Raw genomic sequence first — 105,043 nt, forward strand, 5'->3', positions numbered from 1 at the left:
TGGGCATTAAGTGCCCTATAGTAATAAAAACTCGCCCCCGGTCCCAATCTTGTGGTATCATCTCACCCATTGCCACCTTGTCCCAACCATCCACCCTTCGGCCACGACTTGGGTGGGGCTTCCCCAACCCCTTTTTCCGGATATCGCATATATGTTTCCCCTTTCAACCACTTAATACCCCCTTTTCCGACCACCTTTTTGCATTATCGGTTTGGTTAACATCCCTTCCCTTAGTCTTGGATCCTTCCCCCAAAAAAATTTTGTGCATCAAAGGGAGTAAAGGGAAATGGGGGGGAAAAAGCCACATAAATCAAATTCGAGATAATTCAAATCTATTTGGGATTATTAAGACAAATTCTTTCGGGAATTATCTCCCGAAAAAAATGCCCCCCTTTGGGAAAATAATAACATGTTTTAAAATTAATTAAAACCAAAACATCTTTTCTAAGGTTACCATTATCCCTTGATGATTCTCCAAAGAATCGAAGAGGGCCCAGCTTTTTCTCCCTGAAGATCTTTGTACAAAACCCGGATCTTCGCTTTTCCCCCGGGGTGAACGATTTTCGAGTTGGTGATCTAAACCGATTCCCTAGGACTTAAATAGAAAGACAAAAATCCTTTTCCCCGGAGGAGAGAAAAATTGGCCACTAGATGGGGGCCCAAAAAAATTTAAGAAAAAAATTTAAAATGTTTTTTAAAATTCCTTTCTTTATTTTAATAAGTCACATTTTGGGGCCCCCAAGGGGGGGATCTATGGAAGGCTTTGGATATGGGCTCCTCAATTAGTTTTTTCCCCAATTTAAAATTTAAAACCCCTTTAATATAAGCTAAAAATTGGAATAAAAAATTGACCACTAAAAAATTTTGCCCCCCCAACCCCAACCCAGAAATTAAAAATCCGGGGGTTTCCATTATTTTTATATTTATTTCTCGCTTAAGATAAAACATCCTTAATTAATTTTATGCTACGGACTTAATTAATTAATATCTTTATTTATTCAAGAGGGGGACTCGGCAAGAAAATCTTATTTATTATTCATAGAGAAATTAAAACTCCAACTAGCTGGGTTGAATAAAACTTTATTTCAAGTTTTTTGGGGGATGTTATAAAAGAGACTCACCTGCCCTTCGATTAACGTAATAGCCCCCTAGCACCCCCCGGGTTTTTCCCAAACCCCAACTTTATCCCGGGCTTATTGGGTTCGAAAAACCCGCCCATTTGGTAAGTCAAAGTAGTGCATAATCAATCCGTATGCTCAATGCTAACGTACTTTGGGTTGAGAAATAATTTAGGCCCTCGTCTTTAATTAGATATCATAAAGGTTTGGTCCCATTTGTTAGACCCCTTGGGTCTTTATCCACCGAATGTCATTTTTTTCCTTAAATTTTAAAAAAAAAGGGGTTTGACTTTTTGAAACCCTTTTCCCGATGGGGTAGCCCTAAGCCTATCTGGTTGTGAAATTATTTTTTTTCTTTTTTTTGGGGTGTTCCCCCAAAGTGAGAAAACGCCCCCGGTCTCAAAAAACAAAGACTTAGACTTTTTTAAAATTTACTTATACATTTAAATATGCAATAAACATCCATTAAATTAAAACATAACAACATTATGAAAAAAATAATTTGTTTATTCTTTTGGAAAATAAAATAAGAGTTTTAACGATTTGACCCCAAAAAGGTGATTTCTAGTAACAAACTCTAACAATCCCCCATTATACTAAAAAGGCTTTCCCCGGTATACAAAAAAAATGTATTTACGTCTAATTCTCCCATTATCGAGAAAGCGAGTTGGGTCTTGAGGGAGTGAACTCCCATTCCCTTATATGGCGCTCAAAAGGGTTTTGGGCCCAATGCAGTGGATCCAAATTGTTCTGGGGCGCAATCTTGGCCACTTGTATGTCTCCTCTGCACTATATCTCGTGATATGATACTTCCTTTCAATGTGTTTTTTTTCCTTTTGTAAAGCTTTTGGGTTTCCCTTAGGGAAGGGAACCCCCAAATTGTCCAATAAATGGTGATGCTCTTGGGCGGGCCCAACCAAACCCCCCTAAGTCCATAAAAAAGTTCTTAACCCTCTGACCTCCTTTGCGGCCCCCGAAGCGGCCCATATTCGGCTTCCATGGTAAAAGTCGCAAGGGATTTTTCCCCCTTTTTCACTCTTCCAAATTACGGCTCGACCTCCCCAAGGTAAACAAACCAAAGTAGATTTCCCCAGTCTTGATCAAACTTGAAATTTAATCGGTATATCCCAAAGGAAATTTTTTTGCTTTGTAAAATAGAACATAGTCCTTAGTCCCTTTAAGGTGGGGATGTTCTTTCTTTCCGATCCAAAAATTCCCTTGGCCGGACCAAAGGGTATCTTGCTCCAAACAAAACCCAAGGGGGAAAAATTTAGGGGCCCTTTTACAAAGCATAGCATACATGAGACTCCCAACCCCGACGTTTGGGGTTTCCCTTTTCCCCCGCCCGTATCTCGGATGGGGCTTAGGACAATCTCTTGAGATAAATTAATTGAAAAGTCTAAAGGTAAAAAAACCTTTCTTGGCATCTTGCATGCTAAAGCATAAAAACGTTCGATGTAGGGTTAACTTTATTTTACCCAAATAATACCCGCAAGTGTACGGGTTTATCGTAGCAAATAGCAAGCAAGAGTATATCGTATCCCACAAAGACAATTAAGTGTAAACCTAAGTACCACGAACAAATTTCAACTACTATCCAGACGATCCAGATTTTTGGTTTGAAACTAACACTACTAAAAGCATATAAATCAAAGATTAAAAAGACAAAAACTTAAACAAGAGAACAAAGAAGCAAGTTGCAAACAGAGATGAAGAAATATGCAGAATTCAAGGATTCGATGCACAACTCATAGCCTAACCCAACTGACATTCAATTACCATTTAAAGTCTCCAGAATTGTTGAATCAATCACATAGATGAATTTAACCCTTTCCCAAGGTGAGAAATCCGCATATTAAGTGTAACAATTGAAGTCCCCTTCTAATTTTTAGACTTAACTCCCAACAGATCGATTAGATTAATGAACCCACTCAGAATCTCAACTCTCCCGAGTTTTTATTGAATTAAGGTGTGAATTATTCCTATTTCCAGATTAATTATTTCACCTCATGATTACTCTAAGAAACCCTACACTACCAATTGGTGATCAAGCAATTGACAGGAAAAAGCACAGGAATAAACCAAACAATTACAAGAGCTAGATAAAAACGAAATCAATTGGATTAAAACTATGAATTAATGCACTTTCACCAAGAATTCTACACAAAGGAAGTTTAGCTACTCATATTCATGGAAGAAAACAAGTCTAAACTAAAGAAAACAATGGAAAACATGATACGGAGTACAATTGGCGGAGGAATTGAAGCTTGAATCTTCAATCTTCTTCCAAGAGTGCTTGAGAGAGATGGGTTGTGTGTTTCACGGCGGTAGAGAATGAGTAGAGTTGCCCTAACTTTTCTTTCTTATTCCCCTCTTTCAAAATCGCGTTTCACTTCAGAAAATCGCCAGAAATACGTACCCGGCCGGGTGGATTTATTGTACTAGAAAATCACCCGGCCGAGTGGGACTCTTTCGGTACTCTCTGGAATTGCGCAGGCCAAATTGTGCCACCCGGCTGGGTACAATTTTTGTACTGTAAAATCACTCGGCCGGGTGGGACTTCTTCCGAGCTCTCTGGAATTGCACAGGCTTTTAAATTCCACCCGGCCGGGTGGCTTTTCTGCACAAAACCTCACCCGGTCGGGTGAGACCCTCTTGCACCCCATTTTTGCCCAATTTGTCTAAAACACTCAACAAACACGTGAACTCCAAAACATATAGTAATTGGCTGGAAATAACCATTTTGAGCACAAAAACTCAACAATTAAGCATATCAACACGCCACAATGGCGGCCAGCGCATCGTCCAGTGCATCGGCTAGCCCACGTCGAATTTCTCGCCGATTCTCGGCTGGCTGGTTGCAATGGTTCGGCTAGCCGACCGGCTAACGACGCGGATCGGCTAGCCGCTATTGTGGATGCTCTTATCCATCCTCTATGGAGTATTTTATAATTTTGAAGATTTATTTTATATTCATTTCACTCATTTAACACAATATCTTATTCTTTGTTCCGAAGAAACACATCAACTTAAATGATACAGAGGAAGTGTAAAATATAGAAATTGTTGGAGGGACAATGGCCCCCCGCCCTAAACATGACTTCGCCACCGGACTCAATCCTCATTAAACGATAAATATGTTACTTACATATATCTATAAAAATTAATTTTATTATTTAATTATTTTAAGTTATCTATCAAAATTAGAAAAAAATTTCTTCACCGTTTTTCCTTTTTTTCTCTCTTAATTTTAGTAAATTTATTCCTCACCTTTTCTCCTTTTCTTCATCCTAATTTTATCAACGTCTTATTTTTCTTTTTATCACTTTTATTTAAGGCCATGTTTAGTTGGCGGGAAAGTAAATTTGGCAAGAAATATGATTCCTGGGAAAATGAATCCCGAAAATATGATTCCTAGTAACTTTACTTTCCTGTGTTTGGAAAATATCAAGATTTTAAATTTATATTTAATTTAAACACCAAATTAAAAATATATTTATTATTATTTTATTTATAAAAAGAATAATATTGTAAATTTTTTATTACATTATTAATTAAAAATAATAATAATTATATTATTATATTTATTATTACGATGGATAGTTTAAATATGGATTATCCATCATAATATATAATAATATAATTATAATTATAGTTACATGGAGTATTATAGTACTCATTTATTATAACAATAAATATAATAATTATTATATTATAATTTTAATATTTATGAATATTATAATTGAATAAATTTTATAAATTAAAATTGCACTATGACTTTATTGATTAATTTTTAATTTATAAAATAAAATATTAATTATTTATTATAAGATTTATATTATTTAATTATATTTTAATTATTTAATAAATTATTATTTTATTATGAATTATTATAAAATAAGTTATAATTATGATATTTTAATCATAGTTTTTTTATTATAGTGAAATTAAGTATGATTTATAATTTTAAATTATTTTAAAAACATTGTAATTATTATTATTATTATTATGATTATTATTATGTTATTATTATTATTATCATTATTATTAATAAAACTATACTATATTGCTTAAATATGTAAGAATCCTAAAACTGAGAAAAAGAATACCTAAGAAAAGTTAGGATTCAGAATGTTGGAAAGTTGTACTAACTTTCCTTGTTCTCGGATTCTGATTAAAAACCAAAACAAACACAGAAATTTAAAATTTAAAGAATTAGATTACTTTCCCAGACAAAATCCTGACAACCAAACATGGCCCAAATGGATATCACATTTCATGAAATATTCATTCTTTTGATAAGCAAGTTTAATTTGAATGTTTTGGGCCTGAGATTATTCGACCAGGAGGCCAATTTAGGTTATGAAAAATAAATTATGGTATCAATTAGCCCATTACCTGAAATGGATTTCAGAAAAATAACTTCTAATACCAAAATAGTTATTCTCAGATGAAGAAGATTGATTTTGTCATTTTTTAGACCCAATTTCCTCGATTACATGTCCTAATATTTTCAGCTTCGCCCGGCCCATAATTTGACAGTTGAACATGATACTAAAATAGGGCTGGTTTTGGTTACATCACCACATTTACACTAATGTATTCTCATTATAATAAAGATCATAACCCAAAATTTATAATTTAATTTAATTGACTTCTTAATCAACCAATCAAGTTCTCAAGGGGCAGGAAAAATCTATACATCCCTATAACTATAAGGTATTATTTCGAGTTGATTTCATATATGGTGTTTGTTTTGTACTTTGTTTTTAAAATAATTTGTTTCAATTTGAATTTCGTGTGACTGGTAATATTTATCAGAAAATCACATTCAAGTATGCATAAAATATCTCGAATAAATGAATTCATGATTCTGTCAAGAAGAAATATACGTTCCCTGCACTGCATAGCATCTTCTTCAGATAGCAGCAAAAGATCAGATATGGGGAATATAAGTATTTTTTATAGTTTAAATATTTTTAGATATGAATGTAGGGAAGGGATATAAGTACAATATTCCCGAAATAAATATCCATGCATCCCTTAAGAAATCAACACTACATTTGTACCATATAAGTCTATTTTTCAAAAATAATAGTAGTTTAAATGCATTATACATTTCTTTCCTATATTTTATTTGTAAGTAAACTATGCTTAACAAAAGAATTACTACTAGAATAACTTGATAACTTTTTCTTTCCTTTTGAGCAAACACCACACATTTCTCGATTGACAGAATTTAAGGCAGCTGGTTAAAAAGACTAATAAGTGGAAAATTAAATTTTTTTTAAGGTTAAAAATAAAAGAAAGCACCACAAATTGAAGATGACAAGACTAGACATCCCCATGCTTGTCGGGGCGTTGGGCCCCCAACCCACCTGCTCCTCTTCCCAGTTGCAGGCACAAATATATACACATTTATTTACAAAAAATAAGACTATATTCGCATTTAATTGTATGATAGAAATTCAATGAATTAGAGTAGTTGATGAAGAACAGTGGTTGGAAGTGTATATATATGTGGCTATATTCGATGAAAATATTTCCTAGACTGGTTGGAACTAGAATCCTTTGGTAATTAATTTAGATTGGTGAGAAATATTGATCTCAAACAAATAAAAATAATACTCCTCCGTATTAACATTAAAATGTCACTGTTACTAGAATGGATATGAATGTTAACCCACTATATATATCCACAATGTGCAATGATGGAAATACTAGGCAAAGTAAAAGACTAATGCAAATATAAAAGATTAGAAGAATCGTTTACATCCAACTCTTTATGTGGACTTTAATTCTAGATTAATAAGTAAATAATCTATGGCTCGATTATCATTGATTGATCTAGGCTGATTTTTTCTTTCTTTCTTGAATAGGCTCTAATTATAGTCTTGTTGATTATTTTAATCACACATCTTTTCTTCATTTCAACAATCCCCTGCAAATTGAGTACTAGGAGTAGTACTTAACTTGCAAGGATTTTCAGATTGATAAATACTCCCTCCGTCCCGGCTAAGATGACACATTGCTTAGCCGGCACGAGATTTTAGGAGTTATTAGTTAAAGTGTTTAATTGGAGAGAGAGAAGGTGGGTGTAAGTATTAAAGTAGAGAGATAAAGAAAGATGGTATTTTAATAGGAGTGAGAAAAAGTGGTTGAGTGTATCAATTGGAGAGAGAAAGTTACCAAAAAAGAAAACAAAAAAGGAAATGTGTCATCTTAGTTGGGACAAACTAAAAAGGAAAACGTATCATCTTAAGCGGGACGGAGGGAGTAGTTTATACTCATATTCAAGAGTTCTTCAACTTTCATTAATAATTTATTTCCGCATCATGGAGTTTTGGAGTTTTTTCATTCTTCAATGACAATTTAGGCTCATTTCAAGGAGTTTTTGCAAATCTATTGATAGTTCAGATTAAGGAGCTTATCAGTTTTTGGTTAATATATTTGACTTAGATCCTAGAGCCACTTTACTTTTCCTTTTGATAGTGTTTAGGAGCCCATCAAAACTACTTTTGCTCATATTTAGGAGCCAATCATTGACAGTTTAAGCTCGTCTCTAGGAATATTTCTTTTTTTCGTCGGCAATTTTGCTCTTGTTAAGGAGCTTCCAGTTGTTTTTAATCATTTTTATGGATGGTTAAAATCAATCAACTGTAGGTATTATAATGAACCAACTAAAGATTAATTATAAATAGCTAACTGTTCTGATAGTACTCTCTCTGTCCGTCATCAAATGTCCCATTTCACTTTTTCTGTCCGTCCGCTAATAAATGTTCAATTTCACTTTTACTATATTTGGTAAGTAGATCCTACATTGCTCTCATATTTTATTATAAAATTAATATATACAAGTAGACTCCAATTCCACCAATATTTCTACCCACTTTACATAAAAAGTTAAATAACTTTTTAAAACTCATGTTGGTTTAATATGGAACATTTAATCATGGATGGAGGGAGCATAATAAAATGGTAATACATAAAATAAATGTCTTTATTTATTAGTACTGTATATCATTATAAAGCTAGCTAGCTCGAGGAAGTTAACATCGATTTTTTTTTTTTTTAAAGAATGTTAATATTGAATATGTGAAAAGTATAGTAGTGAATGGAGGGTTTTTAAGCTCTCCCAGCTCCCCTTCTGTAAATAGTGCACAATATTAATGAATGCACCATAAATTGAAGTAACAGACATTGGAAATTCAAGAGAATTATGCAGACAATTTAATTTGTCGACTTCTTAAAAAGCCTGCAGTTGATGTTAGGTTAATTTAAGTCACCCGCAACATTTGACAGTAACATAGTTTCGTGAAGAGTACATGCATGTTGTTGTCTGAACCTATAGTTGGTCACCAAATAATTAATAATTGGGCCACAAATATTTGTTGTGACTTCTATTTGACTGATTTAGAGGCTAGACAGATCATATTATTTCTGCAGATAAAGTGATAAATAATTAAAATAATGAATGATCCATCAGCAAATGTTTTCCGGGCACTGATTACTACAACTCACTAATAACACAAGAAACACACTAATCAAAAACTCAGGTGGAAATTTTGTTTTTACATTATTAGTTAATAACGTCATATAAATTCCAAATCACAATGGTATTATAGATTTCATAAATGCTAACTTTATATCAACTTTTCTATCAAACAAGAGCCTTCTCATCCGTATAAGGACAAACCCCAAGAGATAAAGAGTTGTAAGGTATCTTCACAAGTAACCGAAAAAGATTAAATCTAATGACTATTCGGTAGAGACAATGTTATAATTGAGTCATTCCACTCCTTATAATCCACTTAATTATAGAAGAGCCAGGATCATTATTTTATTATTGTGGGATAATAAAGGGTTTTGATGCCCCTACAATGTATGGGCCAGAATGATTATTGCACTTCCACACTTGCAACAAAGAAACTAATTACTGACTTGTCTCCGTTTTGATAACATATAAGAAAATGAATCACTTACCCCCTTATAAGGCTTTTTAAGATGGTGAATGACTCATTTCTACGTACAACATATATTACCAAAGGTAGGATTTGAAAAGAATTCTCTCGTTACTTCTTTTTATAAAAAATAACAAACTGAATTATATTAATGCAATGAAAATCCCATGGACATATATATTTTTCCAATAAAATTAATACTAGTAGGTCTGTTGAAATTATATTTGTAAAGTTACGTGTGTTGGATGTAGACATGCATGTAAAAGTGCAAATGTAGGATAGTAAATGATAGCATTGACAAAAAAACATAGGAGTAGGAAAATTGATTGAGAGGAAGCAAAGGGCATGCATGGGGAAATCTTTATAACTGTAGTGAAGGAGCAGTAGTAAAGAAAGATGGGTCAATGCCAATTCAAAGGCAAAAAGAATGAAGAGCCACCAAACAACTGCTTCACTAAATGAATTTCATCACATCACCATCATCTATTTATTAAATTTAGGACTACTACTATTAAATTTCATATCACTTAATTTATTCACTACTGTTAATTTTTTCTTAAAGTTTTATAAAAATAATTATAATTAAACGGTGCAGTACGTGAAAATCAGTGCAATGGTGATGATAAAAACATTTAACAGCGAAAACTGCTACTTGAAAGGCAGTACAAATGTGGTGTGTGGAATAGAGGTATTCTGGATTCAGACACGTGTCAGACGATCTGAGGTCTAGGTGGAGAGAGATAGAGTGAGTGAGTGAGTGAGTGATAAGGAGAGGTCACGGTCAATAGTCATTATCATATCCTTCACATGCATTTATGGAGTTGTCAAATCAGATGCGAAAATAAAAGAAATTGAATAAAATAAAAGAAATTACTTACATATTCAAAGCACCCCGACTTCCGTTATATGTCTGCCTACCCTAAGTCCCTAACCCCTAAACCGTGTGCAGCTGCTCCTTGACCGGTCACCAACCGTACTTTTTTGGATAAGACAACTACGTCAACATTTACATTTTCATAATCACATTCCTTAGGTTGAAATTAATTTTTTTTTATCTTTATATTTAATTATTCTTGGTCCCACTTAATTTATCTTTTTTTCATTTTTAATTTTTTAATTTATTTATATTAACTTCATTAAAATACTAAATTCATTAAAAAATTTAAATTTATACTCCCTCCGTCCCAAGTTACTTGAGTCGTATTTCTTTTTGGATTGTCCTAAGTTACTTGAGTCATTTATCTTTTTGGCTAAAAATAAAACATCTAATCACACATATTTTATTCATTCTTTTACTTTACTCTCTCTTCTTTCTCTACCTTATCCCCTCTTCTACTTTATTTAACTCACTAAACACATTTTTCTTAAATCTCGTGCCAAAAAGAAACGTATCAAGTAACGTGGGACGAAGGAGTAGTAAGTATTTGATTGAAATCCAAAAAGACATAATTGAAATCCTAGTAAGTACTCCCTCCGTCCCACTCAAGATGACCACATTCTTGAGTGGCAAGGGATTTTAGGAAGTGTTGTTAGGTGGAATAAAGTAGAGAAGAAAAAGGTTGTTGAATATTTTATTGAGAAGAAAGGAGAGAGGAGATTATTTCAAAAATTGGAAAATGGTCATATTGATTGGGACAAATAAAAAAGGAAATGTGGCTATCTTGAATGGGACAGGGGGAGTATTCGATTTGGTCTCTATTAATTGTCTCATTCTACTCATCGTTACTGCAAAACTAATTCTATATATATAAAAAAATGAGACTCGTATTTCACTAACTTTTTCCTCTCACTTACTTAACAAAATCACACAATTCATAAAGCTCGCATCGATAAAAAAAATGGAACAATTAATGAAAACCGGAGGAATAATTTGTTAATGAGAAAAATACTAAGTTACTATGAGAAGAGCAATAAGCTATCTAGAATGGATCATCTTGGATTACCGAACTTTATGTTCAGATAACTACTTATATCAAATGTAATAGTTTTGTGTTTATCTTTGATTGTATGATAGAGATAGAGCAGGAATGGTTCCATCCCAATGTCGCGTATTAGACCTAATGTTACTCTGTTTTAGATTTTGGGACACTCCACTTTTGGGAGCTAGGGTTCGATGTAACATGCGTTTTAGTAGTATATATGGGATGAGGGTTCGGCTAATTCTCCACCATGAGAGTGTTTGATTTTTTTTTAAAGCAATAAGCTATCTACAAGTATAAGGAAGATTTGTAGTATTAACTAGGGATGTCAATCGGGCTAGTCCATCGGGTTTCCGGCCAACCCTATTCGGATTGCGGGTCAATTGGGTGCGGGCTAATCGGACTGTGATTTTTTCGGGTTACAAGAGTTCAACCCTAACCCTAAAAGCTCGGGTTTCGGGCTAGCCCAACGGGCTAATCGGGTTGCTACCGATAAAATTAACATGCGTTCAATCCTATAAATAATAGTGAAAATTAGTTATATTTATAGAATGTAAAATATTTAATCATGATAAATTTGATATATATGCTTAAACTCAAATATAAACATGATCAAATACTAATATTTGAGATTTATGTAAAATAAAACATAAACATCAAGAAATTTTAAAGCATGTTTTAGAAATTTAAATATATATTTTTAGTGAATTTGAAGTTTCTAGTTTATATATCTATTATTATGTTAATAAAAATTTAACATATAATTTATATATTTAATATATAAAAATAAAAGTTATTTTTTAGTAATCTATATTATAAAATAACCAATGAAGTGTCGAATTAGAGTCAAACAAATAGAACGATAGAAATTTTATCGGGTTTCGGGCCAGCCCATCGGGTTTATGGGTCTGGCCCTGACGGGTTGCGGGTTAATCGGGTGCGGGCTAATCGGGCTGTAATTTTATCGGGCTAGAAATTTTCAGCCCTAACCCTGTAAATTTGGCGGGCTATTCGGCCCGACCCACGGATTGCGGGCTACATTGACATCCCTAGTATTAACAAAGACTGAAAACCCTCAAAATTAATGTTTTATTGTCCAGCTAATTGATATTAAGAGTCTACCTATTTTTCGTGGGTGTCTTTTTCATTTATATGTTTGTAATTTATTACATAACAAAGTAAAAGGTAAAGCAAAAGAACAAAGACACGAAATTGTTAGTATTTTTTCCATAACCAAAGTCTATTTGCTAAATTGATCTCTCTCTCTCTCTCCACCCAAGTAATACTTAATAATCTTTTGTTTAAAGCCACAAACCCAAAAGTATGTAAAATGACGTCCACATCGAAAAGATGAAGAAGATAACAAATTGTGATTTTGTGCATAAATTAACCTATACCAGATTCGTAATACATTTCCACCTAGTATAACATTTCAACTTTCCTTTTCCTAATTAGGAAACTATAGGCGACCAGGTTAATTAAATATCAATACATTTAAACTATGCATCAAAGAAATGATTGCAGACCCTACATGTGACAACTTGATTTAGTTTATATTATTCCTATCTACAAATGCAAATATCACACTAAGACTTGTGGAGACAACTTGATTTAGTTTATATTATTCCTATCTACAAATGCAAATATCACACTAAGACTTGTGGAGAGAATATTTATATTAATGTGATCTTTTTTTTTTTAAAAGAAAATGTGATATATTTTTGTAGAATAACTAAAAAAAAAAGTATAACATCTATTTTGTTTCATTATCTATTTTCTTATAATTTTTTATTAAATGTTGACCCTTACATTAATTTATTTGTTTTATTAGATTATTTTCAATTTTTTGTTTTATTAGCTTCTTATACTAATTCATTTTTATTTACTCCCTCCGTCTCCAAAAAATATGCACTTTGGATTCAACACGAGTTTTAATGTAAATTTGATAAAGTAAGAGAGATGTAGAGAGAAAAAGTAGTAATTAAAGTATTGTTAGTGGAGAATAGGTCCCACCTTATAAGACTTTCCAAAATTAGAAAGTGCATATTCTTGTGGGACGGACTAAAAACGAAAAAATGCATATTCTTGTAGGACGGAAGGAGTATGAGATACTTTGCTTGAATCTTTATTTAACGTACTATATATATAATCTAAATATTGATCTTTTTATAGTATTACTTGATTTACTTTCTTTCTTTATTTATTTTGAAAGTAATCCAATTACAATATCAATTGAATCATTTAAAAATAATATATATATAGAGAGAGAAATATATATATATAAGTTGATAACGAGAATATCAATAAAATTTTAATTATTTTAATGATTTTTGAGTCGATACTAGAGCAAATTAGTTTCAAAATAAATATGAGAAAGAAAGAATAAATCAGTGACACGAGAAAAGTTAATGAAATTATGAAGTTCATTAAATACATATCCAACCAATTTAAAAATAGTATTATAAAAACTTTTTATATCAAAATACATTAGTATAATGATTTAATGAAACAAAATAATTGTAAAGAATTTAATAAAACAAAATGCATTGATACAAAAGATTTAATAATCCAAAAGGACCTAATAAATAAAAAGTATTAGTACAAATATCTCCAAATGTATTTTGTCGAAATCAATTTGAATTATCATTTAGTGACTTCCATTAAGTATTATTTAGTTGTGTAGACTCTTACAGAAGATTAGTAAAAACTGGTTATGATGCGTTGGCCATCAAATTATACATATATCTACAATGTATTATGATATAATTTTTATTCAAAATTAAGTAGTATGATATTCCTTCCGTCCCATTAAAGATGTCCATCTTTCCTTTTTAGTTTATCTAATTTAAGATGTCCATTTTCTATATTTATAATTAAATCCCTTTTTCCTCTCTACTCATCAAAATATTCAATCATTTTTTCCACTCCACAAATAATTAATCCAATTAAAACTTCGTGTCACTCAAGAATGTGGTCATCTTGAGTAGGACGGAAGGAGTAATAAAATAAATATATACTCCATCCATTCCACAGTAGTGAAGACATTTCTTTTTGGCACGAAAATTAAGAAAATGATGTGTAATGTATTACAGTAAATAAAAAAAGAAAGAGAGAATTAAGTAAGAGATGTGGAAAAATAAGTGAGAAAAAATATATTGACTTTTACTAAAAAGAAAAATGACTTTACTACTATGGAATGTAGCAAAATGACAAAATGACTCCACTACCGTAGAATGAGAGTACTATAGTAGTATAAAGTAAATCTATAATATGTGTTTTTATTATAAAATAGTATGAGGCTACAGTGTAATAATAAAATAAATGTATATGTATATGTATATGTATATGTATATGTATATGTATATGTATATATGGAGTATAACAGAGCATAAACTAAATTTTTATGTTTAAATAGACGATAACCAATTATTGTTTTACTTTTAATACAGTAGCCTCTCATTTTGTTTGAAGATGCAGTGTGACCATTATTCTTTTGCGATTGAGAATTCATGGAAAACAACGTTGCATATGCTTTCTGGTTTGTTATACTCCCTCGATCCCCTATTACATCTCCTATTACTCCACTTTTATCATTTTCATCTGTCATCTATTAATTATTTATTTTTACTTTTTTATTATAAATAGTAAGTAGATATAGTCCACTAACTTTCCATTCATATGTTGTTATAAAACTAATATACAAAATTGAGACTCGTATTTTACTAATTTTTTAATTAACTTTTCTTTATAATTTTTAAAATTCGTGTCAAAATCAAAGTGGACAATTATTAAAGGACGGGAAATCCTAGAATCATATACCATCTATAAATTACAGTATATTTTTGTGGGGAGTATATTGACAAGCCCAATACTCACTCTAATTCTATGAGTAATTAATTGCAATTGATTGTCACCTCACCTCAATCGATTTATATGTGTAGAAATATTAAAAAATGTCACCTCACCATATTTGACTTATTTGTGCTGCAATATTAAAAATGTCATGCAATCCTGGGCCAATAGATTTGGTGATCCAATTAGTCTCATATCAAATAATTTTTACCATGACCAACTACAACGAAATTGTCAAACCCCATTGTGTCAGTGTATGGGACATCATTTCATCAGGTCAAACATGGTCGACCTTCCATTTAAATGTGCTGCATATTGGGATAATTTTTTCGTAAAAAAGCCTCAAATTCGGTTGGTATTAATTTCCCAACTTTCATGATCCTCCAATAAATGGAGATTACTTTGAATTTGACTTTTGCATCGATTCCATTATTACATATTTTCGCCTTCCATGAAAATAGTCTTATATTTTTATTTTAAGATGTACATGAAAGATAGATTTATTCAAAATTGACAAGTTTCTATCAAATTATTATTACTCCTACTATTTTATCTATGTTTACTCTTTCTCTTTTATACTTTGCCTACTTTTCCTTCTTCCCTTTTTCAGTTTATCAAGTCCTCATTAAAATTTATATTGTCCACCTATAAGACTATATTTAGTGGATGAATGGAGTATATGATTTATACATATTCTTCGATCTCCAATACTATCTACCTTTGCAATTTATTAGTTATGATGCTATAAGGGATTCTTATTAAACTATATACTCAAAACACAAGAATTGGAAAAAAAAAATATTTAGATTAATTACTATACCTTATAGCTAGATATCCATATCAATCATGTATAGATATCTAATAGGATTAGAATTATGTCTTCCCCACTCTCTGTATAAAGGGAACATAATACATGATGTATGGAATAACCAAGCATAATATAGTGTAGCCTTTATAATTCTTCGAGTATTTATGTTAATATTAGTCTTTTACTTCCTCCGTTCCATAGTAATAGAGGCTCATTTTGCACACTCGTTTTGAAAAAATAATTATAAATAGTTAAAATGGAGAAAAAGTAGAGTAAGAGAGAGAATAATGTAGAGAAGAGTCTTATCTATAATATTCTCTCTCTTACTTTACTTTTTCTCAACTTTAACTATTTATAATTATTTTTTCAAAACGAGTGCGCAAAATGAAATGTCTCTATTACTATGGAACGGAGGGAGTATATATTATCCTCATTGTATTGTCTATCATTGTTTTAGAGCATCTAATGATCAATCATTAATCGTTAGTTCGTTCATTGTTACACCTAGTTTATCGTACCGAAAGTCTATATGAAGTTGATATCTTGAATGGTTCATGCAAAGTCTCTTGAAGAGGAATAATTAATCTACCGCCGTGGAAAAATTTCGAGAGGTTGTGAGTGCTTTGTATCGTGTAAAAACTTAATTTCTATTAGTGAGAAAAATATTTATTTCAATTCACACTATGTGTTTCACTTTAATAGATAGTGGCCGTTTTATATAATTAAATCATCCAAAAGTACAAGTCTAAGTATTCTGTATTATAAATTGAGTAGTGTAACATGTCATCACAGTAGATGACTCAGTTAATTCCTTATAGAAGTAAAACAGTTTCACAACACGGCTTTGGCTACCTACATGAAAGGTTGCAGTTTAAGTCCGAAAGTTTTCCTTACCTTGAAAAAAACTAACGACACTAGTGTGGTACAACATTAAATGGATCTTAAGTACCAATAAGTCTTTAATGCTATCTACTAAAAGAAGAAATTTGGTGAATAATATTTCTCAATCTTTGTAGATAACATTGATCATACGTTATTTGTTTTATAGACTATTTAGATTTATCAAAGAGGTGTGAGTTTTCAGTAACCCAGTAAACATGATATCTAAAGTTGTGGTAATTAATGACTAGAGGAAGTTAGTTTTGATACCATCATAGGAGCTAAGGATGAGGAGCAAGTGATCCCAAACCCGTTAAAGTCCTTTGGAGGACCTACAACACGCTCGTTGTCCAAGAAGGAGCTCGAGAGCCTATCCGTGCAAGTCAAGAGGGACGAAGAGGAAGCAAGGATGAAGCTTGGCAAATGAAGCCAAGTTTAGATGATGTCGAATCTCGAGAAGGGAAGGGAGGACAACAGGTTGGAGCGGACCGCTCAAGAATAGGGTAGCCAAAGAGGGAACAAGGCGGACCGCTCCGAACCAACGCCGAAGTGGAGCGGCCTGCTCTGGATAGAGAGAGATAAGTTTGGAGTCCAGGGAGTTCGAGCAGACCGCACCAAACCTACACCGAAGTGGAGTGGCCTGCTCAGAAAGGTAGTCGAACATAGGGGTGGCAAATCGTGTGTGTTGAGTTGTTATCGAGTCAACATGATAACGACCCGACCCAATAAGGACAAATGCGAACAGGACCTGTTAAGAAAACTCCAAACCAGAACACGAACCCGACCTGCTACCCTCAAACCCGAACGCGACACGAACCTGACACGAACCCATTAATGACACTAACCACCTTGTGTCAATACGACACGACAACCCATGTACATGACACGACACTATAACAACACCACCTGATAACACGGTTAGAACATGTTAACACGATAAGAACCTGATAATAATTGTTCTTGATTAACAAAAGTGACAAAATGTTGAATCTGATCATTAAGAGTCTAATTAAAAATCCAAAATTTGATTACACAATCTAATATGATGAACAATAACATCAATATATTCATAGCAACAAAATAAAAAAAAATATCATTTTTAAAATACTAAATATTAATAGTAATATTATAGTATATTATTTTTTAACGGGTAATATGAACACAACATGAAATTTTCGTGTTCTTAACGGGTCGACCCGATAAGGACACGAACCCAATAAGCTTTGACCCAAATCCACTAATTTCGTGCGGATTCGTGTCGGATTATTGTGTTAAGCCAAAAATTTCCAACCCTAGTCGAACAGTAGGGGAGTGTAGAGAGATCAAGCGGACCGCTCAGAGAAAAAAAAAATCATATCAGTTTTGTTATTGCACTGAATCGTGTGCCTGCATACTATTCTATCCGTCTCACTTTAGCAATCTCGTTGACTTTTTTGCACTTGTTTTATAAATCTTCTCTACATTATTCCATCTGTTACTTTATCATTTATTCACTTTAACTATTATTATCATTGTTTATAAAACAAGTGCAAAAAAGTCAACGGAACTGCTAAAGTGGGATGAATGGAGTATTATTCAAGAAATCCGTTCGGTTTGGATTTAATTAAATTATTTGTCTATAGTGGACTTTGGATTAATTAATGGGTGTTGTTATCTTAGACACAAGAAGTAACTTATTAAAGAGGTAACTCGGGTTGTTTGTAGCCTTAGATTGGACGAACTGGACCACTATTTGAAAAAAAAGAATTAATTAAATTATTTGTCTATGGTAGACTTTGGATTAATTAATGATGTTGTTATCTTAGACACGAGAAGTAACTTATTAAGGAGTTAACTTGGGTTGTATGTAATCTTAGATTGGGCGACGGTTAATATTTCTTCTATGGTGGTACAAGATAATATTCCTCTGGGGTTGGATAAAATTAAGGGTTATAATTTTAATGAAAAAAGTTAAAAGGGGAGCCCAGTCCAAGTTTCCAAAGACACCTAACCTAGCCTAACAACAAAACTCTAACAAAAGGAGATGAAGGAATACAAAAAACCAAAGTCTCCAAAAGATTGTTGCCTGATTCTTGTGTTCATATTTTGCTCTCTCCAATAATAGAGGAATTGATTTTTGCCTTGTTATTGTGTTTATATTGTGCTCTTCTCTTTCAAGATTAGTCCTTTGTTTCTGTCAAGCTTCTCCAACAAGAAAGTCAAATCTAGAGTGTGGGAAATAGTTAGAAGATCTGAGACCTAACATTCAAACACGACACATGGACAAATAGCGAGCCACTTCGATTCTTTGGAAAATCATCAAGTAAGATTTAATTCCGTAAATTTGATTTGTTATGTGAAACTAAACGCGCAATCAACAAGTTCTTATGTGTTCTTAATGCGTATTGAATTGATCCATATAATAAGCTAAATTGATAATATTGTGAATTTATTTAAATTACAATTTTCGTTATGGAAACCCAACAATTATGATAAGTCTCGTTTTAGTCCTTGGTTACTGGTCAGGATAACGCGCTTAATTGGATAATATCTGCAAAATAGTTGCTATAGTGTGCAAGGTGGGGTACTAGTCAGGAGGAAAGGGTCGGAAAAGATTCAAGTGAAAATAACGCCAAAAGGGTGTTATAAATGATCACAAGATGGAGCAGATTGCTATAAATGATCATCTATCTAGAAGGGGCAGAATTGTCAACTCAAGAGAATGAGCAACCTTAGGAAATTCTCTTAGCTTAGCGTAGCTAGTGTTACTTGAAGTTGCCGACCACCTGTCGGGAGAGGGAGTCTACCATCCGTCCAGTCAGTCCACCACTGCAGTTACAGAATTTCATCCAGCTTACGAGGAGCACAACACCCCTTTATATGCTTTCTTTAATGCTTTCTTAGTTTAAATACTTGTTTCTTAGTTTTAATGACTTGGATTTCATTAGCTAATTAGTTAAAACATCTTTTGGTTTGAATATCTTGAGAGCAATGAAGTTTATTATGGTTTTATGTTGTGTTTCAGCTTACTTATCCTTTCTTTCAGCCTAGTTAGACAGATCTAGCCGTTATACGTTGTTTTTTGTTAGCCAAGCATTTGGATTTGCCTTAGTTAAGTTAGATCTAGTGTTTCTTCAAGTTTTTAAAGGTTTCAATTGGTCGTATTTTCTGAAAAATGCATAGATCTGAGTTTTCCGCCACCTTGCATGCTGATCTGTTTGCACGCTTGTTGCTTCCTGCTAGACCAGTTGCATTAGTTTAATCTATCGCCTAGACCAGTTGCACGCTTGTTGCTTTCCGCCAAGGCATTGGAAAATAATCAAACCAGCAGCACATCAAACCAATCAAATTTCATCAAAGGGCATGCTCACATGAACAATAAAAGCTCTCAGTATAATTTCATCAGAGGGCCATGAAAAATAATCGAACACCACAAGTAAATAATAAACACAGTGGGAAAAATTATACTATAATAGAGGAGTGATTAAACCTCCAAACCTAAACTGGGAGTGGTTGGATCACAGGACCACTAAACCCCTCGGAAACCCAGAAACATCCCAACTCAACATAACCTCAAAACCCTAAATTGGGGGTGGCCAAATCGTAAAAACACCAAACCCCTCGGAAGCCCAGAAACATGTAAACCAAACATAAGCTTCTCTACATTATTCTCTCTCTAATTTTACTTTTTCTTCACTTTAACTATTTATTAGTATTATTATTCTAAAATGAGTGTAGAAAATAAAACACTTATATTAACATGGAACGAAGGGAGTATTTTTTGCGAAATGAACATTTTTTCTCTTTTGAAATATCTACCAATATGTACTATTATAATATTTGCAAAATTAAAAGTTAGGAATTAAAAAACAATAGTTTTAAACATATAGTATATGGCATAATACGATAGACTTCCCCTAAAAAAGAGTATTTTTTCAATTTTTACTTTGTAAAAAAAGGAGCAATTTTTACTATGAATAATTATTCTCTCTAAAATTTTATTGTGAATCTATTAATAACTAATGATATTTTCAAGAATAAAATTAATTACATATTTTTTAAAATAATAATAAATTATTAAGAATAATTGTAGTAGTACAATTTTTTCCTACAATTACAAATAGGGTCAAATTATTCTTAGATGTATGTATGTAACTAATTATACTTCTAATTCAAAATAATTTGATCTTATTCTATTCGATACAATTTTTCATTATTCTAAAAACATAGCTATGTCATTAGTGATATGTATTGTTCTTTAATCATTATCATGCATCAAACTCTTATATAAGCATCATTTACGACCTTTTTAGGCGTAAGCATCATTTAAGACTTAATATTATCTCAATGATAGTTCGACTATCATTGGAGGAGGAACGAAACCATTATTAATATTTCTTTTAGGAAAAATAAGACCGTTACTGAAAATATACCTAAACTAAATACTTCTTATATATTTTTCTATCATAAAATATTACATATTCGCTTCTTAGAGTTGACTAGCCGACGATTCTATTCTGTTGACAAAAGTTGCAATATATAATAATAGTAATAAAATAAAATTACTTCTTTCAGGAAATTTTTTATTATCATAGTATTAAGTTAAATCCAATGATAGGATGTCCGAACAATCTTAGAATATGACATGAGCTAATTAAATACCTCATTTTTTACGGTAAATTTAAATACTTTAATAATTTCTCCAAAATCAATAGTAGATTAAGTAGGTGAGAGTATTTTCAATTTCCTTGTAGCTTTCATTTTAATTGTTGCTTTTTAAGTAACACTGATATATTCTAAAATTAGTTCCAACTCAAATTTTATACACGAATTAACATGTGTAATTAATGACAAATTTCATAAAAGGAAGGCTATCGACGGTGCATTTAAGAAATATAAAAGGAAAGGCAGTGATAAACTCCAAGAAAAATCATTAATCAGGAGCACTAATGTGTAATTAGAAACATGGTTAGACCTAATTAATTTAATGTCATATGTTTCCATATATTTAAATGTGTAATTAGGCCCGAAATGAAGGACCAAGTTAATGAATAAAAAAAAGTGAAGAATATTAATCTGAGCCGCCCAAAGTAGCCATTTGTATTACTACTCACATCATAGTCTCTCTCTAGAAATATCTCACCACATAGGTAGAGTGAAAGAGAGAAACAAATAAGCACAGCACAGTAGATCATCAATCAACAGAGTTGAATTGAATTGAAGAAGAGGAATCATTAGAACAAGCAAGCTCCTCGACCTCGATCTATCTCCCTCTCTCACTTCAGATATATACATACATACATATATATATCCATCCATCCATCAATCTGCTGCACAGAAAAAGCAAAAAAAAGAAAACAATGAGCCCAGAAGAGTCGTTAAGATCTCTCTCTCTAGACTACCTGAATCTGCTGATCAACGGGCAGGCCTTCAGCGACGTCACCTTCAGCGTGGAGGGGCGTATGGTCCACGCGCACCGTTGCATTCTGGCTGCCCGGAGCCTCTTCTTCCGCAAGTTCTTCTGCGGGCCCGATGCGCAGGACCCGCTCCGGATGGGCCCCGGCCCAGCCTCCTCTCCTCGAGGGCCTGGCCCGGCTGTCATACCGGTGAACTCGGTGGGATATGAGGTTTTTCTCCTCATGCTTCAGTTCTTGTACAGCGGGCAGGTCTCGATTGTACCTCAGAAACACGAGCCGCGCCCCAATTGCGGCGAGCGCGGCTGCTGGCACACGCATTGCACCTCCGCCGTCGATCTCGCCCTCGACACCCTCGCCGCCGCTAGATCTTTCGGCGTCGAACAGCTCGCTTTGCTTACCCAGGTTTTGATTTTTCTTTTTTTTCTTTTTTATTTTAAAAATACGAGTAGAATATATTTATTGGTTGCACTGTTTATCAGCAGTGTTGAAATTTTTGAATGCGGTAGCTAGTAATTGTCGAGGGCGTTGGAAATTGGATCCTTAAAATAAAATTTAGTGATGCGAGTGGGGAGAAGAATTTCTGTTATTTCTTGCTCAAATCCATGATTGAATTAATTGTATCCTCAAATCTACTGCTTTCGGAAGAATCCACGTTTAATGAATTCACCTTCTTCTTTTCAAATTTCTTGATTTCATGTGCTTTTGTTGAATGGATTTTGCCCAACTTTCTGATCCTTCACTGCAAAGTTTCTACATTTGGCTCTCTCTATCTCTAGTCTTGTCTCTCCACAGTGATCACATTAATTATTCATTTCTCCCCACACAACCTAGCTTTTCCCCATTTGGTTTTTTAGTTGAAAAGCAAACCAAAACCTTTAATGCCAATATTGAAATCAAACTACATAATAAAATTGTTTTTGAAATTAAATAAAATGTGCAGAAACAATTGGCTAGCATGGTGGAGAAGGCCTCAATTGAGGATGTGATGAAGGTCCTAATCGCTTCTAGAAAGCAGGAAATGCACCAGCTATGGACCACCTGCTCCCACCTCGTCGGCAAATCCGGGCTCCCACCGGAGGTCCTCGCAAAGCACCTCCCCATCGACGTGGTAGCCAAGATCGAGGAGCTCCGGCTCAAATCCTCGCTGGCGCGGCGCTCCCTAATGCCGCACCAGCACCACCAGCAGCACGACCACCTCGGGGAGCACCTCGACGACCAGAAGATCCGCCGCATGCGCCGCGCCCTCGACTCGTCCGACGTGGAGCTCGTGAAGCTGATGGTGATGGGAGAAGGCCTCAATCTGGACGAGGCATTAGCCTTGCATTACGCGGTCGAAAATTGCAGCCGCGAGGTCGTCAAGGCGCTGCTGGAGCTCGGCGCCGCCGACGTGAATTACCCGGCGGGCCCCGCCGGGAAGACGCCGCTGCACGTGGCGGCCGACATGGTGTCGCCGGACATGGTGGCGGTGCTGCTCGACCACCACGCCGACCCCAATGTGAGGACGGTCGATGGGATCACGCCCCTTGACGTCCTCCGAACCCTAACATCGGATTTCCTCTTCAAGGGGGCCGTCCCGGGGCTCACTCACATCGAGCCGAACAAGCTCAGGCTTTGCCTCGAGCTTGTTCAGTCGGCCGCGATGGTTATATCAAGGGAGGAGGGGAATGTGGAGGAAGGGACGGGGGCGTCTGCCTCCATATACCCCCCGATGAGTGGCCGGGATCAGAATCTTGATTCGAGAATGGTGTATTTGAAGATGAGTGAAGGGGAGGAGACTAGCAGCCATGGAAGCCAAAGAGAAGCAGCTATCAATAGACATGATGCTTCTTCAATGTATCATCATCAGCATCAGTACTGAAAACAATCATAATTCTCTCTCTTGGGGTATGTATGCTCTTGTCTTTTGTTTCCAATATATGACTAATTAGTTGAATGAAATCAATTCCTTTCTCTCATTTCATGGGATGAGGTTTTAGTTGAGTAGTAATATGGATTTTGTCTGCTGTGTCTGTCACTTCTGTTTTTTATTTTCTTTGATGAATTGGATTTAGGCATTAACATGATATACAATGATAAGAAGTTGAGAGATGGGGACAAGTTCAGTACCAGTATCCAAGTTCTTTGCTGTGATGGATGGAGGACACAGGTCAATCTTTTCAACCTGTCAATCCATTTTGTTTCATGGCTACATTTTCAATAAATAAATTTAATTAAATAATATACACACATTATCTATCAAATATGCATGGAATCGATTATTGAATTCAATCATTGTTTAGAAACTGATATATATTATTTTATTGTAGCTAACCTTACCCTCAATTATATTCTAGTTTATATACGAATTTATTGTCTGTTTTTATTCCATTCAATATTATAATCATGATAATTTTTTTCCAAGAATGGATGTTTTGGTTTCTAGTAGTGATGGTGGGGTATTGGTCTTTTGGGACTTTGTTGGGGCATTAGACTTTGTTTAAAACAAATTAATAATTAGAAAGAAGAAAAACAAAAGAGCAGAATTTTTTATAATGAGGGAGGTGAGCTGTCTCTTCCTTTTCTCACTTCTTCTATGTATGATTTAATAATTATGCATATTTATATTACAATTTGTGTGAGTGTGTATACATATATTATAATGCATTTATATTGGGTGATGAGAGGTTTGATTGGAATTTTTGTGGATTTTAAGAGGGGCATCATTTAGCTTTAGACAAATTGATTGGTTGTCTAGCATGAATGCAACATTGAGTGTGACATAACAAAGCAATTTATTTTAGTTGGTAAATCGTGATTTTGGATTCCTTCCATATTTGATCCCCCTTTTGTCTCCACTTTGACTTGTTTGGGGCTCAGCCAAAAAATTATAGCATGATAAGAAATTATTTTATGAAACCCTAGATAGATATTTCAACGATTTTTGCCTTAGAATACTTGTTGATTCTAACTAATAAATTGCCACCAAGCTTATTACTAGAGACTTGTTTCACAAATAACTCATTGCATCGGTATAAATTTAAGTTTGGAATAAAATATAAGGTAATATTGAATTAACATTGAATTTCGAATATCGTATTAATTCTTGTTACCCCTAAATTAATTTGCTCTATCTCTAATTTGTTTATTTTTGGGATTGATATTGACTAGGGCAAATTGCAGAGCTGTTTCATGCATTCTGGAAATAATGTAACAATTTTATTTTTATTTTTTTTTATATAATCCTATTCTACACGTTTGATAGTTTGAACGCCCCCCTAATATTGTCTTTTGAATTAATTTAGTGATGAGATTCTAATGATGGGATAAACAAACACACTCCGTTTTCACTTATTCCATGATTAATTATTTTTCAAATAGTATTATTTAAGTTTCTTCACTTGACACTACCTTCTTGAGTTCACAAACAGTATATGTTGTTTTATCAGATAGTATTAATAAATGGTTCAGTTCGTGAAATCGCTTTTGCTCCCGTGTGAATATTCCAAAAGTTAAAATGAAAAATATTTCCATTTTGCTTATGTCCGTTTGGTATTATGGAATTGAGGATGTGAAATTGGATACCTCAATTTTAATTCAACGTTTAGTACTATAAAATATTTGGAATTGAATTACAATTTCAAATCATCTCGATTTCACATTTTAAATTTCATATCTAAAGTAGATATTTGAAATTTCATACTCATATATATAACTATAAAATTAGACATATTCACACATTCCACACACACAGAGTGTTCATACACCCACACGATACACATACATAGAGTGCACACACTCACGCAATACATACACAACGCAATTTGTGTGTGTGCAATGTGTGATCTATGTATTGAGTGTGTGTGTGTCTATGTGTGTTCAGTGAGTGTGTCTAGTGAGTGTATTATGTGTGTGGTTGCATGGAGTGTGTGTATTGTATGTGTGATTACATGTAGTGTGTCTATTCAATGAGTGTGTAATTCTTTAAATCAAATTATCTTCATTTTATAACCAAACAATGAATCTGAAATTGAATTAAAATTCAGTTCCTTCAAATTCAATTCTATAGAATATCAATTCAATTCTAATTTCATATATCCAACGGACCCTTAATTTAAGTATTTTTCATTCTTATTCATTTTTGTGTGTATGTATTTGTTTAATACAGCTAAAGGAAATTGTTGTTTTCTGGTTGTAGATGTGTACGTATTATTGATCTTCTTATTTCTTTGAACGGGATTATATAGACCGAAATCATACTAGTACTATTACCTAGTAAATGTGACACAGTACTTTTAAAAACCTAGTAAATGTGATACTCTTTTTTGGAGATGTTATACTTTGTGTTTACAATTTGAACTTTGCATCATTAAAAGATGTATTTTTATTCGTAACTAACTGATTCCCATCCATACATAAACCTCTGATCAGTTTGACAAGAGGCATATGTGGGTTCTTTGTTTGTTAGAAGAATATAGTAGAATATAGATTCTTCAAATGGAAACTTTTTGCTAGTAATTTGCAAAATTGGTAAAAATGAATAGCCAAAACTGGTTTTTAAAAAAAATGTAAGTGAAACTCATTTTTTAAAACGCATTACGCCTATGCATTTCAAAACAAATTTTACTTGCACGTTTTATACTTAAGTAAAATTTGAGCAAAAGTACTACTATGACATAACTGCTCAATTGGCTAAGGATGGCGCTTGTTTTCTTAAGGACATGGTTTCAAATCCCTCCTCCACAATTCCTAACCATATTAATTATGATTTTATTTTCTTGGATTTTAATTTGTTTTTAAAAACGAGAAGGTGAAATGCAATAATAAAAGCATGTTTTGGCTACATGTTTTTACCAATTCTACAAATTAAAAAAAATCGGCTTACGTGGGGATGTTTTGAAAAATTTATAAAAAATGAAATAGTACTCCCCCTCTGTGTTCGAGGTAGTTTAGTCTTTTTTGTTATGATAAAAAACTTCATTCTATCCTACTTTATTCTCCTATACTACACTTTAATTTTTAAATATTAATTTCTTAAATTTTATGCTAAAAAAATATCTCAACTAAGGAACGAAGAGAATATATGTGAAGAAATTTGAGATGGTAATTTGCCCCAAATAGTGATAAGGTTGATCCGCCATTATTCGGGATGGAATATCAAATTTTTATTTTTTATAAATATTTTTTTGGTGATGGTTCCACAGTGACGAACTGATTTCTTAATGTGAGAATGAAGTTGCAAATATTGTCATTGAGTTTAAAATTTTAAATTTAATTGAATATAAATCATGCAAATGAAAAATTTAAGTAAATTTGTGGTAAATGTTACTTAACATAAAGTAGTTAAGCAACTGAAACACTGATTTTTTTAAAAAAAAAATAAATATATAAAGCTATATCTAACCAATTATCTACACATATTTACATTTTTTTTTTCTGTTTAGACCCTTTTACCATTTAAAAAGAAAGGGATACTAATATACTATTTATAAGTTCATGAGGAAATAAGATACTAGTATTAGATTATTGCATTTTCCTGAATAAAATAATGAGGAAATAAGAGAGAGAGAGAGAGAGAGAGAGAGAGAGAGAGAGTTTGGATGAAAAGCTTATAAACAATCCCATATTATGCTAAATTAAAAAAAATAAAGACTAGACTTCGTTCAATCAATAATAATGCTGTTGTGATTTAAATAAATCGTGTAGGCCACGCAGAAATAATTTTGGTGGAATAATTACAAGGAAAGGGGCCATCATAATTTATTTTATTGACAGGTTTTTCAATATTGGAGATTATGACCGAAACCAAAATAAACTAATCTGGTGATTCGTTTGATATTGATGATTTCAACTCGTTTTAAGTTGAGATATTCTATAGCCTTAAGAAATAAAATAAATATCACTCTTAATTTATTTATAATGTAAATAAAATAAAATTTATCAATGTACTTTTTTTATGAGCTGTATCAGTTTATATCAGAACGGGCCAAGCCTGATATTTTTAGGCCTATAGATCAGAATGGCCCAACTATTGCAGTCCCCACTAACGTTTAAAAATATTACTACTACTACTTGTAGGAAAAAAATAATGTGTCACGTAATAATTTGCAAGAATAAAATTAGATTGAAAAAATAGCTCATACTACATGGTTCTAATAATCGGCCTTCTGTTCGAAAACTAGTTAACTAAGAATCTAAGATTAACTGTAATCAGATCTTTTGCAATTTTCTAGCGTTACATTCATTTGTACGGCAAAATTGCTAAAAAAATTATACTCCCTTCTGGCCTTCTCCATCCTCGTTACATATCCACTTTTTTTTAGCACGACTTTTTTTAAATTATAAAGGAAAATAAGTTCAGAAAGTTAAGGAAACATGAATCTCACTTTTATAAGTATAATAAGTGATCTCACTTTTATAAGTATAATAAGTGAGTGGAATGGAAGATCTACTTATCATTAGTAAAAATGTTTCTTTGGTTACTTTTGCACAATGGAGTTTATTCTTTAATATTTGTTAATTGCGTTTATTGCGTTTTCTTCACTAAAATTTGTATGTTTATATTTGGATAATCAACGTGCGTTTTGTGGATTTTGAACTTACGTTTTTCTCTGGGAATGTGAAATTTCAATGATCAATCTTGCTCTTTTTGTGTGTGTCAGTGTGTGTGATCCTTTGAATTGTTTTGTAGGCCTTTTAGATGGTTTAGGGTTTATATGCATTTTGAGCTGCAGGAATTGTGTGAGGCTTGTTCTTAAACTAAATGATTGGTTTCAATTTTTAGGTTCAAGAATTGTGCAAAATGTGTTTTGGTTTGCCCTGAGAAATTTGCCTTGGTTGTAGGGTTGTTGATGATTCTTGCCATATCAGGTTTTCTTCCAAACATATTTGCTTAGATTGTTGAACTCATCGTCTGTTGTGGTTTGAGGTGAAATTTGATTTAAGAACAACCTGCTTTGGTGTGACTGATCTATGCGATTGCGAGTGGTTGTGATTGTTAGTGGTCATTGGTTGGTGTTGCAAATAGCCTCCTTCATTGGCGTTTGTTGATTTAGTAATTCCTGTATAGTGAACAGATTCTCAGTCACAGGGTGTACTTGTGTGTGGCCGTCTTCTTCGTTTATATTGTTTTATGAACTATCCTGTGCTTTAGTATCCCACTGTTTTGTATTATTCCAGGGCTGTGAGAGAGAATTTGCAGATCGAGTTAATGATTGTATTATGCGATTGTCGTGGGCTCTTGTTCATTCCAGACAACCTGAAGATGTGCAACGAGGGATTGCCATGCTCGAAGGTGAGTTTACATAGGCTTAATTGAACTTGTTCAACTGTATAGCAGACCATAATAATGAGTGAATGTTTCCTATTTGGCCGTTTCGTCTTATGTATTGCCTTTTCTGCTGCCATTGTCATTTTGCGCTCTTTGGCTAATACATGTGCGATTTAGCTGTCTGTATTAAATATTAATGCCATTATGATCAACAATGCTACTTAGATGTTGGTCGTCTACACTAGCATCTGCCTTTGATGTGCTTCGCATCCTGCCCTCTCATTTATGCTACTTTAATGTAATGTGTAACGAACCAAATGCAGTCGGTCTTTCTATTTTCAGTGAATATCTGCTTATGTGTGTATTATTTTACTGGCAGCTTCACTAACCAACACCGGTAGTCCATTGCAAAAGAGGGAGAAACTCTATCTGCTCGCAGTTGGTCACTACAGGGGTGGGGATTATTCAAGGAGCAGACATTTTCTAGAGCAATGTTTTTCGGTTTTCCTCCTCGTCCTTTATTTTCAATTCTCTTATTTTTTTCTAACAAGCTCGTATTTAGAAATGTAACTTGGGAGACGAGCTCACCAACACTTTGTTCTTTAAGAGTTGCCATTTTTCGTTTTCTAGATTGCACCAGACTGGAAGCAAGCTCTGTCTCTAAAGAAGAATGTTGAAGAACGAATCACTAAAGGTACAACCCCCAAACATTGAGCGGTGAAATGCTTATTAAATTTGGCTTGACCTTGCTCCACTCTTATCTTAGTTATCTTGCATTACAGATGGTGTTATTGGAATGGGCATCGCTGCGACTGCCGTTAGTCTCATAGGAATAGCAGCTGCTGCGTTTGCTCGGAGAGGCTGATCTTTTCTGTAGGGATAAAATGAATGCATTCCTCTGCTTTTGCTTTGTTATAATAGATACAAGCCTCTGATAATCAATTGGAAGAATAATTTGACAGATGTTTTATTAAGTATTAAAAACACTTTCTTGATGTGCTACCAACCCCTTGAGAGACGAACAGAGAGCGTTCTTGATCACGCTACGAACAGACTAATAAAACTTCCAAAGAGTAGAGATTTCACTCAGGAATTGCAGACTGCAACACTTCTTCAAGGTGCTTCTCAGCAGCAGCAAATTGCATCTTCTTCTCTTCAACAGCCAATGCAGCTAGGGCTTTGTCCTGCACACACATAATACAGAAAAAAGAGCCCAATATTCATCTACAAAAGGAAAGAAAAACACACACCAACAGTAAGCCGTGAATTAATTACAGGAGGCAAATCGTGGTAGCTTCGCAGAGTATCAAGGATTGGTTTTGTTTCCTTTTGCAGCTTCCTTCTGTGATCTGCCATTTCCGCCAACACTCCATGCCTGATCTCAGGACTGTAGTTGAGGCGGTCGAGCATTTTCTGGGTCAAAATTATTGCAGGAATCAACACACATCCACCATATAGAATAATGGAAATGATAGTATATATCACCTTGTAGTTAGAATACTCCTGCAGATACTGTGTCCCCTTCTTGTCCAAAATCACCATGCTCGATCTCCAGTGCGCCATCTCTGATTCGGAAGGCACTGTGTCATTCTCAAGCTGCGCCAAAGTTCTGGCGAGAAGCAATGGCAAAATTAGAACCAACAGAGACGTAGCTAGCTCAGCAAACGACTAATAGCTAGATTCACCGTTTCAGATAAGTCAATCGGGCAAGCGCCTTTCGGGTGAAATCAAGAAGCTGTCTGGACTCTTGATTTGCTTGAGCCTTCTTCTCTGCAACTTCATCTTTCCTCTGAGATAGATCAAATGCAGCTACAAGAAAACTAACACCATGTTTCCCTTCATCACTAAAAAAACCAAATTCCTTTGCATCAACATAAAGTGCTAAACTTAAAAACTCATATATTATATATACCTGCTTAGCTCTGTATCTCTAATATCCAACAGATTTGCCACATTAGCAAGAATTTTTGCTGATGCCACCAATTTTGAAGGCAACCTCTCCATTGACAATCCCATTTTCTCCAAAACCTCTCTCATTCTTGCAGCTGTGATAATGATCAAGGGTCAGACAGGCAAAACTGTGTAAACGAAAGCATTGAAGACGACAAAACCTTGAGAGCGATACTCGGCAGATTTGTGGCGGAAGTCATTCGAGAGAATGGTGGCAGCCTCAGTTTGAGCATGGGACCGAGTTACAATATTATGGAGGTAAGAAATGGTCTGAGGGGTGTCATCGAAATCGGGCACGTGTTTTCCAGCATCGTGAAACTGGGAGATGAGCCATATCTTCACTTGTGTGATCCGAGCATCACTGAGACAAGCTGCGCCACTGCTCTCCGGTGAATCACATGGTGTGGAGTATTGCGTCGGAGACGGTGGATCAACATCTCCTATGCTTAAGCTCATTTTATCGTTCATTTTGGAGTCAAAACGTTAATTCATCTAACACATGAATACAGGAAACATGATCACATAGAAATAATAGTACTAATTCATAAAAACACAAAAGTGATACAGATCCTGTTAAAGAAAGCAATTTTTTGTATCACATTACACAATATTCTACGTTAATAAGAAAAAAATAATAAAAAAGAAAAGAACCTGTGGAGGGAGGGGGAGGGGATCATCGTGATAGCGAGGATCGCCGGTATAAACGAAAGACAAACTGAAAAATTAAAAATAAAATCGCATATTTTACGCCACGTAACTCCACTTTCTATTTTAATTTCAGTAACTGTTAAGAATTGATTTTTTTTTTTAAAAGATTGAAATCATTTTTTCATCAATTTTATTAAATGTGACGATTAATATTTGGCGTGGGGTTCTTCAATGATTATCATTCGATTCGAATATCTGTTCCATCACATTTGTAAATTGTAATCCTCCGCCAACACACCTGAGGAGGCAAGCTCACTGCTTGCTCCTTCAAAGCCTCCTGCAGCTCGAACATTAAATCAACCAATTCGTTCTGCTAAACAGGAAGAGAAAACTCACTGGTGGCAGAATAACAATCTTCAGGCTTCATATCAATGCATTGATTCTCTCACTCAGTCCTTTTCCTATTGGAACCCTCCCAAAACATTGGTCAAATTGCAGCAATTTAGGCGTTTCCAACGAATTGCAACAGGAATTGAGGAGTGCAGGAGATAGGAGAGTGTGGTGGATTAGAGAGAGAAAGAGAGGGGAGGGAGGGAATCAGTGGATGGGTTGGGCTGGAGCCTGGAGGCTGGACGAGAAAAGTTTCATAATGTATCGCCAAATTTCAACCCTAAACATTTTTCTTCGATCATCAACAAATTTATGGCATGTACCTTTAAGCTCTGTTTGCTCTAATTTCTATGCACAAAAGTTTCACTTGTTGAGATTGTATCACTCAATGACCGAAGCTGAAAAACAGTCGAAACTATCAATTCCCAGACGAGATTACTCTCTCAAACAAGACGTGGCTAGGGCTAACTGTATGATAACATGCTTATGCGAAGAGGGGAAGATTCGTGAAGCGCGCCAACTGTTTGAAGTAATGCCTGAAAGGGATGTAATCTCGTGGACGGCGCTGATCTCGGGATACATGAAGTGTGGTCTGGTCGGAGAAGCGCGGGAGCTTTTCGACAGGGTTGATGCTGAGAAAAATGGAGTTACTTGGACGGCTATGATATCCGGGTACTTGAAAATGAAGAGAGTTGCCGAGGCAGAGAAGCTTTTCTACAAAATGCCGGATAAGAATGTGGTGGCTTGGAACACTATGATTGAAGGGTATGTCCGAAGTGGTGAGATTGACCAAGCATTGCTGCTGTTTGAGGGGATGGGAGAGAGGAATATCCTCTCTTGGAACATGGTGATCTCGGGGTTGGTGAGCTGCGGAAGGGTGGAGGAGGCGAGGGGGATCTTTGACCGGATGTCTGTAAGGAATGTGATTTCTTGGAATATTATGATATCAGGATTGTCAAGATATGGGAAGGTGGGTGAAGCTAGATTGCTCTTTGATAGGATGCCTGAGCGTAGTGTTGTGTCTTGGAACGCGATGATCACTGGTTTGATGCAAAACGGCGAGCTGGAGAAGGGGAGGAGGTTGTTTGATGAGATGCCGGGGAAGAATGTGGTTTCTTGGACTGCTGTCATAAGCGGGTACACGCAGCATGGCAGAAGCGAGGAAGCTTTGAGAATGTTTTACGAGATGAATAGGAGTCTAAGGGTGAGGCCGAATGAAGGGACATTTGCGAGTGTTTTAGGAGCTTGTAGTGACTTTGCTGGTCTTGTTGAAGGATTGCAATTGCATCAAGTAATAAGCAAGACTGTATACCAAGAAAGCCAGTTTGTGATCTCATCACTTATAAACATGTATTCGAAATGTGGAGTAGTGGCGATGGCTAGAAAGGTGTTTGATCACGGGCTGAGGCACTGCAGAGACTTGGTGTGCTGCAACTCCATGATCTCCGCCTATGCTCACCACGGATGTGGAAGGGATGCGATCATGGTGTTTGAGGAGATGCGGAGGAGGGGTTTCAAGCCAAACGAGGTCACCTACGTTGGTTTGCTCTCTGCTTGCAGCTATGCCGGTTTAGTACAGGAAGGGCTGGATTACTTTGAAATGCTCACGAGAAACAAGTCTATAAAAGTGAGGGAAGAGCATTACACATGCATAGTCGATCTGTATGGCCGAGCAGGGAGGGTAAAGGAGGCATTCGAGCTTATGAAGAAGCTTGGTGGTAGAGCATCAGTAAATAGTTGGTGCACACTTCTGTTGGGATGCAAGATTCATGGGAATGAAGAGATAGGTAAACAGGTTGCTGAGAAACTTCTGGATGTGGAAACAGAAGGAAATGCAGGAACCTATTCTCTCGTGTCTAGCTTATACGCTGCTCGAGGGAGGACAACGAAGGCTGAGATGGTGAAGCTGAGGATGAAGCAGGAGGGGCTCAAGAAACAGCCTGGTTGCAGCTGGATTGATGCTGGGAACAAGTTTCATGTTTTTGCTGCTGGGGATAGATGTAATGAGTTTTTAATCTTTGATCTTCATGAGAAAATGAAGAATATTGGTGACGGTGACATGCTACTTGGTAGTGAATAACGGAGGATATTGCAATACTGAAATCCAAGAGATGAAAATGGTGCTAGCTAGGTAAACCAATATTAGTCACGAAAATTACACTGATTAGGCTAATTTAATTAAGCAGAAGTCGATTACTACTATAATAAAACCTATCGCAGCTCAATGGGCTTACTAATATATGGACTACTATTTTCGATGTGGTGAACAATTTACAGCAAAAGTTGAAAAAAGCTCCAAAATTAAATATCACGGCCCAATGGGCTTACAGTAACACCATTTCTTCTTTTATCATTGTTATTATTATCTGTATTTCAAATTATGCACATTTGTGTTCCCGCTCTTCAAAGCTCCAGATTTGATTTCAAACTCTCTCTCTCTCTCTCTCTCTCTCGAAATGGCTCTACATTTCGTCTTCCCTCAAACTCTCACCTCCCTCGAAGAAGACAACGACTCCGACTGCACACACCTCACTGTTCAAAAGCCATTTCCTGTTTCCTCTCTCCCACCGCCGGAGCTTGAAGAATTTGTCAAAGGTTACCTCTTCGCCTCCTCATTCGCTAATCGATTTTTTTTCCACTTAAATTGACGCCTTTTTTATGCCCTCCGTACAGGTGTTTCCTTTGATTTGTCAGACAAGGAGTTATTCTGCGTGGAAGAGCAGGAGGTTTTCGACCGCGTCTATTCCTTGGTGAAGGGTTTCGCCGCCCTCACCCCCGCTTGCAAGTTCAATTTGGCGGAGGCGCTGAGGTCCAATTTCAGTGTATTATTGCCGAATGTCGACTCACTCTGCCGGCGTGCATCACTTTCGCGGGAGGAGGGGAATGATGACGATCAGTTGGCTGCTGATAGAGTGGCTTCACATCGCAATGCGTTTAAGATTTACTCTTTTTTCCTTGTGCATATTGTGCTTATCGAGGAGTCCAGTTCGGGCTCGGCTAATGTTGCAGCTAAAGTAAGTGCTTAATATGCATCTTTGCAAAGTGTATGCATATAATAGAGCTAGCTTTTGGTTTTGAAATTTACTGATACTCTAAAGTGGAAGTGACTTGATTAGTTTCCTGGTTGAGGGAGAAAGCCTTTCTAATGTTGGTTCAATGTTGTAGGGGTTGGTTTCTGGTAGAAAGAAACAGACTGTGAATTTGTGGAATTGGGATGCTCAGAGAGGCCGAATAATGAATTTAATTGCAAACTCATTGGAGATCAACCTCTCTTTGCTCTTTGGTTCATGCGATCCTGATGAGAATTACTTATCTTTTATTGTAAAGTAAGTGGAACAGGACTTTTCTATTTGTTGCATAAATTTGGAAATGCTGATGATATCTGATGTGTAACTTGGCTTATTGTAGAAATGCTTTCTCGATGTTTGAGAACCCGTCACTGCTAAAAGATTCTGATGCAAAAGATGCATTGTGCCGTATAATTGGGACTTGTGCTACTAAGTACCACTACATAACCCAATCATGTGCCTCCATTATGCACCTGATTCATAAATACGATTATGTTGTCATTCATTTGGCTGATGCCATTGCCGGAGCTGAAAAGAAATATGCTGATGGAAGCCTGGCAACTACCCTTATCCGGGAGATTGGGAGGTCAAATCCAAAGGGCTATGTTAAAGATACTGTTGGGGCTGAAAATATTGGGCGGTTCCTTGTAGAGTTAGCTGATCGAATGCCAAAGCTGCTTTCTACTAACATTGGCTTATTGGTCCCTCATTTTGGGGGAGATTCTTACAAGATAAGGAACGCACTTGTTGGGGTATTGGGTAAGTTAGTTGCAAAGGCCTTTAGTGATGTTGAAGGAGAGATGAGTTCAAAATCTATACGTCTTAGAACAAAACAGGCTATGCTGGAAATCTTGTTGGAGCGGTGTCGTGATGTTTCAGCTTATACCAGGAGTCGAGTTCTTCAGGTCTGGTCTGAATTATGTGAGGAGCATTCTGTGTCAATTGGTTTGTGGAATGAGCTTGCAGCAGTGGCTTCTGGAAGGTTAGTAGATAAGAGTGCCATAGTCAGGAAATCAGCACTTAATTTGCTTATAATGATGCTGCAGCACAATCCTTTTGGACCTCAACTCCGAGCTGCTTCTTTTGAGGCAACTTTAGAGCAATACAAGAAGAAGTTAAATGAGCTCTCACCAAACGACCCCCCTGAAAATTCAGATAACCTGGCATCAGACAATGAGACCTCTGGTGGAGAGAGTGGGGTTGAAAATGAAGAACTGGAGAAGGACTTGAAGAATCAGGATAGTTTGACTGATAGTTGCGTAGCTGAAGTGGCGGATGGGACAGGGCATGTGGATAGTTCTGTACCTGATGTTGGGAATGTGGAGCAAACCAGAACATTAATTGCTTCACTGGAGGCTGGCTTGAGGTTCTCAAAATGCATGTCTTCTGTAATGCCTACCCTCGTTCAATTAATGGCTTCATCATCTTCTAGTGATGTCGAAAATACTATTCTTTTACTTATGAGATGTAGACAGTTTCAAATTGATGGATCAGAAGACTGTCTTCGGAAGATGCTGCCTTTGGTAATTCCTCATTATTGTTATAAATATGATTTTTGAAGAATTACAATCTGTTTCCTTTACAACAGTACCCTCTGCTCTTATTCCAATCTTTCTGTAAGCGTTTGTTCTAAGATCCCTTATATAGGAAATTGACATGTCAATCTCCTGGATGCCAACAGGTATTTTCACAAGACAAATCAATTTATGAGGCTGTTGAGAATGCTTTCATCACAATATATATAAGGAAGAATCCAGTGGAAACTGCTAAGAATCTTTTACATCTTGCCATAGATTCAAATATTGGCGATCTTGCATCCTTGGAGTTCATTCTTGGTGCTCTGGTATCTAAAGGTGACATAACTGCAAGCATGGTAAGCTCCTTTCCTTGACAAGAAGCATTTGAGCTGAAGGATTGCTTGTTGTAGTGTTATATCACACGAGTCGCTTGGCACAATATTAGGTAGCAGAAAATTACATTATATGATAATACTTTGAATTAGTTATTTGGTCTATCATTGTTTATGTTATGTCACAGAATCTGATAAATCTGGAAAGCCTTAACCCACACTATCTGCCTTGAACCACCTAAGGTGCCCTTTGCTTGGTCTGGCTGACTAGGCCAAAACCATAGGACCTCGGAAAGCTGCTTAGGTTGTATACTGAACACTGCTTGTGCACAAGATATTATTTTTAGGAGTGGTTTATAGTATATGATTTATTTAATTCTATCAGAAAGATGGTGAGGCATTGCTTTATGAAATTTTATAAAGGAATGGTAGATTAATATAGCAGAACTGCATCTTCTTGATTTTTATCTCATTGGCATCTGTAGAAGTAGAAGATTATTGCATGATTTTTTAGGTTGTTGCTTTGTTATCTGATATTCTCCTTCTTGATTCATCTCTCAAAGAAGATTTATTTTCTGGCACTTGTTTCTTTTGTCCAGTTATCAGCACTTTGGGATTTCTTTTGTTTCAATATTGATGGAACTACTGCCCGGCAATGTCGTGGTGCTTTGTCAGTGCTGTGTATGGCTGCAAAAGCTTCACCCTCTATTCTTAGCTCACACCTTCAGGACATTGTTGACATTGGATTTGGTCGTTGGGCCAAAGTGGAACCACTGCTAGCTAGGACAGCATGCTCTGCACTACAGAGGCTTTCTGAAGAAGATAAGAAGTTATTGTCTACTAATGGAACTCGTGTATTTGGTATTCTAGAATACTTAATATCTGGCTTTTCACTTCCAGAAAATATATGGTATGCTGCTGCTGATACAGCAATAAGTGCACTTTACATTATTCATCCAACTCCTGAATCTATAGCTGCGGATCTAGTAAAAAAGTCCCTCAAGTCTGTTTTCGATTCTAGTGGAGGAAGTGAATCACAAGCTGATCTGGATTCTGACAACCCCAATGTCCTTACCTCTATGCAAGTTGTAAAGCTCAGCCGATATCTGTTTGTTGTTAGTCATGTTGCCATGAACCAATTGGTTTATATCGAATCTTGTCTCCGGAAAGTTCAGAAAGCAAAAGCCAAGAAAGAGAAAATGGATGCTGAGAACAAAAATCTTGATGTCAGTACCGAATCTGATGTACAGAAGGTAACCAGGTCTTTTATTGTACGGTTCCATGCGGACAATATTGTTCTAGCTTCACTACTTGTTTATACTCTAAAGTCTTATGACCTGTTGATTTCTTGCAGGATGATGGGATCAACTCCGAATTAGGCCTTGCAGCTTCTGAGGATGCAATGCTTGATAGCCTTGCGGAAAGAGCAGAGAAGGAAATCATTTCTGGTGGCAATGCTGGAAAGAACTTGATTGGGCACTGTGCACCTTTTTTGACTAAATTATGCAGAAACTTTAGTTTAATGCAGAAGGTGATTTCATTTTCACATTAGTGTTATTGATATGTTGGAGAGGAAAAAATGCTTGATCCCATATGAACGTGATTAACTTTTTTCTGAAGTTGCTGATTTTATTTTTTTCATGCCCACATTTATATGATGAACTGATGCAAGCTCTCCCTCTTTTCAGTACCCTGCACTGCAGGCATCTGGAATGCTCGCTTTATGCCGTTTAATGATAATTGATGCTGAATTCTGGTAAGAAAAGAATTGCTCATTTGCTACATGGTTTACCTTTGGCCATAATATCGTGTTTACTTCTCAGCGAGTCAAATCTACAACTTCTTTTCACTGTTGTGGAGAATGCACCATCAGAAGTTGTCCGTTCAAATTGCACCATAGCACTTGGTGATCTAGCAGTTCGGTTTCCTAACCTATTAGAGCCATGGACGGAAAATATGTATGCGCGTCTTCGCGATCCATCAGTCTCCGTCAGAAAGAATGCGGTGTTGGTTCTTTCTCACCTTATATTAAATGACATGATGAAGGTTTGACGTGCTATCTCATCCCTCCTTTCTCATTCCCTGCGGACATCATGCGTGGTATTGATCTTTGACTATTAAATCTTTTAAGGTGAAAGGCTACATATATGAAATGGCCATGAGATTGGAAGATGAAGATGGTAGAATTGGAAACTTAGTCAAACTATTTTTTCATGAGCTATCCAAGAAAGGTGAACCAATTACACATTTTTGTATTCTTGAATTGGATTGTTTGCACACTTCTGTATTTAAGAAATGGAGAAAAATTGAAATTCATTTCCATTGTAGGAAGCAACCCTGTATATAATCTACTTCCAGATATCCTGGGAAAGTTGTCCTCCCAGAACTTGAATGGAGAGTCTTTTGGCAATATTATGCAATTTTTAATTGGCTCCATCAAGAAGGTATTACAAGCAAAGCTTTGTCTTCCACTTTTCCATTTGATTCTTGTGTGCATTTGCTTATTTTTTTGTGGATTCTCAGGATAAACAAATGGAATCTCTTGTTGAAAAGCTCTGCAATAGGTTCACTGGTGTCTCTGGTATGGATTACTCAACAATTGCTATATTCCTATTATTTTTATTCTAATGATCACAAACTCCTGTCACTACTGAGGCCCAGTTGTTTGTTTAAAATCTCTCTGTGATGCTGTTTTGTCTATAAACCTATCCAAAAAGGCTTGTATATGCCAATTATAAGTAATGGTACTTCTGCTGATATAACATTTTGCTGCAGATGTCAAGCAGTGGGAATGCATTTCATATTGCCTTTCTCAGCTTGCATTTACTGAGAAGAGCATGAAGAAGCTCATGGAGTCTTTTAAAACATACGAACATGTCTTATCTGAGGACATTGTGATGGAGCATTTCAGAAATATAATTAATAAGGTTCTGACTTGTGATGTGGCTACACCTTCATTCACTTGTTTAAACTTTGTTGCATAACTAGAGTTGCTTCTTAACTTTTTCCAATATTCTCTCAGGGGAAGAAATTTGCCAAACCTGAGCAGAAGGCAATCATTGAAGAGTTCGAGGAAAAGATTGATAAATACCATAATGAAAAGAAGGAACAGGTTATCACTGAAAAGAATGCACAAGTTCATCAACAAAAGGTTAGTAACATAGAAAGCTATGTTGCAAACCAGAAGGAAGCAGAGGAAAGTGGAGAATCTGAAATCACTGAAGGTATGTGCAGCACTATTCATACCAGAAATTTTCAGCATCAGCTGTTTTATTCGAAGTGATTTGTATTCCCGCTTCTGTTATGGAACAGATGAAGTAGAAACCAGCAATTCTGAGGAGGCTGAAGTTTTGCATTCAAAATCAAAACCAACCAGATCAAGAATGCGCTCAGAAGCTTCTAGCGAGATGACAGAGTTGGAATTGGAAGATGATGAAGTCCAATCGCCTTTTATTCCTCTAAGAGGTTATAGGCTTAGAACTCTAATACTACATCTGTAATGGTCCAGTGCAGCCATAGCTAACTCGTTTGCTGCTTGCAGGTGCTTCTAAATCCACAATAAAGAAAAGCAGTATCAAATCTGAAAATATTTATACTGAAACCTCCGCTAAAAGAAACACAAGGTCAAAACGAAGGTATCACACACTCTCACACTCTCCCCTCTACTTTGCATGGATTTGCATAGAGAAAGTAGTCCAGTAATTAGGATCTATCTATTCATTTCAAAGCAGTCATGACCCAATGTCTCTGTTATTATTTCTTTCGTCGCGTATGTTTGAGAAAAATAAGCTTCATATTCCCCATTTGAATGAACAAAGTTATATACTGAAGTTCATGATAATTGCAGGTAAGCAGAGCTGTGTAGGGAGACAATGCTTCAGATGATTCTGGACAAGTTTCATGTTACAAGAGTTGTAGACTAAGATATTGTGAATGTGTAGTATGTCGTGTGTATTCTCCTTGTCTGAAATCTCACCTTTTCAGCAAGCTTTTCTTATGTATGGGCATAGCAGTATAGGTATTGGCGCCATTTCACATCTTGTCAATGAAAACACCACATTAATCTCAAATGTGGTATTACTAAATTTCGTGTATTCTTTTGCCAATTGTTTTTTGCGGCAACCTTTGAAGGTCTTGAATCTCCTACTATTGTCTTCAATTTCATCTGTTTGATAAACATTTAATATGATGATATAACTTTAATTTGAAAATCTGTTTATTGCTATTTTAGAAATTAAAAATTTATGACCATTTTAATTTGCTCTAAGCGGCACTCTTGTACTAATAATTCGCGCCAAAATGCAAGTGATTCCAACAGAAATTATAGAAGAAAGTAGTACTACCAATTTGAGGTTCATGCAGTGGACTATTTATGACAAAGCGAGAGTATATTAGCCAAAATTCACGGATGATAAAATAAAAGACATTCACATAATTACATTTTCCACTTTGGGTCAAATATTGCACTACATTCACATTGTACTAATTTTTTCACTCATTTTCTCTATAATATCACACTTTTTCTTAAAATATGTGGCGAGTTAGAACGTGTCTTTTATTTGCAGCAGAGTAAAATCTGTGGCGAGTTAGAACGTGTCTTTTATTTGCAGTGGAGTGGGTATTAACTAAGTGTAAAGACTTAATTTTGTCTTATCAGTTTACTTTGACATAACAGCACATTATTCGCCCTTTCCATTATAAAAGAATAAATAATTGGCTTATTTTGATATCATATAGATACATAGAAGCGGTTGGAAAGTAGTGTATGCTAGTACATTTATACATTTGAATTCATATGATACACAACTATTAATTTAGTATTTGTTTTTCTTTAGTCAAGACCTACTATTTTCAATTGGCTGTGAGTTGGTTGCTTCGTCCACTCACCTAACATGATCATCATACAATACCAATAAACGAGTTTGGTAAAAGAGAATCAAATCAAATCCAATCCCAATAAACTCATAAATTACCCACTAATAATACAATATATATGTGTATGCATGTATGTATCTTGTATCATCCTTGAATTAGTAAATAGAAGTACAAAATTGGATGTAAATTTTTCTACTTTGTCAAATGTGTACAGATATATTCTTCATCATTCATGATGAACCACACCCCTTGATTTCTCTCCCTATACAATATCTTACAACCTCACCAAAAAAAGCAAATATAAAAAAAGAGTTATATTTATAAAAAAAGAACATTATGGAAAAGAAGAAGAAAATTAGTTGGACATAACAGTAAGACCATTATTGTATCTAGGCCTTGTTCTGTCTGGTGATAGCCCTTCATCCATAGACTTCCTTTTATTGTTATTGGTGTTGGATTGTGGTGTTTGCTGTGGCTGTGATTGTGATTGAGATTGAGATTGGATTTCTGTTTCCACTATTTCTTCATCATTGTCTTGATTTTCATGGTTTTGAGTCTCTTTGCCCATGGTTTTCATAATGTGGGGCTTAAGCTTGTTTACATCTGCTAATCTCACTGGCTTCAGAAAAAACTCCTCTGCCCCTTCCTCTAGGCATCTGTGTAGCAAACAATATTTCATTTAGTCACATCTTTATTAGTATTATCCAATTGAAATTGAGGATTTCACCATTGTTTACCTGTTGATCCTTGAGGGGACATTCTCAGATGACATGATCACCACTGGTATATCTCTCAGAACTGCTGATTCCTGTCCAATTTGAGATGCAACATTTTTATTACTACAAGCATACAATAATAAGTAAATGTCCCATCAACATCTTACTATACAGAATTAGGTATCAAATCATTCAACAAAATCTTGGCAGGGCCATATTTTTCCACAAAGTTAACCTCTATATTCATTCACTATCCAAAAATCTCACCAAAACAGACAATTTGAATTGCAAGATGGCAAAGAGGAAATACCTTAATTTTCTTGAGCAAATCATAGCCTGTCATTCCAGGCATACAGTAGTCTGTAATAATAAGATTAACTTCCACCTCCTATAATAAAATCACAAAATAGATTCAATTAGTAAAACTCTGCTCAATATAAAGAGAGAGGGTGAAGAGAGGGAGTTTTAATTACCTGATTATTTTTGGGAGAGAAAATGGCTTCATCAGAGTTTCCTTCATTCCAACCAAGAAATTCCAGAGCTTTGCTACCAGAATCAACTGTAGTAACTGCCACAAGCAAAAGCAAAAACTAAGCAAACCAATTTGTTTTCAAGAAACAAAACCAACTCAATGAAAACAATTAAGTACCATGGTAAGAAGTCTTCTTAAGCAGCATCTCAATAAGCTTCCTATCAATCACACTGTCATCAACAGCCAAAACATGAAACTGAGCTTCTGCTGCAGCCAATCCCATTCCTTCAAATTTGTCACAACCCCCAAAAATAGAGCTAAAAATCAAAGAAATGAGGGGTTGAAGAAGAAGAAAGTGAGGAATGATTAAAGAGGGGGAAAAAGGTTGCTTCTTTTCTTTCTCTAGTGGGGGTGCTTTTCTATACTTTGTTTTAGGCAACAGTTGAAGGAAGGAAATGGAGATGAAATGGAAATATGAAGTCCCACCAAAATCTCACAACCCACAAAGCAAGATCTGACCAGATTTCAAATGAAGATATATGCCTCAAATTTTCCAACTTGGAATTTGAATTACAAGGCAAGCAAGAAAGAATAAAGAAATGTGTGAGCATATGCATTCAAATCAAAGATTGATTCTTGAATGAGAGAAAATTGAATAGAAAAATGAAGGAGTTTTTATTTAGGGGATAGGGGGTCCCACCAAAATCCTCACAAGAGATACAGGTGATGTCAGCATATATAGGTTCCCTTTTTTCCTGGTGTGAAATCATGTGCTCTTTGCCATATCTTGAGCAGGTGCAAAGAGAGGGCAATTTCCTTTGATTCTCTTTTAAGATTTGCTTCCCATGCCCATCCATGCCCATGCATGTCTTACTCCATGCCTTTATCTATTTATTTCACCTTTTACTTAATTTAATATTTTATTTATTCATTTTCAACATTCCATTTTTTCATTTTGCTTTTTTTTCTTCTTTTACTTTTACCACCTCAAAAAAGGTTTGTGTATACAAAATCTGAAAGGTTAGTTGTTTAATGTGAGTATTATATGCAAGAATTACATATTTTTTTTGTCAAATTGAATGCATCTCTTCAAAGTAACATGATACTACAAAAAATGAAGTAAAAAAAAATAGTATTAGTGATTAAAATTCACAACAATTCGATGTTTAGTAGATTGCATTTAGTTTGTCGTATAAAATATAAATATAGTCTTCTTTTTTTTATCGAGATAGACAATTAGTCGGTAATAGTACTTGGTGAATCAGATTTGAAATGTATAACGAGCACTGAAATATTTACCAAGCACTATATGTTGCTCAGTATTCCAACGTTTTTAATTTCTTAAAGTAGTTATGTCCCAATTGTTTAATTTTTGCATTACTTAGCCTTAATAAAATTCCACTCACCCTTTTCCGTGTGTGACCCCATTCTGATGTGAAACGAGTTTTGATAGCATGTAATTAAGATAGATGAAGATTTTGTTGATTTCTCTCTTTTGCTTTTTTTCTTGGGAAATCTTAACTTTTCTTTGATTTAGATTTGCAGCAATCTTGATATGTTTGTTTTGTAAGTATGTTTTTAGACAAGTCTAAGATAATTCACTTTTGAAAATTTGGTTAAATGTAATTTTTTTTGGTAGAAGACTTTCTTCACTATTCCAACGCGTGGTTGCTTTACATGATATCTACAATTTGCAAATGATTTTAATGGTCCAACAAACTTTAATTCTAAGGTATAATTTTTCATTAAAAATTTATTGCTAGAAAAAAACATTTCATCCATCCCTCAAAATAGTCTCTCTTTTACATTTCAGTTCGCCCCACAAAATCAGTCACTTTCATTAACGGCAAGTTTCTCTCTTTTTCAATCATTTATTTTTCTATCTTTCTCCTACTTTATTAATTTAGTAATATTAAAATTTATGTTATTCCCAAAGTTTTCATTTTTAAGACAGAGGAAATATTATTTTCTGACATATATCTTTTGAGAGGAGACAGTGTGAATTATTCATTTGTTTAAAATTTTGACATCCGCAGCCCCTCTGTTAAGGGGTGGTGGTTTAGTATAGTAATGTGGTTTGTTGAATTATTACAAGCTAACAAACATTTGATGAGGAGTTAATATTTTGCAAACTTTAGTTATATTTTTTAAAATTAATAAAGCAAGCATGCAATCTCTTAATTACGTGTCGATATTCAAATTACAAAAAAAAATTATTTAATTGTTCCATATGTCAAAAGCTATTAGCCATGAGCCCATGACTATGATAATTATAACTACAACAAGATAGATACGGTCAATATTTATTTCCTGGACTTTTTGAATTTTTGAATGAGTCATGTTTCTTAAAGAGGATGAAATGATACTAACCTAATGCATTAAGTTTCCATGAAGTTAATTTTGATAATCTAGAAAATATTGTACTGTGTTTTGATAACAAGATATATAATGAAAAAAAAGGGAGATAGATTATTGGTCATATTAGTCATTTCTTCGTCAACTCTCTTGTTTTTGTTGAACTCATTTATACAACAAAACACTAAACAAAATAAACATCTATATAAGTATTAGTAGTACTAGCAAAACAGCTATGTTGAGCTACTACGTATATACAAGTATACATAAATTATAATGCGAAAATACACTAGTTTTATTTATCTATCTATTTTGCTTTCTCAAATTCATCAATAACATTTTCTTGACACATATTTTCAATAAAAGCAACTATTGTTTTACGGCAATAATCTAAACTTTGCAATTAAACTATAGAATGAGGACAACAATAGTAATTAGTCTAACATAAAAAAAAAACAAAAAACAATAGTAATTAGTCTTTCAAGGAAAACTTAATTAGACAATGGTGAATTAATCTTTAATCCAAAGTTGATTGATATGATGCAGTACCCACATATCCATATTAATTACCCATGCCATGTGCTCCATAATCAAGGCAATTAATTTGATTTGGATTTGATGACAAGAAAATGATGTTAAACTACCCTTGTTTCACACCTAACGTAACTCATTTACTTTACTTAAATAAAAAATCAGTTCATGGACCCAAATTGAGATTTGCCAGTTAAAGTATCCTCTGATGAACATAATATGTGTCATATGAGGATTTGTCGATAAGATTAAGGATTATAATTTTGTTAGTATATTATTATTAATAATTGATTTTCTCTTTTCTGCGTGTCTTCTTCTTTTTTCTTTTGAAAAATTAAATAAATATAAAAATATTTAGTAGTATATAGTATCTTGTCTTGTGAGAAACCGATTTGTAACAAATTAATTCCATACTAATCTATATGCTAAGAGTTCGATTGACATCCATTAATTAGATAAATATGTCAACTTGGGATCGCATGGTAAGAGTAATTAAGGAATATCCATGTTTACGACACCCTCACATATAATAAATAATAAAATAAAATCGCAATATTTGTATTGATTCTTTGGATTATGCTTACCAGTTACCACCTCCCATTATTAATACAAATCTTAATTATAACCAATATTAAGTACATTTAATTTAATATTTTATCAAACAATGAATTACAAATTTTTAATATTTCAACACAAATTTCAGTCAAATATATTACTATCTTATACTTCAATACTTAGTCAGTTAGTTGTAATATATGATTAATTGTATTGGTTGAACCCGTCAAACGGGAAAATGATGTCAATGGCTAATGTTTGACTTAGTTTAGTTATGCATTGTTATTATTAAAAAATCCAGAATAAAAAGTTTGAGTGATTTGGGGGTTAAGAGCATCCGCAAAAGAAGTCTTCTTTAGTTGAGACAAATTTGTCAATAAAAAATAAATCTTTTACTTATTCGTGACCTTTTATTGTGTCTCTTAATTTTAGTTTGGATACAATTAATATTGATGCTTTTAAAGTATGTGATATATTTAAAAACACAATTAACGTTTTGAATTGAATAAAAAATTTCCTTATTTGCTCTTTCTTTACAACCCCAAAATATCTTAAAAAATTAAAATGGACTTTACCTCTCTTAATTAATATATTATTTTTACACAAATCATATATAAAATTAAAGGTGATTTTATAAGAATACTAACAAAATCTCAATGATATGGGTTCACACGAAAAAAGAGTATCAATATGTATATATCTATGCTTACTTGTAGTATGATATTGTTAATTGCAGCGTTACGATGATCCAAGTTCAATGTATATAAATAATAATGCTAACTTTAATATAATATGTATAGAATATCGAAAATAATATACTAATATGTAAGTGTCTTAATATGTATATAATGTCGAAAAATAATATACTTACTAAATATGTAAGTGTGTTTTTGAATTCGCAATGATGAAAATGACAATTTTCCAACAATTTGTTGTATGTTATAGTGTATAATGATCCAAGTTCTACGGGCATGGTGATCTAAGTTCAATGTATGTAATATCGAAAAATATATATAAGTGTGTTTTCGTATTGTATATTATATATGTGTTATACGCATGATGTCAAAGTTTTTTAAATATCTTGATTTTATTAAATTACAACTAAAATCATCAAATTATAAATTAAAATGAATATTAAAGCACGGGAATTCTTTTTAAAAATTAAAAATTATTAAAACATATATCATTATTTTGTCTATCAATATAATTAAAAATTAAAGGAGAAAGTGTTAAATTGGGTTTTTGCTCAAGTTCTCATGATTTCTTTTATTTATTTATTTTAATGAAAATCTTATTTTTCCTTCATTTGATTAAATATCATATGAAAGGATGACTGAACCATCTAGAAATAATGCATTTTGATTTTTATGTCAATAAACATGGAAATTTACTAAACACAAGTCAGTTTATTTGGACCACAAAGAGCGTGATGCACTCCTTCCATTCATATTCAAAATTTTGGCATTTTGAAAAAACTTGTACTATTAACATTTCGTGTAAATTTTTACAAAATAAATTGGTAAGCAAGTAAAGTATACGTAAAGACGAGTAGATTAATTCTTACACTAAATTAAACAGTTGGATGCCTTTTTATTTTCACATCAATAATTGATGAAAAAGCTCACAAAATGTATGTGATGATAAATGGGCACTCATGTCCCTCCATGTTTAGGACAAGAACATTAAATCATGAATAAAAACAAGTAGATCCTAATGAGATAACGTGTCCACTCGCTAGGAACCTTACATATGTCTCACTTTTAATTATTTATCATTACTTTGACCCTACCATTAATATTCCATTTCAAAACCAACAAAATTTAATAGTCACGTCTTCAAAGGGAAAAAACATTATAACCAAAGGTAAATAACGAAAATAAAAAAGCAGTCGATGTGTGAAGATTCATAGCAACTCACACCTTGAATATCGTATTATAAATTAAAAAATTTGTATATGTGTGCAAATAAATCAATTTCAGCCTCTTATTAAAATATATCAGGCAAGAATTTGGCAAAATAATTTCTTATGTATGTCGATAATCGTGACCCACAAACTAAAACTTAATACTACTACTATAAAGCTCAAGATCTTTGAACACAATAAACGAAACATTTTACCAATTTTTACAACATCAACATTTTTGTTGCTTGATCCTAATCTAGAGATGATAAAGGCACTGTATTTGTATTTACCATATAAGTTTGTATTTTGAGTTTATTTATTTATAAGTCTCGATAAAAAAAATCAAATGCAAAATATAAAAGAGGATTAAAGTAGAAAGATCTCACACAATTTGATACCTTATAAAAAAAAAAGAACAAAGAACAAAGTGAGGGAATGGATGTGATTTTGACTTTTTGGGCATCAAATTAGATTTAAGTCAGCTACTATTTTATTATTTTCATATTAGCCGGTGTTTCCTTTTTAATCCTCTTCTTTTTGCGGTATTTAATGGTTTAATGTTGAAACTATAAAAAGATGTGAAAAGAAAAGGAGGGAACATGAATCGAACTTTTTTTTTTTTGATAAATATTCTAACTTTTTTTTTTTTGATAAATATTCTAAGAGCATCTCCAATGGGACGGATGTTCAATTAAATTTCCCAAAACACTTTCTGCCACGTTATAAAGATCTCTTACTGCACTGTCACGTCATAAGGACATTCCACTGCACAATGGCGGACATCCCCAAGGACTTCTCGTAATAAAAAAATTCACAAATTCACAAATATGCAATTTACGGTATGGAATTAAAATTTTGACACGAATATGGACGGGGAAAATGCAACAACTTCATTAATAAAACATACATAATTATATATTAAAAAAAATTACAATGCAAACAAAAGAAAAGTAAAATATCAACGTCCATCCCTCTGCGTCCATAGCTCTTCAACGATATCGTTCTGAAGTCGTACATGGGCTTGTGTTTGGCGCATGTCGGCAAATGCGGGGACTCGATCAGCCTCTCCATGGGGTATCCCCATACGTACATTCGCGGTGGCCACGCCGTGGCTTGGACCGGCACCCATAGCATCTTCATGTTAGAGTTTGTATACTAGAAATCACCTTTCGAGTGATTGAATACTGTTAAAACTCTTATTTTATTTTCCAATGAATAAAACAGATTATTTTGGTCATAATGTTGTTATGTTTTACATTTAATGGATGTTTATTACATGTTTAAATGTAAATGTATAAGTAACTTAACAAATTCTAAGTCTTTGTTTTAGTAGATCGGTTGTGGGCGACGTTCACTTTAAGGTAACACGGTCAGTTCTAAACAAAGAAAAAGAAGAATTTCACGACCTAGATAGGCTTAGACTACCTATCGTGAAAGGTTGCAATGTCAGTCTGATTATTTCTAAGCCTTACTGAAATAAGATGATGTTGGTGTGGTATAGCACTAAATTGGATCTAACAACGAGATATATCTTTATGTTATCTACTGAAAGACAAGGTCTTGTAAATTATTGTTTCATAATCAATGTACGTTAGCATTGAGCATACGGTATTGATTATGCACTACTTTGACTTACCAAATGGTGTGGATTTTTCGCAACCCAATAAGCCTAGTATATTGGGTAGTGGTGATTAATATCTAGCGGTGCTAGGATTGTTATTATGTTGAATCATGCGCGAGGTGAGTCTCATTTGATAACATCCTCAAGAGGAGCTTGAAATAAGGTTTTATTATTCGGAAACTAGCTAGTTGGAGTTTGATTACTCTATGAATAATAAATAAGAATTTCTTGGCTGAGTCCACTCTTGGATAAGATATTAATTAATTGAGTACATAGCAGACATTAATTAATTAATGGATGTTTCTATCTTAAGCGCGGAAAATAAATATCAAGCAATGGAAACCCGAATTACTTATAATTTCGGATTTGGATGGGGTGCAAGCGGCGGCTGCTGGTTCTGGCGAGATCGAATGCCGGTGAAGGGAAGTCGCTGGAGAAGCGCGTTGGTCGGCGCGCGGAGGCTGACGACGACTGAGGGAGCAGCGGCGTTCTTCACGCCGGAGTGGGAGAAAGGAAGCAGCTGCGCGTCGCGCGGACCGCCGGCGATGTCTGGACGGCGAACTTGCCGTTCCGGCGAGCATATTACCGGCGGATCCTCGTCGTCGTTGATCGTGCGAACCTCGAACACGAGATAACGATGAAAGAATGTTTTTAATGATTATTTAATTCCTAAATTAAAAGATATCATTAAAATATTATATTTAAATAAAATATTTTGGAAAGATTTTCCTAGATTTTAGGAATATTTAGATTATTGACAATATCTAAGGAAATAATTTTTTTTATTTTATTCTTAGATGATATGGACAAGAATAATTTAATAGTTTCCTAATTATTATAAATCTAGAATCCTAATAAGGATAGGTATATAGATTATATTAAATAATAAAATATTATTCTCTTCCCAATCTTAATAAGGAATTAATTAAGTTTATTTATTCATGTTAGTCCAAGATATAAATAATTTAATTATTTTAGATACATCTAGAAGACATGTTTATGGATTAAACTTTGGTAATTAATATATTATCCTTTCATAAGATGTTTAAAAGATAATAAAAGATTTAATTATCCAGTCAATTAAATACCAACAGAATTTAATTAAGCCTTTAATCTGCACTAAGGCTAAGGATAATTAATGAAAAATCATAACTTAAATATCTAAGCGATAATTACGAACTATGTTTGTATATGGTCTCCATCGATTGGTCCACAACTTATGAAGCTACTTTCTGAATCTTATCCCCACCCATGCTGTGGGGACAATAATCCTAAGAAATAGCGAGTTCGTATAGGTTGACTTCTCACATGTGAATAGTATGGACTTGAAAGTAGTTTCCAATATTATCGCCACCCATACTGTGGGGATAATAATTGATATGACCACGGTTGCTAGACGTCAAGAGTGTCCCTCTCGGCGTGAGCCATGGATCGATTGGGGTCCAAGGATAAGAGGGAAGTCATGCCACATACCCAATACAGCTCGAGGGATGGTCAGGGAAGCGAGGAAGAGGGAAGGCTCAGATTTGAGGACAAATTCTTTCCAAGAAGGGGAGGATGATACGACCATGGAAGTCGTGCACCAAAGCTTGTACCTGCAGCTGTCTTCAATCAGTATTATGCCCATCAAGATGACTTCCAAATGCTTTGAAACTGACACAATTATCTTCATCTTTGAGAGAGCTTCGCGTGGGTATCTTACACGCCCCAATCGGAGTTCGGAGGAGAGAGTTATGGGCGATTTACTAAAGCCGCGCAGAACAGGCAGAGATCTCCAGAAGGAACACCTGGGCGGGTGTTTTCACCATGAAAATCACCCGACCGGGTGAAAGTGTTGTGAAGCATTTCCAGATTCCAGAAGAAACACCCGGGGGGGTGTTTTGGACCGCACAATTCACCTGACCGGGTGAATCACCCGAGACTTAGATTTTGTGGGCCTTTTTCCACATTTTGGGCCCTTAGTATAAATACCTTTTGGTGTCATTTTTCATTCTAGATTAAGATTGTGATTGAAGTTATCTCCCTAGTGAGTTTTTCCTCTTTGAGGAATGTATCCAATTCCTTCCTTGAAGGTTGCTTGTCTCAATTTCATAGATTGATTCAAGTAGAGGTATGCATCAATGGAGTGTATCCATTGAGTAGTGGAGCCAAGGGGTGATAGAGCTATTGAAAGTTGCCTAGGGTTGTTTCCATCCTTTTGGTCAAGGTCCTATGGTCATAACTCTTTTATCTCATCATTATACACATGTTTTCCATTCCTAATCTTCCATCAATTCTTGTTTAGATTCATTTTTTGTTGGTTGGATCTATTATTATCTTTTATTTTGTGTTGAGAAATTGAAAATAGCATCACAAAAATATTTAGATCAAACATTAAATGGGTAATTCCTTGGGAAATGGATCATAAAATACATGGATCCTTATCAATAATCCTAAGAAATTACAAGTTTCAGAAGTCCAAACAGAATTTACGAGATAGCTTGGTCTTGTTATCAACTCATGAACATTGTTATGGGAGTGTGTCGTAGAAACAAGATTCTGTAATACTAAATCTGATGGCCGTGCTTAGGCAACATTTGGTTGTCATGCCGTGCTGCGGTCTCTTCAACTTCATTACATAAGTTTATGACAAATAGTAAATACTCTGTCTTGCAGTGTAAACTAAATCGTCACAATGTCACTCAATCCTCTTTCTGCAATTCTTAAAGAAAACAAACTCGAGGGCCAAAATTACATAGAAGGAAACAAAATTTGGACATCGTTCTCACGGCTGATTAGAACAAATTTGTGCTCACTACTCCACGGCCTCCAGTGTCGACGCACGCAGGCAGTGCGAGATGCGCATAAAGCAAATGAGATGGCTAAGTGTTATATGTTGGCCTCCATGTCAACAGTGCTTAGACATCAGCATGTTGCCATGGCGACTGCCGCCGAGATTATGCAAAATCTCACGAATCTCTTTGGTACTCAGAATCGAACGGCTAAGTCTCAAGCCTTTTGGAGTATCATGGCTAAGACTATGAAGGAAGGTTCTTCTGTGCGGGACCATGTCCTCGAGATGATGAGCCACCTCAATCAAATTGAGGTTTTGGTAGACGTCATTGATGCCGAGTCCCAAGTTACTATCATCCTTCAGAGTCTGTCCCCTAGCTTTCAACAGTTCAAGCTCAACTTTGAGATGAACAAAAGAAACTACACCTTAGCTGAGTTGTTGATTGAACTTCAGTCGGCAGAGGATCTCATGAACCAAGCTAAGGTTGCAATGGTTAGTTCGACACATCGTTCCTCTGGCCCTAGGCCTAGCGCAGGAAGGAAGAAAGTGACGAACCAGGTCGTAGCTAAGGAAACTAAGGGAAAGAAGAAGAGGAGGTCAGACAAAAAGCAACCATGAAAGTGTTTTAAGTGTGGTGAGAAGGGGCATTGGAAGCCAGACTGCCCCAAAAAGGGTAAGGCTACAGGTATGCACCAAGCTCTAGTTGTCGAGTCATGTTCGGCTTCGACTTCATCTCATACTTGGGTTATTGACATTGGAGCTACAGATCATATTTGTTTTGATACTGACTTAATGCAGGTGACAAGACGGCTATATGATAGTGAGATCGAGGTCCAGCTGGGCGACGCTACTAAAGTGGCGGCCGTAGCAGTGGGAGACGTTTATTTGCGTTTTAGTAGTGATAGATTTTTGATTTTGAAGAATGTTTTGTTGATACCTTCTTTTAGAAGAACTTTAATTTCAGTTTCTAAATTGGTTTTTGATGGATATTCGATTTCTTTTAATGACAGTTGTGTTATTAAGAAAGATGGTTGGTATCATGGAAAACAATCTGATACGTGCATATTTAATAGTAGTATTTTGTTTAGATATTTTAGGGATTAACGTATCTTTTCCATATCTTTGTTTTCTTGTTCATTAAGTTAGTTATTAGCATTATCAATAGGAGTCATTGTAATCATTTAAAATCAATCAAGAATATCAACACAATAAATCAATCAAGAATATCAACACAATATTATCGTTCATAATCTTCTCCAACGTGCAAATTAGAACCATAATGCATCGAAAATTTCAAAGAAAAGAAAGGCCCAAGTTATAAACGAAACATACATGCCCTTTTGCTTGGTCTGACAGCGGGGATTCAAATTGGACCAAGACCTTCAAAGGTCTGATCTTGATGTTCTCCAGTGTGAACCCCGCAGAAGGCAAATGCTAAGAATTTTAAGGTGAAAGGATAAGGCGGAATACTAGAACCGTTTGCGGTTGGACAATGTCAACAAAACAAAAAGGGGTTTTGCTATTTCATCACATTGGTGTTTCGAAAGTGGGATATGTTTATTGATGCGCTTTAATTCTGAATCTTTTGACAATTTCAAAGAGTTTACGGCTTATGCGGGGGGCAAACGTATCAAGCGCCTGTGCAGGAATACCTAAGTTCGAGTTTTGGACCACTTATCGGTGGGGGAATGGAATCTCAAATTTTTCCCGGCCCCCTGGAAAATGGTGTAGCTAAAAAAAGGGTAGGACCTTTTAAACATGGTGGGTTTATGTGGTTATGCCCCTTTTATTTCGTTTTGGGGATATCCGTGCTTTTCCGAGCCATATATTAGACAATTTTAGTCAAATCTGTTCCTCTCCCTATGGTTGTGGAATGGGGGAAACCCCAACTAGGAAAATCAAGATATGGGGTGTGGCTCTTTTTGGGAAAAAGATCGACTAAAATTTTGGGCTCGGGGGGGTATTTTTTTTATAGGTTACCCCCGGGTTTGAAAGCTTATAAATTCTATAGTCTCAAAACAAGAAAGTCATTGTGGTACTGGACATTCTTAAGGAAGACTTTTTATAATCTAAACCCCAAGTAAGTAGCTCTTGGAGCTTCTTGATCACAAGTTCCTTAACTAAGAACAATTATTGTACAACCAATTCCCGAAACTTCAACTTCCTCCTAGTGTTGTAGTGTCGCTAGCGATGGGGGGCTCTCATGAGCTCGAAAGGGAAAGTAGATAATTTGTTCCCTAGTTATATAGAAATAAATGTTTCTAATAGGGGGAGCAAAGGGAAATGTCTAATACAAATTAAATGAAAATAAAAAATTTGGAGTGGCGGAAGGGGAATGTACCCCCCCTCGAAAAACCCTGTTGCCAAATTGCGGGGGGTTGTGTGGGGTGGGACTTGGACTCGCCACCGCCAAAAGCGGCCCCATCATATGTCCCTTCCCCGTCCTTTTTCAAAAGGGCCGCCCGGATCCCCCAGTCCCCAAAAAGGCCGAGAAAACTCCCCGCGTTTTTTTTTGATCACCTCCCCTCTGTCCGACCCCCTCCCCTGTCCTATCATTCTCAAATCCCCCTTTTAAAAGTCAGACCCCTTTTTGTATGGCCCCCCCTTTAAAAAAACCTCCTGGTACATTTTTTTCTCATAAATTTCTCAAATTTTATAAATTGATAGAGATAAAAAATGATGTGGTTTTTTTTTCTTGTGTGATTATCTTTCATGGCTTTGAATCATGGTGTGTGAACATCTTCGTTTGTTATTGTTTAGTTATCGTTTCCCCCCTTTTTAAAGTATAAATCTCTCATTTGATATTTGTTATGGACATCACCAGATTTTGGGGACTTGTAATGTCGTCCCCATTAAAATTATGTGATACCTTATTTGGAGACTAAAGTTTCTAGCCCTTACTGTTTGTCCACAATATAGCAAAAAGTTTGGAAATAAATAGATCCACATGACCGATGCATATCACTGGTGTGCGTTGATATTGGATATTGAAACTTTAGTGATATTCGTGCAGGACTTTTAGCAACAAAATGTAATCCCAAATTAGAAACTCCAGGGGGTTATGGTTTGGGAGAATCTATTGATCCCCCTAAAACCAAAAAACTAGATCCCTAAAATTTTGCAAAGGCGCGGGCGGATGTCGATCACTGGAATGGGAAAAGAGCAATGGATTCAAACACAATCAATGATGAAAAAAGACATCACAATTTGTGGTCCCCCCGGGCGGCCTCCCCCAGGGGGAGCAAGTGGATATACAAACATAAAGGGGACCCGATGGACGAGTTAAAGTTTTTAAAGGGCAAGACTAGTGGAAAGGGGTACACCCAAAAAGGAAGGTGTCGATACGACGAGACCTTCTCCCGGGGGCCCAAAGGGCTCAAATCGATCCGGATTCTATTTCTATGGAAACACATGGATTGAGATGTGGGGGGATAAACTTTAAAGGGTGCGTTTTTAAAAAAGGAAGCCTTGAGGAGACCATCTACATAGAACAAGGGTTATCCGTGAAGGGCAAAGGGCACATGGTATGGAAGCTTAAGAAGGCCTTTATCCCCTCAAGCAAGCATCTAGATCATGGAATCAAGGGCCTTCATAAAAGCTTCATAAGTTTAATTAAAAGGCTAACAACCGTTTTATAAAAAGGGTTTAAAAAGGGGGAATGTGGTGTTCTTAGTTTTTATGTAGATGACATTCTTTTAATTAAAAAATTAAAAAGTGTTTCATGGGTTTAACCGTGGTTGTAAACCGGCCGAGAAAAAGGGAATGGGAGACGGGAAAATTCAAACATAAAGGTTTAAATTGGGGGACGGAAAAGAATGTTGTGCTTATCCCCAAGAACCTTGCATCGAAAAACCGTACTTAGTCGCTTTAGCATGCAAGATCCCGAAAGGTTTCTTACCTTTTAGACATGGCATCTATCTATCCCCAAGAGATGTTTTTTTTAAAACAATATGGGAATACAGAGAAAGGATACCAAAAACCCCGGTTGGTATCTCATATATGCTATGCTTTGTACAAGGCCCGATTTTGCTTTTTTGTTAAGGTATGGCAAAATATCGGGGAACCCGGGCCCGGGGACTTTGTTTTGGCCAAAGAACATCTAAAGTCCCTTTAAAACGGAAAAGGAATAGGTTCTAGTTTAAAAAGCAAGGTTGGGCCCTTTGGGATATCCGATTTAGACTTTAAAGGGCGTCACCCACTCGAGAAAAATCTACTTGGGATATGTGTTTACCTTGGGGAGGTGGAGCCAATTTTGGAAGAGTGAAAAAGGAAATGCATTGGGGAACTCAACCATGGAAGCCAATAGGGGCTGTTTTGGAGGCCGCAAAAAAGGGAGGGGGCTCAAAAACTTTCCCTTTTGGATTTGGGGGTGTGGTTAGGGAATCCCCCAAGAGCATCACCTTTTAAATTGTGACAATTCCGGTTTGTTGTGGCAAATTCGAAGGGGAAACCCAAAAGCTCCAAAGCGAGCAAACACTAGAGAAAGGGAAAAAAACATGTCATTAGAGATATAAAAGGGGAGATTTAGAATACAAGTGGTCAAGATTGCGTCGGAGAACAACCTGGGGGGATCCCTTTCGGCATTGGCGGGAAACCGTTCGGCGCCATGTTGAAGGAATGGGTTCGACTGCCGGGCCTCAACCCGCTTTTCGTATAAGTGGGACAATTAGACGTAAAGGGACATTTTTTTTTATACTGAAAAATTGTTTTGGGATAAGTGGGAAAATTGTTAAATTTTTACCCAGAAATCACCTTTTGAGTGATTGAATAAAGTTAAAACTCTTATTTTTTTTTTACAATAAAAAATGGGTTATTTTTTATAATGTTTTTTATGTTTTTTTCATTTAATGGTTTATATTTAAAGTTTAAATGTATGGAACTTAACAAAGTCTAAGGTCTTTTTTTTAGTAGACCGGTTGTGGGGGACGTTCACTTGAAGGTAACACGGCCGTTAAACAAAGAAAAAAAAGAATTTCACAACCTAGATAGGCTTATACTACCTTCGTGGGAAAAGGGTTTCAATGTCGTCCGTTATTTCTAAGCCTTTAATGAAATAAGATGATTGGGTTTGGGATAGCAGTTGGGTCTAACAAGAGACATGTCTTTATGCTATCTTCCCAAAACAGGCCTTGTAAATTATTGTTTCATAATCAATGCTTTGCATTGGGGCATACGGAAATTTATTATGCACTACTTTGGGCATACCAAATGGGCGGGTTTTTAACCCAAAAAAGCCCGGATTTGGGTAGTGGTGATTAATATCTAGCGGTTAAGGGGAAATTTTTTTTATGTTGAATCGTGGGAGGTGAGGTTGTTTTGATAACATCCTCAAGAGGAGATTGATATAAGTTTTTTTTATTCGGGAAACCCAGCTTTGTTGGAGTTTGATTTTCTCTATGAATAATAAATAAGAATTTCTTGTTGAGTCCACTTTTGGAATTAATAAGATAAATTAATTAATTTTTTTAAAAGACATTAATTAATTAATGGATGTTTCTATCTTAAGCGCGGGGAAAAAAATATCAACAATGGAAACCGGATTACTTTTAATTTTTATTTGGGTGGGGGGTTAATTTATTCGGGTGTGGTTTCTAAATAATATTCCAAATTAAAAAACTTATCTTTCCGTCCCCAAAATATTGGGGCCCCTTTCTTTGGGGCAGAATTTGGAGAAGTTGTTTTTGTGGTGTAAGGGGAGTTGGTAGTAGAGATATTTTTACCATAAATAAAATTTGTTTATTGGGGCACCCCAAAGTTGGGAAAAGGGGGCTAATATCTTTGGGGGGATGGAGTATTAAATTGGGGTTAATTTAAAATTTGTAAAAACTAATTGGAGGAGCTCATAAAAAAATTTTCCCTAGATCCCGTTTGGGCCCAATAGGACTTCCCAAAAAAAATAAAATGGAGGGAAAAAACAAATTGTTTTCTATCAAATTTTTTTTTCCCCTCTCCATATCGAGGGAGGATTTTTTTTCCCCCGTGAGAAAGGTTTTTTCCCTCTTCTTTATTTAATTCCTAGTATCGGTGAATCAGCCCACCCGATATCGGTTTCGTCCGTAAACCGACGGGGGGATCTGTGGTTTAGTACTAAAAAATCTTCACGTGGAAGAAGGGAGCTATCTTCGATTCTTTGGAGAATTATCAAGGTAAAATAGCTAAACCGTAGAAAATCATGTTTTAGGTTTTAATTAATTTAAAGCATGATTTATTTGAGAGGAAAGTATATAGATAAGGGGAATTCCGGGGATGTGTTTTCGCTTTTATGGTTATACAAATTCCAAACTATAATACCCTATCACAGTTAATACTTTGAAAGGACGAGTCACCTAGCTTATGCTCATGCGATACAAACGTTGATTACTAACATTAGGGTTGTCAATCCTAACACGTAACTCCAAAAAGCTCCTAAGACCCTTGAAAAGTCCTCACTCTCAATTAACAAGTGCCTTAGTTTTAAAAGGAAGCTAACCGTAGTGTCTACTAAGTGGATCTAACTCGCTAGAACTCTGTTACAGTCAAACCCAGTTATGAAGCAAGTTGTATTGAATCATACATAATTGTGTCACTCAATTATGAAGCATCATGATTAACTTAGGAAAGAAACAAAGTAAAAACAAAAACGGATATTAAATAGAAAACGGAATTGTATAACCAAAGTTGCTACTTAACACATCCCTAGAATCCTATGAGTTTAGTTACACATGACTTGAATAAACTAAAAACATAGATTGAAGGGAAAGCAATCTGAACATAAAACTAAAGCAAATAAAACCCGTAGGTTGAATCCTTGTCGTTCTTGATGTTCTTGAAATCCTTCTTCAACTCCTTGCACAATTGAAGTACTCTAGCTTTTGATCTCTATGAATGGTGTTCTTGTTGTGTGAAAAAAACTCTCTTTTGATGAAGCTTGAGGTCCTATTTATAGGGGAAGATTATTCCTCATCATAGAAGGAAAAGATCTTCAAAATTTGGTAAATCTTGGAGCAAATCTAAAGGCTGGTCGGATTCGCCGCTTTCTCCGGCGGGCCGCCGCACCTTGGCCGGCGGTCGCCGCGTTGGAGTCCAGAGACTCGACCCTTCGGTGGCGGACCGCCACATGTCCTCCGGCGGTGGCCGGCGAGACTCTTCTCCTAGCGTAAATTTCCGAGGCGGCCGCCACATAGTTCTCGACCGCCGGGCGCCGGCGTGGCCTGCCGCATAACTTCGCGCGGCGGCCGCCGGGTCGCTCGTCTCGACTCTGTGATTTCCAGACTATGCGTTTTACTCCCCTTTTCGGCTCAAATATGCACATTTCTCACAAAACACGTCAAAATACCAAAATGTATAGAATATGCAAATAATGGACATGTAGAGTGATTTTGATAACAAAAACGGACCAAATAATGGCCTTAAAACAAGTGCAAATCCGGGCGTATCATCCCATCCGCCAAATAGTAGCTCATATTGTGTTGGTTGCCGTTGGCGACAAAACTGATGGCGGGACGAACGCCCATGCACTGGTCGTTGAAAAGGGGTGACGACTGGAGGACGTTGATGTCGTTGTTCGACCTGGCTACTCCAAAATACGCATGTCATATCCACAGCCGGTAGTCAGATACAACTTCAAGGATCGTCGTAGGATGCTTGCCTTTGAAGCCGGTAGTGTACACCCCTTTCCAGGCGGCAGGGCAATTCTTCCACTCCCAATGCATACAATCTATGCTGCCCAACATCCCAGGAAACCCATGCACCGACCCATGCATATCTATCAGCTGCTGGCAGTCTTCGGGGCTGGGCTTCCGAAGATACAAATCCCCGAATATCTCTCTAACGCCCTTGCAAAAAAACTGCAGACACTCGCGGGCTGTCAACTCGCCAATGTGGAAGTACTCGTCGAACATGTCGGTCGCGCCTCCGTACGCTAGCTGCTTGATTGCGGTCGTGCACTTCTGTATGGGCGTTTGACCGGGTTTACCAACCACATCCTCCCTGAACCTGAAATACTCATATTGATGCTCTAAAGCACTCACGATACGCATATATAGCGGACGATGCATCCTAAAACGTCGCTGGAATAAATTATCCCCAAAACGCAGCTCCAGAGCGAAGTAGTCTGCAAACAACCGATGATGTACAGGTACAGTAAATCGTGCGTGTCGAGTCGTTATCGTGTCGACACGATAACGACACGAACACGATAACAACAAACACGAACACGAAATCGTTAAGAAAACCTCAAACACAAATACGAACACGACCCGCTACCCTCAGACCACGAACACGGCACGAAACACGACACGAACCCATTAACGACACGAACCGTTTCGGGTCAACACGACACGAACACGACACGAACCCATTAATGACACGAAAATAAGTATTGAAAAATGAAAATAATAAGAATAATAATATTAAAATATTATGTGTTAATAAGAATAATAATATTAAAATATTATGTGTTAACGGATAACACGAACACGACACGAACACGCATTGTTAACGGATAACACGAACCCGACACGAACACGACACGAACACGACACGAAATTTTCGTGTCCTTAATAGGTCGACCCGATAAGGACACTAAAACGTCGCTGGAATAAATTATCCCCAAAACGCAGCTCCAGAGCGAAGTAGTCTGCAAACAACCGATGATGTACAGGTACAGTGATGTGGAGAAAATGATTAATTATGATCCTCCCTAATGAAGTGGAGAAAATGAGAAATCTTTATTTCAATTTTAACTGAAAAAACAGCCGATCTTTGGGCCACCCACAAAATCTTTTTGCCAGCCTTGTACCTAACTACTTTTATTGCTCCTAGTCTCCATGTGTCATATTTAATTTCACGATTAAAAGGGACACCTTCAAAATCTCTAGAAATCCCACTTCTTGCTCAGAACAAATGTTGGTTTTCTTGTTTGTCCGCATTTTATTTTGACTAATTGCTTTTTCTTTGGTATTGGCCACGATGCCCTACTCCAACCCCATTATCCAAATTATGAAAATTTAGGTGCCCACCAAATTTTTGGGGCACATGCCTTAGATTCCGATTGAATAGTAGTTATAGCATAAAACAATAATTTGTTTTGTACTTAGTATTTATTATTGTATCGATACTTATATGTATGTGGAGACGATGTTACCATCATACATGTGATGCGACATAAGGGAATTTGTGTTATCTGATTTTGAGATAGTTGAACTTAAACCTGAAGCCTCAAACAGTTTTAGTAAGAATTTATGTTCAATTTACTTTTCTGAACATCCCTAATCAATTTATAATTAGTTTAAGATCTTATAACAGAATTTTATTATGTTCTGTCATTTTCTATTTCAAATTAAATGAAATGAAACTCCACAACGCGAGCTTCACTTCATTGACCTCTACAAAATTAATTTAAATGTAAGATGTAATATCATTCACTTTTTAATGGAAATGGGAAGTTTAACATTTCAGCTTATTAAGTTATTAGAACAGTTACAATTTTTTCATTTTTCAGTTCTTAACAGTGGTATTTTTTCTACATTTAACAGCACAAAATGTGTATGGAATAGAGTTTAAGCCCGTGCTCCATTGTATTCTTATGGGCTTGAGTCAAAAGCCCATTATGTTCTACCATTTTGGCTATTTAATGGACCAATGTCCATTATCATAACTCTCTGATATGAACTACAAACATGATTCTGTTAACAGTGCTAATTTTATTCATTGCAACCTCTATTTTTTTGTAATAATAAAATAATTACGAAACCCCAAAAAAGCAGAGCAAATCACTTCAACCATCTCCTACTCCATTCCTATTCAAAGTTTAACCCTGTTTTCAATAAAATAAATAATTATTTATTTATTACTAAGAAAAAATAATCGTAGACCGCCTTGTTTATCACGAATTATGAGATTCGTATTGGACAATGAAAATGAAAGGTGAATGCATCCTGCGGTACTTTAGTTTGGTCATAAATATTTCTCTATAGAAAATTGCACATAATAATACAAAAATAAGGGAGAGTTATATTGCTAACTCAATGCTTAATTGCTAACTACAACTCAATAATAGCCATTAGATATTCAAATTAAAGGCCTAGATTATTAACCACAAAATATCAATACGATCAACAAAAAACGTCAATAAAGCTATAGGATTAATTCCAATAAAAATCAATAGGGATATTAATGTCAAGTTAGTTATAACTAACTTTTAAAAAAATTCCCAAAACTTTAAATTCATATAACATATATCAAATTAAAGATAATTTTATAAGGATTCCAACGATATACTACATGCATATGTTCCGACGTCAAAATTTGTAAAAAAAATCTACAATTTTCGTATTTTTCGTATACACATTAATGTCAATACAAATAAGATAATATGTCAATATAAAGCATATATAATGTCAATCCTAAATTTGTGTTGACATTTTCAAAGCATTGTATTGATATTTTCGAAACACTATATTGACATTTTCATCCAAAATCCTAATTTGACATTTTTTTAAATTTTTTCGATTTAATTAATAAAAACAAAAATTACACGTGGCAAATTGTAGACCACACGTTTTTTAAAATCATGTGGCCTTAAATTAATTGTAGTTAACAATTAAATGATGAGTTAGCAATTGATCACTCCCCTACAAAAAATATTGGCTGAAAATGGAAAAAGTGTGTGTGTGTTCAATTACTTAAAAATTTATAATTTAATAATTATAAAATGGAGATTAATTGAAATATAATACTTCAATATAGTAGTATGTCGTATAATTTTGTTAAAAATCTAAAATAGAATGAAAAGGAATGATTATTTTTTGGCTAAATAAAAGGAATTAATATTGTAATGGAGAATGGAATAAAAGTAGAATATCGATTCATTGGTGTTCGGTTGCTAAGATTAAATCTCATAATTAAAGATGTATTATGTTTGGTTCATAAGATGTAACCCTACAACTTAATCCTAGATGGATAATCTCATAATAATTAGTCATAGCCTCCCCCCTCCAACTAAAATAATTCCACAACTTAATCTTAGATGAATAGTCTCATGATAATTAGTCATAATCTTCCCCCTCCAATTAAAATAATCCCACAACTTAATCTTGGATGGATAGTCTCATGATACTTAGTCATGGCAATCGAAGTATTAAGCATGAGGGGTTCAAGTGATTGGGCTTCTGCTTTGGGCTGAAGTAGAATAATGGACTCCTCTCAATCAGGCCCATTTGTTACGTAAATATGTGATCCCATGAAGTTTTTAGGTTCCACCTACCAACATTCCTACCTGAATACAATGAAACAGCATGTTAAATAAATCCATGCTTGACTATGTTAATGCCATAGTTGACCATGAATTGGAAGCTCATCCTCGCTGCAGTAGCACTTCCACTGATCGCTGTGGCGGTCGCCATCGCCCTCGCCCTCTTCACTCCGCCTCTGCTACCTGACTCGCACGATGTCCTCTCCGCCGCCCAGCAGATCCATATCCCTGGAGCTGTCGGCCCCGAGAGCTTGGTCTTCGATCCTAGCGGCGGAGGCCCCTACACAGGCGTCGCCGACGGCCGTGTTCTCAGGTGGACCGCCGGAGACTGGGTAGAATTCGCCCTCACCTCATCCTCAAGGTAATTTTTATCATTTCAAAAAAAAATTCAATTTGGATTGTAGGGTTTGGTATTATTCAATTTGTATATACTAATCCAAGCATGTATTTGCAGTGAAGAAATTAGAAATACTAACCAAAACAATTGACTGAATTGATTCTTCTCCATAGTTCCATTCAGATCAGTTATGATGTTAAATACAAAGATGTGAATTCAATTTGTAGTTATCTCCATTTGAATGGCGGTTGTATTAGCTAAATTTGATTGGCCTGAGCAATTTTTATGGCTGTATTGAAGAGATGCGTGCTCTCTGCCCTTCAATCCAGCAATGGAGCACATATGTGGGAGGCCACTGGGACTGAGGTTTCATCAGAAGACGGGAGATCTTTACATTGCTGATGCTTACTTAGGCCTCCATGTAGTCGGACCAGCAGGAGGACTGGCTACACCTGTAGTAACACAAGTAGAAGGCCAGCGTTTGCGTTTCACCAATGACTTGGATATCGATGATGAGAATGATGTGATTTACTTCACTGATTCTAGCACCGAATACTACAGAAGGTAACTCTGCTCTTAGCATATGTTCTTGAAAAATGGCCTTACTTTCCATCATGAGATGGATGGTCTTGTCATAGTTCAATGTCGTTGAGCGAGATCTAGGATAGGATGATAACTAATGGATAATATACGAAACTAACGTTGATGGGGTAATTTAAAATGACTGCAAGAAGCTTTTGCTTTGACATTTCTAGACTGATTTCTTATTCTTGTGCATTAGTTATGTATTAAGTACTTCAATCTCGTTACTTTCCAATCCTCTACTGACTCTGGATCTGTTTGTGATCCAAGGGAATTCATGTCATCAGTTTTAAACTCGGACGCGACAGGCAAATTTATGAAATACGATTTGTCAAGCAAGGAAGTGACAGTTTTGCTGCGAGGCCTTGCTTTTGCGAATGGCGTGGCTCTGAGTAAAGATCGCTCTTTTGTCTTAGTAGCTGAAACCGCAAGATGCAGAGTGCTGAGGCTGTGGCTTCAGGGCCCAAATGCTGGAAAGCAGGATGTTTTCGCTGAGGTACCAGGCTATCCAGACAATATCAGAAGGAACTCAGACGGGGAATTCTGGGTCGCCCTGCACTCGAAGAATGGGCTCATTGCAAAACTGTCCGCGTACTACTCATGGTTCGGGCGTGGCCTGTGGAAGCTCCCCCTCAGCTTCAAGCAATTGCATTACTTGCTCGTTGGAGGCAAGCCTCACGCGACTGCCATTAAGCTCAGTGACACAGGTGAAGTTTTGCGGGTTCTGGAAGACGCCGAAGGGAAAACCTTGAAGTTCATAAGTGAAGTGGAGGAGAGGGATGGGAAGCTGTGGATTGCATCTGTGTTGATGCCTTATATAGGAATCTACAATCTGCCATAACAAAAAACCATCTAATTTGTAGACTCACTCTGTAAAAACTGCATCTTCAGATAAGCTATACTCCAGTTTTCTTTGTTATACAGTAGTACTACTTTGTCTCATTCAAGATTGTTATCTTTCCTTTTTAATTTGTCCTAATTAAGATGTCCATTTTCTTTATTTAAAAATAAATCCTTCTTTCCTCTATTTCATCATTAAAATATTCAATTATTTTTTTTTCTCTCTACTCATTCTAGCTACTGACTTTTCCTAAAATCTTGTACTATTACTTAAAAACGTGTGTACATCTTGAGTGGATGGAGGGCGTATAATTTTCCATCCAAAAGATAATTAAATATAGTCTTATAAATTGTGTTGAATTTGGCTGAAAACTCAGTAGGTTGTGCTAAATTTCTGCAAGTATCTCCATTTAAATGTACGAGAATAACTCCACCTAGTGTTGCCATATGTTTACATGTCTACAGTATTTTGTCTACGCAATTTATTGTTTTTGCACAACGATAATTATAATTAATTTCTGCAAAAGCTTCTGCCAGATTCTTTTGCATGTTCGTGGTTTTATCTTGGAACTACACAATAGGTGGAACCAATTATTGAGTTTTGATTTTTTATTATTATAATTATAATATTTTGTTACGATTTGACATTTTAATTTATTTATGGCCGACACGTAACACGTTATCCTCTTTAATTTGTTTAGATTTTATCATCATAATAATTTATCATTATGACTAATTAATTTGATAACATTTTCAGATAAACAAATACTTAATTCGCCTGCGTGTATAATTAACTATATTCTAAGTATGGTTAGTTGATTAAATCTTAATACCGAATTTTAGAGGGCAGTAGTTCTGGCTTTTAGGTTTGTAGCCATCAACTCGAAATCACACAAAAGGATATTAGACTTTGTTTGATTTATAATTATTCCAAAAGTTGGGATTTAATAATGATTTTATAGATATCACCAGCCGCAGATATTAGTTATGAACAGAATGAGAAGAATGTAAAAGTTTTGATGCATTATTAATGTGTAGATATTTAAATTAAATAGATAAAAGTGACCACATAAAAAGGCTACCACACAGCCCCAGACGCAACAAATAGCTCTGCCAAAAAACCAGCTAATTACTACATGAATAAAATCCAATTTTTTTCAGCACTTCTCCAAATCATGAGTGTTCCAATGGTATTTCAGGCCAAAGCCATGACTACAAAGCTCATACTCTCCACTGCATTTTTGGCTCTTCTCATCTCCATTTCGTTACTCTATTTCGATTCCGAATATCCCGATATTCTCCACCAACAATACTCCAATAATAACGCGACCATCAAATTTCAAGACGCCGTTGTTATGCGAATGCCCGGCGGCGCCGTGGGCCCGGAGAGCTTCGACTTCGATGGGGGCGGCGGCGGGCCCTACACCGGCGTCTCCGATGGTAGGATTATCCGGTGGCAGGCTAATGAGAGCCGCTGGGTGGACTTCGCCGTCACATCGCCGGAGAGGTAATTATTAATTAACTCTTTCTTTTCTTTAATAATGTTATTATATTATAATATCATGATTAATAATGTTAATTATAATTTATTACTGTGTGCAATGTGCATGAAGCAAAAAAAACCGAAACGGTTTAATTTCGTTTTCGGTATTTGGTGATTACGATAAGCATGAGATATTCACACGTGTTTGGTTTGTATGAGTCATCAAGTATATTCGGTTATCTGTGATATAATTAAGGGATTGATATGATAATGACACCTTTTATTTACAAATTGATTACTTAGTTAATAACTCCAAATCACTAATTTATGAGTACTTCTAGTGTTTGATTATGACGTCGTAACTAAAATACTTTTGGTATAAATTTCGACAATGTACCTTCTAGAACTGACTAATTTAAATCTATCATATAATTGTATATATATTTTTCTAATTTTGATATACTCATTGTTCTTTACTTATTTAAATTATAATTATGTGTACTCATATTTTGGTCTATATACTTCTTTTGATTTGAATATATAAAGATAATGGGAACCTCTTTTTACATGTACAAATTTCCTAATATACAAACTTATTTTTATTTATTTTAAATATATTACTACTCCTCATTCAATATATTATACTACTATATAAGTGTATCATTTATTAATATTTATTAAATAAATCTTATATTTTTTTCATGTAGGTAGGAATCAGAATCAGAAATGGAAAGAAAGATTCATTAATTTAAGACGAGGGCCGGGATCAGAAATAAATATAAAAGGCATTGTAGTAATAGGGGACCAAAGAAGAGGTTCAGTTATTAGGCTTATTTCACTAGAGATTGGATTCGGATGAATAAATAAAACATCATTTGTGATATTGTAAGTTTTTTGGATTTGTAATTTAATCGAGGGAAATCTACCGAAGAAACCAGAACATTTTCAGGCTATAGTAAATAGTGTTATAGAGAAAATGAAGGGCTTGACAGTAATTATACATTCCTATAAATTTGTTTGATCCCAACTAAATTAAAAACTATAATTAAAGATATTGTTATAATATGTTACATATACATGTGGTTATTTTATTGACATCCACAAATATTGGGTTGGATTTCTAACACCTTATTTTAATTTTTAGGTGCGTCATTTAGTCTACATGGCCCCATACTTATCTTGCTCCTCGTTTTTTTGTTACTTTTCTTGTGGTTCAATGTTTGTTTTGATTTAGGAGTTCATAAAATAATTTCTAAAATGGAAATTGTGAATTGTCTTCTAAAATTACTTCCCCACGTTTTTTGTAAGGGTAAACATATATTTGCAGTTAAATGGAGTATGATTTTGTTTCAAATTTATTAAAAAATGTGTGAAAATTTATTTAAACAAATCCAACCCATTAATAGGTTAGCATTTTGTCAATTTTGCTGGGTGGTGCTCGGCTCAGTACATGTATAAATAAGTATCTCATTCCATTTTGCTATTTTGAATTTATGCCATTATATCATATTTTATTTTTACAATATCTAGTAAAGAGCACACATTTCAATTAAACTGTTTAATCATATTTAATTATAAAATTAATATTTCACTAATTATGTTCACTCATATGTAATTATAAAAGATTCATATTTTATTATTTTTAATAATTTTAAAATTTGTGCCGATTAGAAGGAAAGTAATATTGATTGGAAAAAGACAAATCAAATACGTCCATACATTCCAAATAATGGTCCATTTATAACCAGCTTTACGTACTTCGATGTTCACAATTGAGATACGCGTGCCGTGCCTCAAATTATTTCCAACATACTAATAATTTATGGTGTGTATAATTTGATTAATTTATTATTTTATGATGATTTAATTATCATCTATTTTTCAAATCATGCTACATAACTTAATTATCGCTTTTACATATTTAACTAGAGTACTTATGTGATCAAATGGAGTATTAGCCAATTCAAATTATATTACTATAAGCTACAAATTAATAAATAGTTGTCTGCCTAGCCTAACTTTATGTTGTAATTAAAAAATAACATAAGTCTTTGTCATTAAAAATTTGGCAATATAATTATTGTTATGGAATAATATACTCCTACTTGCTATTCTTTGGTGAGTAGGGATGGGTGCGTAGGTGATAGTGAAAGGGAGCACATATGTGGGAGGCCGTTGGGGCTCCGATTCGATGAGAAAACGGGCGGGCTGTACATCGCGGATGCCTATATGGGCCTACTTTATGTGGGCCCAAATGGTGGGCTTTCTACCCCAGTAGTTACCCAAGTCAACGGAGTTACTTTGGGCTTCACCAATTCTGTCGACGTTGACCAGGCCACTGGAGTCGTCTATTTTAGTGACAGTAGTACCAGGTTTCAGAGAAGGTAAACATTTACATGAACCCTAAATCATTCTGATAATATCAAATTAAACTAAAGCATAAAATATTGGAATTGAATAAAATGTAAAGGTGAGATATTGGATCAATATGCAACCCATGTCAATGAAAAAGAAAGGAGAGGAAAAAGATCTAGATAAGATAGAGGAGTGTAGTGATAACTGATAAGTGTAAATTATAAAGTGCGTGCCCAAACAAAGCCCATATTTGGTTGGTGTCAGCATACAATCATACCGTTACCCTATTTTATTTCATCCAAATCCACTGCCCTCGAATTGGGAACTTAAATATTTTAGAACTTTCTTTTAGTAGTAGAATAATAGATGAGGTATCATTTTATATTTTACTAATTGGCGTGTAGCTATAAATATAATAGATGCATTTTTCAGAATATATAATCCACACCAGTGGGTATAAAGGTAAGTATATATGCCATTTACACTTTTACATTCGGAAAAAAAGGAGAAGAATTTTGTGGGATGAAACCTTATAAAGAAGGAATTAATTCTGTACTGTCAAGAGTCAATAAGTACATATGTCGCATCGCATGAACGTAGTTGTATAGCACTCTTTACCTTCCAAGTTAGTTGAAGCATTTCTTTTGGTTATTACCTTCCAAGTTAGTAAGCATATTAACAAATCAATGTTTAAATATTAAAAGTAGGAGTTAGATAAAATATAAGTGAAAATAAGGTTTTTTGCCAAAAAAAAAAAGAAGGAATGACTCAACTATCTTGTAACGGCCCGAAAATGAATACGACTCAACAACTTTGAGAAAATCTAAACAAACATTAATTAATAAAATTAGATTTGGGTATGAAGGTGTTTTTAGTTATTGTTTTTTTTTTGGATATAAATGAGATCTACATGCAGGAAGTTTGTTTCGGCAATCATGAGCAGTGACGACAGTGGAAGGGTGATGAAATTCGACCCCCGAACAAGAAAAACTAGTGTCCTCGTGGACAAGCTCAAGTTCCCAAATGGCGTCGCATTGAGCAAAAACGGCGATTTCCTCCTTTTTGTGGAGACCACAACTTGCAAATTATACAAGTTGTGGCTCAAAACCGGGAACCTGGAGGTGGTGACAGAGTTCCTCGGATTCCCGGACAATATAAAGAGGAATAGGAATGGCGAATTTTGGGTGGGGATCAATTCCCGAAGAGGGAAGCTAGTGCGATGGCTCATTTCCAACCCTTGGATCGGAAAGGCCGTCGTTAGGTATGTGCCATTGGATGTTACGAAGATTCGCGCGCATTGGCCTAGCGGTAGAGGGATGGGGATTAGATTGGATAGGAATGGGAATGTGGTGGATGTGTTGGAGTTTAGGAAATGGAAAGAGGTTAGCGAAGTGCATGAGGAGAATGGCTCTTTGTGGATAGGATCTGTTATCAAGCCATTTTCTCTTGCACACACAATTCCTAATTCTAACAACTTTTTATGAATAATCATTGTGGATTGATTGCATATACTTGTCTCGTTTTTTATTCCAACTTTATTACCAACACATTTTTGTCCAAATAGTTTTAACTGAAACCAATACATGGCTTTAAATTTTATATTTAAATGGGGTCATAAACATAAGTAGTGGCCTAATATTTGGTCAAGTTCGGTTGTTTTTTACTAGTGCTATATGATTTTGCTATTAATAAATTCAGCTACCACCACAAGGGCCATAACAAACCTCACCAACTAAATTATTATTAATATGCAAAAATAGTAGGAATGTAAGTGATATACGATAGTAGGAAATTGGCAGTCAACAGTGTCGATGTCACGAAAATTGTGTCCAGCGATAGAGACCATGTTTGAACGATTGAGTATACAAGCTTCTAATTTTAATACATGGTTGGAGGGTCCCCAAAACACTTGTTCCACAAATATATGTAGAGGCCTTTCATCCATTAATTATTCAACCCTATCAATTTTCCTCTGTCTGCGGCCTCTCGTGGAAAATATATATTTGAATTTTGAATCAACACCACATATTTCTGATTTTATCTTTTCTTTCACCTTTACAAAATTACACATCGACAATATTTTAGGTCATTTTACGCATAATTAATATTTCAATAGTTGCTAGTCTGCTAATGGAATTTCATATTTTCACTAATTCGATTGATTCGTATTTTAATATAAAATAAATATATATAAAAAAGTAAGAGTAATAATTCACTAGTTTTTCGAATCTTTTATTTCAAATTTTAAAATTCGTGTTAAATTAGAGAAAGACAACTAATGAGAGATTAAGTAAGTATTATATAAAAATCTCATGCATACTCTCATTGTATTATCGCAGGTGACTATATCACTTCATGTGTATTTTGTCTCATCCTCCTTTGTTTATTATGCCCTGCTTTTGGATTGATCCAAGTATACATATGTAACAAGTTATAATAAACAAATTTTATGCATGATGATATTTTTAATCCAGAAGTCGCAATTATTACTAGTGATGTGTTCGAGAATGCATTATTATAGGAAGGTTAAAAAATACATTAAAATTTTAGTTATATTTTGGCCTTTCTGGAATTGAAAAAACCGTTGTAAAAGTTGTAAAAAACAATTTGGTCTGAATTTTCTCGCTATAAGAAATTTCAGATTTTCTATTTATAATATGCGTTGATTTGGAGTTTTATATACAAATTTATGTTTAACAAGTGTAGTATAGTATTTGATTTGGGTAGCTAATATCTTCAATCAATACTCTCAAAAAGTAGAAACATATTTTTTACTTGTTCAAACAGGTGTATTTCCATTATTCTACGTCAGTATGTGGCGGCTGCAAATGAAAATTATAAAATAAAAGTATAAAAAATAATTGATAATTTAGCATGCATTAAGAGATAATTATTAAAAAAGTGAGAGATACAAAATTGTTATTTACGAAAATGAGGTAATATCCACCACCTCTTGGCACGCCGGAACAGTCATGGCTGTCAATTGTTTGATGTGTTGGATCAAAACACACGTGGCAGATGGTAATAGGTGGGCCAACCATATCATTTATATATCGACTCAACACAATGTTTATAATTTGATGATAAGGATTTATACACGATTTCTTTAATTAGAAGTAAACAATTTCCCACAGTTTCAAGCAGGGCAAATAGATTTCAGCAGAAAAAAAGAGATGTACAAACTCATCCCATATTTGATGAGATAGAAAAGTTAGAAGGGGTATATAATTCTTGTTCAATCTCAATTAGTTTGGAATTTTTTTAGAGTGATCTAAAAAAAATTCGTACGGACTTGATCAAAATAGACAACATCTAATTAACGTAGAAGTCATAGATCCGTAACACTACTCCACTACATTTTTCATTGCTTAGCTACACCATCAAATAAAACTGTTTAGTTTTTTTATTGTTTCTTTAGTTTGAAATAACGAGTTTAGATTCATGTCTAGGTCTTTTTTTATAGAAAGCTAAATTAGAAAGATTAGATGGTTATTTAAAACAAAATGTGGTAGTATAAAGTTATACTACTAATAATGAATTCCTGTACTTTATTAAAGTGTCTTTTTCTTGCTTTAACTTTTTGGGTAGTTTTGGGTAACACTCTATTTATCAAAAGTTCATGTCGATAAAAACTATAATAATGGAAGTTGACAAAAACCATGAAACATGTAGTTATTTTTCTATTTGGAATTATATTAAGCAAATTAGACACGCAAAATATTTACGACTGTATGCAAATTTTAATAGTATATAAATTAAAACAAAGTCATGTCATCATGTATGTCTATTTGGAATATGGAGTTGTTATTACATTTAATTAGCGGTAGTGTAGGAAAATATTTCGATGTGATGTGGTATTTATTTTGAACGTATTTTTTATTTTTCTTGAGAAGAAAACTTTGGAAAGTGAAAACAAATGTAGCAGTCGCGTTATATTGATAATAATGTACTTTAAAATCCAATACATAAATAAAAAATCGACACATGTTTTGTTAAATTAATATGGCACGGGTTGCGAAAGATAATGACCGCATTAATTAACTTAAATAGTCCCTATCATTTCTTATTGGACTTTTAGCTCTCAATAATGATAAAGTTAGGAATGTATTATTCAATTCGTAATAAATACCCCATGAACTAATCGAAGCAGTGTACTAAATAATTTTATTTTTTAATAAATGTGCTAAACAATTTATAATTATAAACACGAAACGAGTAGGAGTATAATTTTATTTTATTTTTGGATAAATGCGACTGTTATTCATAATCGCAACTAATTGTCATACCTCTTATGATTGCATCAAATAATTGTGTAGTTGACTAATTCTATTTATAAAAAAATGAAGAAGGGTAAAAATGTAATTTCGAGAGGCTCCTCTGCGTCTCCTCCGCCATCCTTTGCCATTTGGCTCCTCTCTCAAACTTCTTCTTATATATGTATGCAAAGATTCTCAGAGAGAGAGAGAGAGAGATCATTTCCACCATTGTAGCGGATTTGCATCCAGTAACACACACAACAGCCTTAAATGTAGGAGCATTATAGCAAAAAGGATGGCGTCTTCAGCGAGAAGCAGGATCAGCAGAATATTCACTGCCTCGAAACAGCGTCGTTTCGCACCGCCTTGCGCGCTCGGATCCCCTTCCTTCTCGACCTCGGCAGCCGTCGCTGCCCCCGAACCGGTGGAGGATGTCGACGGATCGACAATTATGGGGATGGTTAAAGACTACGAGGATTATAGGAGGAATCTGTACGGTGGATTGACGCATAATGCTCTACTCGTTGATGCAGTCGGCACACTCGTCGTTCCGGCTCAACCTATGGCTCAGGTTTGCTGCTGCTCCGTCTTATATCTTCGAATTGTGTTAGTTTGAAGGTGCGAGTTCATGTTTTTGAAATTTGTAAAATGTTTTTGGAGTTTTCTCATGGATAATCCATCAATAGTTGTTTCATTAGAATTGAGCTGGAAACGGATTGGTTTCTTCGCAGTTGCACTTCAATTATCGTTTGAATTAACTTTGTCACTTTATTATTAATGTTTCATCGAGGGTTATAATTGAGTTGCAACAGAACAAATGCATTTCTTTCTTTTTTCTTTTCTATTTTGTGTTTCTTCAAGTTTTAAATACTTGACTTCTTGTCATTTTTTTTTTGGCATGTATGATTTAGAAGTTTATCTGTATGAATTTTATGTATATTTAACATCAATTTTGGGGGATTTCATTATGCTAAACGAGTAATTGGTGTGGTGTAGATTTATCGGCAGATTGGTGAAAAGTATGGAGTCAAGTACTCGGAGCGTGAGATATTGAATAGATATAGATGGGCTTATGAGCAGCCTTGGGGTCGATCACGCCTCAGGTGATAATCTTGTGCAACGTTTCAACTTAAATCCATCATATTTATGATTGAAAGATAAAGTGCTTCTTCATTTTCCCTCCTATGCCAGGCCTACAGTATGATTTTATTCATGTATTCCTGCTATGGTTCCGTAAGGCTGAGTTCTCGACTGTGATAAGCGTGCAGGTATGTGGATGATGGGAGGCCATTTTGGCAGCATATAGTCAGCTCATCTACGGGCTGCTCAGATTCTCAATACTTTGAGGAATTGTATAACTATTATACCACTGAGAAGGTTGGTTGCCGACTCGCCTTATACTAGTGCATAGTTTGATGACTTCCATCTATGTCAGCATTCATATTCCTTGTCAGGTTCGTGTTCGTGGTATCAGTTCACAATATTATTGGCTTGTTTTAACAGGCATGGCAACTATGTGATCCAGATGCTGAGAAAGTGTTCCAGTCTCTAAGAAAAGCAGGGGTAAAAGTAGCAGTTGTGTCTAACTTCGACACTAGGTTGAGACCATTGTTGAAAGCATTGAAGTGCGATCACTGGTTTGATGCTGTCGCGGTGTCTGCTGAAGTGAGTGCACTTGAGATCTCTGCAAATTTCTTCTATTCATATGAAGTCTAATCTATTGTGCTTGCTAAAACTGTTATCTACCTGAAAATAGGTCGAAGCAGAGAAGCCAAATCCTATGATATTTCTGAAAGCTTGTGAATTCTTGGGAGTACAGCCCGAGGATGCTGTACATGTTGGTGATGATCGTAGAAATGATATATGGGGCGCCCGAGATGCTGGCTGCGATGCCTGGCTCTGGGGAAGTGATGTAAAATCCTTCAAAGAGGTACTGATAAATATTGTGCTATAACTTGGCTGTACTCTCAATTTCTTGTTCCTAGGATGCCATCAAAACCGGTTATGCCATTTAAGAAATCACTTTTTTTTCACACACTGATAAAGGATATGATCCGAGATGAGCATGTATGATGATTTTTGCTGCTTAAGTAAGACACATAAACAATGTCAGCAGAAAACCTATTTTAACTGCAAATTAGGTGCACATATATGCAAACATGGTTGCATAGGGCTCAATGCATGGAAGCAAGATGGGATATGAATGTGTGCTGCTGTGTATGGCTTCCCACGAGCTAATTGACCTCATCCATTCGTATCTCGTTATTTTAAGTTCTTGTGTGCTTTAAACTGTTGGTGTCCACTTTATTCACCCAGTTTCTTGGTTTACCCTCGTTCTTTATCGTCTGCTCAATGTTCCATTTTTTAATCTTCCCATGAAAACCGTAGTTCTGATTCCAAAACCATCTTCATTTTGAATTTCTCATCAGATTTTCATTCCCTTGTGTTTCAGGTTGCCCAGAGAATAGGGGTTGAGGTCTGAAAGCAGTCTGTTGCATTACGATGAAGACTAATTGCTGCAGTTGTTTGAAGATTTCATCCTCACTCTGTTGCATTACGATGAAGACTAATGCTGCAGTTGTTTGAAGATTCCATCCTCACTGTATATACATCTTTTCTTGCTTATTTCTTGTTTTTAATGTATGCGGGAGGTGAGAGAGGCCAATGTAGTGTTAGAATAAAGAGCAGAAATAAGCTAGCGTTTGGATGTTCTAGTAATTTGTTTCTATACCAATATTAACTAACTAGAACTGGCGGTTCGGCCCACTGAATCGATTTCGGACCGTTGACCACAATTCTAGGTCGAATCGTAACCGGAACCAAAACTATATGGTCTTGTTCCGGTCTAAAAAAATGGAACCGTACGGCCTGTAAAACTCGACTGTTTCTGCATAAAATCATCTGATTTTCAATCACTTTTTACTAAAATCTTAATTTTCAAAGTTCGATACAATAAATAATTAGGAAAATTTATCGACTTCGGGGGGAAAGGAATGGCAAAAATATTTCGGAAATTTGATCTGCATGGGCTTGCTAGTTTTTGTAGAACCGTTGGTGAAAGATTTTTCTACCAAAATCTCACCTGTCACGTCAAAACGATGCGACATTTTATTAGTAGAGGAACAAAAGGTGCTTTCAATGTTATGAATAATTATCTTGCAAATACAGCTTTACAAATTTAAAAAGATTTTTGAACTTGAATATGATGCGTGTTTCACTCTTTTGAAAAATTGAATCAAGCGCACCTGAATTATCTCATTTATGACAATGAATTGTATACTGTTGTGAATTGTCAGGCATTACCTGATTCATAAGGAGTTTGCCATTCACATAGATCGTGAATCAATAAAATTCTTTTAAGTGCATAACACAAACTTGATAAGTGGAGTAGAATCTTTTTACCTATGTGATTAGGTATAAAACGGGTAAGGATAATGTATTCGTCGATATCGAGCCTATGAAACCTTTCTTTGTTGTGCCATGGTGAGTTGGTGACCATGAGACATGAGTTGTCGGTTTGTGAATTGAGGAAGCACGTGCAAACTATTTTTGCTTATACATTTATTGCTTTTTGAATTCTTGAAGAATCTCTATGAATATGAGCATGATTTTGAATACATCTTTGTTGTTTATGAGAAAGGTTTTTTTGAAAAATCTTACGAGTTTGACGGATTTTTTAAAAAGAAAATAGTGTGTGTATTGAGTCTAGAATCATACATTGAACAAATTTGACTCTACACTCATTTACATACCCCTACTCACCATCAGATAGATTTTTCTATTGACTTCGTGCTTTGGTTACCACATCTCAGAAGGTGAATGACAACTTTTTTTTTTTTGTAGTGGTAGTTTGTTTTCTAAAATGGCACATTTATTCCTTGCAAAAAGACCAATGATGCTAAGCACATGCCCGACCTCTTCTTTCTAGAGGTTGTCTAGTTGCATAAGATACTACATCATAGTGAGTTAGAGATGTCAAATTGTTTAGTTATTTTTGGAAAATCTTTTGGGGATAGTCTAAATACCCAACTTCTGGTGTAAGTGTGAACAGTTTAGGCTTGGTTCATTCTCTATGGATTTATGATCTGACCCATAACACTCATTAATTAGAGAAATGGAACAGAAATGGAAGAGAAAAACAAGAGGAAATTTTAAAATTAGGTCCCTAATTTTTAAAAATTCTCACTTATTATTCAAGTGGGATTTATTGAATATCCTAGATTTGGAAGAGAAAATATGGGTATTATAAGGGTATCCGCATCGCTGACTCGATGATGTCTCGGTCTCGTCTCGACGAGACGAGACAGCATCGAGACAGCGTTGCGACGCTTCGTCTTGTCGCGCGACGCGCGTGACAGCGAGGCCGACCTCGAGCTGGCGAGACGACGCGCGTGCCCCACGTGGCGCGCGCTGGAGGATGGCGTGACGCCCACTCGCCGGCCCACGAGTGGGCGTCGGAATTATGACGCAATAATTTTTATTTTTATTTATAAATTTGAAAAATTCGAATTTAATAAAATAAAAAAAAATTAAAACTATCAAATGACCGTTGGCCTCAAAAGGTCGTTTTTTTTAAAAAAAAAATTATTTTCTTTTATTATTCTATAAACATACTCCATACTCTATTCACCATTTTACACACAAACACTATTCTCATTTCTCTTCCATTCACTACACTCATCTATTCCTTTCTCTCAAATTGTTGAAAAAATGTCCGGCGATGGAAACTCCAGCGGCGGCGGCGGCAGGCGGCGCTCCGGCGGGTTCGACGATTGGGCGAGCATGTACAACTTTTTGGGTACTCCCGGTTCGTCGCCGGGCACCCAAGCCTCGACCACTCCGCTGGCGTACCAAACACCACATTTTGATGTGGATGCATACTATCGTCCCTCCCCCAGAGGTACGGGCAATCGCCGGGATTATCCCAAATTTCGGAGAATTTTTTGGCGCCTGAACGCACTTTGCCCGACTGGGGAATAGGTGGAGAGCTCCGGCTCCGGCAGGATCGGCCTCAGGCTCGGCGTCAATGCCGAGGAGGAAGAGGAGGAAGAGGTTGTGGGAGACGACACCCGTCATCCATACAGCCAAGACGAGACGTTGGCTCTGTACGACGCTTGGATCAGCGTCTCGTACGATCCTGTCGTCGGGAATCAACAAACCAACAAGTGTTTTTGGAAAATAGTCACCGAAGTTTACAACGCACGAAGGCCGAAGAACACCTTTGCCCCCAACGTGAAGATGCTCCGCAGTCATTGGGACCGATGCGACAAAGATGTCAAAAAATTATGGCGATATACAGGGCGAGAAGAGGCGAATTATCAGAGCGGAGCCAGTGGAGCCGGCATTCTGAGAGCGGCGTTGCGGGTCTTCAAAGACGACGTCGGTAAAGATTTCAAGTTTGTCGATGTTTGGTCGCAAGTCCACCACCTTGAAAGGTGGGGCTGGCGGTGTCGAGTCGGGCTCGAAACGCACGAAGCACACGGCGCGTGGCCACTACTCGTCTAGTGATGGCGGGAAGGCAACACCTCACGTGAGGGCACGCCAACCGGATGATGCAGGGGTCTTCTTCCGGTTCACGGCGTCGGCCGCAAGGGACCAAGGCGGGCGAAGCGCGGCGGAGCGAGGGAGAGGGAGGGGCCGCGGCGAATCAAGCCAGGCGGGCGAGGGCTCGGGCTCCGGCACGGGCACGGGCTCGAACACCCTAATGTCCATGTACCTGGTCGCCACGATGGCTGACCTTTCAAAAATGACTCTTGCCCAAGTTTCAGCCCATATGGACGGAATTGAGTTTATGAAAGCTCAACTTGGTATAGGGAATCAATCTAACTTGGGTGCACCGCCGACTTCGGGGGATGATGATTCGCCGGCGGAGTAGTTTTTATAGTTTAATTTAGAGTATTTTAATTATGTATTTTTTTTTTTTTTTTAGGATTTTAAATTATGTATTTTTTTATTTTTTTAGGTTTTTAATTTGTAATTTTTATTTTATTTAATGAAGTGTGTTTTTATTAAATGAATTAGTTGGAATTAAAAATAAAAAAATGAAATTGAATGAATAGTTAAGAGATGGTTAAGAGATGGAGGGATGCAGGTGTTGTCTCTTAGTTAAGAGATGAGCTGAAAAGTACAGTGGGACCCATGAATAGTTAAGAGATGAGACGGTTAAGAGACGGATAAGAGACAGAGATGCGGATGGCCTAAATACCCGTAATGATAATTCTTAGGTCTCAAATTTGAACACAATTTTTACCCCTTCCTTTGATAGAAGCGTCGTTCCTCTCCTTATTTCTTCTTATTTCTTTTCGCACGCGATTTAATAAAAATTGTGTTAAGTGAGTTAAATAAAATAATAATAAAGTAAGAAATGAAAACAATAGAGACATTAATAGAGAAAAAGTAAGAGAGAGTAAAGTGAGTAAGAGACATGTGTAGACTTTTACTAAAAAAGAAATGATTTCACTACTATGGAACGTACCAAAATGACAAAATGACTCAACTACTATGGAACGAAGAGAGTATATCATTGTCATCATTTCTATGTCAATTGCATATCGGTTTATTATTATGTAGTTTTCCCCGATTTTATGATTTAGGTTTTATGTCAAAATTGTTAATTTCATTCAGATTATTTTTTGTACTTATAATTGTAATCACCCAAAGATATCCTCACCCTATTGAGCAAAAATGTCACCAGAATACCAGATTTCGTCCTTTCTGCGTATGTGTTGGGTATCCACCTGAATAGGCGAAGACCCAAGTTAGACCATCCTTTAGTTGTACGCTCACAGGCCACCGAAATCATAATAGTCTACTCTCAAGCCCCACAAGACGTTCATATCCTGAAGGTCACCGTCGCTTGTCCAACAGGTAGATGGAAAGTGTGTGTCTTTGGCCCCCAAAGCTCGACTAGGGTAGTGATAAGCTCATGGTCGAGGTTTATTGGCTTCCCACTAGGCAAGACAAACCCAAACCCAAATTGTTCGATAAAAGACCAAACACGTAGATGAGAAATGTGCTTATGCTGAAGAAATAACACTGATGGATCCTTAGGCCCGTACCACAATTAAGCTCTTAAGCAGGAACCGTCCATCTATTAAAAATAATTAAAAAAAAACAAAGTTACAAACTCACACTTCAAACATAAAATTCATCCACAAATTATAAATAAATATCAACTAATATAAATTAATCCTCTAATATCAATTCATTACAAATTAATATTTTAAAAACAAAATTCAACCCTAAATTCATGCGAACCCTTAATTTTACTAATTCGACCCCAAATTCATCAAAATCATATTTATCCCCAACTTCTAAACATAAACCTTAATCTACTATGGAATGAAATTGGATGAAATTGACCAAAAAACATTATAGTTATAAATACAACAGATAATCATAATAAATTAACAATTTTCACATAAATATAAATATAGAGATGACATAGACACGAGTTAAAATGTTTGAAAAATTTAATTGAATCGGTTACCCAAATTTAAGGAGGCGGGAAATTCATCTGAACCCTTTTCAGTTCTCTCTCTAGCTTCACACACAGTCGAAGGAGAGATGGAGAGGATACACGTCTCAGTGAGAGCTAGGCCCCTCTCTGCCGAAGACGCCAAGGCCAGCCCTTGGCGCATTTCCGGGAATTCCATTTACATACCCAACCAGCCCACCACCAAATTTGATTTTGGTAGATTCTAGCTCAATTTTTTGATTTTGAACTATCGCTTCTTATTCATGTTTTCATTTTTCTCCTTCTGTGGTTTTAATTCAACGTGCAGATCAAATTTTTGGAGAAGATTGCAGAACTCAAGACGTTTACAATGCTAGGACAAGAGATATCGTAGAAGCCGCAGTTCGTGGTTTCAATGGTATGAATTCGTTAGGAAGTCATCAAATTCGCATTTTATGCCAATATTGCTTCCATTTCCGTTTTTGATCTCTCTATTTTGGATAAAAGGAAATTAATGTCCCTCAATGTATCACCTGTTTCGTTCCCTCGAATAATAGGACATGTTTCAGACCCAAATTTGAGAAATTTTGTGCATTTATAATTTTTTCTGGTTAGGGACTGTTTTTGCATATGGGCAAACGAGTAGTGGAAAAACGCATACGATGCGTGGATCAAAGTCAGAGCCCGGAGTAATCCCCTTAGCTATCCACGATCTCTTTTGCATTATACAACAGGTAGTTGTTCTAGCTTTACCTGCCTTTTGGCTTCTTTGTTGCATAATTATGCGAATAGTTATGCAGTTTGTTCCCTCTGGTGCATCTTGTTCTTTGAGATTTGTTTTGTTATTGTAGGTTGTGTAGTCCTAATACTTGGTTTTCATCTTTCTCCTACAAGGAAATGGATAGAGAGTTTCTTTTGCGTATGTCGTACTTGGAAATTTACAACGAGGAGATAAATGACTTGTTAGCCCCTGAACATAGAAGACTGCAGATTCATGAGAGTATTGAGGTAGAAATGTAATTTGGCTTTACATATCTTAATTTCAGTAACATATTACTGAGGACAGCACTATGTGTGTATGCAACAATTCATCTTCTGAAAATGAAGCGAGGCATCTTTGTTGCTGGTTTAAGAGAAGAAATTGTGGCTTCTGCTGAGCAAATCCTTGAACTTATGGAGTTCGGAGAATGTAAGCCTTTTGCTCTTTGTGAATTTACCAGACATTTTACTTTCAAAATTTATGACATAGATATTTCTACAAGTGTGAATTACATTGATCTGTAACAGGTCAAGTCCCTTTATGATCTTTCTATCCTATATATGAAATAATATATAAAATCTCCAACTTGCCTGGAAATTTATTCATGCCAAAAGTGATAATATATGTATTCAGCATTAGAGGTTTGTTGAAATTCAATCCTTCATATACCTCTTTTTAATCAGACATATGTCTAACCAGTAATTACTATGCTATCTTGAGCATGTGAAAGGAAAGATGCTCAAAAATGGAAAACTGCCACCTCAACCTAATTCAAATTTTTATGAACTATAGTGGCAACTCAACCCATTTTTTCTCTAAATTTACAGCTCATCGTCATGTTGGAGAGACAAATATGAATACCTACAGTAGTAGGTCGCACACAATATTCCGCATGGTATGCACATTATGTATGTCTTCGTGCCTAAGTTTTAAGCTAAGTTTCTTAGAAACTAATCACGAGTTATTTGAGCTAGATTATTGAGAGCAGGCAGACAACTGATGACTCTGGAGCAGAACTCCCATGTGATGCAGTTCGTGTCTCTGTCTTGGTATCTATCCTTTTCATGCCTTTCATTATATACTTATCATGAACTTTCCATCTGAAAATCAGTTCCATTGTTTTCCTATATTGAGATCTTTCTTTGGAAAAGTATGACTAGTCTAACAAAAGATATTTCTTTGGAATCGAAGAACATAGGACACTCAGAGCGTCACAGTCTTACAGCATGTCCCACGAAAGGTCGTTTTGGTGATGGTCATAAGTTTTCTTAAGTTTGAGATCACAAAAAGAGGTTCCTTGTTTATATCATTTGTTAGGTATCTAGAGGTCCAACTGATTTTCATTTCTCATACTTGTATTGGATAAAAACATATCATTTATAAGAAGTAACTTGCTGGTTAAACTGCCTAGTAAGTGCTAATATCAAGTATGGACATTTTTCCCCTTGAAAAAGATGCATGGGTATCCCCTTTGACAAGATGTGAGTCGTTTACAAACTTAAGCCCCACTTTGTTTTCTCTTCTGATGTAATGCTTGCAAGCACTTTGAATTAACTTATCCTCTTGTAGTTATTTTTTAACCTTTGATGTCTTCTTTTGGTTAATTATTCATTCACTACCAGACCCAACTTTCTAATCGAGTATTCTACATGAGATTTTGCGGTTTGAATAATTTTTAGAAGGATCTATTTCCTTGGTCCCCTTCCCAACAATTTTTGCTTCTTGTTACCATTTCGCTCTGATTTCTTTTCAATTTTCATAACTATGAAGTACCCATCAGTCTCTGTGGTCCTTGCCTTATTTAGTTCTTGGTTCTTGAATGAACTTTGGTAGAATTTGGTGGATCTTGCTGGTTCAGAACGTGCTGCAAAGACTGGAGCAGAAGGTGTACGCTTAAAGGAGGGCTCCCACATCAATAAAAGCCTGATGATTTTAGGAACTGTAATTAAAAAATTGAGTGAAGGCACTGAGAGCCAAGGGTATGCATGAATTTCTGCTGACATCAGATAATTTGATTTCATAACTGTAATGTGTTGCCTAAAATATTGCAGCGGACATGTCCCATATCGAGACAGCAAACTTACACGTATTCTGCAACCCGCATTGGGTGGAAATTCGAATACCGGTATCATATGCAATATTACACTTGCACAGGTGAATGTTTGAATTATTATTTTTTCTCTTTTTCAGAAAGTTCAAATCCTTTGTTAACATTGATTCGGGTGATATTGACTATTGTAGTTTTATTAACTCAAAGTAAAACACTAGCATGACTTGTACTGAAATTACTGTTGTGTAGTCACTGTAGTGATTTTATGAGCTTCTTTGGATGAATTTATGTTTGTCTTTTCCCTCTTTCTCCCCCTCTGCTTTAAAATTGGTTAGCACAAAAAGCACTATTTCCCAACGAAAAAATGCTCGGAGCGTTGATGGTTGCTGGTGTAGTATTTCTGCTGTTGCTTAATTTTGTCTTGTTGTTTTCTTGGTCCTACAGATTAGACATTTTAAAGCCATTTGGATACTTTTTAAATCATCAACCAAGTCCTAGCTACGAGCACATACATACTTAATGATGTTGTTCCTTATGTAATTGCAGATTCATGCTGATGAGACTAAAAGTAGTCTTCAATTTGCTAGCAGAGCACTGCATGTGACAAATTGTGCCCATGTAAATGAGGTAATATTCGTGTGTTATCTTAAGAGTAATAATCTCTTGCTTGCACTTCTTGATAGTGAAAGCCTTTATTTTCCTTTGATGAGTACCTGCATTTGACCTAATGTAATTGTAATTGCAGATATTGACTGATGCTGCATTGCTTAAACGTCAGAAAAAAGAGATAGAGGAACTTCGAGCAAAACTGCAGGTGATTACTTTGTAATTTGTATGAATGCCAATGTGCTGCATATCAAGCATGTTCTTGTTAGTAGGTTGAAATTATAACCGTCTTTCATGGTAGCATGCTTAATCTTGTTTATTTTGTAAGGGTTTACACTCTGAACATCTTGAAGAGGAAATTCTGAACCTGCGGAATACTTTGCTAAAGGTTTGTTTTAATTGTTAGCCTTTCACATTAACCTATGTATACAGTTTCACATGATCTAAAAGCATGTATTATCTGCAGTGTGAATTGGAGAGAGAGAGAATGGCTTTAGAGCTGGAGGAAGAAAAGAGAGCTCAGGCTGAACAAGAGAAGAGGTTGCAAGAGCAAGCCAAGAAAATTGAAAACTTAAGTTCTATGGTATTTTGTGCTAATAGGGAAGAGGCTGGTGGTTTCTACAAGAAGGTATTTTTGTCTTTTACCATTTTTTACATTTTATGTTGTTTACAGGATGTGCTGCAATACCACTTATAAGGCTGGTTCCAAATTCGTTGCTTTATTAGTGCTAAAAACTTCAATTATGTATTATCTTTTAATGCTGATACTTTAATCACTATTACTTAGTTTGATAGCACACAATAATCAGCTTTCTATATCTTTTCAAATGCTCTGATAAATCAAAGCAAGCAATGGTTAATTTCTTTCTGAAATACCATAGATATGCCCAGTTCGCTACAAAACCAACCACCTTCCTGGCAAGTTGCATAGAGCACGTCTCAAGGTGTACAATATCTTGGTTCTTCATGCCTTAAAAGATTTTGGATTTCAGTCAGGGAATTTCTGCTTCAATTTGATGTCTTTGTTTCCAGCATACTTACTGGAGAATTGAATACACAAAACAAATGCAAGAATATTGTTTCTTATTGAGTTGTCTGGTTACATGAAATTTTGTGCTTCCACTCCAATGTATTGTGCACTTAGCAAGCATTTCATCTCTTGATAGCTCTGTGCAGCATTTAAATGTGTTCTTTGTCACAGGCAAAAAGGCGTGATACCTGGTGCCCTGGAAATCTTGGTAAAGAGAAACCAAAGAAGGTAAATTATACTATCATCCTGATGTTATGGAAGGCATGCTTTCATATTGTCTAATTTTCTGCTCATGAATAGAAATGGAAATAATGCTTCTTAATTGGGCTGGATTAGAAAGGCATACCTTTTATCAACCTATACAGTGAACTATCTGAGCAGCATGGTTTTGTTTTGTAGTAGTATTTTGCCACTGGAAATGTTTTGATGTTAGGACAACCAATTTGTATAAATAACTTTAGCTGGAGTGTGGTTCAGAGATACAGATTTAGCTTATTCGAAATATTTGCATATGCTGAAGATGACAAACTCTGATGGACAATAGGCTTGCTCTTGTTAAGGATTTAATTTCAATACTGTATATTTCTCTCTCTTGTTAGTGACTGCCTTGACTTCATAGCACACATATTTTCCTTTTGGTGCTGATTGCCTGAGCATTCTTAATGTGACACTTATATATCCATAAGTATGCGTTACCATTCTCCAATGGTTCTGTAGTTATCTTTGGTCAAAGAGAAAACTTCTGAAGTTAAGTCAAGAAGAGAAGATCGGATTGCAGGACCACTTCTTCCTTTTGAAGAGTTGGTCGATGGAGCAAGTACTGCTGATTTCTGTTTACAAGATGAGGAATGTAATAGGGTTGCTTCTGAAGACTGCGCTCTTCCTGCACCCCAAGCTCTGCTGAATGTTACCAGTCGAAAAAAAGTTCCACCCAGAAAAAGGAGTTCGCCTATGGTTCATATTCGTCATTTGTTTATATCCTACGTTTATGATTTTCTCTGGTATTAATTGATTTTGTTGCAGGAGAGCAATGGCTTGGCTGAACTGCAAACAGAATATGAAAATTTGTTCTTAGAACTCGAAACTCATGTTAGTTTCTCTTGCTTCTATGCTTATAACACAGGGGCAGTGTTACTGTTTCTTACACTACTTTTTGCACTTGACAGAGGACAATGAGTACAATCCAGATAGAATGCTTGATGGCGAAGCTTGCTGAGGTTGGTTCGGCTGATCTTTGTGGGAATTGCAGAGGCTGCTCTGCTCAGATTACCAGCTCTGTATCTAATATAGATGGTAATAAATCCTTGAAGGATTCGGATACCATTCTAGTGATAAAGAAGCTACAGGAAAAGGTTACTTGCCTTTTGCTTTCCTTATTTTCAATATACTTCCAATGCCTTCCCAGTCACCTTTCATGTGTAGAATCATCAAAATTGATATGCAGATCGCTATATTAGAGATGGAAAACTCCTCAAGCCTGCAAAATTTTAATAATGTATATGGCCTGGCAACCGAGCAGACTATAGCGGCACAGGAGAAATATGAAAAGGTACGTGTTCTTGCCCATGGTAGTTAAAGTTAACACTTCTAACAATTTTATTTATACTGGTACTCTCTCCGTCCCATGTTACTTGAGGCGTTTCTTTTCGGCATGGGATTTAAGAAAGTTGTGTTTAGTGAGTTAAATAAAGTAGAGGGGAGAAATAAAGTGAGAGAAAGAAGAGAGAGTAAAGTAAAAGAGAGAATAAAGTAGGTGAGATTAAATGTTTTGTTTTTAGCCAAAAAAAGAAATGACTCAAGTAACTTGGGACACAACCCAAATTGGAATACGACTCAAGTAACTTGGGACGGAGTATGTGAGATTAGATGTTTTGGTTTTAGCCGAAAAAGGAAGTATCATTTTCGCTACATCAAGGAGTAGCTGTAAATAGTTTGTAGAGCACTGAAGTATAGGTAACGTAGAGACATTAGAAAAAGGGAGTTCATTATTAATACTTTACAAAGCTCTTATATATTACAAGACACTACGCATAACTAGGATACGTAACCGATGTGGGATACTTATTCTATAATACTCCCCCTCAAGCTGGAACATATATATGGATCATGTCCAGCTTGGTATAAAGTTCTGCGAAATGTCCCCCTGTAGTGATAGTGGTAATGGTAATGGTAGTGGCGTGGCAGTTGTAGTGGAGGTGGCAGTAGTAGTACTAGTTAAAAACATTCAATATGATACTATGATAGTGGTCTCTAGATTAGGTTTGAAATCAAAATTTGACATTTTAGAAGATTTGAAGAAACCAAAAACCTAATCAGAAGTTGTAGTAGAAACTGAGCAAAGTCGGTAGAGTAGTTGGTAGCAGTAAGCAGTGGTATCAAAACAAGACTGGTGGCAGGGGCAGGATGAACCGAACAAAGTCGGTGAAGCAGTTGGGGCAATGTCCCAAAAGTGGATTTAGGATCTCTATTAGACATTCGAGCAGGAATTCAGAGTTGTGTAAGAAACCATGCAGAGTCTGCTATGAACAGTGCATCAGAGGTAGAAGAACAAAATAGGGCAGGGCAGAGATGGTTCCAGGCTATCGAGAAGTCCTGACCAGATCAATTGGAGTCGTAGAACGGGCAGAGTAGAGCAACAGAACAGAGCAGATCAGCAGATCAAAATAGAGCAGAGTAGCAGAACAACATAGAGCAGAGCAGCGACAGAACCAGAAACCTTAATTTTGTTTTTTTACAGTCTAAATTAGAGATAGATTCGAATTCGCTCGGATACCATGTAGAACAATTAAATATAAACACATGTGGAAAAGTATAGAGTCATATTAGAGAAAAGTAGTTCATTATTACCAGTATACAAAGCTCTTATACACATTACAAGACTCTAAGTTTGACTGAGATACATAACAGATGTCGGATACTTATTCTACAACATAGTTGACGTGAGTTTTTCCTTGCGGACATCTTTTATTATCAAAACTCTCTTGTGTGCTGTTAAAATCATTGCTTCTTGTTATTATGCTCTGTTATTCAGGTTACAAAGGAACTTATGCTAGCACGCGACGAAGCAACTGTAGCTCGTGACAAACTTGCTTCAGCAGAGTCTAGCCTGGTAATACTCTAGTGGTTCAGCAATATATGTATATATATCAAATGATTCCCATACTTTTTTTCCACATTTCCTAGTAAGTAGTAGCTGTTAAGTAACAAAGCTTATTGTTTCTTAACTTCTTACAGGAAGAATCTGATTGGCTGAGTAGCCTATTAACAGAAGCACAGGAAATAAAGCTGGAATTTGAGAATTCAAGAAATCTTACAGAGTCTCTTTCTTCAGTTGTAGATGAACTTCTCAATCTTTCATCTCAGATACCAAACCTGATTTTTGTAAGTAGTTGTTTTAGTGTACTTCCCCTTTTATATTTAACTAAAATATACCTGATACTGGTGCACCCACCCCACAGGAAAATAGAAGAATTTAATGTTGTCTTGCAATTACATGTACACATTTTTGCAATGTATGAACGATAATGCTATTAATGATCTTATACGAGACTTTACTGTTGCCTTACAAAAAAATATATTTTGGTGTGCCAGGATCTTAGACCATCAGTTTCCCAAAGTTTAGTTCAACTTGAATCAACAGTTCGGAGCCACGAGAAGGTGGAGTCCTGCTTGAGGAACAAAATTCTGGAGCTTGAGGATGAGAAGGTATTTCTGCATGTAGCATGTGTGTATGTGGTGGAGAGATAAATCCCAACACTGATGGTTCTTTTGTATTTCTTGTTGAAATCTAGCTTGCCCTTCACAACCTGGTTTCAGAGCATGCTAGTAGGATACAAGAATTAAGCCTAGAGGGTCAAAATTCTGCAAACATGCTGATAGTAAGTTACTTCATTTTATTTCAGATATCTTTTGATTTCTCAGTCTACATTTTTACGCAGTCTTCTTTTTCTTTAGGAACTTCATGAAAAACATGAAGCTGAGGAGTCGGAACTTCTTTGTCAAATTCAATTGCTTCAGAAGGAGATTTCATCTCTGTCATCAAGTTCCATGGCGAAGGAAAAGGAAAGTCTAAGAAAGGAATTGGAGAAAACAAAAACTAGGTTGAAAGATGTTGAGTCCAAACTGAAGAATGCTGTACAGGAGAAAACAAAGCTTGAGGTTTTATATAATTTGTTCTTTCTTTTCCTTTTCTTTATGCTTTTTGATTTAGACATCACATGTATATACTTTGCTGATGCTAGGGCGAGAAGTCATGTGCAGAGAGAGAACTTAAGACACTTCAAGGCCAGAAGGCAATGCTTGAACGTGACATGAGCAAACGTGAATCTAATATTGGAAGAAGGCGTGATTCAACTATTGATAGAAGCTCAACTGTTTTTGATCAGAAACGGTCCAAGGGTTCTTTGCCTGACCTCGAGGTGGTTACAAATATATGTTGAACAATTTATCAAAAAATAAATTTTATTTATATCGTTCCTTGTCTTGTTTCTGTGTTGTTTTATTCAGCAATTCAAAAATCTGGAAGTGCTTGCTTTTGAGATGGAGGCACAAATTGCATCTTTAGGCGAACAACTGGCCATTGCAAATGAGGAAAAGGACATAGCCACCTCCAGAGCTGAAAGTTTGGCTTCTGATTTGGGGGTGTTGTCCGATGAGTTGCAGCTGTCAAATTCAGAGTTGGGAAAACTAGAGGAAGAAGTTTCACAACTTGTAAGCTTTGTGGGTTTAATACTCGCATGTCCCCACAATGTTGTTGCCCCTGCTCTTGGATTATAGCAGAGTTTGCATTTTGCTCAAAGTTACCATCATAATGTTACAGAGAACAAGTTTGGAAGAATCAAGATTTCAAGCAAGGGAAATGGAGACTACTATCGGATCTCTGTCGGAAGAGAGGGAGGAGTTGTCAATGGTATTACAGTAAAATGATATGATATTCAAACCCCTCTAGCCATTAATTGTTCACGGTAAATTCTATTGTTGTTTCTTGTAGCAACTCACTGAAGCACTCTTGTCCATGGAGGAGGATAAAGCCATATGGCTGTCCAAAGAGAGAGCTGCCATGGAATCCATTGAAGAAAAGGAAAAACTATACATGGTAGAAATAGCTTCAGTTTCTGAGAAATTGGCTGAGGTAGTAATCTGGTTCATGAGATGCATTATATGAGAAAATTTCCCTCTTTGACTATATGTCACCATTAGGTAAGGAATGAACTGGAGATATGTCAACAAAACTGCAAGGATCTCGAGGTGAAACGGGAGAACCTCTGCACAAATGAAGAACAAGCTATTGCTTCTGATAATCAGAGCAATGGATCTCCAGAGGTAGGTCATTACTCTGCTTGATTCCTATATGGGTAATTGGGTACTGAAAACTTTTGATCGTTATGAAGAACGAGCTAATCTTGTCGTCTCCATATATGGGTACTGAAAATTTTCTCTGGCCTTTAATCTCCAGAAAAGCCAAAAGTTACATGAAAAGGTGGAAATTTTACAGTTGGAATTGAGTATTCTCAGAAATGAAAGGCAATCTTTGCTGGCCCAAGTCCAAGAATTGGAAACAAGGCAACCTGTTGCTTTTGATGATTCTCAGGTTTGTATATAGTTATAAAAATTAGTAACTGGGCATAAATTTGTACATCATATCAATAAGAGTAACTCTAGAACAATGTGTGTGCAGGTATTAAAGTTAAAACATGAGTTAGAGCAGCAGAGCAGTAGTCTTGCTAGTATGGAACACCAGATGCACAATGTATGACACCTTACACCTTAAATATACTTTACATATGATCATCAAAAACATCAAGGCTAGTCAAATTAGTAAGAGTCCAAGCTAGCTTAAATCTAAAACTGCCACGGGTTTGTTTTCTGCTTAATTTTATCAGGATAGAGTGGGCAACGACTTGTTGAGGGCTAAACTGAGGATGAGACTCCGAGGAACTCAGGCGAAACTGGATGCTCTTCGTGTAAGATACCAGGAGTCAATGAGTGAGATGGACTTCATGAACCAGAGATATGAAGAGGCTACAAGAAAGCTGAAGAATCAACTATCTCAATATGGTAAAGAACTCTTGTATGCCAAGAAAGAGCTTGCACTCACCAAGGGTCAGTAATAATTAAACTCATTCATGAAGATTTTTATTATTCTTAACTTTTTGGAATATAGTCTCTATATATCTTGTACAGCGGATATACATCCATGGAGAAAATTCTGAGAATTAACCAAGTAATTTAACCAAATTTGTCGTGTCATTTTGTAATCTATATAAGACTATAGTGCTAGAAAACGATGTAGAATGAGGAATTTTTTTGAATGACATGGAATTAGTCAATTAGGTAATATTCACCTGTAAGCCAAGTTTGTTTATTCATATATGTCAATGTACATTAGTAGTTAAATGAAATGGATCATTTAGGAATATGAGATCCAATTCCTATTATTTTTATCAATGTTCTTGGTTGAACCAGCTATTCATTGCTTTTTTTTAATGCCCCCAGCCCCTTAATTTAATGCCTTCATAAATATAAGAAATGGTAGACTACCTAATCCATATGCAAGATCATGTCCCTGTCCAACAAATATATTCGTCACAACCTCAAATTATCACGTGCATGTCTCCAACTATCCGAACCCAGCACGTGTTCGCTTTCCAAAAACTCGTGCCAACTCAATTAAGAATATTATTTGGCACGTGCCAGCGTGTGTTTCCCTTGCCCTTGACATTGTTAACACCCTCTCTACCTTGCTCCCTCTGTCCCTTCTAAATAGGACTACTGTGACGTGACAGTATAATATAAAAAGAGAAAAAGAATCTCAATTTAGAGGTTATATTCTCAGCAAATAAACTAAGCAAGTGATCAATCAATAAAAAAAAGATAAATAGTACACAATTTTTTATAATCAATATTAAAAAGATAAAAGGGAACATTTTTTTGTCAAGGTATCAATTTAGTCCGTAACGTTAAGACAATATCTTTTGAAATCCATGAACTTCGATTTAATATCAATTGAATTTGATCCGTGAACTTTGCCAAAATATCATTTTTAGTCTGAATTTTAATTCCTTATCTGGTTCGTTCCCAGTGAGTCTCTCTATCTCATCTTCTCTCGTTCTTCAACACAATAATCTCACTTCATCTCTCCCTAATAATCCATGGAGCTCTGCTGCCAAGCTTAAATGCTCAAATCTTGATCACAAATCTCTCTCCGAAAAAATCCCCAATTCTTTAATGAGATTGGTTTTTCTAGGAGTTAGATTTGAGTTACAACAATTTGAAGGAAGCATTGATTAAATTAAATCTAATGATATTAAATCGAAGTTCATGGAACCCAGAAGATATTCTCAAATTTTACGAACCAAAATTGGTACCATGAAAAAGTTCGCGAACCTTTTTCTATTTTTTTATTTTTCCCATGAACTAAAAAATTGGTGTATAATGTCATGAACTTTGCCGGGTTGTTGAATTTCCCATTTGACCTGACCCTAGAGTTTTCCGGTCGAAATCTTGCGCATGTGGCAAACCTGAATCTGATGTAGAAAATGCCGAAAATTCATTAACCCTAAAATCTCATTTCCTGGTTTTTCCCACAAACTTTTTCCATTCTCTCGTCGCGATTTCTTCTCCCTCCTGTCATGATTTTTGTTGTAATCCAATTTTGATTTTTCCCGTTTTTGGTCAATTTCGATTGAATGTGCGATTTTTCAATTTGTTCGAATTCAATCAATTTTTTTGGTTTGAATGTGTGGTTTCGATTTCAATTTCATTTTTTTTAGAATAATCACTTTAGCTCCCAAATCTTGACCAATTCAACGTATCTTTCAACAATTTAAATGACTCCGTTCCGAAAGGCCTTGTGGGAAAATCAAAGGAATCATTTCTTGGCACTTCTCTTTGTGGGAAGCCTCTTGACATCACGTGCTTCGAGTGGTAGCGGCGGAGGGAAGAAGAAGCTACGTGGCAGCGTCATTGCGGGAATTGCAATTGGATTTGTTCTAGGGCTGTTTCTCTTGCTGTTACTATAATTTATCTTGTGTAGGAAGCAGAGCGAGCGGCGGAGGGAAGAAGAAGCTACATGGCAGCGTCATTGCGGGAATTGCAATTGGATTTGTTCTAGGGCTGTTTCTCTTACTGTTACTACTCCCTCCGTCCCAAGATAAGTGACCTACTTCTTTTGGGCACGGGATTTAAGGAATGGTATTTAAATAAGTTAAAGTGGAGAGAGTAAAGTATGAGAGAGAGAAAAGTAGAGGAGAGAGGAGAGAATAAAGTAGGTGGAGAATAAAGTAAGAGAGATGACTTTTTGCTAAAAATGGAAATATGTCACTTATAGTGGGACACCCCAAAAAGGAATACAAGTCACTTATCTTGGGACGGAGGGAGTATTATTTATCTTGTGTAGGAAGCGGAGCGAGAAGAAGTCGCGGTCAGTCGACGTGGCGGTGTTTAAGAATCAGGAAAGTGACTCTTCCGCTACCATGCAGAAGCCCCTCGCCGTCGCCGTGCTCATCGTCATCAACACCGATTTGAGAGTAGAGTGAAGGGAATTTGGGGGTGTGAATTTAGGGTAAAAAATGGAGAGTGAATTAGGAGTGAATTTGGGGATTTTGTGAGCATAATTTTAACACGTCAGTATATACTTAGCAACTATGCTGGCTTAAAAGGATACGTCAACTGGATAATTTTTTAGTTCGTGGGAAAAACTGAAAAATGGAAATAGTTTGTGACTTTTAGGGCAGTTTGACACGTCAGCAACCACGTTAGCTTAAAAAGACACGTTAGCTTGCTTCATGGCCGGAAAATCCATTACGGGAAAACGGCAACCGAGAGTAAAGTTCATGACATTATACGCCAATTTTTAGTTCGTGGGATATATCGGAAAATGAAAAAAATTTATAGCTTTTAAGGCAGTTTGCCCAAATTTTTTTATTCAATTCGATAAAATGCTTATCTACATTTAGGGTATATTCAGAGGCGATTACAAACTACAAATTTCACTAGATACAATTTACAATGAGAAAATGGATATATATGCAACAACAATCCTGTCCACAACAGAAATCGAGTTGGATATAAATATAAACTGACATAAGTCCAAACAAGTTGGATCTGTTCACTTAATTCTAAACTTTATATCCAACCGGCATTGATTAATAAACATATTGTAGGGGGAGAAAATGATTATAATGCATAAGTACTACTACTACTAATAATAATACGAATAATGATATGTTATGAGATAATATTTATAAATGAAAACATCTAATTTTTCGTTTTCTTTTTTCCGTTGTGTTTGATTAATTTACAATATAATACCAATCAGATCCAATGGAGAAATCCTTTTACATCGTCTACAAATAAAATACTACTCCATGTCTAATTGATGCAATACGTGTTTAAATAAAGTGATTGGTCATTGGTGCAGTATGATCAAGAAAAGATCAACTTGATGATACGGTTACTAGGGCTTCCGGTGTAGTCCGCAATTTGCGAACTAGCCCCGATAGTCTGCTAAATTTAAAGATTAGGATTGAGATTTTTTATCCTATAAAATTATAATTCAATTAGCTCACACCTTATTAACCTGTAAGTTAAGTAAGGTTAACTCGGAACTCAATGGTCGGGTTCTGTAGGTTGGACCTAGGTATAACTATTGTCCTATCTTTTTGCCTAATTAACTCAAGACTTCATTGATAATTTTTACAATATAAATAAATATAAAAATAGTATTTAAATATAGATATATGTTAGATTTTTATATACTATAATTAAGAAATAATAAATTAGAAAAAAGTAAATTTACTATAAAAAATATTTAATTTTTAAAATATTCCCTCAAATTTCTCAAAAATATGTTTATGTTTTATTTTATTTTATTTTATTTTATATGGAGTATAAAATTTAAGTTAATATTTAATCATATTTGAGTTTATGCATAAATCTCGAAGTTATCATATTTAAATATTTTACTTCCTATATACTGTAACATCCCGAATTTCCGAACCCTAATTTTAGAACCCTAGGATTTATTATTGATGACGTGGAGACGTAAATTAATTTGTGAATGCATTTATCGCATGAGTTGCTATGACCGAGTCGAGTCTAGGGTTCGCGTTGGAAGTTTGAAAAGTCAAACTTGTTGATTATGTGATGTGGCATGTGATTTATTAAATTATGAGGAGATTTAATTGTTTAAGGGTGAGTGAGAATATTAGAAAAAATTTCCATAAATATTAGCCACCCAATTCTTGAGATTTTCGAACCCCCTTGATTTTTGAAGGAGGAATTCTATTTTTCCGGATTTAATTTAATTCTTGGGATAATTATCCAAATTAAATCCAAGACCCAATTATTTCCCTATTTCTTAATGGGAAAAATCGAGCCTTATTGATATTAAGGTTATTTTCGAAAATCACCTAGCTTTGGGAAGGAGGAATTTACTTTATTTTAATTGATCTCTTATTTGATTTCCTTCCATACCTAGAATTTAAATATTCTACCAAATCTTTCCATACTTCAAGAGATCTTGCCATATCTTATTTTAGTTGATATTAAAAATCCATGCCTTATTTAAAAAGGCTACTACACGCCTATTTCCCCTTTCTCCAATGGGAGAATTTTTTTTATATATTTATTTTGCTCCGTGATATTTTATTCTACTCCGTAAAATATACCAAAACGTAATCTTGGCTAATCAGGAGCCATATATTTCAAAAATTTCATGTCTTGATACCCTAGTCTATTTTTGTTAATTCTTCTTCCCTACTTCACAATATTTATTTATTTAATTGTGGAGAATGAAATCTTACCAAATATTCTATCCTAATTACCTAAAGATCTTGTTGAGCACTATAAATAAGAGGACTCCTAAACCCTAGCCCCCATATTTTCGTCCCCCCTCCCTCTCAACTCTCTCCTTCAACTTTCTTCTACTTTACTCCATTAATCCTTCATCCTTTGAGAAGAAATTGAAGTTTGATCCAAGAATTTTCGAAGAACCAAGTCTTTACTTACTTTCTACCGATCGTTTTTCTCAAAAAGGTATTCTTATATTAATCTTCTTCCTTCTACTTGATTCCTCTTCTTTCTAACCGATTAATCGGTCTTCTTGAACCCTCATGCATCTTGGTTGAGTGAAAGTGGGATAAAAGGGATATGGGAATAATACTACATGTGTGTGGCGTGTGTATGTGTGGCGTGCGCGTGTGTGTGCGTGTGTGTGTGTGTTGTGTTGGTGTAGTGTGTGTTTGATGGCTAAATATCCTTGTGTGACATATGTTGATCTAGAGTTGAGATGCGAATGGAACTTGTTTGATAAACATGATCTTGATTGATTAGTAATGTTAAGATAAATCGATGGGAAAAAGGGAAAGGTATTGAGACATGCATGAGTAAGAGTTGTGTTGGACCTAATTTGTGATATGTGCCTATGTGATTAAAAAGGTGAAACCTCGGTTGCGAAGCCGGATAACGGAAAAGCGAAACTACTTGAAATCTAAGCAGTCGAGGTGGGCTTTACTCTTAAAACTCTCTTTTATTTTGTCGAAAATATTGATTGGTGTTATAAGGGTGGTTTAACTGTTATGCCATGCCTATGTCTGTTTTATTGTGATATTGTGCGCCTGATGCCTAGTTTGTGAGTTCGCTCCATTGGGCAATAGGGCTATGGATATGTTTATATGAATTCGGGTCTGAGTATGGGCCACAAACCCTACCAGGCTGTGTACACGAGGGGATCGGGAGCCGTCCTTGCTAGTCGGCCGGTCTCGTGGGTGAAAAGTGTGGCCACACTTTCGTCGCACTATGGAAAGATTGTGATTTATGAATTGATGAGAAAATGGGGAGTTGTTTGATTGGCCAATCTATCTTAAATATTTTTGTGATACTCGTGAAATTCTCTTTAAACTGCTTAAAACTCGAGTTCACTTGGTAAGGGTGGCATAACTTATAAAATGTTTTGGCAACGAGTTCACTTTAGAGTATTTCAAAATACTCAGCCCTGCATGTGTTTTCCTTATGTGCAGGTTGAACGATGACGAGCGGTGGCGGGTGTTGAGCATGATAATTAATTAAGATGGATATTTGAAACTTCAAGCGTAGTTGTGTCTTCATACATAGCTATTCTTTCTCTTGGTCGTTTTCCGCTGAGTTTTGATACACTTATGTTTATTTCGAATATGTTGCACTCTCCTTTCGAGTTAGAGGCTTTAGACTATCTTGTGGTTTTTATCTTGGAAAACTATGTCATACTCTTGACATTGTTGAACGTCATTTATTACACCTTCCTTTTCTTATTCGAGTTTCGAGGTTAAGTTATTGCTTTAAACACTCTGATAGTTCTTTCTAATCTTTTGGTCAACACTCTTTAATTGAAATCCTAGCCTTCGTTCATTTCTTTGAGTCCGTTTTGGTAGCAGTGGCCGCATTTATTGTACCCTAGGAAAGCGGGCTGTTACATATACTATATGGCTTATTTTCACTATTACATATTGGATTGATCATATGTTATTTTATCAGTATTAGTTCGATTAGTTCATTGGGCTAGCTTTGAACCCAAACTTTTAGGAATATGGTTGAATTTTTATAACCGAATAAAAACCACAACCCACTTAGTCCACACCTAATTAACCGTACTCACATAAGGTTGGCTCGAAACCTTATGAGTGGTTTGATTGGCATACCTATAATTTAGGTGTGAAACCATTTTGATTCGGAATGGATCATTTATATATTTAAGTAAAAGAATCTTTCTGTAAATGCTTTGATGAGTAGTAATCCATATCACAAAGTAAAATAACATGGATGAATAGTTTAATCATACATTAAAATATGAAGATGATGTAGTAGAGTTGAAATGGTAACTAGATTATTAGTGGAATCCGAGTATGTATAAATAGTGCAATTCATCAACTATAGTAACATAACATATCACCTAAACAAGATATCAAAGAAATATACTAGTAATTCAATTTCCACTTGAAAATGTTGGCAATTTCTCCTCAATATTTTCCATATGGATGGGCTATGAATGATGAAGAAAACTTGAGCTATTTTTGCAGAGAGAGAAGTGAGACCTCAGGAGGTAATTCCAATGATCTCCAATCTCCCTCACTCAAAAATGGAGATGGAGATGGAGATGGAGATAAGAAGGTGAAGAAACTCAACCACAATGCAAGCGAGCGTGATCGCCGCAAGAAGATGAACACTTTGTATGCCAACCTTCGCTCTCTCCTCCCTCATCAAGATCACTCTGTAAGCATATTTTTTCATCACCATTTTTCTACATATATATAAATATAATAAATAAATTAATTAATTGAAATTTGCATTGAAATGCAGAAAAAGTTGAGTATTCCGTCCACGATTTCGAGGGTGCTGAAATACATACCTGAGCTGCAGAGAGAGGTGGAGAGATTGAGCGAGAGGAAGGAGAGATTCATCTCAAGCTCATCTCTTGAATTCAAGAAACGAAGCCCTAATTATAATTCAGCAGCGGCAGCTTCGGCAACTCGAATCACCGACGCTGAAGTCGTTATTCAGACATCGATGCCCAAATCAGACAAGTGCTCGCTGTCTGAAGCAATCTTGAGATTGGAGGAACAAGGTTGTGTGGTGGTCAATGCTTCTTGTTTTGAGTCATTTCAAGGCAGGCTTTTCTACAATCTTCATTTTCAGGTGCAATTATAATATGCTTATAGTAAATCATTTTTTTTTTCATTTTATTTTATTTTGTTGCTTATGATTTTGGGTTTTTGTAATTAGGCACAAAATGGTCAAGTGATAGACGCTCAAGAGTTGAAGGAGAAAGTGTGGCCTTTGATGTAGCTAGGATATCAATTAATCTCATGTTTTATTTCATTCTTGTAAAGTAGGGTTATTACATTAATGAAATACAACATGGTGGTGGAGAGTGTACTAACTTTCATGATGTTGTGTTGTGGAATCCCACTATTTTGAATTGGTGATTTTGTGTACAAAAAGAAGCATCATATGTCATTTGACCTAATTAAGACTTTTAGTTATATAATGATCTTAAGATTATTCTAACACTATGGATGCATTTCTTGCTGTGACTGATCTGGCATTGCAACCAACTAAATATATTAATAATATAATCTTAAATAAGAAAATTATAATAGTAGTACTATAATTCCATATGGGCTGCACACTGACACGGCTCCCCCACTCTTTTTCCAACAAGTTCCTTATTACTTAATCACAACAATTTTTTTATCTTCTCCGACAAATCTAAATATTCTCACGACAATTTTAGGATGATGTTAAAGCGAAAAATAGGAGGAAAACAGAAAAACTAAATTATTAAAATATTATTCATGGAAAATGAGGTCCATCCCATTAAAGAGCATTTTTTTATATAAAAAATAGAAGTACATATTTTTAGCTTTTATTATAGGATGAATTAAAATCATAAAAATAATCTCTTTTTATGAAACGAATGGAATATAAATTTATGGTCAGAATAAAATATTTAAAGAGCAAAGGCAACATACGAACACCAACATCAAATTATTCGGCCATATCTCTCAATAAGAAAAAATCAATGGATGTCAAAGAGTGGAAAATAATAAATGTCAAATTCAATTAATAAAAATTGTCAAAGAAAATTAAATATATAGACCTACTATTTATTCCACAATGTTTTTATAAAAGTAACGAACTAAAAAATGGAGTTGGAATCTAAAACGTTCTAGAAGGGAGCGTGTGCGATTGTGCCAATGTGAGTTACGCTCGTGTAAATCTTAATACGTCGCGCGCTACTGAAATAAACAATTAATCGACTCGTGGCATTTCATTTCAAATATTTTAGATTTTAACTAGTTGGCAATTGGCTGATCACTAGAGACAAACAATAATAATTGTCTAATTATACGTCGCGCGCTACTATAGTAAACAATTGTTTCCCCAAATAAAGTTGTGGGTACTCCATAGACTAGTGATGGGCAAGGATTTCCGATGGTGCACAACTTAAAATATGCACATACATAAAATTATTTTATACTAAAATAAATTAATATTTTAATATTATAATTTAAAAATAATATAAACGGTTGGAACATCGTCTTCTGTACAGCAGATGATCCAAACCCAACTAGTGATACGTGACTATACTTCTATAAATTAATATAATTAAAAATACAAACTAAATTATAGTTTGGTGATACATTTCGTCAAGTTCCTACTAATACCGTTACTTCTAACTACATCATTCATACAAAATGTTTCACCAATGTATCAAATTTGTACAAAAATTTTAAATTAAAACATTCCATTAATTATTTCAAACTCAATTATTTTTATTCCTCACAAAAATGAAAAATACATAGAGAAAAAATTACCATTCTTCACCATCAAATTAACGAATTATTGACTTTTTTGTAAAAATGAAATATGGACTTATTTTATAGTATGTTCTGTAAATAATACAATTAAAAAAATAGAGTATATTGAGAGACAAATTTTTTTTAAACCACGATCAATTGCCGGAAGAATTTATATTAACTTTTATTTTCTTAGAGTGATTAATTGTATTAAATCTTAAATTATTTTATTATTATGCTGATAAGTTGGACAGATTACAAACTAATTAACAGTCTAAAAAATATTTAACGGAATGTATTAACTTAAAAACTAATGTAAATTTTTGTATGATTTATGTAAACTTAATACTTTTTGTACTAAATTGAAACAAATATAAAACATTTTCTACGAAACACGCGCGTAATTACCCCTTTTTCACTCTTATTTTATTCATTTTTTACTTTATTATCGTTATTTTTTCTCTTTCTTACCTTTTTTTTTTCTGTTTATTTAACACACTTAATATATCTTTTTAAAACTCTATGCTAAAAAGTTCCACCTTAGTCATAAGGAACTAAAGGATTAAATAACTAAAATATTAGTATATGTGTAAAATAGATCCACCTAATTAAAGAGATTCATATATGCATTGGATTTATTGTGAAACTCATTAATTTTAAATTAGTATTTTGTTTTATACTAAACCACGCGCATCTATGGTTGTTATCACTTGCATTTGAAAGAAGGTTTTAAATAATGTTTGTGATTTTTAGGGTGTAATTTAAGTATTGATAAACTCATGTTTTAGTCGGTTTAATTAGTCTGTTGAAGTGTTTAATGTCAAGTTTGATGCTTGAATTGTTTATTTCCAGCCAATTATTTTATCTTTTGAAGTTTTATGTGTTTGTTGAGTATTTTAGAAAAAAATGGATGGAAAAGGAGTAAAATGCGACAAAGGGGGAGAATTCTGCTACACCTAGCCGGGTGAGTTTCATGTGTAAAAATTACACCCGGCCGGGTATAATGAAGACAACGTGATGAGTCCAGAAAGGGGTCTAAAATGGCCACCCGGCCGGGTGGATTTCCAACACAAATATTCTACCCGGATGGGTACTTAAGTTTGACGCGTCTGAATGCTGAAAATGCGATTTTTGAAGTGGAAAAATGAGAAGAAAAGACTAGGGTTGGATTCCACAAGAATCATTCTACACTACCGCCTCCAACACTCACACACACCTCTTAGATTACTTTGAGAGAGAGAATTGAAGATTGAAGACTTCATTCCTAGATTCACTCCACAAGAGTTCTTAGTATCCATCTCTTATGTCTTTCATTGAATTCTTTGTTTCAAACATCGGGAGAGAATAATTAATCGGAAATAAGAATAATTCACACCTTAATGCAATAAAACTTGAGAGAGTTGAGGTTTTGGTGGGTCTTTGACCTAATGAGCTTTTGGGAGTTAGGGGTTTTAGGATTAGAAAGGGACTTCAATCCACACCTTTCTGGTTTTCTCACCTCGGTAGGGAGTTTAATCTATAATTGTGGTCGACTTAGTAATTCTAGAGACCCCAAAAGGGTAAGACAATTTGTTTGGGAAAGATTGGAATTTCTCGGACCCTTGAGTTCTACAATTTTCTCCATTTATCTTTTCCACTTTGTTTACTTTCTTTTACTTGTTTATTATATGCTTTTATTAGTGTTAGAAAAAATAAACCCTTTTCCCCGATTCTCAAATAGTAGTCAACGTTTGTTCGTGAGTTAAGTTGATACAAATTTGTCTCTAGGGATACGATACTCTTGCTTGCTAATTGCTACACTCCTCATCACTTGCGGGTATCACTTGTGTTAAAATAAGTCGGGTGGGGTTTTGGCGCTTCTTTGGGGAAATATTTTTTCGTTAGAGCTTAATATCGTGATAAAAATTTGAGATTAAGTGTAGATTTTATTTTTTTATTTTCATTTTTATTTTGAAGTTCTCTAATCTTGGTGTTTCTTTTCTGGGGTTGTATTGCACTGTTCAAAAGGTCCCCCTTTAGAACCCTCCCCAGATCGAAGCATCCAACGGGAGGAAAAAACCCCGAAGGATTAAACCCGAGGATCCGCGTATCTTCCCCGGGTCAAGGCCACCCCCCCGTTCGGAGAACTCCATTCCCTCCCCTTTCCCCCCCGTACCTATACAGTTTGGTAATTCTCCAACCCTAATGGAGAACGAGGAGGGGAACCCAAAGAGAATAACAAAAATGAAAACAACAATGAGGATCCCTTATTCCCCCTCGTGGAGTGGTAACATGCGGAGGCTTGGAGGCAGGCAGACCACCAATTCACCCCTCGGGAACGATGATATAGATGGGTTGCTAATCCACAAATGAATAATGCCGGGGTTTTTAAAGCTTTGAGTTAAAGGGCCCGGGGTTGATAAGAGGGAAGCCCTGGATTTGGTGGACAGGGGTTCGAAGATGCCAAAAAGCACTTGACCAAGTTCATACAAACGCAACACGGGGGGCTAATGGGGTCTCCCCCGGGGTCGGGTTCCCCCAGATTGTTCCCTTTTCTTTTAAGGATGATGAAGGGGTTGGTAATAACTGGATCCTAACTCGGGCGCTACTTTGGGGTGCGATGGGGCCTTGGGTAAATATTCCCACCTAGCGAGACTCAAACGCCAAGGGGAAGTAATCTCTTTTGCAATGCGCCCTTTGGGAAAAAATTCTGAGGCATGGGGATTCAAAAAACGTGAAAAGATTCCCAACCACGGGGTTTAAAATTGCAACGTCGTAAACCCCGGGGGGGCCCTGGGGGTAATGAGTTGAATATGGGGGGGTCACTCCTTGTTGGGAGAAGGAGATGCTTTGAGGTATTGGGGGATGGCCTCCAATGATTATAGGTGGAAGAATGAGAGAAGCAAAACCAGGGGGGGGCGTCCCTTTGGATGTTGACAAGATGGACATGATGTCCAAATTTATTTTTGTACTATAGGGGAAAAAAACTACCTGGGGTCAAATAAGGGGGGAATTACGTGCATCAAGGGGACAACAATCGAATTTTAAAACCCAAATACCTCCTCAATCGGGGGTGGTAACCCAAAAACGGGGAAATTTTCACCACTAAACAAACTTTTCCCCGGGTTTTTATTTCAAGGGCGAATGGAAAAAGGGGGGTAAAGAGAATGGCTTGGAGATGTCTTGATGGGTTAGAAGGGGGGAATTAGACCAACGAAAGAGCCCCGGGGAAAGGGTGAGTGCTGGCATTCACGACACATCTCGAAAACGATTTCCGGGGTTTTGGGTATTCAATACGGCCGGGGCCCCCTCACATGCCCTTTTAATCCCAAGACCCAAGGATTGGCCCCATGAGGGAAAGACAAAAACCCTTAATCAACCATGCAAGGAAAGAGAAGACTCCCAAAAAGATGGGAAAAATGTGGTGGAAGAGGAGGGAAAGCCAGAGGAAATTACCCCCCAAAGGGAAACCGTGATACGTACCCCCTGGGGTTTAAAAATTTCCCTTCCCCAAAGGTGTGAAGAAAAGGCAGATGATCATTTCTAGATTTCTTGACATCTTGAAAGGTACACATAAACATTTCGTTGGTAGATGAAGCTGGATTTTCCATTTTTAAAGGGCGTTATTTGTGTTTTTATTCAAAACACTCACACGTCCATTATTTGAATTTTGTCTATTTGGGTATTTTTACGTGTTTTTTGAAAATTTATAATTGGCCCAAAAAAAAGGGAAAAGGGAAGAAAAACAGTCGAGCGGGACCGGCCCCTTGAGTGTGGCCCCGGGGGAAATGCGTGGTCCCCTTTAAAATCGGGAAATCATGCGGCGGTCGCCGGGAAAAAGGACCCCCTCCTGGGC

The 105,043-nt window shown here is 35.6% G+C and overlaps 12 protein-coding genes and 1 long non-coding RNA gene across 16 annotated transcripts; 10 read left to right on the forward strand and 3 right to left on the reverse strand.

The window, feature by feature from the left end:
- Positions 1-21,615: 21,615 nt before the first annotated feature.
- On the forward strand, positions 21,616-24,353 carry LOC125192272 (regulatory protein NPR5-like). Of its 3 annotated transcripts, XM_048089796.1 has the most exons (3): positions 21,616-22,335; positions 22,874-23,817; positions 23,985-24,353. In XM_048089796.1, exons 1-2 carry the CDS (start codon positions 21,877-21,879, stop codon positions 23,789-23,791), a joined length of 1,377 nt encoding a protein of 458 aa, XP_047945753.1. In that variant the 5' UTR covers positions 21,616-21,876; the 3' UTR covers positions 23,792-23,817; positions 23,985-24,353. The 3 variants fall into 3 exon arrangements, with proteins under 3 accessions (XP_047945753.1, XP_047945752.1, XP_047945754.1); XM_048089795.1 differs by lacking the exon at positions 23,985-24,353 and having other exon boundaries at positions 22,874-23,920; XM_048089797.1 differs by lacking the exon at positions 23,985-24,353 and having other exon boundaries at positions 22,949-23,920.
- A 4,114-nt stretch (positions 24,354-28,467) lies between these two features.
- LOC125196446 (mitochondrial fission 1 protein A-like) lies at positions 28,468-30,140 on the forward strand. The gene is made up of 5 exons (XM_048094961.1): positions 28,468-28,486; positions 29,089-29,203; positions 29,559-29,680; positions 29,810-29,873; positions 29,962-30,140. The coding sequence occupies exons 2-5, from the start codon at positions 29,131-29,133 to the stop codon at positions 30,042-30,044; spliced, it is 342 nt and encodes a 113-aa protein (XP_047950918.1). The 5' UTR covers positions 28,468-28,486; positions 29,089-29,130; the 3' UTR covers positions 30,045-30,140.
- Positions 30,141-30,174: 34 nt separating this feature from the next.
- LOC125196445 (AUGMIN subunit 1-like) lies at positions 30,175-31,650 on the reverse strand. Its single transcript, XM_048094960.1, has 6 exons — positions 31,291-31,650; positions 31,092-31,224; positions 30,865-30,999; positions 30,665-30,788; positions 30,455-30,592; positions 30,175-30,363 (listed from the first exon to the last, which is right to left on the reverse strand). Exons 1-6 carry the CDS (start codon positions 31,595-31,597, stop codon positions 30,262-30,264), a joined length of 939 nt encoding a protein of 312 aa, XP_047950917.1. The 5' UTR covers positions 31,598-31,650; the 3' UTR covers positions 30,175-30,261.
- A 404-nt stretch (positions 31,651-32,054) lies between these two features.
- On the forward strand, positions 32,055-34,496 carry LOC125193184 (pentatricopeptide repeat-containing protein At2g35030, mitochondrial-like). Its single transcript, XM_048090941.1, has one exon. It carries the CDS (start codon positions 32,382-32,384, stop codon positions 34,245-34,247), a length of 1,866 nt encoding a protein of 621 aa, XP_047946898.1. The 5' UTR covers positions 32,055-32,381; the 3' UTR covers positions 34,248-34,496.
- An 88-nt stretch (positions 34,497-34,584) lies between these two features.
- Positions 34,585-41,243, forward strand: LOC125195678 (condensin-1 complex subunit CAP-D2). The gene is made up of 17 exons (XM_048093825.1): positions 34,585-34,762; positions 34,841-35,181; positions 35,333-35,493; positions 35,576-36,758; positions 36,917-37,108; positions 37,684-38,337; positions 38,439-38,615; positions 38,773-38,840; positions 38,908-39,130; positions 39,216-39,315; positions 39,413-39,528; positions 39,608-39,665; positions 39,860-40,011; positions 40,107-40,308; positions 40,397-40,549; positions 40,626-40,719; positions 40,932-41,243. The coding sequence occupies exons 1-17, from the start codon at positions 34,624-34,626 to the stop codon at positions 40,933-40,935; spliced, it is 4,017 nt and encodes a 1,338-aa protein (XP_047949782.1). The 5' UTR covers positions 34,585-34,623; the 3' UTR covers positions 40,936-41,243.
- An 885-nt stretch (positions 41,244-42,128) lies between these two features.
- LOC125195679 (two-component response regulator ORR9) lies at positions 42,129-43,788 on the reverse strand. The gene is made up of 5 exons (XM_048093826.1): positions 43,325-43,788; positions 43,149-43,243; positions 42,986-43,063; positions 42,697-42,767; positions 42,129-42,615 (listed from the first exon to the last, which is right to left on the reverse strand). Exons 1-5 carry the CDS (start codon positions 43,428-43,430, stop codon positions 42,315-42,317), a joined length of 651 nt encoding a protein of 216 aa, XP_047949783.1. The 5' UTR covers positions 43,431-43,788; the 3' UTR covers positions 42,129-42,314.
- A 9,241-nt stretch (positions 43,789-53,029) lies between these two features.
- Positions 53,030-53,503, forward strand: LOC125194646. The gene has a single exon (XM_048092892.1). The coding sequence runs from the start codon at positions 53,030-53,032 to the stop codon at positions 53,501-53,503; it is 474 nt and encodes a 157-aa protein (XP_047948849.1).
- A 10,640-nt stretch (positions 53,504-64,143) lies between these two features.
- On the forward strand, positions 64,144-65,956 carry LOC125192032 (protein STRICTOSIDINE SYNTHASE-LIKE 10). The gene is made up of 3 exons (XM_048089486.1): positions 64,144-64,479; positions 64,756-65,019; positions 65,308-65,956. The coding sequence occupies exons 1-3, from the start codon at positions 64,208-64,210 to the stop codon at positions 65,876-65,878; spliced, it is 1,107 nt and encodes a 368-aa protein (XP_047945443.1). The 5' UTR covers positions 64,144-64,207; the 3' UTR covers positions 65,879-65,956.
- A 1,006-nt stretch (positions 65,957-66,962) lies between these two features.
- On the forward strand, positions 66,963-71,222 carry LOC125197434 (protein STRICTOSIDINE SYNTHASE-LIKE 2-like). The gene is made up of 3 exons (XM_048096169.1): positions 66,963-67,384; positions 69,487-69,744; positions 70,632-71,222. The coding sequence occupies exons 1-3, from the start codon at positions 67,014-67,016 to the stop codon at positions 71,197-71,199; spliced, it is 1,197 nt and encodes a 398-aa protein (XP_047952126.1). The 5' UTR covers positions 66,963-67,013; the 3' UTR covers positions 71,200-71,222.
- Positions 71,223-74,156: 2,934 nt separating this feature from the next.
- On the forward strand, positions 74,157-76,689 carry LOC125196505 (haloacid dehalogenase-like hydrolase domain-containing protein 3). The gene is made up of 6 exons (XM_048095039.1): positions 74,157-74,542; positions 74,968-75,074; positions 75,240-75,348; positions 75,475-75,636; positions 75,728-75,901; positions 76,424-76,689. The coding sequence occupies exons 1-6, from the start codon at positions 74,267-74,269 to the stop codon at positions 76,451-76,453; spliced, it is 858 nt and encodes a 285-aa protein (XP_047950996.1). The 5' UTR covers positions 74,157-74,266; the 3' UTR covers positions 76,454-76,689.
- A 4,838-nt stretch (positions 76,690-81,527) lies between these two features.
- On the forward strand, positions 81,528-92,310 carry LOC125193045 (kinesin-like protein KIN-7O). Of its 2 annotated transcripts, none has more exons than XM_048090749.1 (31): positions 81,528-81,664; positions 81,756-81,845; positions 82,043-82,161; positions 82,322-82,435; positions 82,535-82,616; positions 83,015-83,082; positions 83,162-83,236; positions 84,021-84,166; positions 84,239-84,341; positions 84,784-84,864; positions 84,983-85,051; positions 85,172-85,231; positions 85,310-85,471; positions 86,045-86,101; positions 86,591-86,827; positions 86,897-86,962; positions 87,040-87,225; positions 87,318-87,422; positions 88,905-88,982; positions 89,108-89,254; positions 89,465-89,578; positions 89,665-89,751; positions 89,828-90,031; positions 90,115-90,291; positions 90,380-90,583; positions 90,693-90,782; positions 90,864-91,004; positions 91,073-91,195; positions 91,329-91,463; positions 91,551-91,622; positions 91,756-92,310. In XM_048090749.1, the coding sequence occupies exons 1-31, from the start codon at positions 81,538-81,540 to the stop codon at positions 91,981-91,983; spliced, it is 3,747 nt and encodes a 1,248-aa protein (XP_047946706.1). In that variant the 5' UTR covers positions 81,528-81,537; the 3' UTR covers positions 91,984-92,310. The 2 variants fall into 2 exon arrangements, with proteins under 2 accessions (XP_047946706.1, XP_047946707.1); XM_048090750.1 differs by having other exon boundaries at positions 91,368-91,463.
- A 6,348-nt stretch (positions 92,311-98,658) lies between these two features.
- On the reverse strand, positions 98,659-99,392 carry LOC125193285. The gene is made up of 2 exons (XR_007171551.1): positions 99,258-99,392; positions 98,659-99,149 (listed from the first exon to the last, which is right to left on the reverse strand). It is a non-coding gene; the product is annotated as an uncharacterized LOC125193285 (long non-coding RNA).
- Positions 98,852-99,794, forward strand: LOC125193284 (transcription factor ORG2-like). The gene is made up of 3 exons (XM_048091054.1): positions 98,852-99,121; positions 99,209-99,544; positions 99,632-99,794. The coding sequence occupies exons 1-3, from the start codon at positions 98,852-98,854 to the stop codon at positions 99,692-99,694; spliced, it is 669 nt and encodes a 222-aa protein (XP_047947011.1). The 3' UTR covers positions 99,695-99,794.
- Positions 99,795-105,043: the final 5,249 nt, after the last annotated feature.

This window comes from Salvia hispanica, chromosome 6 (genome assembly GCF_023119035.1).
Source record: "Salvia hispanica cultivar TCC Black 2014 chromosome 6, UniMelb_Shisp_WGS_1.0, whole genome shotgun sequence".
Lineage (NCBI taxonomy): Eukaryota > Viridiplantae > Streptophyta > Magnoliopsida > Lamiales > Lamiaceae > Salvia > Salvia hispanica.

Excerpts from the sequence above, each read along its gene's own strand:
- LOC125195678 (XM_048093825.1), top strand. The coding sequence starts at position 34,624 with ATGGCTCTACATTTCGTCTTCCCTCAAACTCTCACCTCCCTCGAAGAA. Across the intron at positions 38,338-38,438 it reads CCGAATCTGATGTACAGAAG|GATGATGGGATCAACTCCGA; the intron begins GTAACCAGGTCT and ends GATTTCTTGCAG. Across the intron at positions 38,616-38,772 it reads ACTTTAGTTTAATGCAGAAG|TACCCTGCACTGCAGGCATC; the intron begins GTGATTTCATTT and ends CCCTCTTTTCAG.
- LOC125192272 (XM_048089796.1), top strand. The coding sequence starts at position 21,877 with ATGAGCCCAGAAGAGTCGTTAAGATCTCTCTCTCTAGACTACCTGAAT. Across the intron at positions 22,336-22,873 it reads AGCTCGCTTTGCTTACCCAG|AAACAATTGGCTAGCATGGT; the intron begins GTTTTGATTTTT and ends TAAAATGTGCAG.
- LOC125196446 (XM_048094961.1), top strand. The coding sequence starts at position 29,131 with ATGCGATTGTCGTGGGCTCTTGTTCATTCCAGACAACCTGAAGATGTG. Across the intron at positions 29,681-29,809 it reads TTCTAGAGCAATGTTTTTCG|ATTGCACCAGACTGGAAGCA; the intron begins GTTTTCCTCCTC and ends TTCGTTTTCTAG. Across the intron at positions 29,874-29,961 it reads TGAAGAACGAATCACTAAAG|ATGGTGTTATTGGAATGGGC; the intron begins GTACAACCCCCA and ends CTTGCATTACAG.
- LOC125194646 (XM_048092892.1), top strand. The coding sequence starts at position 53,030 with ATGGCGACTGCCGCCGAGATTATGCAAAATCTCACGAATCTCTTTGGT.
- LOC125193284 (XM_048091054.1), top strand. The coding sequence starts at position 98,852 with ATGTTGGCAATTTCTCCTCAATATTTTCCATATGGATGGGCTATGAAT. Across the intron at positions 99,122-99,208 it reads TCCCTCATCAAGATCACTCT|AAAAAGTTGAGTATTCCGTC; the intron begins GTAAGCATATTT and ends ATTGAAATGCAG. Across the intron at positions 99,545-99,631 it reads TCTACAATCTTCATTTTCAG|GCACAAAATGGTCAAGTGAT; the intron begins GTGCAATTATAA and ends TTTTGTAATTAG.
- LOC125192032 (XM_048089486.1), top strand. The coding sequence starts at position 64,208 with ATGAATTGGAAGCTCATCCTCGCTGCAGTAGCACTTCCACTGATCGCT. Across the intron at positions 64,480-64,755 it reads GCCCTCACCTCATCCTCAAG|AGATGCGTGCTCTCTGCCCT; the intron begins GTAATTTTTATC and ends GCTGTATTGAAG. Across the intron at positions 65,020-65,307 it reads AGCACCGAATACTACAGAAG|GGAATTCATGTCATCAGTTT; the intron begins GTAACTCTGCTC and ends TTGTGATCCAAG.
- LOC125195679 (XM_048093826.1), bottom strand. The coding sequence starts at position 43,430 with ATGGGATTGGCTGCAGCAGAAGCTCAGTTTCATGTTTTGGCTGTTGAT. Across the intron at positions 43,064-43,148 it reads TCTCTCCCAAAAATAATCAG|GAGGTGGAAGTTAATCTTAT; the intron begins GTAATTAAAACT and ends ATTTTATTATAG. Across the intron at positions 42,768-42,985 it reads ATTTGCTCAAGAAAATTAAG|GAATCAGCAGTTCTGAGAGA; the intron begins GTATTTCCTCTT and ends CAAATTGGACAG.
- LOC125193045 (XM_048090749.1), top strand. The coding sequence starts at position 81,538 with ATGGAGAGGATACACGTCTCAGTGAGAGCTAGGCCCCTCTCTGCCGAA. Across the intron at positions 86,963-87,039 it reads TCTTAGAACTCGAAACTCAT|AGGACAATGAGTACAATCCA; the intron begins GTTAGTTTCTCT and ends TGCACTTGACAG. Across the intron at positions 91,464-91,550 it reads TTGCTTTTGATGATTCTCAG|GTATTAAAGTTAAAACATGA; the intron begins GTTTGTATATAG and ends ATGTGTGTGCAG.
- LOC125197434 (XM_048096169.1), top strand. The coding sequence starts at position 67,014 with ATGAATAAAATCCAATTTTTTTCAGCACTTCTCCAAATCATGAGTGTT. Across the intron at positions 67,385-69,486 it reads GCCGTCACATCGCCGGAGAG|GGATGGGTGCGTAGGTGATA; the intron begins GTAATTATTAAT and ends TTTGGTGAGTAG. Across the intron at positions 69,745-70,631 it reads AGTACCAGGTTTCAGAGAAG|GAAGTTTGTTTCGGCAATCA; the intron begins GTAAACATTTAC and ends ATCTACATGCAG.
- LOC125193184 (XM_048090941.1), top strand. The coding sequence starts at position 32,382 with ATGGGTTGGGCTGGAGCCTGGAGGCTGGACGAGAAAAGTTTCATAATG.
- LOC125196505 (XM_048095039.1), top strand. The coding sequence starts at position 74,267 with ATGGCGTCTTCAGCGAGAAGCAGGATCAGCAGAATATTCACTGCCTCG. Across the intron at positions 74,543-74,967 it reads CGGCTCAACCTATGGCTCAG|ATTTATCGGCAGATTGGTGA; the intron begins GTTTGCTGCTGC and ends GGTGTGGTGTAG. Across the intron at positions 75,902-76,423 it reads ATGTAAAATCCTTCAAAGAG|GTTGCCCAGAGAATAGGGGT; the intron begins GTACTGATAAAT and ends CTTGTGTTTCAG.
- LOC125196445 (XM_048094960.1), bottom strand. The coding sequence starts at position 31,597 with ATGAACGATAAAATGAGCTTAAGCATAGGAGATGTTGATCCACCGTCT. Across the intron at positions 31,000-31,091 it reads AGAGATACAGAGCTAAGCAG|TTTTCTTGTAGCTGCATTTG; the intron begins GTATATATAATA and ends ACATGGTGTTAG. Across the intron at positions 30,789-30,864 it reads CGATTGACTTATCTGAAACG|AACTTTGGCGCAGCTTGAGA; the intron begins GTGAATCTAGCT and ends GCTTCTCGCCAG.